Source organism: Scyliorhinus torazame, chromosome 23 (genome assembly GCF_047496885.1).
Source record: "Scyliorhinus torazame isolate Kashiwa2021f chromosome 23, sScyTor2.1, whole genome shotgun sequence".
In the NCBI taxonomy this organism is placed as follows: Eukaryota; Metazoa; Chordata; class Chondrichthyes; order Carcharhiniformes; family Scyliorhinidae; genus Scyliorhinus; species Scyliorhinus torazame.
Genome location: NC_092729.1, coordinates 45436180 through 45580358, shown reverse-complemented (window position 1 = coordinate 45580358; position 144179 = coordinate 45436180).

Sequence of the window (144179 nt, the reverse complement as noted above, 5' to 3'; positions counted from 1 at the left end):
ATACTGGCGAGACGGAGAGTCCTGATACTGGCGGGACGGAGAATCCTGATACTGGCGGGACGGAGAATCCTGATGCTGGCGAGACGGACAATCCTGATACTGGCGAGACGGAGAGTCCTGATACTGGCGGGATGGAGAATCCTGATGCTGGCGGGACTGAGAATCCTGATACTGGCGGGACGGAGAATCCTGATACTGGCGGGATGGAGAATCCTGATACTGGCGAGTCGGACAATCCTGATACTGGCGGGACTGAGAATCCTGATACTGGCGGGACGGAGAATCCTGATACTGGCGGGATGGAGAATCCTGATACTGGCGAGACGGACAATCCTGATACTGGCGGGACAGACAATCCTGATACTGGCGAGACGGAGAATCCTGATACTGGGTGGACGGAGAATCCTGATACTGGTGGGACGGAGAATCCTGATACTGGTGGGACAGACAATCCTGATACTGGCGGGACGGAGAGTCCTGATACTGGCGGGACGGAGAATCCTGATACTGGCGTGACGGAGAATCCTGATACTGGCTGGACAGAGAATCCAGATACTGGCGGGACGGAGAGTCCTGATACTGGCGGGACGGAGAATCCTGATACTGGCGAGACGGAGAATCCTGATACTGGCGGGACGGAGAATCCTGATACTGGCGGGATGGAGAATCCTGATACTGGCGAGACGGAGAGTCCTGATACTGGCGGGACGGAGAATCCTGATACTGGCGGGACGGAGAATCCTGATGCTGGCGAGACGGACAATCCTGATACTGGCGAGACGGAGAGTCCTGATACTGGCGAGACGGACAATCCTGATACTGGCGAGACGGACAATCCTGATACTGGCGGGACGGTGAATCCTGATACTGGCGAGACGGAGAATCCTGATATTGGCGAGACGGACAATTCTGATACTGGCGGGACGGACAATCCCGATACTGGCGAGATGGAGAATCCTGATGCTGGCGAGACGGACAATCCTGATACTGGCGGGACGGAGAATCCTGATACTGGCGAGACGGACAATCCTGATACTGGCGAGACGGAGAGTCCTGATGCTGGCGAGATGGACAATCCTGATACTGGCGAGACGGACAATCCTGATACTGGCGAGACGGACAATCCTGATACTGGCGAGATGGAGAGTCCTGATACTGGCGGGACGGAGAATCCTGATGCTGGAGGAACGGAGAATCCTGATACTGGCGGGATGGAGAATCCTGATACTGGCGAGACGGACAATCCTGATACTGGCGGGACAGACAATCCTGATACTGGCGAGACGGAGAATCCTGATACTGGGTGGACGGAGAATCCTGATACTGGTGGGACGGAGAATCCTGATACTGGTGGGACAGACAATCCTGATACTGGCGGGACGGAGAGTCCTGATACTGGCGGGACGGAGAATCCTGATACTGGCGTGACGGAGAATCCTGATACTGGCTGGACAGAGAATCCAGATACTGGCGGGACGGAGAGTCCTGATACTGGCGGGACGGAGAATCCTGATACTGGCGTGACGGAGAATCCTGATACTGGCGGGATGGAGAATCCTGATACTGGCGAGACGGAGAGTCCTGATACTGGCGGGACGGAGAATCCTGATACTGGCGGGACGGAGAATCCTGATGCTGGCGAGACGGACAATCCTGATACTGGCGAGACGGAGAGTCCTGATACTGGCGGGATGGAGAATCCTGATGCTGGCGGGACTGAGAATCCTGATACTGGCGGGACGGAGAATCCTGATACTGGCGGGATGGAGAATCCTGATACTGGCGAGACGGACAATCCTGATACTGGCGGGACTGAGAATCCTGATACTGGCGGGACGGAGAATCCTGATACTGGCGAGACGGACAATCCTGATACTGGCGGGACAGACAATCCTGATACTGGCGAGACGGAGAATCCTGATACTGGGTGGACGGAGAATCCTGATACTGGTGGGACGGAGAATCCTGATACTGGTGGGACAGGCAATCCTGATACTGGCGGGACGGAGAGTCCTGATACTGGCGGGACGGAGAATCCTGATACTGGCGTGACGGAGAATCCTGATACTGGCTGGACAGAGAATCCAGATACTGGCGGGACGGAGAGTCCTGATACTGGCGGGACGGAGAATCCTGATACTGGCGTGACGGAGAATCCTGATACTGGCGGGATGGAGAATCCTGATACTGGCGAGACGGAGAGTCCTGATACTGGCGGGACGGAGAATCCTGATACTGGCGGGACGGAGAATCCTGATGCTGGCGAGACGGACAATCCTGATACTGGCGAGACGGAGAGTCCTGATACTGGCGAGACGGACAATCCTGATACTGGCGAGACGGACAATCCTGATACTGGCGGGACGGAGAATCCTGATACTGGCGAGACGGAGAATCCTGATTATGGCGGGACGGTGAATCCTGATACTGGCGAGACGGAGAATCCTGATACTGGCGTGACGGAGAATCCTGATTCTGGCGAGACGGAGAATCCTGATACTGGCGAGACGGAGAATCCTGATACTGGCGAGACGGAGAATCCTGATACTGGCGAGACGGAGAATCCTGATACTGGCGAGACGGAGAATCCTGATACTGGCGAGACGGAGAATCCTGATACTGGCGAGACGGACAATCCTGATACTGGCGGGACGGACAATCCCGATACTGGCGAGATGGAGAATCCTGATGCTGGCGAGACGGACAATCCTGATACTGGCGGGACGGAGAATCCTGATACTGGCGAGACGGACAATCCTGATACTGGCGAGACGGAGAGTCCTGATGCTGGCGAGATGGACAATCCTGATACTGGCGAGACGGACAATCCTGATACTGGCGAGACGGACAATCCTGATACTGGCGAGATGGAGAGTCCTGATACTGGCGGGACGGAGAATCCTGATGCTGGAGGGACGGAGAGACCTGATACTGGCGTGACGGACAATCCTGATACGGCCGAGATGGACAATCCTGATACTGGCGAGACGGAGAGCCCTGATACTGGCGAGACGGAGAGTCCTGATATGGCGTGACGGAGAATCCTGATACTGGCGAGACGGAGAATCATGATACTGGCGAGACGGAGAATCCTGATACTGGCGGGACGGAGAACCTTGATACTGGCGAGACGGAGAATCCTGATACTGGCGGGACGGACAATCCTGATACTGGCGGGAGGGAGAATCCTGATACTGGCGGGACGGAGAATCCTGATACTGGCGAGCGGAGAATCCTGATGCTGGCGAGTCGGAAAATCCTGATACTGGCGAGACGGAGAATCCTGATACTGGCGAGACGCAGAATCCTGATACTGGCGAGACGGACAATCCTGATACTGGTGAGACGGAGAGTCCTGTTGCTGGCGAGACGGAGAGTCCTGATACTGGCGAGACGGACAATCCTGATACTGGCGAAACGGAGAATCCTGATACTGGCGAGACGGACAATCCTGATACTGGCGAGACGGAGAATCCTGATGCTGGCGAGACGGAGAGTCCTGATACTGGCGAGACGGAGAATCCTGATACTGGCGTGACGGAGAATCCTGATACTGGCGCGATGGACAATCCTGATACTGGCGGGACGGACAATCCTGATACTGGCGAGACGGACAATCCTGATACTGGCGAGACGGAGAATCCTGATGCTGGCGAGACGGACAATCCTGACACTGGACTGGCGAGACTGAGAATCCCGATACTGGCGAGACGGACAATCCTGATACTGGCGGGACGGCGAATCCTGATACTGGCGTGACGGAGAATCCCGATACTGGCGTGACGGAGAATCCTGATACTGGCGGGACGAACAATCCTGATACTGGCGAGACGGAAAAACCTGATACTGGTTGGACGGAGAATCCTGATACTGGCGGGACGGAGAATCCTGATACTGGCGAGACGGAGAATCCTGATACTGGTGAGACGGAGAATCCTGATACTGGTGGGACGGTGAATCCTGATACTGGCGGAACAGACAATCCTGATACTGGCGTGACGGAGAATCCTGATACTGGCGAGACGGAGAATCCTGATACAGGCGAGACGGAGAATCCTGATACTGGCGAGACTGAGAATCCTGATACTGGCGAGACGGAGAATCCTGATACTGGCGAGACGGAGAATCCTGATACTGGCGAGACGGAGAATCCTGATACTGGCGAGACGGACAATCCTGATACTGGCGGGACGGACAATCCCGATACTGGCGAGATGGAGAATCCTGATGCTGGCGAGACGGACAATCCTGATACTGGCGGGACGGAGAATCCTGATACTGGCGAGACGGACAATCCTGATACTGGCGAGACGGAGAGTCCTGATGCTGGCGAGATGGACAATCCTGATACTGGCGAGACGGACAATCCTGATACTGGCGAGACGGACAATCCTGATACTGGCGAGATGGAGAGTCCTGATACTGGCGGGACGGAGAATCCTGATGCTGGAGGGACGGAGAGACCTGATACTGGCGTGACGGACAATCCTGATACGGCCGAGATGGACAATCCTGATACTGGCGAGACGGAGAGCCCTGATACTGGCGAGAAGGAGAGTCCTGATATGGCGTGACGGAGAATCCTGATACTGGCGAGACGGAGAATCCTGATACTGGCGAGACGGAGAATCCTGATACTGGCGGGACGGAGAACCTTGATACTGGCGAGACGGAGAATCCTGATACTGGCGGGACGGACAATCCTGATACTGGCGGGAGGGAGAATCCTGATACTGGCGGGACGGAGAATCCTGATACTGGCGAGCGGAGAATCCTGATGCTGGCGAGTCGGAAAATCCTGATACTGGCGAGACGGAGAATCCTGATACTGGCGAGACGCAGAATCCTGATACTGGCGAGACGGACAATCCTGATACTGGTGAGACGGAGAGTCCTGATGCTGTCGAGACGGAGAGTCCTGATACTGGCGAGACGGACAATCCTGATACTGGCGAAACGGAGAATCCTGATACTGGCGAGACGGACAATCCTGATACTGGCGAGACGGAGAATCCTGATGCTGGCGAGACGGAGAGTCCTGATACTGGCGAGACGGAGAATCCTGATACTGGCGTGACGGAGAATCCTGATACTGGCGCGATGGACAATCCTGATACTGGCGGGACGGACAATCCTGATACTGGCGAGACGGACAATCCTGATACTGGCGAGACGGAGAATCCTGATGCTGGCGAGATGGACAATCCTGACACTGGACTGGCGAGACTGACAATCCTGATACTGGCGTGACGGAGAATCCCGATACTGGCGTGACGGAGAATCCTGATACTGGCGGGACGAACAATCCTGATACTGGCGAGACGGAAAAACCTGATACTGGTTGGACGGAGAATCCTGATACTGGCGGGACGGAGAATCCTGATACTGGCGAGACGGAGAATCCTGATACTGGTGAGACGGAGAATCCTGATACTGGTGGGACGGTGAATCCTGATACTGGCGGAACAGACAATCCTGATACTGGCGTGACGGAGAATCCTGATTCTGGCGAGACGGAGAATCCTGATACTGGCGAGACGGAGAATCCTGATACTGGCGAGACGGAGAATCCTGATACTGGCGAGACGGAGAATCCTGATACTGGCGAGACGGAGAATCCTGATACTGGCGAGACGGAGAATCCTGATACTGGCGAGACGGACAATCCTGATACTGGCGGGACGGACAATCCCGATACTGGCGAGATGGAGAATCCTGATGCTGGCGAGACGGACAATCCTGATACTGGCGGGACGTAGAATCCTGATACTGGCGAGACGGACAATCCTGATACTGGCGAGACGGACAATCCTGATACTGGCGAGATGGAGAGTCCTGATACTGGCGGGACGGAGAATCCTGATGCTGGAGGGACGGAGAGACCTAATACTGGCGTGACGGACAATCCTGATACGGCCGAGATGGACTATCCTGATACTGGCGAGACCGAGAGCCCTGATACTGGCGAGACGGAGAGTCCTGATATGGCGTGACGGAGAATCCTGATACTGGCGAGACGGAGAATCCTGATACTGGCGAGACGGAGAATCCTGATACTGGCGGGACGGAGAACCTTGATACTGGCGAGACGGAGAATCCTGATACTGGCGGGACGGACAATCCTGATACTGGCGGGAGGGAGAATCCTGATACTGGCGGGACGGAGAATCCTGATACTGGCGAGCGGAGAATCCTGATGCTGGCGAGTCGGAAAATCCTGATACTGGCGAGACGGAGAATCCTGATACTGGCGAGACGCAGAATCCTGATACTGGCGAGACGGACAAATCTGATACTGGTGAGACAGAGAGTCCTGATGCTGGCGAGACGGAGAGTCCTGATACTGGCGAGACGGACAATCCTGATACTGGCGAAACGGAGAATCCTGATACTGGCGAGACGGACAATCCTGATACTGGCGAGACAGAGAATCCTGATGCTGGCGAGACGGAGAGTCCTGATACTGGCGAGACGGAGAATCCTGATACTGGCGCGATGGACAATCCTGATACTGGCGGGACGGACAATCCTGATACTGGCGAGACGGACAATCCTGATACTGGCGAGACGGAGAATCCTGATGCTGGCGAGACGGACAATCCTGACACTGGACTGGCGAGAGTGAGAATCCCGATACTGGCGAGACGGACAGTCCTGATACTGGCGGGACGGCGAATCCTGATACTGGCGTGACGGAGAATCCCGATACTGGCGTGACGGAGAATCCTGATACTGGCGGGACGAACAATCCTGATACTGGCGAGACGTTAAAACCTGATACTGGTTGGACGGAGAATCCTGATACTGGCGGGACGGAGAATCCTGATACTGGCGAGACGGAGAATCCTGATACTGGTGAGACGGAGAATCCTGATACTGGTGGGACGGTGAATCCTGATACTGGCGGAACAGACAATCCTGATACTGGCGTGACGGAGAATCCTGATACTGGCTGGACGGAGAATCCTGATACTGGTGGGACGGAGAGTCCTGACACTGGCGGGACGGAGAATCCTGATACTGGCGTGACGGAGAATCCTGATACTGGCGGGATGGAGAATCCTGATACTGGCGAGACGGAGAGTCCTGATACTGGCGGGACGGAGAATCCTGATACTGGCGGGACGGAGAATCCTGATGCTGGCGAGACGGAGAATCCTGATGCTGGCGAGACGGAGAATCCTGATACTGGCGAGACGGAGAGTCCTGATACTGGCGAGACGGACAATCCTGATACTGGCGAGACGGACAATCCTGATACTGGCGGGACGGAGAATCCTGATACTGGCGAGACGGAGAATCCTGATACTGGCGGGACGGAGAATCCTGATACTGGCGTGAAGGAGAATCCTGATACTGGCGAGACGGACAATCCTGATACTGGCGGGACGGACAATCCCGATACTGGCGAGATGGAGAATCCTGATGCTGTCGAGACGGACAATCCTGATACTGGCGGGACGGAGAATCCTTATACTGGCGAGACGGACAATCCTGATACTGGCGAGATGGAGAGTCCTGATGCTGGCGAGATGGACAATCCTGATACTGGCGAGACGGACAATCCTGATACTGGCGTGACGGACAATCCTGATACGGGCGGGATGGACAATCCTGATACTGGCGACACGGACAATCCTGATACTGGCGAGACGGAGAATCCTGATACTGGCGGGACGGAGAATCCTGATACTGGCGGGACGGACAATCCTGATACTGGCGAGACGGACAATCCTGATACTGGCGGGATTGGGAATCCTGATACTGGCGAGATGGAGAATCCTGATACTGGCGGGACGGAGAATCCTGATACTGGCGAGACGGAGAATCCTGATACTGGCGTGAAGGAGAATCCTGATACTGGTGGGATGGAGAATCCTGATGCTGTCGAGACGGACAATCCTGATACTGGCGAGACGGACACTCCTGATACTGGCGAGACGGAGAGTCCTGATACTGGCGGGACGGAGAATCCTGATACTGGAGGGACGGAGAGTCCTGATACTGGCGTGATGGACAATCCTGATACGGGCGAGATGGACAATCCTGATACTGGCGAGACGGAGAGTCCTGATACTGGCGAGACGGAGAATCCTGATACTGGCGGGACGGAGAAACCTGATACTGGCGGGACGGAGAGTCCTGATACTGGCGGGACGGAGAATCCTGATACTGGCGAGACAGAGAGTCCTGATACTGGCGAGACGGAGAATCCTGATACTGGCGAGACGGAGAATACTGATACTGGCGTGACGGACAATCCTGATACTGGCGATACGGAGAATCCTGATACTGGCGAGGCGGACAATCCTGATACTGGCGGGATGGAGAATCCTGATGCTGGCGAGACGGACAATCCTGATACTGGCGAGACGGAGAATCCTGATACTGGCGAGACGGAGAATCCTGATACTGGCGAGACGGAGAATCCTGATACTGGCGGGACGGAGAATCCTGATACTGGCGGGATGGAGAATCCTGATACTGGCGGGATGGAGAATCCTGATGCTGGCGAGACGGACAATCCTGATACTGGCGAGACGGACAATCCTGATACTGGCGAGACGGACAATCCTGATACTGGCGAGATGGAGAGTCCTGATACTGGCGGGACGGAGAATCCTGATACTGGAGGGACGGAGAGACCTGATCCTGGCGTGACGGACAATCCTGATACGGCCGAGATTGACAATCCTGATACTGGCGGGACGGAGAATCCTGATATGGCGTGACGGAGAATCCTGATACTGGCGAGACGGAGAATCCTGATACTGGCGAGACGGAGAATCCTGTTACTGGCGAGACGGAGAACCTTGATACTGGCGAGACGGAGAATCCTGATACTGGCGGGACGGACAATCCTGATACTGGCGGGACGGAGAATCCTGATACTGGCGGGACGGAGAATCCTGATACTGGCGAGCGGAGATCCTGATGCTGGCGAGACGGAAAATGCTGATACTGGCGAGACGGAGAATCCTGATACTGGCGAGACGCAGAATCCTGATACTGGCGAGACGGACAATCCTGATACTGGTGAGACGGAGAGTCCTGATGCTGGCGAGACGGAGAGTCCTGATACTGGCGAGACGGACAATCCTGATACTGGCGAAACAGAGAATCCTGATACTGGCGAGACGGACAATCCTGATACTGGCGAGACGGAGAATCCTGATGCTGGCGAGACGGAGAGTCCTGATACTGGCGAGACGGAGAATCCTGATACTGGCGTGACGGAGAATCCTGATACTGGCGCGATGGACAATCCTGATACTGGCGGGATGGACAATCCTGATACTGGCGAGACAGACAATCCTGATACTGGCGAGACGGAGAATCCTGATGCTGGCGAGACGGACAATCCTGACACTGGACTGGCGAGACTGAGAATCCCGATACTGGCGAGACGGACAATCCTGATACTGGCGGGACGGCGAATCCTGATACTGGCATGACGGAGAATCCCGATACTGGCGTGACGGAGAATCCTGATACTGGCGGGACGAACAATCCTGATACTGGCGAGACGGAAAAACCTGATACTGGTTGGACGGAGAATCCTGATACTGGCGCGACGGAGAATCCTGATACTGGCGAGACGGAGAATCCTGATACTGGTGAGACGGAGAATCCTGATACTGGTGGGACGGAGAATCCTGATACTGGCGGGACAGACAATACTGATACTGGCGTGACGGAGAATCCTGATACTGGCTGGACGGAGAATCCTGATACTGGCGGGACGGAGAGACCTGACACTGGCGGGACGGAGAATCCTGATACTGGCGTGACGGAGAATCCTGATATTGGCGGGATGGAGAATCCTGATACTGGCGAGACGGAGAGTCCTGATACTGGCGGGACGGAGAATCCTGATACTGGCGGGACGGAGAATCCTGATGCTGGCGAGACGGAGAATCCTGATGCTGGCGAGACGGAGAATCCTGATACTGGCGAGACGGACAATCCTGATACTGGCGAGACGGAGAGTCCTGATACTGGCGAGACGGACAATCCTGACACTGGCGAGACGGAGAATCCTGATACTGGCGGGACGGAGAATCCTGATACTGGCGAGACGGAGAATCCTGATACTGGCGTGAAGGAGAATCCTGATACTGGCGAGACGGACAATCCTGATACTGGTGGGACGGACAATCCCGATACTGGCAAGATGGAGAATCCTGATTCTGGCGAGACGGACAATCCTGATACTGGCGGGACGGAGAATCCTGATACTGGCGAGACGGTCAATCCTGATACTGGCGAGACGGAGAGTCCTGATGCTGGCGAGATGGACAATCCTGATACTGGCGAGACGGACAATCCTGATACTGGCGTGACGGACAATCCTGATACTGGCGGGATGGACAATCCTGATACTGGCGACACGGACAATCCTGATACTGGCGAGACGGAGAATCCTGATACTGGTGGGACGGAGAATCCTGATACTGGCGGGACGGAGAATCCTGATACTGGCGGGACGGACAATCCTGATACTGGCGAGACGGACAATCCTGATACTGGCGGGATGGAGAATCCTGATACTGGCGAGAAGGAGAATCCTGATACTGGCGGGACGGAGAATCCTGATACTGGCGAGACGGAGAATCCTGATACTGGCGTGAAGGAGAATCCTGATACTGGCGGGATGGAGAATCCTGATTCTGGCGAGACGGACAATCCTGATACTGGTGAGACGGAGAATCCTGATACTGGCGAGACGGAGAGTCCTGATACTGGCGGGACGGTGAATCCTGATACTGGCGTGAAGGAGAATCCTGATACTGGCGAGACGGACAATCCTGATACTGGCGGGACGGACAATCCCGATACTGGCGAGATGGAGAATCCTGATGCTGGCGAGACGGACAATCCTGATGCTGGCGGGACGGAGAATCCTGATACTGGCGAGACGGACAATCCTGATACTGGCGAGACGGAGAGTCCTGATGCTGGCGAGATGGACAATCCTGATACTGGCGAGACGGACAATCCTGATACTGGCGAGACGGACAATCCTGATACTGGCGAGATGGAGAGTCCTGATACTGGCGGGACGGAGAATCCTGATGCTGGAGGGACGGAGAGACCTGATACTGGCGTGACGGACAATCCTGATACGGCCGAGATGGACAATCCTGATACTGGCGAGACGGAGAGCCCTGATACTGGCGAGACGGAGAGTCCTGATATGGCGTGACGGAGAATCCTGATACTGGCGAGACGGAGAATCCTGATACTGGCGAGACGGAGAATCCTGATGCTGGCGAGACGGAGAATCCTGATACTGGCGAGACGGAGAGTCCTGATACTGGCGAGACGGACAATCCTGATACTGGCGAGACGGACAATCCTGATACTGGCGAGATGGAGAGTCCTGATGCTGGCGAGATGGACAATCCTGATACTGGCGAGACGGACAATCCTGATACTGGCGTGACGGACAATCCTGATACGGGCGGGATGGACAATCCTGATACTGGCGACACGGACAATCCTGATACTGGCGAGACGGAGAATCCTGATACTGGCGGGACGGAGAATCCTGATACTGGCGGGACGGACAATCCTGATACTGGCGAGACGGACAATCCTGATACTGGCGGGATTGGGAATCCTGATACTGGCGAGACGGAGAATCCTGATACTGGCGGGACGGAGAATCCTGATACTGGCGAGACGGAGAATCCTGATACTGGCGTGAAGGAGAATCCTGATACTGGTGGGATGGAGAATCCTGATGCTGTCGAGACGGACAATCCTGATACTGGCGAGACGGACACTCCTGATACTGGTGAGACGGAGAGTCCTGATACTGGCGGGACGGAGAATCCTGATACTGGAGGGACGGAGAGTCCTGATACTGGCGTGATGGACAACCCTGATACGGGCGAGATGGACAATCCTGATACTGGCGAGACGGAGAGTCCTGATACTGGCGAGACGGAGAATCCTGATACTGGCGGGACGGAGAAACCTGATACTGGCGGGACGGAGAGTCCTGATACTGGCGGGACGGAGAATCCTGATACTGGCGAGACAGAGAGTCCTGATACTGGCGAGACGGAGAATCCTGATACTGGCGAGACGGAGAATACTGATACTGGCGTGAGGGACAATCCTGATACTGGCGAGGCGGAGAATCCTGATACTGGCGAGGCGGACAATCCTGATACTGGCGGGATGGAGAATCCTGATGCTGGCGAGACGGACAATCCTGATACTGGCGAGACGGAGAATCCTGATACTGGCGAGACGGAGAATCCTGATACTGGCGAGACGGTGAATCCTGATACTGGTGGGACGGAGAATCCTGATACTGGCGGGACGGAGAATCCTGATACTGGCGGGATGGAGAATCCTGATGCTGGCGAGACGGACAATCCTGATACTGGCGAGACGGACAATCCTGATACTGGCGAGACGGACAATCCTGATACTGGCGAGATGGAGAGTCCTGATACTGGCGGGACGGAGAATCCTGATACTGGAGGGACGGAGAGACCTGATACTGGCGTGACGGACAATCCTGATACGGCCGAGATGGACAATCCTGATACTGGCGGGACGGAGAATCCTGATATGGCGTGACGGAGAATCCTGATACTGGCGAGACGGAGAATCCTGATACTGGCGAGACGGAGAATCCTGATACTGGCGAGACGGAGAACCTTGATACTGGCGAGACGGAGAATCCTGATACTGGCGGGACGGACAATCCTGATACTGGCGGGACGGAGAATCCTGATACTGGCGGGACGGAGAATCCTGATACTGGCGAGCGGAGATCCTATGCTGGCGAGACGGAAAATGCTGATACTGGCGAGACGGAGAATCCTGATACTGGCAAGACGCAGAATCCTGATACTGGCGAGACGGACAATCCTGATACTGGTGAGATGGAGAGTCCTGATGCTGGCGAGACGGAGAGTCCTGATACTGGCGAGACGGACAATCCTGATACTGGCGAAACGGAGAATCCTGATACTGGCGAGACGGACAATCCTGATACTGGTGAGACGGAGAATCCTGATGCTGGCGAGATGGAGAGTCCTGATACTGGCGAGACGGAGAATCCTGATACTGGCGTGACGGAGAATCCTGATACTGGCGCGATGGACAATCCTGATACTGGCGGGATGGACAATCCTGATACTGGCGAGACAGACAATCCTGATACTGGCGAGACGGAGAATCCTGATGCTGGCGAGACGGACAATCCTGACACTGGACTGGCGAGACTGAGAATCCCGATACTGGCGAGACGGACAATCCTGATACTGGCGGGACGGCGAATCCTGATACTGGCGTGACGGAGAATCCCGATACTGGCGTGACGGAGAATCCTGATACTGGCGGGACGAACAATCCTGATACTGGCGAGACGGAAAAACCTGATACTGGTTGGACGGAGAATCCTGATACTGGCGCGACGGAGAATCCTGATACTGGCGAGACGGAGAATCCTGATACTGGTGAGACGGAGAATCCTGATACTGGTGGGACGGAGAATCCTGATACTGGCGGGACAGACAATCCTGATACTGGCGGGACGGAGAGACCTGACACTGGCGGGACGGAGAATCCTGATACTGGCGTGACGGAGAATCCTGATACTGGTGGGATGGAGAATCCTGATATTGGCGAGACGGAGAGTCCTGATACTGGCGGGACGGAGAATCCTGATACTGGCGGGACGGAGAATCCTGATGCTGGCGAGACGGAGAATCCTGATGCTGGCGAGACGGAGAATCCTGATACTGGCGAGACGGACAATCCTGATACTGGCGAGACGGAGAGTCCTGATACTGGCGAGACGGACAATCCTGATACTGGCGAGACGGACAATCCTGATACTGGCGGGACGGAGAATCCTGATACTGGCGAGACGGAGAATCCTGATACTGTCGGGACGGAGAATCCTGATACTGGCGAGACGGAGAATCCTGATACTGGCGTGAAGGAGAATCCTGATACTGGCGAGACGGACAATCCTGATACTGGCGGGACGGACAATCCCGATACTGGCAAGATGGAGAATCCTGATTCTGGCGAGACGGACAATCCTGATACTGGCGGACGGAGAATCCTGATACTGGCGAGACGGACAATCCTGATACTGGCGAGACGGAGAGTCCTGATGCTGGCGAGATGGACAATCCTGATACTGGCGAGACGGACAATCCTGATACTGGCGTGACGGACAATCCTGATACTGGCGGGATGGACAATCCTGATACTGGCGACACGGACAATCCTGATACTGGCGAGACGGAGAATCCTGATACTGGTGGGACGGAGAATCCTGATACTGGCGGGACGGAGAATCCTGATACTGGCGGGACGGACAATCCTGATACTGGCGAGACGGACAATCCTGATACTGGCGGGATGGAGAATCCTGATACTGGCGAGAAGGAGAATCCTGATACTGGCGGGACGGAGAATCCTGATACTGGCGAGACGGAGAATCCTGATACTGGCGTGAAGGAGAATCCTGATACTGGCGGGATGGAGAATCCTGATTCTGGCGAGACGGACAATCCTGATACTGGTGAGACGGAGAATCCTGACACTGGCGAGACGGAGAGTCCTGATACTGGCGGGACGGAGAATCCTGATACTGGCGTGAAGGAGAATCCTGATACTGGCGAGACGGACAATCCTGATACTGGCGGGACGGACAATCCCGATACTGGCGAGATGGAGAATCCTGATGCTGGCGAGACGGACAATCCTGATACTGGCGGGACGGAGAATCCTGATACTGGCGAGACGGACAATCCTGATACTGGCGAGACGGAGAGTCCTGATGCTGGCGAGATGGACAATCCTGATACTGGCGAGACGGACAATCCTGATACTGGCGAGACGGACAATCCTGATACTGGCGAGATGGAGAGTCCTGATACTGGCGGGACGGAGAATCATGATGCTGGAGGGACGGAGAGACCTGATACTGGCGTGACGGACAATCCTGATACGGCCGAGATGGACAATCCTGATACTGGCGAGACGGAGAGCCCTGATACTGGCGAGACGGAGAGTCCTGATATGGCGTGACGGAGAATCCTGATACTGGCGAGACGGAGAATCCTGATACTGGCGAGACGGAGAATCCTGATACTGGCGGGACGGAGAACCTTGATACTGGCGAGATGGAGAATCCTGATACTGGCGGGACGGACAATCCTGATACTGGCGGGAGGGAGAATGCTGATACTGGCGGGACGGAGAATCCTGATACTGGCGAGCGGAGAATCCTGATGCTGGCGAGACGGAAAATCCTGATACTGGCGAGACGGAGAATCCTGATACTGGCGAGACGCAGAATCCTGATACTGGCGAGACGGACAATCCTGATACTGGTGAGACGGAGAGTCCTGATGCTGGCGAGACGGAGAGTCCTGATACTGGCGAGACGGACAATCCTGATACTGGCGAAACGGAGAGTCCTGATACTGGCGAAACGGACAATCCTGATACTGGCGAGACGGAGAATCCTGATGCTGGCGAGACGGAGAGTTCTGATACTGGCGAGACGGAGAATCCTGATACTGGCGTGACGGAGAATCCTGATACTGGCGCGATGGACAATCCTGATACTGGCGGGACGGACAATCCTGATACTGGCGAGACGGACAATCCTGATACTGGCGAGACGGAGAATCCTGATGCTGGCGAGACGGACAATCCTGACACTGGACTGGCGAGACTGAGAATCCCGATACTGGCGAGACGGACAATCCTGATACTGGCGGGACGGCGAATCCTGATACTGGCGTGACGGAGAATCCCGATACTGGCGTGACGGAGAATCCTGATACTGGCGGGACGAACAATCCTGATACTGGCGAGACGGAAAAACCTGATACTGGTTGGACGGAGAATCCTGATACTGGCGGGACGGAGAATCCTGATACTGGCGAGACGGAGAATCCTGATACTGGTGAGACGGAGAATCCTGATACTGGTGGGACGGTGAATCCTGATACTGGCGGAACAGACAATCCTGATACTGGCGTGACGGAGAATCCTGATACTGGCGAGACGGAAAAACCTGATACTGGTTGGACGGAGAATCCTGATACTGGCGGGACGGAGAATCCTGATACTGGCGTGACGGAGAATCCTGATACTGGCGGGATGGAGCATCCTGATACTGGCGAGACGGAGAGTCCTGATACTGGCGGGACGGAGAATCCTGATACTGGCGGGACGGAGAATCCTGATGCTGGCGAGACGGAGAATCCTGATGCTGGCGAGACGGAGAATCCTGATACTGGCGAGACGGACAATTCTGATACTTGCGAGACGGAGAGTCCTGATACTGGCGAGACGGACAATCCTGATACTGGCGAGACGGACAATCCTGATACTGGTGGGACGGAGAATCCTGATACTGGCGAGACGGAGAATCCTGATACTGGCGAGACGGAGAATCCTGATACTGGTGGGACGGAGAATCCTGATACTGGCGGGACGGAGAATCCTGATACTGGCGGGACGGACAATCCTGATACTGGCGAGACGGACAATCCTGATACTGGCGGGATGGAGAATCCTGATACTGGCGAGAAGGAGAATCCTGATACTGGCGGGACGGAGAATCCTGATACTGGCGAGACGGAGAATCCTGATACTGGCGTGAAGGAGAATCCTGATACTGGCGGGATGGAGAATCCTGATTCTGGCGAGACGGAGAATCCTGATACTGGTGAGACGGAGAATCCTGATACTGGTGGGACGGTGAATCCTGATACTGGCGGAACAGACAATCCTGATACTGGCGTGACGGAGAATCCTGATACTGGCGAGACGGAAAAACCTGATACTGGTTGGACGGAGAATCCTGATACTGGCGGGACGGAGAATCCTGATACTGGCGTGACGGAGAATCCTGATACTGGCGGGATGGAGCATCCTGATACTGGCGAGACGGAGAGTCCTGATACTGGCGGGACGGAGAATCCTGATACTGGCGGGACGGAGAATCCTGATGCTGGCGAGACGGAGAATCCTGATGCTGGCGAGACGGAGAATCCTGATACTGGCGAGACGGACAATTCTGATACTTGCGAGACGGAGAGTCCTGATACTGGCGAGACGGACAATCCTGATACTGGCGAGACGGACAATCCTGATACTGGTGGGACGGAGAATCCTGATACTGGCGAGACGGAGAATCCTGATACTGGCGAGACGGAGAATCCTGATACTGGTGGGACGGAGAATCCTGATACTGGCGGGACGGAGAATCCTGATACTGGCGGGACGGACAATCCTGATACTGGCGAGACGGACAATCCTGATACTGGCGGGATGGAGAATCCTGATACTGGCGAGAAGGAGAATCCTGATACTGGCGGGACGGAGAATCCTGATACTGGCGAGACGGAGAATCCTGATACTGGCGTGAAGGAGAATCCTGATACTGGCGGGATGGAGAATCCTGATTCTGGCGAGACGGACAATCCTGATACTGGTGAGACGGAGAATCCTGATACTGGCGAGACGGAGAGTCCTGATACTGGCGGGACGGAGAATCCTGATACTGGCGTGAAGGAGAATCCTGATACTGGCGAGACGGACAATCCTGATACTGGCGGGACGGACAATCCCGATACTGGCGAGATGGAGAATCCTGATGCTGGCGAGACGGACAATCCTGATACTGGCGGGACGGAGAATCCTGATACTGGCGAGACGGACAATCCTGATACTGGCGAGACGGAGAGTCCTGATGCTGGCGAGATGGACAATCCTGATACTGGCGAGACGGACAATCCTGATACTGGCGAGACGGACAATCCTGATACTGGCGAGATGGAGAGTCCTGATACTGGCGGGACGGAGAATCCTGATGCTGGAGGGACGGAGAGACCTGATACTGGCGTGACGGACAATCCTGATACGGCCGAGATGGACAATCCTGATACTGGCGAGACGGAGAGCCCTGATACTGGCGAGACGGAGAGTCCTGATATGGCGTGACGGAGAATCCTGATACTGGCGAGACGGAGAATCCTGATACTGGCGAGACGGAGAATCCTGATACTGGCGGGACGGAGAACCTTGATACTGGCGAGATGGAGAATCCTGATACTGGCGGGACGGACAATCCTGATACTGGCGGGAGGGAGAATCCTGATACTGGCGGGACGGAGAATCCTGATACTGGCGAGCGGAGAATCCTGATGCTGGCGAGACGGAAAATCCTGATACTGGCGAGACGGAGAATCCTGATACTGGCGAGACGCAGAATCCTGATACTGGCGAGACGGACAATCCTGATACTGGTGAGACGGAGAGTCCTGATGCTGGCGAGACGGAGAGTCCTGATACTGGCGAGACGGACAATCCTGATACTGGCGAAACGGAGAATCCTGATACTGGCGAGACGGACAATCCTGATACTGGCGAGACGGAGAATCCTGATGCTGGCGAGACGGAGAGTTCTGATACTGGCGAGACGGAGAATCCTGATACTGGCGTGACGGAGAATCCTGATACTGGCGCGATGGACAATCCTGATACTGGCGGGACGGACAATCCTGATACTGGCGAGACGGACAATCCTGATACTGGCGAGACGGAGAATCCTGATGCTGGCGAGACGGACAATCCTGACACTGGACTGGCGAGACTGAGAATCCCGATACTGGCGAGACGGACAATCCTGATACTGGCGGGACGGCGAATCCTGATACTGGCGTGACGGAGAATCCCGATACTGGCGTGACGGAGAATCCTGATACTGGCGGGACGAACAATCCTGATACTGGCGAGACGGAAAAACCTGATACTGGTTGGACGGAGAATCCTGATACTGGCGGGACGGAGAATCCTGATACTGGCGAGACGGAGAATCCTGATACTGGTGAGACGGAGAATCCTGATACTGGTGGGACGGTGAATCCTGATACTGGCGGAACAGACAATCCTGATACTGGCGTGACGGAGAATCCTGATACTGGCTGGACGGAGAATCCTGATACTGGTGGGACGGAGAGTCCTGATACTGGCGGGACGGAGAATCCTGATACTGGCGTGACGGAGAATCCTGATACTGGCGGGATGGAGAATCCTGATACTGGCGAGACGGAGAGTCCTGATACTGGCGGGACGGAGAATCCTGATACTGGCGGGACGGAGAATCCTGATGCTGGCGAGACGGAGAATCCTGATGCTGGCGAGACGGAGAATCCTGATACTGGCGAGACGGACAATTCTGATACTTGCGAGACGGAGAGTCCTGATACTGGCGAGACGGACAATCCTGATACTGGCGAGACGGACAATCCTGATACTGGCGGGACGGAGAATCCTGATACTGGCGAGACGGAGAATCCTGATACTGGCGGGACGGAGAATCCTGATACTGGTGAGACGGAGATTCCTTTTACTGGCGTGAAGGAGAATCCTGATACTGGCGAGACGGACAATCCTGATACTGGCGGGACGGACAATCCCGATACTGGCGAGATGGAGAATCCTGATGCTGGCGAGACGGACAATCCTGATACTGGCGGGACGGAGAATCCTGATACTGGCGAGACGGACAATCCTGATACTGGCGAGATGGAGAGTCCTGATGCTGGCGAGATGGACAATCCTGATACTGGCAAGACGGACAATCCTGATACTGGCGTGACGGACAATCCTGATACGGGCGGGATGGACAATCCTGATACTGGCGACACGGACAATCCTGATACTGGCGAGACGGTGAATCCTGATACTGGCGGGACGGAGAATCCTGATACAGGCGGGACGGACAATCCTGATACTGGCGAGACGGACAATCCTGATACTGGCGGGATTGGGAATCCTGATACTGGCGAGACGGAGAATCCTGATACTGGCGGGACTGAGAATCCTGATACTGGCGAGACGGAGAATCCTGATACTGGCGTGAAGGAGAATCCTGATACTGGTGGGATGGAGAATCCTGATGCTGTCGAGACGGACAATCCTGATACTGGCGAGACGGACACTCCTGATAATGGCGAGACGGAGAGTCCTGATACTGGGGGGACGGAGAATCCTGATACTGGAGGGACGGAGAGTCCTGATACTGGCGTGATGGACAATCCTGATACGGGCGAGATGGACAATCCTGATACTGGCGAGACGGAGAGTCCTGATACTGGCGAGACGGAGAATCCTGATACTGGCGGGACGGAGAAACCTGATACTGGCGGGACGGAGAGTCCTGATACTGGCGGGACGGAGAATCCTGATACTGGCGAGACAGAGAGTCCTGATACTGGCGAGACGGAGAATCCTGATACTGGCGAGACGGAGAATACTGATACTGGCGTGACGGAAAATCCTGATACTGGCGAGACGGAGAATCCTGATACTGGCGAGGCGGACAATCCTGATACTGGCGGGATGGAGAATCCTGATGCTGGCGAGACGGACAATCCTGATACTGGCGAGACGGAGAATCCTGATACTGGCGAGACGGAGAATCCTGATACTGGCGAGACGCAGAATCCTGATACTGGCGAGACGGACAATCCTGATACTGGTGAGACGGAGAGTCCTGATGCTGGCGAGACGGAGAGTCCTGATACTGGCGAGACGGACAATCCTGATACTGGCGAAACGGAGAATCCTGATACTGGCGAGACGGACAATCCTGATACTGGCGAGACGGAGAATCCTGATGCTGGCGAGACGGAGAATCCTGATACTGGCGGGACGGAGAAACCTGATACTGGCGGGACGGAGAGTCCTGATACTGGCGGGACGGAGAATCCTGATACTGGCGAGACAGAGAGTCCTGATACTGGCGAGACGGAGAATCCTGATACTGGCGGGACTGAGAATCCTGATACTGGCGAGACGGAGAATCCTGATACTGGCGTGAAGGAGAATCCTGATACTGGTGGGATGGAGAATCCTGATGCTGTCGAGACGGACAATCCTGATACTGGCGAGACGGACACTCCTGATAATGGCGAGACGGAGAGTCCTGATACTGGGGGGACGGAGAATCCTGATACTGGAGGGACGGAGAGTCCTGATACTGGCGTGATGGACAATCCTGATACGGGCGAGATGGACAATCCTGATACTGGCGAGACGGAGAGTCCTGATACTGGCGAGACGGAGAATCCTGATACTGGCGGGACGGAGAAACCTGATACTGGCGGGACGGAGAGTCCTGATACTGGCGGGACGGAGAATCCTGATACTGGCGAGACAGAGAGTCCTGATACTGGCGAGACGGAGAATCCTGATACTGGCGAGACGGAGAATACTGATACTGGCGTGACGGAAAATCCTGATACTGGCGAGACGGAGAATCCTGATACTGGCGAGGCGGACAATCCTGATACTGGCGGGATGGAGAATCCTGATGCTGGCGAGACGGACAATCCTGATACTGGCGAGACGGAGAATCCTGATACTGGCGAGACGGAGAATCCTGATACTGGCGAGACGCAGAATCCTGATACTGGCGAGACGGACAATCCTGATACTGGTGAGACGGAGAGTCCTGATGCTCGCGAGACGGAGAGTCCTGATACTGGCGAGACGGACAATCCTGATACTGGCGAAACGGAGAATCCTGATACTGGCGAGACGGACAATCCTGATACTGGCGAGACGGAGAATCCTGATGCTGGCGAGACGGAGAATCCTGATACTGGCGGGACGGAGAAACCTGATACTGGCGGGACGGAGAGTCCTGATACTGGCGGGACGGAGAATCCTGATACTGGCGAGACAGAGAGTCCTGATACTGGCGAGACGGAGAATCCTGATACTGGCGAGACGGAGAATACTGATACTGGCGTGACGGACAATCCTGATACTGGCGAGACGGAGAATCCTGATACTGGCGAGGCGGACAATCCTGATACTGGCGGGATGGAGAATCCTGATGCTGGCGAGACGGACAATCCTGATACTGGCGAGACAGAGAATCCTGATACTGGCGAGACGGAGAATCCTGATACTGGCGAGACGGAGAATCCTGATACTGGCGGGACGGAGAATCCTGATACTGGCGGGACGGAGAATTCTGATACTGGCGGGATGGAGAATCCTGATGCTGGCGAGACGGACAATCCTGATACTGGCGAGACGGACAATCCCGATACTGGCGAGATGGAGAATCCTGATGCTGGCGAGACGGACAATCCTGATACTGGCGGGACGGAGAATCCTGATACTGGCGAGACGGACAATCCTGATACTGGCGAGATGGAGAGTCCTGATGCTGGCGAGATGGACAATCCTGATACTGGCAAGATGGACAATCCTGATACTGGCGTGACGGACAATCCTGATACGGGCGGGATGGACAATCCTGATACTGGCGACACGGACAATCCTGATACTGGCGAGACGGAGAATCCTGATACTGGCGGGACGGAGAATCCTGATACAGGCGGGACGGACAATCCTGATACTGGCGAGACGGACAATCCTGATACTGGCGGGATTGGGAATCCTGATACTGGCGAGACGGAGAATCCTGATACTGGCGGGACTGAGAATCCTGATACTGGCGAGACGGAGAATCCTGATACTGGCGTGAAGGAGAATCCTGATACTGGTGGGATGGAGAATCCTGATGCTGTCGAGATGGACAATCCTGATACTGGCGAGACGGACACTCCTGATAATGGCGAGACGGAGAGTCCTGATACTGGCGGGACGGAGAATCCTGATACTGGAGGGACGGAGAGTCCTGATACTGGCGTGATGGACAATCCTGATACGGGCGAGATGGACAATCCTGATACTGGCGAGACGGAGAGTCCTGATACTGGCGAGACGGAGAATCCTGATACTGGCGGGACGGAGAAACCTGATACTGGCGGGACGGAGAGTCCTGATACTGGCGGGACGGAGAATCCTGATACTGGCGAGACAGAGAGTCCTGATACTGGCGAGACGGAGAATCCTGATACTGGCGAGACGGAGAATACTGATACTGGCGTGACGGACAATCCTGATACTGGCGAGACGGAGAATCCTGATACTGGCGAGGCGGACAATCCTGATACTGGCGGGATGGAGAATCCTGATGCTGGCGAGACGGACAATCCTGATACTGGCGAGACGGAGAATCCTGATACTGGCGAGACGGAGAATCCTGATACTGGCGAGACGCAGAATCCTGATACTGGCGAGACGGACAATCCTGATACTGGTGAGACGGAGAGTCCTGATGCTGGCGAGACGGAGAGTCCTGATACTGGCGAGACGGACAATCCTGATACTGGCGAAACGGAGAATCCTGATACTGGCGAGACGGACAATCCTGATACTGGCGAGACGGAGAATCCTGATGCTGGCGAGACGGAGAATCCTGATACTGGCAGGACGGAGAAACCTGATACTGGCGGGACGGAGAGTCCTGATACTGGCGGGACGGAGAATCCTGATACTGGCGAGACAGAGAGTCCTGATACTGGCGAGACGGAGAATCCTGATACTGGCGAGACGGAGAATACTGATACTGGCGTGACGGACAATCCTGATACTGGCGAGACGGAGAATCCTGATACTGGCGAGGCGGACAATCCTGATACTGGCGGGATGGAGAATCCTGATGCTGGCGAGACGGACAATCCTGATACTGGCGAGACGGAGAATCCTGATACTGGCGAGACGGAGAATCCTGATACTGGCGAGACGGAGAATCCTGATACTGGCGGGACGGAGAATCCTGATACTGGCGGGACGGAGAATCCTGATACTGGCGGGATGGAGAATCCTGATGCTGGCGAGACGGACAATCCTGATACTGGCGAGACGGACAATCCTGATACTGGCGAGACGGACAATCCTGATACTGGCGAGATGGAGAGTCCTGATACTGGCGGGACGGAGAATCCTGATACTGGAGGGACGGAGAGACCATATACTGGCGTGACGGACAATCCTGATACGGCCGAGATGGACAATCCTGATACTGGCGGGACGGAGAATCCTGATATGGCGTGACGGAGAATCCTGATACTGGCGAGACGGAGAATCCTGATACTGGCGAGACGGAGAATCCTGATACTGGCGAGACGGAGAACCTTGATACTGGCGAGACGGAGAATCCTGATACTGGCGGGACGGACAATCCTGATACTGGCGGGACGGAGAATCCTGATACTGGCGGGACGGAGAATCCTGATACTGGCGAGCGGAGATCCTGATGCTGGCGAGACGGAAAATGCTGATACTGGCGAGACGGAGAATCCTGATACTGGCGAGACGCAGAATCCTGATACTGGCGAGACGGACAATCCTGATACTGGTGAGACGGAGAGTCCTGATGCTGGCGAGACGGAGAGTCCTGATACTGGCGAGACGGACAATCCTGATACTGGCGAAACGGAGAATCCTGATACTGGCGAGACGGACAATCCTGATACTGGCGAGACGGAGAATCCTGATGCTGGCGAGACGGAGAGTCCTGATACTGGCGAGACGGAGAATCCTGATACTGGCGTGACGGAGAATCCTGATACTGGCGAGACGGACAATCCTGATACTGGTGAGACGGAGAGTCCTGATGCTGGCGAGACGGAGAGTCCTGATACTGGCGAGACGGACAATCCTGATACTGGCGAAACGGAGAATCCTGATACTGGCGAGACGGACAATCCTGATACTGGCGAGACGGAGAATCCTGATGCTGGCGAGACGGAGAGTCCTGATACTGGCGAGACGGAGAATCCTGATACTGGCGTGACGGAGAATCCTGATACTGGCGCGATGGACAATCCTGATACTGGCGGGATGGACAATCCTGATACTGGCGAGACGGACAATCCTGATACTGGCGAGACGGAGAATCCTGATGCTGGCGAGACGGACAATCCTGACACAGGACTGGCGAGACTGAGAATCCCGATACCGGCGAGACGGACAATCCTGATACTGGCGGGACGGCGAATCCTGATACTGGCGTGACGGAGAATCCCGATACTGGCGTGACGGAGAATCCTGATACTGGCGGGACGAACAATCCTGATACTGGCGAGACGGAAAAACCTGATACTGGTTGGACGGAGAATCCTGATACTGGCGCGACGGAGAATCCTGATACTGGCGAGACGGAGAATCCTGATACTGGTGAGACGGAGAATCCTGATACTGGTGGGACGGAGAATCCTGATACTGGCGGGACAGACAATCCTGATACTGGCGTGACGGAGAATCCTGATACTGGCGGGACGGAGAATCCTGATGCTGGCGAGACGGAGAATCCTGATGCTGGCGAGACGGAGAATCCTGATACTGGCGAGACGGACAATCCTGATACTGGCGAGACGGAGAGTCCTGATACTGGCGAGACGGACAATCCTGATACTGGCGAGACGGACAATCCTGATACTGGCGGGACGGAGAATCCTGATACTGGCGAGACGGAGAATCCTGATACTGGCGGGACGGAGAATCCTGATACTGGCGAGACGGAGAATCCTGATACTGGCGTGAAGGAGAATCCTGATACTGGCGAGACGGACAATCCTGATACTGGCGGGACGGACAATCCCGATACTGGCGAGATGGAGAATCCTGATTCTGGCGAGACGGACAATCCTGATACTGGCGGGACGGAGAATCCTGATACTGGCGAGACGGAGAGTCCTGATGCTGGCGAGATGGACAATCCTGATACTGGCGAGACGGACAATCCTGATACTGGCGTGACGGACAATCCTGATACTGGCGGGATGGACAATCCTGATACTGGCGACACGGACAATCCTGATACTGGCGAGACGGAGAATCCTGATACTGGTGGGACGGAGAATCCTGATACTGGCGGGACGGAGAATCCTGATACTGGCGGGACAGACAATCCTGATACTGGCGAGACGGACAATCCTGATACTGGCGGGATGGAGAATCCTGATACTGGCGAGAAGGAGAATCCTGATACTGGCGGGACGGAGAATCCTGATACTGGCGAGACGGAGAATCCTGATACTGGCGTGAAGGAGAATCCTGATACTGGCGGGATGGAGAATCCTGATGCTGGCGAGACGGACAATCGTGATACTGGTGAGAAGGACAATCCTGATACTGGCGAGACGGAGAGTCCTGATACTGGCGGGACGGAGAATCCTGATACTGGAGGGACGGAGAGTCCTGATACTGGCGTGACGGACAATCCTGATACGGGCGAGATGGACAATCCTGATACTGGCGAGACGGAGAGTCCTGATACTGGCGAGACGGAGAGTCCCGATATGGCGTGACGGAGAATCCTGATACTGGCGAGACGGAGAATCCTGATACTGGCGAGACGGAGAATCCTGATACTGGCGGGACGGAGAATCCTGATACTGGCGAGATGGAGAATCCTGATACTGGCGGGACGGACAATCCTGATACTGGCGGGACGGACAATCCTGATACTGGTGGGACGGAGAATCCTGATACTGGCGAGCGGAGAATCCTGATGCTGGCGAGACGCAGAATCCTGATACTGGCGAGATGGACAATCCTGATACTGGCGAGACGGAGAGTCCTGATGCTGGCGAGACGGAGAGTCCTGATACTGGCGAGACGGACAATCCTGATACTGGCGAGACGGAGAATCCTGATACTGGCGAGATGGACAATCCTGATACTGGCGAGACGGAGAATCCTGATGCTGGCGAGATGGAGAGTCCTGATACTGGCGAGACGGAGAATCCTGATACTGGCGTGACGGAGAATCCTGATACTGGCGCGATGGACAATCCTGATACTGGCGGGACGGACAATCCTGATACTGGCGAGACGGACAATCCTGATACTGGCGAGACGGACAATCCTGATGCTGGCGAGTCGGACAATCCTGACACTGGACTGGCGAGACTGAGAATCCCGATACTGGTGAGACGGACAATCCTGATACTGGCGGGACGGCGAATCCTGATACTGGCGTGACGGAGAATCCTGATACTGGCGGGACGGAGAATCCTGATACTGGCGGGACGGAGAATCCTGATACTGGCGGGATGGAGAATCCTGATGCTGGCGAGATGCACAATCCTGATACTGGCGAGACGGACAATCCTGATACTGGCGAGACGGACAATCCTGATACTGGCGAGATGGAGAGTCCTGATACTGGCGGGACGGAGAATCCTGATGCTGGCGAGACGGAGAATCCTGATGCTGGCGAGACGGAGAATCCTGATACTGGCGAGACGGACAATCCTGATACTGGCGAGACGGAGAGTCCAGATACTGGCGAGACGGAGAATCCTGATACTGGCGAGACGGACAATCCTGATGCTGGCTGGACGGAGAATCCTGATACTGGCGGGACGGAGAATCCTGATACTGGCGAGACGGAGAATCCTGATACTGGTGAGACAGAGAATCCTGATACTGGTGGGACGGAGAATCCTGATACTGGCGGGACAGACAATTCTGATACTGGCGTGACGGAGAATCCTGATACTGGCTGGACGGAGAATCCAGATATTGGCGGGACGGAGAGTCCTGATACTGGCGGGACGGAGAATCCTGATACTGGCGTGACGGAGAATCCTGATACTGGAGGGATGGAGAATCCTGATACTGGCGAGACGGAGAGTCCTGATACTGGCGGGACGGAGAATCCTGATACTGGCGGGACGGAGAATCCTGATGCTGGCGAGACGGAGAATCCTGATGCTGGCGAGACGGAGAATCCTGATACTGGCGAGACGGACAATCCTGATACTGGCGAGACGGAGAGTCCTGATACTGGCGAGACGGACAAACCTGATACTGGCGAGACGGACAATCCTGATACTGGCGGGACGGACAATCCTGATACTGGCGGGACGGAGAATCCTGATACTGGCGAGCGGAGCATCCTGATGCTGGCGAGACGCAGAATCCTGATACTGGCGAGATGGACAATCCTGATACTGGCGAGACGGAGAGTCCTGATGCTGGCGAGACGGAGAGTCCTGATACTGGCGAGACGGACAACCCTGATACTGGCGAGACGGAGAATCCTGATACTGGCGAGACGGACAATCCTGATACTGGCGAGACGGAGAATCCTGATGCTGGCGAGACGGAGAGTCCTGATACTGGCGAGACGGAGAATCCTGATACTGGCGTGACGGAGAATCCTGATACTGGCGCGATGGACAATCCTGATACTGGCGGGACGGACAATCCTGATACTGGCGAGACGGACAATCCTGATACTGGCGAGACGGACAATCCTGATGCTGGCGAGTCGGACAATCCTGACACTGGACTGGCGAGACTGAGAATCCCGATACTGGCGAGACGGACAATCCTGATACTGGCGGGACGGCGAATCCTGATACTGGCGTGATGGAGAATCCTGATACTGGCGGGACGGAGAATCCTGATACTGGCGGGACGGAGAATCCTGATACTGGCGGGATGGAGAATCCTGATGCTGGCGAGACTCACAATCCTGATACTGGCGAGACGGACAATCCTGATACTGGCGAGACGGACAATCCTGATACTGGCGAGATGGAGAGTCCTGATACTGGCGGGACGGAGAATCCCGATACTGGCGAGACGGACAATCCTGATACTGGCGGGACGGCGAATCCTGATACTGGCGTGACGGAGAATCCTGATACTGGCGGGACGGAGAATCCTGATACTGGCGGGACGGAGAATCCTGATACTGGCGGGATGGAGAATCCTGATGCTGGCGAGATGCACAATCCTGATACTGGCGAGACGGACAATCCTGATACTGGCGAGACGGACAATCCTGATACTGGCGGGACGGAGAATCCTGATGCTGGCGAGATGCACAATCCTGATACTGGCGGGACGGAGAATCCTGATGCTGGCGAGACGGAGAATCCTGATGCTGGCGAGACGGAGAATCCTGATACTGGCGAGACGGACAATCCTGATACTGGCGAGACGGACAATCCTGATACTGGCTGGACGGAGAATCCTGATACTGGCGGGACGGAGAATCCTGATACTGGCGAGACGGAGAATCCTGATACTGGTGAGACAGGGAATCCTGATACTGGTGGGACGGAGAATCCTGATACTGGCGGGACAGACAATTCTGATACTGGCGTGACGGAGAATCCTGATACTGGCTGGACGGAGAATCCAGATACTGGCGGGACGGAGAGTCCTGATACTGGCGGGACGGAGAATCCTGATACTGGCGTGACGGAGAATCCTGATACTGGCGGGATGGAGAATCCTGATACTGGCGAGACGGAGAGTCCTGATACTGGCGGGACGGAGAATCCTGATACTGGCGGGACGGAGAATCCTGATGCTGGCGAGACGGAGAATCCTGATGCTGGCGAGACGGAGAATCCTGATACTGGCGAGACGGACAATCCTGATACTGGCGAGACGGAGAGTCCTGATACTGGCGAGACGGACAAACCTGATACTGGCGAGACGGACAATCCTGATACTGGCGGGACGGACAATCCTGATACTGGCGGGACGGAGAATCCTGATACTGGAGGGACGGAGAGTCCTGATACTGGCGTGACGGACAATCCTGATACGGGCGAGATGGACAATCCTGATACTGGCGAGACGGAGAGTCCTGATACTGGCGAGACGGAGAGTCCCGATATGGTCGTGACGGAGAATCCTGATACTGGCGAGACGGAGAATCCTGATACTGGCGAGACGGAGAATCCTGATACTGGCGGGACGGAGAATCCTGATACTGGCGAGATGGAGAATCCTGATACTGGCGGGACGGACAATCCTGATACTGGCGCGACGGACAATCCTGATACTGGCGGGACGGACAATCCTGATACTGGCGAGACGGAGAATCCTGATACTGGCGAGCGGAGAATCCTGATGCTGGCGAGACGCAGAATCCTGATACTGGCGAGATGGACAATCCTGATACTGGCGAGACGGAGAGTCCTGATGCTGGCGAGACGGAGAGTCCAGATACTGGCGAGACGGACAATCCTGATACTGGCGAGACGGAGAATCCTGATACTGGCGAGACGGACAATCCTGATACTGGCGAGACGGAGAATCCTGATGCTGGCGAGATGGAGAGTCCTGATACTGGCGAGACGGAGAATCCTGATACTGGCGTGACGGACAATCCTGATACTGGCGAGATGGAGAGTCCAGATACTGGCGCGATGGACAATCCTGATACTGGGGGGACGGACAATCCTGATACTGGCGAGACGGACAATCCTGATACTGGCGAGACGGACAATCCTGATGCTGGCGAGTCGGACAATCCTGACACTGGACTGGCGAGACTGAGAATCCCGATACTGGCGAGACGGACAATCCTGATACTGGCGGGACGGCGAATCCTGATACTGGCGTGACGGAGAATCCTGATACTGGCGGGACGGAGAATCCTGATACTGGCGGGACGGAGAATCCTGATACTGGCGGGATGGAGAATCCTGATGCTGGCGAGATGCACAATCCTGATACTGGCGAGACGGACAATCCTGATACTGGCGAGACGGACAATCCTGATACTGGCGAGATGGAGAGTCCTGATACTGGCGGGACGGAGAATCCTGATGCTGGCGAGACGGAGAATCCTGATGCTGGCGAGACGGAGAATCCTGATACTGGCGAGACGGACAATCCTGATACTGGCGAGACGGAGAGTCCAGATACTGGCGAGACGGAGAATCCTGATACTGGCGAGACGGACAATCCTGATACTGGCTGGACGGAGAATCCTGATACTGGCGGGACGGAGAATCCTGATACTGGCGAGACGGAGAATCCTGATACTGGTGAGACAGAGAATCCTGATACTGGTGGGACGGAGAATCCTGATACTGGCGGGACAGACAATTCTGATACTGGCGTGACGGAGAATCCTGATACTGGCTGGACGGAGAATCCAGATACTGGCGGGACGAAGAGTCCTGATACTGGCGGGACGGAGAATCCTGATACTGGCGTGACGGAGAATCCTGATACTGGCGGGATGGAGAATCCTGATACTGGCGAGACGGAGAGTCCTGATACTGGCGGGACGGAGAATCCTGATACTGGCGGGACGGAGAATCCTGATGCTGGCGAGACGGAGAATCCTGATGCTGGCGAGACGGAGAATCCTGATACTGGCGAGACGGACAATCCTGATACTGGCGAGACGGAGAGTCCTGATATTGGCGAGACGGACAAACCTGATACTGGCGAGACGGACAATCCTGATACTGGCGGGACGGACAATCCTGATACTGGCGGGACGGAGAATCCTGATACTGGCGAGCGGAGCATCCTGATGCTGGCGAGACGCAGAATCCTGATACTGGCGAGATGGACAATCCTGATACTGGCGAGACGGAGAGTCCTGATGCTGGCGAGACGGAGAGTCCTGATACTGGCGAGACGGACAATCCTGATACTGGCGAGACGGAGAATCCTGATACTGGCGAGACGGACAATCCTGATACTGGCGAGACGGAGAATCCTGATGCTGGCGAGACGGAGAGTCCTGATACTGGCGAGACGGAGAATCCTGATACTGGCGTGACGGAGAATCCTGATACTGGCGCGATGGACAATCCTGATACTGGCGGGACGGACAATCCTGATACTGGCGAGACGGACAATCCTGATACTGGCGAGACGGACAATCCTGATGCTGGCGAGTCGGACAATCCTGACACTGGACTGGCGAGACTGAGAATCCCGATACTGGCGAGACGGACAATCCTGATACTGGCGGGACGGCGAATCCTGATACTGGCGTGATGGAGAATCCTGATACTGGCGGGACGGAGAATCCTGATACTGGCGGGACGGAGAATCCTGATACTGGCGGGATGGAGAATCCTGATGCTGGCGAGACGCACAATCCTGATACTGGCGAGACGGACAATCCTGATACTGGCGAGACGGACAAACCTGATACTGGCGAGATGGAGAGTCCTGATACTGGCGGGACGGAGAATCCCGATACTGGCGAGACGGACAATCCTGATACTGGCGGGACGGCGAATCCTGATACTGGCGTGACGGAGAATCCTGATACTGGCGGGACGGAGAATCCTGATACTGGCGGGACGGAGAATCCTGATACTGGCGGGATGGAGAATCCTGATGCTGGCGAGATGCACAATCCTGATACTGGCGAGACGGACAATCCTGATACTGGCGAGACGGACAATCCTGATACTGGCGAGATGGAGAATCCTGATGCTGGCGAGATGCACAATCCTGATACTGGCGGGACGGAGAATCCTGATGCTGGCGAGACGGAGAATCCTGATGCTGGCGAGACGGAGAATCCTGATACTGGCGAGACGGACAATCCTGATACTGGCGAGACGGAGAGTCCAGATACTGGCGAGACGGAGAATCCTGATACTGGCGAGACGGAAAATCCTGATACTGGCTGGACGGAGAATCCTGATACTGGCGGGACGGAGAATCCTGATACTGGCGAGACGGAGAATCCTGATACTGGTGAGACAGAGAATCCTGATACTGGTGGGACGGAGAATCCTGATACTGGCGGGACAGACAATTCTGATACTGGCGTGACGGAGAATCCTGATACTGGCTGGACGGAGAATCCAGATACTGGCGGGACGGAGAGTCCTGATACTGGCGGGACGGAGAATCCTGATACTGGCGTGACGGAGAATCCTGATACTGGCGGGATGGAGAATCCTGATACTGGCGAGACGGAGAGTCCTGATACTGGCGGGACGGAGAATCCTGATACTGGCGGGACGGAGAATCCTGATGCTGGCGAGACGGAGAATCCTGATGCTGGCGAGACGGAGAATCCTGATACTGGCGAGACGGACAATCCTGATACTGGCGAGACGGAGAGTCCTGATACTGGCGAGACGGACAAACCTGATACTGGCGAGACGGACAATCCTGATACTGGCGGGACGGACAATCCTGATACTGGCGGGACGGAGAATCCTGATACTGGTGAGACGGAGAATCCTGATACTGGCGAGCGGAGCATCCTGATGCTGGCGAGACGCAGAATCCTGATACTGGCGAGATGGACAATCCTGATACTGGCGAGACGGAGAGTCCTGATGCTGGCGAGACGGAGAGTCCTGATACTGGCGAGACGGACAATCCTGATACTGGCGAGACGGAGAATCCTGATACTGGCGAGACGGACAATCCTGATACTGGCGAGACGGAGAATCCTGATGCTGGCGAGACGGAGAGTCCTGATACTGGCGAGGCGGAGAATCCTGATACTGGCGTGACGGAGAATCCTGATACTGGCGCGATGGACAATCCTGATACTGGCGGGACGGACAATCCTGATACTGGCGAGACGGACAATCCTGATACTGGCGAGACGGACAATCCTGATGCTGGCGAGTCGGACAATCCTGACACTGGACTGGCGAGACTGAGAATCCCGATACTGGCGAGACGGACAATCCTGATACTGGCGGGACGGCGAATCCTGATACTGGCGTGATGGAGAATCCTGATACTGGCGGGACGGAGAATCCTGATACTGGCGGGACGGAGAATCCTGATACTGGCGGGATGGAGAATCCTGATGCTGGCGAGACGCACAATCCTGATACTGGCGAGATGGACAATCCTGATACTGGCGAGACGGACAATCCTGATACTGGCGAGATGGAGAGTCCTGATACTGGCGGGACGGAGAATCCTGATGCTGGCGAGACGGAGAATCCTGATGCTTCCGAGACGGAGAATCCTGATACTGGCGAGACGGACAATCCTGATACTGGCGAGACGGAGAGTCCTGATACTGGCGAGACGGAGAATCCTGATACTGGCGAGACGGACAATCCTGATACTGGCTGGACGGAGAATCCTGATACTGGCGGGACGGAGAATCCTGATACTGGCGAGACGGAGAATCCTGATACTGGTGAGACGGAGAATCCTGATACTGGCGGGACAGACAATCCTGATAATGGCGTGACGGAGAATCCTGATACTGGCTGGTCGGAGAATCCAGATACTGGCGGGACGGAGAGTCCTGATACTGGCGGGACGGAGAATCCTGATACTGGCGTGACGGAGAATCCTGACACTGGCGGGATGGAGAATCCTGATACTGGCGAGACGGAGAGTCCTGATACTGGCGGGACGGAGAATCCTGATACTGGCGGGACGGAGAATCCTGATGCTGGCGAGACGGAGAATCCTGATGCTGGCGAGACGGAGAATCCTGATACTGGCGAGACGGACAATCCTGATACTGGCGAGACGTAGAGTCCTGATTCTGGCGAGACGGACAAACCTGATACTGGCGAGACGGACAATCCTGATACTGGCGGGACGGAGAATCCTGATACTGGCGAGACGGAGAATCCTGATTATGGCGGGACGGTGAATCCTGATACTGGCGAGACGGAGAATCCTGATACTGGCGTGAAGGAGAATCCTGATACTGGCGAGACGGACAATCCTGATACTGGCGGGACGGACAATCCCGATACTGGCGAGATGGAGAATCCTGATGCTGGCGAGATGGACAATCCTGATACTGGCGAGACGGACAATCCTGATACTGGCGAGACGGACAATCCTGATACTGGCGAGATGGAGAGTCCTGATACTGGCGGGACGGAGAATCCTGATGCTGGAGGGACGGAGAGACCTGATACTGGCGTGACGGACAATCCTGATACGGCCGAGATGGACAAACCTGATACTGGCGAGACGGAGAGCCCTGATACTGGCGAGACGGAGTGTCCTGATATGGCGGGACGGAGAACCTTGATACTGGCGAGACGGAGAATCCTGATACTGGCGGGACGGACAATCCTGATACTGGCGGGAGGGAGAATCCTGATCCTGGCGGGACGGAGAATCCTGATACTGGCGAGCGGAGAATCCTGATGCTGGCGAGACGGAAAATCCTGATACTGGCGAGACGGAGAATCCTGATACTGGCGAGACGCAGAATCCTGATACTGGCGGGACGGACAATCCTGATACTGGTGAGACGGAGAGTCCTGATGCTGGCGAGACGGAGAGTCCTCATACTGGCGAGACGGACAATCCTGATACTGGCGAAACGGAGAATCCTGATACTGGCGAGACGGACAATCCTGATACTGGCGAGACGGAGAATCCTGTTGCTGGCGAGACGGAGAGTCCTGATACTGGCGAGACGGAGAATCCTGATACTGGCGTGACGGAGAATCCTGATACTGGCGCGATGGACAATCCTGATACTGGCGGGACGGACAATCCTGATACTGGCGAGACGGACAATCCTGATACTGGCGAGACGGAGAATCCTGATGCTGGCGAGACGGACAATCCTGACACTGGACTGGCGAGACTGAGAATCCCGATACTGGCGAGACGGACAATCCTGATACTGGCGGGATGGCGAATCCTGATACTGGCGTGACGGAGAATCCCGATACTGGCGTGACGGAGAATCCTGATACTGGCGGGACGAACAATCCTGATACTGGCGAGACGGAAAAACCTGATACTGGTTGGACGGAGAATCCTGATACTGGCGGGACGGAGAATCCTGATAATGGCGAGACGGAGAATCCTGATACTGGTGAGACGGAGAATCCTGATACTGGTGGGACGGAGAATCCTGAAACTGGCGGAACAGACAATCCTGATACTGGCGTGACGGAGAATCCTGATACTGGCTGGACGGAGAATCCTGATACTGGTGGGACGGAGAGTCCTGATACTGGCGGGACGGAGAATCCTGATACTGGCGTGACGGAGAATCCTGATACTGGCGGGATGGAGAATCCTGATACTGGCGAGACGGACAGTCCTGATACTGGCGGGACGGAGAATCCTGATACTGGCGGGACGGAGAATCCTGATGCTGGCGAGACGGAGAATCCTGATGCTGGCGAGACGGAGAATCCTGATACTGGCGAGACGGACAATCCTGATACCTGCGAGACGGAGAGTCCTGATACTGGCGAGACGGCCAATCCTGATTCTGGCGAGACGGAGAATCCTGATACTGGCGTGACGGAGAATCCTGATACTGGCGAGACGGAGAATCCTGATACTGGCGGGACGGAGAATCCTGATACTGGTGAGACGGAGAATCCTGATACTGGCGGGACGGAGAATCCTGATACTGGTGAGACGGAGAATCCTGATACTGGCGTGAAGGAGAATCCTGATACTGGCGAGACGGACAATCCTGATACTGGCGGGATGGACAATCCCGATACTGGCGAGATGGAGAATCCTGATGCTGGCGAGACGGACAATCCTGATACTGGCGGGACGGAGAATCCTGATACTGGCGAGACGGACAATCCTGATACTGGCGAGATGGAGAGTCCTGATGCTGGCGAGATGGACAATCCTGATACTGGCGAGACGGACAATCCTGATACTGGCGTGACGGACAATCCTGATACTGGCGGGATTGACAATCCTGATACTGGCGACACGGACAATCCTGATACTGGCGAGACGGAGAATCCTGATACTGGCGAGACGGACAATCCTGATACTGGCGTGACGGACAATCCTGATACTGGCGTGACGGACAATCCTGATACTGGCGGGATTGACAATCCTGATACTGGCGACACGGACAATCCTGAAACTGGCGAGACGGAGAATCCTGATACTGGCGAGACGGACAATCCTGATACTGGCGTGACGGACAATCCTGATACTGGCGGGATGGACAATCCTGATACTGGCGACACGGACAATCCTGATACTGGCAAGACGGAGAATCCTGATACTGGTGGGACGGAGAATCCTGATACTGGCGGGACGGAGAATCCTGATACTGGCGGGACGGACAATCCTGATACTGGCGAGACGGACAATCCTGATACTGGCGGGATGGAGAATCCTGATACTGGCGAGAAGGAGAATCCTGATACTGGCGGGACGGAGAATCCTGATACTGGCGAGACGGAGAATCCTGATACTGGCGTGAAGGAGAATCCTGATACTGGCGGAATGGAGAATCCCGATGCTGGCGAGACGGACAATCCTGATACTGGTGAGACGGACAATCCTGATACTGCCGAGACGGAGAGTCCTGATACTGGCGGGACGGAGAATCCTGATACTGGAGTGACGGAGAGTCCTGATACTGGCGTGACGGACAATCCTGATACGGGCGAGATGGACAATCCTGATACTGGCGGGACGGACAATCCTGATACTGGAGAGACGGACAATCCTGATACTGGCGAGACGGAGAATCCTGATGCTGGCGAGACGGACAATCCTGACACTGGACTGGCGAGACTGAGAATCCCGATACTGGCGAGACGGACAATCCTGATACTGGCGGGACGGCGAATCCTGATACTGGCGTGACGGAGAATCCCGATACTGGCGTGACGGAGAATCCTGATACTGGCGGGACGAACAATCCTGATACTGGCGAGACGGAAAAACCTGATACTGGTTGGACGGAGAATCCTGATACTGGCGGGACGGAGAATCCTGATACTGGCGAGACGGAGAATCCTGATACTGGTGAGACGGAGAATCCTGATACTGGTGGGACGGAGAATCCTGATACTGGCGGAACAGACAATCCTGATACTGGCGTGACGGAGAATCCTGATACTGGCTGGACGGAGAATCCTGATACTGGCTGGACGGAGAATCCTGATACTGGTGGGACGGAGAGTCCTGATACTGGCGGGTCGGAGAATCCTGATACTGGCGTGACGGAGAATCCTGATACTGGCGGGATGGAGAATCCTGATACTGGCGAGACGGAGAGTCCTGATACTGGCGGGACGGAGAATCCTGATACTGGCGGGACGGAGAATCCTGATGCTGGCGAGACGGAGAATCCTGATGCTGGCGAGACGGAGAATCCTGATACTGGCGAGACGGACAATCCTGATACTTGCGAGACGGAGAGTCCTGATACTGGCGAGACGGCCAATCCTGATACTGGCGAGACGGACAATCCTGATACTGGCGGGACGGAGAATCCTGATACTGGCGAGACGGAGAATCCTGATACTGGCGGGACGGAGAATCCTGATACTGGTGAGACGGAGAGTCCTGATACTGGCGGGTCGGAGAATCCTGATACTGGCGTGACGGAGAATCCTGATACTGGCGGGATGGAGAATCCTGATACTGGCGAGACGGAGAGTCCTGATACTGGCGGGACGGAGAATCCTGATACTGGCGGGACGGAGAATCCTGATGCTGGCGAGACGGAGAATCCTGATGCTGGCGAGACGGAGAATCCTGATACTGGCGAGACGGACAATCCTGATACTTGCGAGACGGAGAGTCCTGATACTGGCGAGACGGCCAATCCTGATACTGGCGAGACGGACAATCCTGATACTGGCGGGACGGAGAATCCTGATACTGGCGAGACGGAGAATCCTGATACTGGCGGGACGGAGAATCCTGATACTGGTGAGACGGAGAATCCTGATACTGGCATGAAGGAGAATCCTGATTCTGGCGAGACGAACAAACCTGATACTGGCGAGACGGACAATCCTGATACTGGCGGGACGGAGAATCCTGATACTGGCGAGACGGAGAATCCTGATTATGGCGGGACGGTGAATCCTGATACTGGCGAGACGGAGAATCCTGATACTGGCGTGAAGGAGAATCCTGATACTGGCGAGACGGACAATCCTGATACTGGCGGGACGGACAATCCCGATACTGGCGAGATGGAGAATCCTGATGCTGGCGAGATGGACAATCCTGATACTGGCGAGACGGACAATCCTGATACTGGCGAGACGGACAATCCTGATACTGGCGAGATGGAGAGTCCTGATACTGGCGGGACGGAGAATCCTGATGCTGGAGGGACGGAGAGACCTGATACTGGCGTGACGGACAATCCTGATACGGCCGAGATGGACAAACCTGATACTGGCGAGACGGAGAGCCCTGATACTGGCGAGACGGAGAGTCCTGATATGGCGGGACGGAGAACCTTGATACTGGCGAGACGGAGAATCCTGATACTGGCGGGACGGACAATCCTGATACTGGCGGGAGGGAGAATCCTGATCCTGGCGGGACGGAGAATCCTGATACTGGCGAGCGGAGAATCCTGATGCTGGCGAGACGGAAAATCCTGATACTGGCGAGACGGAGAATCCTGATACTGGCGAGACGCAGAATCCTGATACTGGCGGGACGGACAATCCTGATACTGGTGAGACGGAGAGTCCTGATGCTGGCGAGACGGAGAGTCCTGATACTGGCGAGACGGACAATCCTGATACTGGCGAAACGGAGAATCCTGATACTGGCGAGACGGACAATCCTGATACTGGCGAGACGGAGAATCCTGTTGCTGGCGAGACGGAGAGTCCTGATACTGGCGAGACGGAGAATCCTGATACTGGCGTGACGGAGAATCCTGATACTGGCGCGATGGACAATCCTGATACTGGCGGGACGGACAATCCTGATACTGGCGAGACGGACAATCCTGATACTGGCGAGACGGAGAATCCTGATGCTGGCGAGACGGACAATCCTGACACTGGACTGGCGAGACTGAGAATCCCGATACTGGCGAGACGGACAATCCTGATACTGGCGGGATGGCGAATCCTGATACTGGCGTGACGGAGAATCCCGATACTGGCGTGACGGAGAATCCTGATACTGGCGGGACGAACAATCCTGATACTGGCGAGACGGAAAAACCTGATACTGGTTGGACGGAGAATCCTGATACTGGCGGGACGGAGAATCCTGATAATGGCGAGACGGAGAATCCTGATACTGGTGAGACGGAGAATCCTGATACTGGTGGGACGGAGAATCCTGAAACTGGCGGAACAGACAATCCTGATACTGGCGTGACGGAGAATCCTGATACTGGCTGGACGGAGAATCCTGATACTGGTGGGACGGAGAGTCCTGATACTGGCGGGACGGAGAATCCTGATACTGGCGTGACGGAGAATCCTGATACTGGCGGGATGGAGAATCCTGATACTGGCGAGACGGACAGTCCTGATACTGGCGGGACGGAGAATCCTGATACTGGCGGGACGGAGAATCCTGATGCTGGCGAGACGGAGAATCCTGATGCTGGCGAGACGGAGAATCCTGATACTGGCGAGACGGACAATCCTGATACCTGCGAGACGGAGAGTCCTGATACTGGCGAGACGGCCAATCCTGATTCTGGCGAGACGGAGAATCCTGATACTGGCGTGACGGAGAATCCTGATACTGGCGAGACGGAGAATCCTGATACTGGCGGGACGGAGAATCCTGATACTGGTGAGACGGAGAATCCTGATACTGGCGGGACGGAGAATCCTGATACTGGTGAGACGGAGAATCCTGATACTGGCGTGAAGGAGAATCCTGATACTGGCGAGACGGACAATCCTGATACTGGCGGGATGGACAATCCCGATACTGGCGAGATGGAGAATCCTGATGCTGGCGAGACGGACAATCCTGATACTGGCGGGACGGAGAATCCTGATACTGGCGAGACGGACAATCCTGATACTGGCGAGATGGAGAGTCCTGATGCTGGCGAGATGGACAATCCTGATACTGGCGAGACGGACAATCCTGATACTGGCGTGACGGACAATCCTGATACTGGCGGGATTGACAATCCTGATACTGGCGACACGGACAATCCTGATACTGGCGAGACGGAGAATCCTGATACTGGCGAGACGGACAATCCTGATACTGGCGTGACGGACAATCCTGATACTGGCGTGACGGACAATCCTGATACTGGCGGGATTGACAATCCTGATACTGGCGACACGGACAATCCTGAAACTGGCGAGACGGAGAATCCTGATACTGGCGAGACGGACAATCCTGATACTGGCGTGACGGACAATCCTGATACTGGCGGGATGGACAATCCTGATACTGGCGACACGGACAATCCTGATACTGGCAAGACGGAGAATCCTGATACTGGTGGGACGGAGAATCCTGATACTGGCGGGACGGAGAATCCTGATACTGGCGGGACGGACAATCCTGATACTGGCGAGACGGACAATCCTGATACTGGCGGGATGGAGAATCCTGATACTGGCGAGAAGGAGAATCCTGATACTGGCGGGACGGAGAATCCTGATACTGGCGAGACGGAGAATCCTGATACTGGCGTGAAGGAGAATCCTGATACTGGCGGAATGGAGAATCCCGATGCTGGCGAGACGGACAATCCTGATACTGGTGAGACGGACAATCCTGATACTGCCGAGACGGAGAGTCCTGATACTGGCGGGACGGAGAATCCTGATACTGGAGGGACGGAGAGTCCTGATACTGGCGTGACGGACAATCCTGATACGGGCGAGATGGACAATCCTGATACTGGCGGGACGGACAATCCTGATACTGGAGAGACGGACAATCCTGATACTGGCGAGACGGAGAATCCTGATGCTGGCGAGACGGACAATCCTGACACTGGACTGGCGAGACTGAGAATCCCGATACTGGCGAGACGGACAATCCTGATACTGGCGGGACGGCGAATCCTGATACTGGCGTGACGGAGAATCCCGATACTGGCGTGACGGAGAATCCTGATACTGGCGGGACGAACAATCCTGATACTGGCGAGACGGAAAAACCTGATACTGGTTGGACGGAGAATCCTGATACTGGCGGGACGGAGAATCCTGATACTGGCGAGACGGAGAATCCTGATACTGGTGAGACGGAGAATCCTGATACTGGTGGGACGGAGAATCCTGATACTGGCGGAACAGACAATCCTGATACTGGCGTGACGGAGAATCCTGATACTGGCTGGACGGAGAATCCTGATACTGGCTGGACGGAGAATCCTGATACTGGTGGGACGGAGAGTCCTGATACTGGCGGGTCGGAGAATCCTGATACTGGCGTGACGGAGAATCCTGATACTGGCGGGATGGAGAATCCTGATACTGGCGAGACGGAGAGTCCTGATACTGGCGGGACGGAGAATCCTGATACTGGCGGGACGGAGAATCCTGATGCTGGCGAGACGGAGAATCCTGATGCTGGCGAGACGGAGAATCCTGATACTGGCGAGACGGACAATCCTGATACTTGCGAGACGGAGAGTCCTGATACTGGCGAGACGGCCAATCCTGATACTGGCGAGACGGACAATCCTGATACTGGCGGGACGGAGAATCCTGATACTGGCGAGACGGAGAATCCTGATACTGGCGGGACGGAGAATCCTGATACTGGTGAGACGGAGAGTCCTGATACTGGCGGGTCGGAGAATCCTGATACTGGCGTGACGGAGAATCCTGATACTGGCGGGATGGAGAATCCTGATACTGGCGAGACGGAGAGTCCTGATACTGGCGGGACGGAGAATCCTGATACTGGCGGGACGGAGAATCCTGATGCTGGCGAGACGGAGAATCCTGATGCTGGCGAGACGGAGAATCCTGATACTGGCGAGACGGACAATCCTGATACTTGCGAGACGGAGAGTCCTGATACTGGCGAGACGGCCAATCCTGATACTGGCGAGACGGACAATCCTGATACTGGCGGGACGGAGAATCCTGATACTGGCGAGACGGAGAATCCTGATACTGGCGGGACGGAGAATCCTGATACTGGTGAGACGGAGAATCCTGATACTGGCGTGAAGGAGAATCCTGATACTGGCGAGACGGACAATCCTGATACTGGCGGGATGGACAATCCCGATACTGGCGAGATGGAGAATCCTGATGCTGGCGAGACGGACAATCCTGATACTGGCGGGACGGAGAATCCTGATACTGGCGAGACGGACAATCCTGATACTGGCGAGATGGAGAGTCCTGATGCTGGCGAGATGGACAATCCTGATACTGGCGAGACGGACAATCCTGATACTGGCGTGATGGACAATCCTGATACTGGCGGGATTGACAATCTTGATACTGGCGACACGGACAATCCTGATACTGGCGAGACGGAGAATCCTGATACTGGCGAGACGGACAATCCTGATACTGGCGTGACGGACAATCCTGATACTGGCGGGATGGACAATCCTGATACTGGCGACACGGACAATCCTGATACTGGCGAGACGGAGAATCCTGATACTGGTGGGACGGAGAATCCTGATACTGGCGGGACGGAGAATCCTGATACTGGCGGGACGGACAATCCTGATACTGGCGGGAGGGAGAATCCTGATACTGGCGGGACGGAGAATCCTGATACTGGCGAGCGGAGAATCCTGATGCTGGCGAGACGGAAAATCCTGATACTGGCGAGACGGAGAATCCTGATACTGGCGAGACGCAGAATCCTGATACTGGCGAGACGGACAATCCTGATACTGGTGAGACGGAGAGTCCTGATGCTGGCGAGACAGAGAGTCCTGACACTGGCGAGACGGACAATCCTGATACTGGCGAAACGGAGAATCCTGATACTGGCGAGACGGACAATCCTGATACTGGCGAGACGGAGAATCCTGATGCTGGCGAGACGGAGAGTCCTGATACTGGCGAGACGGAGAATCCTGATACTGGCGTGACGGAGAATCCTGATACTGGCGCGATGGACAATCCTGATACTGGCGGGACGGACAATCCTGATACTGGCGAGACGGACAATCCTGATACTGGCGAGACGGAGAATCCTGATGCTGGCGAGACGGACAATCCTGACACTGGACTGGCGAGACTGAGAATCCCGATACTGGCGAGACGGACAATCCTGATACTGGCGGGACGGCGAATCCTGATACTGGCGTGATGGAGAATCCCGATACTGGCGTGACGGAGAATCCTGATACTGGCGCGATGGACAATCCTGATACTGGCAGAACGGACAATCCTGATACTGGCGAGACGGACAATCCTGATACTGGCGAGACGGAGAATCCTGATGCTGGCGAGACGGACAATCCTGACACTGGACTGGCGAGACTGAGAATCCCGATACTGGCGAGACGGACAATCCTGATACTGGCGGGACGGCGAATCCTGATACTGGCGTGATGGAGAATCCCGATACTGGCGTGACGGAGAATCCTGATACTGGCGGGACGAACAATCCTGATACTGGCGAGACGGAAAAACCTGATACTGGTTGGACGGAGAATCCTGATACTGGCGGGACGGAGAATCCTGATACTGGCGAGACGGAGAATCCTGATACTGGTGAGACGGAGAATCCTGATACTGGTGGGACGGAGAATCCTGATACTGGCGGAACAGACAATCCTGATACTGGCGTGACGGAGAATCCTGATACTGGCTGGACGGAGAATCCTGATACTGGTGGGAATGAGAGTCCTGATACTGGCGGGACGGAAAATCCTGATACTGGCGTGACGGAGAATCCTGATACTGGCGGGATGGAGAATCCTGATACTGGCGAGACGGAGAGTCCTGATACTGGCGGGACGGAGAATCCTGATACTGGCGGGACGGAGAATCCTGATGCTGGCGAGACGGAGAATCCTGATGCTGGCGAGACGGAGAATCCTGATACTGGCGAGACGGACAATCCTGATACCTGCGAGACGGAGAGTCCTGATACTGGCGAGACGGCCAATCCTGATCCTGGCGAGACGGACAATCCTGATACTGGCGGGACGGAGAATCCTGATACTGGCGAGACGGAGAATCCTGATACTGGCGGGACGGAGAATCCTGATACTGGTGAGACGGAGAATCCTGATACTGGCGGGACGGAGAATCCTGATACTGGTGAGACGGAGAATCCTGATACTGGCGTGAAGGAGAATCCTGATACTGGCGAGACGGACAATCCTGATACTGGCGGGATGGACAATCCCGATACTGGCGAGATGGAGAATCCTGATGCTGGCGAGACGGACAATCCTGATACTGGCGGGACGGAGAATCCTGATACTGGCGTGACGGACAATCCTGATACTGGCGAGATGGAGAGTCCTGATGCTGGCGAGATGGACAATCCTGATACTGGCGAGACGGACAATCCTGATACTGGCGTGACGGACAATCCTGATACTGGCGGGATTGACAATCCTGATACTGGCGACACGGACAATCCTGATACTGGCGAGACGGAGAATCCTGATACTGGCGAGACGGACAATCCTGATACTGGCGTGACGGACAATCCTGATACTGGCGTGACGGACAATCCTGATACTGGCGGGATTGACAATCCTGATACTGGCGACACGGACAATCCTGATACTGGCGAGACGGAGAATCCTGATACTGGCGAGACGGACAATCCTGATACTGGCGTGACGGACAATCCTGATACTGGCGGGATGGACAATCCTGATACTGGCGACACGGACAATCCTGATACTGGCGAGACGGAGAATCCTGATACTGGTGGGAAGGAGAATCCTGATACTGGCGGGACGGAGAATCCTGATACTGGCGGGACGGACAATCCTGATACTGGCGAGACGGACAATCCTGATACTGGCGGGATGGAGAATCCTGATACTGGCGAGAAGGAGAATCCTGATACTGGCGGGACGGAGAATCCTGATACTGGCGAGACGGAGAATCCTGATACTGGCGTGAAGGAGAATCCTGATACTGGCGGGATGGAGAATCCTGATGCTGGCGAGACGGACAATCCTGATACTGGTGAGACGGACAATCCTGATACTGGCGAGATGGAGAGTCCTGATACTGGCAGGACGGAGAATCCTGATACTGGAGGGACGGAGAGTCCTGATACTGGCGTGACGGACAATCCTGATACGGGCGAGATGGACAATCCTGATACTGGCGAGACGGAGAGTCCTGATACTGGCGAGACGGAGAGTCCCGATATGGCGTGACGGAGAATCCTGATACTGGCGAGACGGAGAATCCTGATACTGGCGAGACGGAGAATCCTGATACTGGCGGGACGGAGAATCCTGATACTGGCGAGATGGAGAATCCTGATACTGGCGGGAAGGACAATCCTGATACTGGCGGGACGGACAATCCTGATACTGGCCGGACGGAGAATCCTGATACTGGCGAGCGGAGAATCCTGATGCTGGCGAGACGCAGAATCCTGATACTGGCGAGATGGACAATCCTGATACTGGCGAGACGGAGAGTCCTGATGCTGGCGAGACGGAGAGTCCTGATACTGGCGAGACGGACAATCCTGATACTGGCGAGACGGAGAATCCTGATACTGGCGAGACGGACAATCCTGATACTGGCGAGACGGAGAATCCTGATGCTGGCGAGACGGAGAATCCTGATACTGGCGAGACGGAGAATCCTGATGCTGGCGAGACGGAGAGTCCTGATACTGGCGAGACGGAGAATCCTGATACTGGCGTGACGGAGAATCCTGATACTGGCGCGATGGACAATCCTGATACTGGCGGGACGGACAATCCTGATACTGGCGAGACGGACAATCCTGATACTGGCGAGACGGAGAATCCTGATGCTGGCGAGACGGACAATCCTGACACTGGACTGGCGAGACTGAGAATCCCGATACTGGCGAGACGGACAATCCTGATACTGGCGGGACGGCGAATCCTGATACTGGCGTGACGGAGAATCCCGATACTGGCGTGACGGAGAATCCTGATACTGGCGGGACGAACAATCCTGATACTGGCGAGACGGAAAAACCTGATACTGGTTGGACGGAGAATCCTGATACTGGCGGGACGGAGAATCCTGATACTGGCGAGACGGAGAATCCTGATACTGGTGAGACGGAGAATCCTGATACTGGTGGGACGGAGAATCCTGATACTGGCGGAACAGACAATCCTGATACTGGCGTGACGGAGAATCCTGATACTGGCTGGACGGAGAATCCTGATACTGGTGGGACGGAGAGTCCTGATACTGGCGGGACGGAGAATCCTGATACTGGCGTGACGGAGAATCCTGATACTGGCGGGATGGAGAATCCTGATACTGGCGAGACGGAGAGTCCTGATACTGGCGGGACGGAGAATCCTGATACTGGCGGGACGGAGAATCCTGATGCTGGCGAGACGGAGAATCCTGATGCTGGCGAGACGGAGAATCCTGATACTGGCGAGACGGACAATCCTGATACTTGCGAGACGGAGAGTCCTGATACTGGCGAGACGGCCAAACCTGATACTGGCGAGACGGACAATCCTGATACTGGCGGGACAGAGAATCCTGATACTGGTGAGACGGAGAATCCTGATACTGGCGGGACGGAGAATCCTGATACTGGCGTGAAGGAGAATCCTGATACTGGCGAGACGGACAATCCTGATACTGGCGGGATGGACAATCCCGATACTGGCGAGATGGAGAATCCTGATGCTGGCGAGACGGACAATCCTGATACTGGCGGGACGGAGAATCCTGATACTGGCGAGACGGAGAGTCCTGATACTGGTGAGACGGAGAATCCTAATACTGGCGAGATGGACAATCCTGATATTGGCGAGATGGAGAGTCCTGATGCTGGCGAGATGGACAATCCTGATACTGGCGAGACGGACAATCCTGATACTGGCGTGACGGACAATCCTGATACTGGCGGGATTGACAATCCTGATACTGGCGAGACGGACAATCCTGATACTGGCGAGACGGAGAATCCTGATACTGGCGAGACGGACAATCCTGATACTGGCGTGACGGACAATCCTGATACTGGCGGGATGGACAATCCTGATACTGGCGACACGGACAATCCTGATACTGGCGAGACGGAGAATCCTGATACTGGTGGGACGGAGAATCCTGATACTGGCGGGACGGAGAATCCTGATACTGGCGGGACGGACAATCCTGATACCGGCGAGACGGACAATCCTGATACTGGCGGGATGGAGAATCCTGATACTGGCGAGAAGGAGAATCCTGATACTGGCGGGACGGAGAATCCTGATACTGGCGAGACGGAGAATCCTGATACTGGCGTGAAGGAGAATCCTGATACTGGCGGGATGGAGAATCCTGATGCTGGCGAGACGGACAATCCTGATACTGGTGAGACGGACAATCCTGATACTGGCGAGACGGAGAGTCCTGTTACTGGCGGGACGGAGAATCCTGATACTGGAGGGACGGAGAGTCCTGATACTGGCGTGACGGACAATCCTGATACGGGCGAGATGGACAATCCTGATACTGGCGAGACGGAGAGTCCTGATACTGGCGAGACGGAGAGTCCCGATATGGCGTGACGGAGAATCCTGATACTGGCGAGACGGAGAATCCTGATACTGGCGAGACGGAGAATCCTGATACTGGCGGGACGGAGAATCCTGATACTGGCGAGATGGAGAATCCTGATACTGGCGGGACGGACAATCCTGATACTGGCGGGACGGACAATCCTGATACTGGCGGGACGGAGAATCCTGATACTGGCGAGCGGAGAATCCTGATGCTGGCGAGACGCAGAATCCTGATACTGGCGAGATGGACAATCCTGATACTGGCGAGACGGAGAGTCCTGATGCTGGCGAGACGGAGAGTCCTGATACTGGCGAGACGGACAATCCTGATACTGGCGAGACGGAGAATTCTGATACTGGCGAGACGGACAATCCTGATACTGGCGAGACGGAGAATCCTGATGCTGGCGAGACGGAGAGTCCTGATACTGGCGAGACGGAGAATCCTGATGCTGGCGAGACGGAGAGTCCTGATACTGGCGAGTCGGACAATCCTGACACTGGACTGGCGAGACTGAGAATCCCGATACTGGCGAGACGGACAATCCTGATACTGGCGGGACGGCGAATCCTGATACTGGCGTGACGGAGAATCCTGATACTGGCGGGAAGGAGAATCCTGATACTGGCGGGACGGAGAATCCTGATACTGGCGGGATGGAGATTCCTGATTCTGGCGAGACGCACAATCCTGATACTGGCGAGACGGACAATCCTGATACTGGCGAGACGGACAATCCTGATACTGGCGAGATGGAGAGTCCTGATACTGGCGGGACGGAGAATCCTGATGCTTGCGAGACGGAGAATCCTGATGCTGGCGAGACGGAGAATCCTGATACTGGCGAGACGGACAATCCTGATACTGGCGAGACGGAGAGTCCTGATACTGGCGAGACGGAGAATCCTGATACTGGCGAGACGGACAATCCTGATACTGGCTGGACGGAGAATCCTGATACTGGCGGGACGGAGAATCCTGATACTGGCGAGATGGAGAATCCTGATACTGGCTGGACGGAGAATCCAGATACTGGCGGGACGGAGAGTCCTGATACTGGCGGGACGGAGAATCCTGATACTGGCATGACGGAGAATCCTGATACTGGCGGGATGGAGAATCCTGATACTGGCGAGACGGAGAGTCCTGATACTGGCGGGACGGAGAATCCTGATACTGGCGGGACGGAGAATCCTGATGCTGGCGAGACGGAGAATCCTGATGCTGGCGAGACGGAGAATCCTGATACTGGCGAGACGGACAATCCTGATACTGGCGAGACGGAGAGTCCTGATACTGGCGAGACGGACAATCCTGATACTGGCGAGACGGACAATCCTGATACTGGCGGGACGAAGAATCCTGATACTGGCGAGACGGAGAATCCTGATACTGGCGAGACGGAGAATCCTGATACTGGCGTGAAGGAGAATCCTGATACTGGCGAGACGGACAATCCTGATACTGGCGGGACGGACAATCCCGATACTGGCGAGATGGAGAATCCTGATGCTGGCGAGACGGACAATCCTGATACTGGCGGGACGGAGATTCCTGATACTGGCGAGACGGACAATCCTGATACTGGCGAGACGGAGAGTCCTGATGCTGGCGAGATGGACAATCCTGATACTGGCGAGACGGACAATCCTGATACTGGCGAGACGGACAATCCTGATACTGGCGAGATGGAGAGTCCTGATACTGGCGGGACGGAGAATCCTGATGCTGGAGGGACGGAGAGACCTGATACTGGCGTGACGGACAATCCTGATACGGTCGAGATGGACAATCCTGATACTGGCGAGACGGAGAGCCCTGATACTGGCGAGACGGAGAGCCTTGATATGGCGTGACGGAGAATCCTGATACTGGCGAGACGGAGAATCCTGATACTGGCGAGACGGAGAATCCTGATACTGGCGGGACGGAGAACCTTGATACTGGCGAGACGGAGAATCCTGATACTGGCGGGACGGACAATCCTGATACTGGCGGGAGGGAGAATCCTGATACTGGCGGGACGGAGAATCCTGATACTGGCGAGCGGAGAATCCTGATGCTGGCGAGACGGAAAATCCTGATACTGGCGAGACGGAGAATCCTGATACTGGCGAGACGCAGAATCCTGATACTGGCGAGACGGACAATCCTGATACTGGTGAGACGGAGAGTCCTGATGCTGGCGAGACGGAGAGTCCTGATACTGGCGAGACGGACAATCCTGATACTGGCGAAACGGAGAATCCTGATACTGGCGAGACGGACAATCCTGATACTGGCGAGACGGAGAATCCTGATGCTGGCGAGACGGAGAGTCCTGATACTGGCGAGACGGACAATCCTGATACTGGCGTGACGGAGAATCCTGATACGGGCGCGATGGACAATCCTGATACTGGCGTGACGGACAATCCTGATACTGGCGAGACGGACAATCCTGATACTGGCGAGACGGAGAATCCTGATGCTGGCGAGACGTACAATCCTGACACTGGACTGGCGAGACTGAGAATCCCGATACTGGCGAGACGGACAATCCTGATACTGGCGGGACGGCGAATCCTGATACTGGCGTGACGGAGAATTCCGATACTGGCGTGACGGAGAATCCTGATACTGGCGGGACGAACAATCCTGATACTGGCGAGACGGAAAAACCTGATACTGGTTGGACGGAGAATCCTGATACTGGCGGGACGGAGAATCCTGATACTGGCGAGACGGAGAATCCTGATACTGGTGAGACGGAGAATCCTGATACTGGTGGGACGGAGAATCCTGATACTGGTGGAACAGACAATCCTGATACTGGCGTGACGGAGAATCCTGATACTGGCTGGACGGAGAATCCTGATACTGGTGGGACGGAGAGTCCTGATACTGGCGGGACGGAGAAACCTGATACTGGCGTGATGGAGAATCCTGATACTGGCGAGACGGAGAGTCCTGATACTGGCGGGACGGAGAATCCTGATACTGGCGGGACGGAGAATCCTGATGCTGGCGAGACGGAGAATCCTGATGCTGGCGAGACGGAGAATCCTGATACTGGCGGGACGGAGAATCCTGATGCTGGCGAGACGGAGAATCCTGATGCTGGCGAGATGGAGAATCCTGATACTGGCGGGACGGAGAATCCTGATACTGGCGAGACGGCCAATCCTGATACTGGCGAGACGGACAATCCTGATACTGGCGGGACGGAGAATCCTGATACTGGCGAGACGGAGAGTCCTGATACTGGCGAGACGGAGAATCCTGATACTGGCGAGATGGACAATCCTGATACTTGCGAGACGGAGAGTCCTGATACTGGCGAGACGGCCAATCCTGATACTGGCGAGACGGACAATCCTGATACTGGCGGGACGGAGAATCCTGATACTGGCGAGACGGAGAATCCTGATACTGGCGGGACGGAGAATCCTGATACTGGTGAGACGGAGAATCCTGATACTGGCGTGAAGGAGAATCCTGATACTGGCGAGACGGACAATCCTGATACTGGCGGGATGGACAATCCCGATACTGGCGAGATGGAGAATCCTGATGCTGGCGAGACGGACAATCCTGATACTGGCGGGACGGAGAATCCTGATACTGGCGAGACGGACAATCCTGATACTGGCGAGATGGAGAGTCCTGATGCTGGCGAGATGGACAATCCTGATACTGGCGAGACGGACAATCCTGATACTGGCGTGACGGACAATCCTGATACTGGCGACACGGACAATCCTGATACTGGCGACACGGACAATCCTGATACTGGCGAGACGGAGAATCCTGATACTGGCGGGACGGAGAATCCTGATACTGGCGGGACGGACAATCCTGATACTGGCGAGACGGACAATCCTGATACTGGCGGGATTGGGAATCCTGATACTGGCGAGACGGAGAATCCTGATACTGGCGGGACGGAGAATCCTGATACTGGCGAGACGGAGAATCCTGATACTGGCGTGAAGGAGAATCCTGATACTGGTGGGATGGAGAATCCTGATGCTGTCGAGACGGACAATCCTGATACTGGCGAGACGGACACTCCTGATACTGGCGAGACGGAGAGTCCTGATACTGGCGGGACGGAGAATCCTGATACTGGAGGGACGGAGAGTCCTGATACTGGCGTGATGGACAATCCTGATACGGACGAGATGGACAATCCTGATACTGGCGAGACGGAGAGTCCTGATACTGGCGAGACGGAGAGTCCTGATATGGCGTGACGGAGAATACTGATACTGGCGAGACGGAGAATCCTGATACTGGCGAGACGGAGAATCCTGATACTGGCGGGACGGAGAATCCTGATACTGGCGAGACGGAGAATCCTGATACTGGCGGGACGGACAATCCTGATACTGGCGGGACGGACAATCCTGATACTGGCGGGACGGAGAATCCTGATACTGGCGAGCGGAGAATCCTGATGCTGGCGAGACGGAAAATCCTGATACTGGCGAGACGGAGAATCCTGATACTGGCGAGACGCAGAATCCTGATACTGGCGAGACGGACAATCCTGATACTGGCGAGACGGAGAGTCCTGATGCTGGCGGGACGGAGAATCCTGATACTGGCGAGATGGAGAATCCTGATACTGGCGGGACGGACAATCCTGATACTGGCGGGACGGACAATCCTGATACTGGCGGGACGGAGAATCCTGATACTGGCGAGCGGAGAATCCTGATGCTGGCAAGACGCAGAATCCTGATACTGGCGAGATGGACAATCCTGATACTGGCGAGACGGAGAGTCCTGATGCTGGCGAGACGGAGAGTCCTGATACTGGCGAGACGGACAATCCTGATACTGGCGAGACGGAGAATCCTGATACTGGCGAGACGGACAATCCTGATACTGGCGAGACGGAGAATCCTGATGCTGGCGAGACGGAGAATCCTGATACTGGCGTGACGGAGAATCCTGATACTGGCGCGATGGACAATCCTGATACTGGCGGGACGGACAATCCTGATACTGGCGAGACGGACAATCCTGATACTGGCGAGACGGACAATCCTGATGCTGGCGAGTCGGACAATCCTGACACTGGACTGGCGAGACTGAGAATCCCGATACTGGCGAGACGGACAATCCTGATACTGGCGGGACGGCGAATCCTGATACTGGCGTGACGGAGAATCCTGATACTGGCGGGAAGGAGAATCCTGATACTGGCGGGACGGAGAATCCTGATACTGGCGGGATGGAGAATCCTGATTCTGGCGAGACGCACAATCCTGATACTGGCGAGACGGACAATCCTGATACTGGCGAGACGGACAATCCTGATACTGGCGAGATGGAGAGTCCTGATACTGGCGGGACGGAGAATCCTGATGCTGGCGAGACGGAGAATCCTGATGCTGGCGAGACGGAGAATCCTGATACTGGCGAGACGGACAATCCTGATACTGGCGAGACGGAGAGTCCTGATACTGGCGAGACGGAGAATCCTGATCCTGGCGAGACGGACAATCCTGATACTGGCTGGACGGAGAATCCTGATACTGGCGGGACGGAGAATCCTGATACTGGCGAGATGGAGAATCCTGATACTGGCTGGACGGAGAATCCAGATACTGGCGGGACGGAGAGTCCTGATACTGGCGGGACGGAGAATCCTGATACTGGCATGACGGAGAATCCTGATACTGGCGGGATGGAGAATCCTGATACTGGCGAGACGGAGAGTCCTGATACTGGCGGGACGGAGAATCCTGATACTGGCGGGACGGAGAATCCTGATGCTGGCGAGACGGAGAATCCTGATGCTGGCGAGACGGAGAATCCTGATACTGGCGAGACGGACAATCCTGATACTGGCGAGACGGAGAGTCCTGATACTGGCGAGATGGACAATCCTGATACTGGCGAGATGGACAATCCTGATACTGGCGGGACGGAGAATCCTGATACTGGCGAGACGGAGAATCCTGATTATGGAGGGACGGTGAATCCTGATACTGGCGAGACGGAGAATCCTGATACTGGCGTGAAGGAGAATCCTGATACTGGCGAGACGGACAATCCTGATACTGGCGGGACGGACAATCCCGATACTGGCGAGATGGAGAATCCTGATGCTGGCGAGACGGACAATCCTGATACTGGCGGGACGGAGATTCCTGATACTGGCGAGACGGACAATCCTGATACTGGCGAGACGGAGAGTCCTGATGCTGGCGAGATGGACAATCCTGATACTGGCGAGACGGACAATCCTGATACTGGCGAGACGGACAATCCTGATACTGGCGAGATGGAGAGTCCTGATACTGGCGGGACGGAGAATCCTGATGCTGGAGGGACGGAGAGACCTGATACTGGCGTGACGGACAATCCTGATACGGTCGAGATGGACAATCCTGATACTGGCGAGACGGAGAGCCCTGATACTGGCGAGACGGAGAGCCTTGATATGGCGTGACGGAGAATCCTGATACTGGCGAGACGGAGAATCCTGATACTGGCGAGACGGAGAATCCTGATACTGGCGGGACGGAGAACCTTGATACTGGCGAGACGGAGAATCCTGATACTGGCGGGACGGACAATCCTGATACTGGCGGGAGGGAGAATCCTGATACTGGCGGGACGGAGAATCCTGATACTGGCGAGCGGAGAATCCTGATGCTGGCGAGACGGAAAATCCTGATGCTGGCGAGACGGAGAATCCTGATACTGGCGAGACGCAGAATCCTGATACTGGCGAGACGGACAATCCTGATACTGGTGAGACGGAGAGTCCTGATGCTGGCGAGACGGAGAGTCCTGATACTGGCGAGACGGACAATCCTGATACTGGCGAAACGGAGAATCCTGATACTGGCGAGACGGACAATCCTGATACTGGCGAGACGGAGAATCCTGATGCTGGCGAGACGGAGAGTCCTGATACTGGCGAGACGGACAATCCTGATACTGGCGTGACGGAGAATCCTGATACTGGCGCGATGGACAATCCTGATACTGGCGTGACGGACAATCCTGATACTGGCGAGACGGACAATCCTGATACTGGCGAGACGGAGAATCCTGATGCTGGCGAGACGTACAATCCTGACACTGGACTGGCGAGACTGAGAATCCCGATACTGGCGAGACGGACAATCCTGATACTGGCGGGACGGCGAATCCTGATACTGGCGTGACGGAGAATTCCGATACTGGCGTGACGGAGAATCCTGATACTGGCGGGACGAACAATCCTGATACTGGCGAGACGGAAAAACCTGATACTGGTTGGACGGAGAATCCTGATACTGGCGGGACGGAGAATCCTGATACTGGCGAGACGGAGAATCCTGATACTGGTGAGACGGAGAATCCTGATACTGGTGGGACGGAGAATCCTGATACTGGTGGAACAGACAATCCTGATACTGGCGTGACGGAGAATCCTGATACTGGCTGGACGGAGAATCCTGATACTGGTGGGACGGAGAGTCCTGATACTGGCGGGACGGAGAATCCTGATACTGGCGTGATGGAGAATCCTGATACTGGCGGGATGGAGAATCCTGATACTGGCGAGACGGAGAGTCCTGATACTGGCGGGACGGAGAATCCTGATACTGGCGGGACGGAGAATCCTGATGCTGGCGAGACGGAGAATCCTGATGCTGGCGAGACGGAGAATCCTGATACTGGCGAGATGGACAATCCTGATACTTGCGAGACGGAGAGTCCTGATACTGGCGAGACGGCCAATCCTGATACTGGCGAGACGGACAATCCTGATACTGGCGACACGGACAATCCTGATACTGGCGAGACGGAGAATCCTGATACTGGCGGGACGGAGAATCCTGATACTGGCGGGACGAACAATCCTGATACTGGCGAGACGGACAATCCTGATACTGGCGGGATTGGGAATCCTGATACTGGCGAGACGGAGAATCCTGATACTGGCGGGACGGAGAATCCTGCTACTGGCGAGACGGAGAATCCTGATACTGGCGTGAAGGAGAATCCTGATACTGGTGGGATGGAGAATCCTGATGCTGTCGAGACGGACAATCCTGATACTGGCGAGACGGACACTCCTGATACTGGCGAGACGGAGAGTCCTGATACTGGCGGGACGGAGAATCCTGATACTGGAGGGACGGAGAGTCCTGATATTGGCGTGATGGACAATCCTGATACGGACGAGATGGACAATCCTGATACTGGCGAGACGGAGAGTCCTGATACTGGCGAGACGGAGAGTCCTGATATGGCGTGACGGAGAATCCTGATACTGGCGAGACGGAGAATCCTGATACTGGCGAGACGGAGAATCCTGATACTGGCGGGACGGAGAATCCTGATACTGGCGAGACGGAGAATCCTGATACTGGCGGGACGGACAATCCTGATACTGGCGGGACGGACAATCCTGATACTGGCGGGACGGAGAATCCTGATACTGGCGAGCGGAGAATCCTGATGCTGGCGAGACGGAAAATCCTGATACTGGCGAGACGGAGAATCCTGATACTGGCGAGACGCAGAATCCTGATACTGGCGAGACGGACAATCCTGATACTGGCGAGACGGAGAGTCCTGATGCTGGCGAGACGGAGAGTCCTGATACTGGCGAGACGGACAATCCTGATACTGGCGAGACGGAGAATCCTGATACTGGCGAGACGGACAATCCTGATACTGGCGAGACGGAGAATCCTGATGCTGGCGAGACGGAGAGTCCTGATACTGGCGAGACGGAGAATCCTGATACTGGCGTGATGGAGAATCCTGATACTGGCGCGATGGACAATCCTGATACTGGCGGGACGGACAATCCTGATACTGGCGAGACGGACAATCCTGATACTGGCGAGACGGACAATCCTGATGCTGGCGAGACGGACAATCCTTACACTGGACTGGCGAGACTGAGAATCCCGATACTGGCGAGACGGACAATCCTGATACTGGCGGGACGGCGAATCCTGATACTGGCGTGACGGAGAATCCCGATACTGGCGTGACGGAGAATCCTGATACTGGCGGGACGAACAATCCTGATACTGGCGAGACGGAAAAACCTGATACTGGTTGGACGGAGAATCCTGATACTGGCGGGACGGAGAATCCTGATACTGGCGAGACGGAGAATACTGATACTGGCGAGATGGAGAATCCTGATACTGGCGAGACGGACAATCCTGATACTGGCGAGACGGAGAATCCTGATACTGGTGGGACGGAGAATCCTGATACTGGCGGGACGGAGAGTCCTGATACTGGCGAGACGGAGAATCCTGATACTGGCGGGACGGCGAATCCTGATACTGGCGTGACGGAGAATTCCGATACTGGCGTGACGGAGAATCCTGATACTGGCGGGACGAACGATCCTGATACTGGCGAGACGGAAAAACCTGGGGCGTCATTCTCTGACCCCCCGCCGGGTCGGAGAATGGCCGTTGGCCGCCGTGAATCCCGCCCCCGCCCCCGCCGAAGTCTCCGAAGGGAGAAAAGTCGGCGGGGCGTTAATGGCGCCGCTGCCGCGGAGAATGTCACGGGTCTGCGCAAGGCAGCCGATTTTCGGCCTGCCGATATTCTCCCTTCCGGATGGGCCGAAGTCCCGTCGACGTGATGACCGTTCACGTCGACGTCAATCAAACCCCCTTTTCATCGGCGTGACCCGGTGCTCCAGGCTCACGCCGACCAGCGAGGAGGTGAGTGACGGCCTGGGGGGTTGGCTCTGGGCAGGAAATGGCGTGGCCGCAGACTGATTGCCTGAGGAGAGGTGTGTCTCGGCTTGTGTGTGTGTGTGCGGCGGGCGGGGGGGGGGTGGTTAGAGTAGGCTGGGCTCCGGGGGATTTCCGGGAGGGGGTCCGTGCCGGGGTGGAGGTTGGGGGTTGGGGAGGGGGTCCGTGCCGGGGTGGAGGTTGGGGAGGGGGTCCGTGCCAGGGTGGAGGTTGGGGAGGGGGTCCGTGCCGGGGTGGAGGTTGGGGGGGGGGTCCGTGCCGGGGTGGAGGTTGGGGGTTGGGGAGGGGGTCCGTGCCGGGGTGGAGGTTGGGGAGGGGGTCCGTGCCGGGGTGGAGGTTGGGGGTTGGGGAGGGGGTCCGTGCCGGGGTGGAGGTTGGGGGGGGGTCCGTGCCGGGGTGGAGGTTGGGGGTTGGGGAGGGGGTCCGTGCCGGGGTGGAGGTTGGGGAGGGGGTCCGTGCCGGGGTGGAGGTTGGGGAGGGGGTCCGTGCCGGGGTGGAGGTTGGGGAGGGGGTCCGTGTCGGGGTGGAGGTTGGGGGTTGGGGAGGGGGTCCGTGCCGGGGTGGAGGTTGGGGAGGGGGTCCGTGCCGGGGTGGAGGTTGGGGGTTGGGGAGGGGGTCCGTGCCGGGGTGGAGGTTGGGGGTTGGGGAGGGGGTCCGTGCCGGGGTGGAGGTTGGGGGTTGGGGAGGGGGTCCGTGCCGGGGTGGAGGTTGGGGAGGGTGTCCGTGCCGGGGTGGAGGTTGGGGGTTGGGGAGGGGGTCCGTGCCGGGGTGGAGGTTGGTGGTTGGGGAGGGGGTCCGTGCCGGGGTCGAGGTTGGGGAGGGGGTCCGTGCCGGGGTGGAGGTTGGGGGGGGGGGTCCGTGCCGGGGTGGGTGATGGGAGGGCAAATGAGTTGGTCCACCTGGCCAGGTGCCAGCCTCCAATAGTTGGACCCATGCGGTCCATGCCACCTGGCTGGGGGGAGGAGGGGATATGGGCAATGATGACATGTCGTCGTTCCCCTCCCCCCCACCAGGTCGTCATGTTTTCAGATCATCCAGCGATGTTGGCCGCCGTGGTAGCAGCCGCTCATGTCTATGTTGCCCTGGATGAGGAGGAGGAGGAGGAGGAGGAGCATGCCAGAGAGGCGGCGCAGGCTGCCGCAGAGGGGCAGGCGGCAGCCGCCCAGGCTGGAGGGACACCTGACCGACAGGACGAGGAGGGGGAGGAGGACGTCGCGGCCCCACGGCAACGGAGGCACCCGAGGGCGCCCCGTGTGTACCGGCCCCGGCAGTCATACCAGGACCTCACGGACCGGGAATGCAGGAGGAGACTCCGGATGAGCCGGGAAACCGTGGCACACATCTGCCACCTGCTGGCACACCTGTCACCGCGTGGCACTGACGGGGGACACCCTCTCCCCGTGTCCGTCAAGGTTACGGTGGCCCTGAACTTTTATGCAACGGTGTCATTCCAGGCACCGAGTGGGGACCTGTCCGGCATATCGCAGACATCGGTGCATCGGTGCATCCGGGCAGTGACAGATGCCCTTTATGCCATGGCGCACCGCTACATCCGCTTCCCCGTGGACCGGGCCAGCCAAGATGCCCGGGCCGTGGGCTTCTCTGCCATTGCCGGGTTCCCCATGGTCCAGGGCGCGATCGATGGGATGCACGTCGCCGTGCGGCCACCTGCAGACAACAGGGCCGTGTTCACTAATAGGAAGGGGACATATTCGATGAACGTACAGGTGGTCTGCGACCACCGCATGATGATCCTGCACGTCTGCGCCCGTCACCCAGGCAGTGTACACGACTCATTCGTGTTGTCGCGGTCATCCATCCCCGGCATGTACGAGGGACGCCATCCCCGGCTGAGGGGCTGGTTGCTGGGCGACAGGGGCTACCCATTGCGATCGTGGCTGATGACGCCTATACGGAGGCCACGCAATGAGGCGGAGAACCGCTACAATGATGCCCATGTAGCGACAAGGGGAGTGATCGAGAGGTGCTTTGGCGTGCTGAAGATGCGTTTCAGGTGCCTGGACCTCTCTGGGGGCGCCCTCCAGTATCGGTCAGATAGGGTCGGCCGCATCATTGTGGTGTGCTGCGTCCTGCACAACATAGCCCAGCAGAGGGGCGATGTGCCGCAGGCAGAGGAGGGCGGAGTGGAGGAGCAGCAGGAAGAGGCCCAGTCCTCCCCAGATGAGGGGGATGGGGGCAATGGTCAGGGCAGACGGGGTAGACACAGACGGGTGGCTGTCCACCGTTACCGGCTGGCCCAGCGGGCACGGGACAGACTGATAGACGCCCGCTTCACTGACTAGATGGGCGTGGGAATCGGGTAGTATGGCCACAGACCGCACACCATGACAACAGCCGACCACCCACACCCCCCACCCATCCACCCACCCAGCACCCTCACCCCCCTCCCCAACCCCACACACCCCACCCGCATGCACACCACCCCCCCACTCACAATTGCCGATCCACCGGCGGCACAACGGGCCGGGCTCACCCAGTTGCGGGTGGACGCGTGTCTATCGCAGGCCATGGAGGATGATGACAACCCGCCTCCGATGAGCTCCTGGCTCTACATCGTTGGACTATGTCTGACCCATGGCCACAGTACCACCATCCACCCGGACCATCCCTGCATGCGGCTGTGACACTGCAGCGCACGGTCCCGTCCTCTGCCTGGGGGATGTTGATGGCGGCCCAGGGGGAAGGGGGCAGACTCACCTGGGGCTGAGGTAAGACCACCCCTCACACACACACTTGCGCTCAACGTACATGACACCCCCGCACACTTTGGACAGAGCACAAAGGCAGCTTCGGTAGGTGTAACATTGACTTTAATAACCAAAGGAGTTCATGCACGTGCCCTAGCGCCTAAAACTCATCTGTGCCCTGCACCCGTGCCAACCTACTCAGTGTCTAATTGTTTGGCCTTACGGGCCCTTTGACTACGTCTACGTGGTTCCCCAGACGGTACAGCAGAACTGGAGGTGGACTCCTGTGATTCCTGCCCTCTGACACTGGATCCCTTTGGCGGCCGTTTCCTGGGGCGTCCTGGCCTAGATGGGCCAGGCTGCGGCCCGGGCGACTGGGATGGCGAGCTGCCAGCCTGTCCTGCCCGTTGCCCACCCGATGCACCTGGGACGGAAGGGGGGGAGTCCGAGGTGTCGCGGTGTACCGGGACCTCCCCTACAGAGGGAGCCGGGACGGACCACACCACCTCCTCCTCCCTCGGGGTGCCCGATGGCCCCCAGGCCTCTACATGGGTGGGGGATGCGAACGGACTGGCCATCCGACGCGCCCCCGACATCTGGCGCTGCCAGTCCTGGAGGCCCGTGCTGGTATCGACAGGGGTCTGCAGGTTTGCAGCCATGGAGCCCAGGGGGTTGTCGAACCCTGTCTGCGACAGTGCGACGCCAGCTCGCACATGGCCACTGGCGCCGATGCCCTCAGCGATGGCCTGCTGAGACTGGGCCATGGCCTGCAGAGACTGGGCCATGGCCTGCAGAGACTGGGCTATGGCCTGCTGAGACTGGGCCATGGCCTGCTGAGACTGGGCTATGGCGTTGAGCGCCTCTGCCATCTGGCGCTGGCACTGGCTCATGGCCTCCTGTGAGAGGGCAGCCATTTCCTGGGCCACAGACGCCGCCTGCACGGAAGGCCCCAGGCCTCGCAAACCGTTCCCCATGTCTGACACCGTCGCACCCATTGCCTCCACCGCGGACGCCACCCGTGCGGTGTCAGCCTGGGTGGCACGCATGACAGGGACCACTCCCAGCTCCTGGACGCGGGTGGACTCCTCCACCTGCGACCGCAGCCGCCGCAAGCCACCCGTCACCCTATTCGCTCGTCTCCGTGTCGGTGGTTGCATCGGATCTATGTGTGGGTGTGGTAACTGCAGGAACCCGGGATCCATCTGGGCGGCAGATGTTCGCTTGGCCTGGGCTGCCCTCCGACCGCCCGGTCCCTCTGCTGCTCCTACCTCCACCTGCTGTACCGGGACGGCTGTGTTGTGCGCACCAGTGAGTGTACCAGACGCCTCATCACTAAAGTGCACAACCGTGGTGAGTGTTTCTGCGATGGTGGAGGGTGTTGGTGACAGCAGTGGCGTTGTGTCGTGCTCTTCGTCCCACTCTGAGTCCATGGCACTTTGGGGTGGGGGTTCGTCTCCACCCATCCACTCTGAGTCACTGTCCGGTATTTCGTCTTCCCGGGTAGGGGTGTCCTGGGTAGTGCTGTCCCGGGTAGTGCTGTCCCGGGTAGTGCTGTCCCGGGTAGTGGTGTCCCGGGTAGGGGTGTCCTGGGTAGTGGTGTCCCGGGTAGGGGTGTCCTGGATAGTGGTGTCCTGGGTAGTGGTGTCCTGGCTCGGATGTGACGGGGGCCTGTGGCTGCCCCCCTCATCGCTGGGTGGTCGCTCCCGCACGTGACGGGGGTGTCGTCTCCCTGTTGCTCCAGGTCTCTCCGTCTCCCGTAGTCTCCGAGGGGCATCCTGCGGGCGTCGCATGCTGGAGGGTTCGGGTCTCTCCGTCTCCCGTGGTCTCCGAGGGGCATCCTGCGGGCGTCGCATGCTGGAGGGTTCGGGTCTCTCCGTCTCCCGTGGTCTCCGAGGGGCATCCTGCGGGCGTCGCATGCTGGAGGGTTCGGGTCTCTCCGTCTCCCGTGGTCTCCGAGGGGCATCCTGCGGGCGTCGCATGCTGGAGGGTTCGGGTCTCTCCGTCTCCCGTGGTCTCCGAGGGGCATCCTGCGGGCGTCGCATGCTGGAGGGTTCGGGTCTCTCCGTCTCCCGTGGTCTCCGAGGGGCATCCTGTGGGCGTCGCATGCTGGAGGGTGCGGGTCTCTCCGTCTCCCGTGGTCTCCGAGGGGCATCCTGCGGGCGGTCTGCATCTGCGGGGATGGGTGCCTGGACGTTTGGTCCTGCGATACACAATGAAGCATGCATGGTTAGACATCAGGCAGTGATCAGGTGATTCGGGAGAGGGGGATATAGGGGAGGGGGGATATGGGGACGGGCTGTTGGTGGCTCACTTGCTCGAGGGGCCCCGACCTCTGCATCAGCAACCTCCCGGTCCTCAGGTCCGCCAGCCAGTTCCAGGGCCCTTTCCTCGTGTACGGTCAGTGGCCTCTCATCAGCGGGCCCTCCTCCAGTCCTCACATGCTCCCTATTGTTGTGTGCGCGCTTCTCCTGGGGGGGGGGGGTGGCAGGGGTAAAAGGCAACAGTGTTAGGCAGGTATATGAATGCACGCCATCGGTTGCGCGTGCATTGCAGAGGTTAAGGTTAGGGCTGGATTCACTTGGGGATATGGGGGATATGGGGGAGGGGGGATATGGGGGAGGGGGGATATGGGGGATATGGGGAGGGGGGATATGGGGGATATGGGGGAGGGGGGAAATGGGGGATATGGGGGAGGGGGATATGGGGGATATGGGGGAGGGGGGAGTATGGGGGATATGGTGGAGGGGGGAATATGGGGGATATGGGGGAGGGGGATATGGGGGATATGGGGGAGGGGGGGATATGGGGGAGGGGGGATATGGGGGATATGGGGGAGGGGGGATATGGGGGAGGGGGGGATATGGGGGAGGGGGGAATATGGGGGATATGGGGGAGGGGGGATATGGGGGAGGGGGGATATGGGGAGGGGGGATATGGGGGATATGGGGGAGGGGGGATATGGGGGAGGGGGGGATATGGGGGAGGGGGGAATATGGGGGATATGGGGGAGGGGGGATATGGGGGAGGGGGGATATGGGGGAGGGGGGATATGGGGGATATGGGGGAGGGGGGATATGGGGGAGGGGGGATATGGGGGAGGGGGGATATGGGGGATATGGGGGAGGGGGATATGGGGGATATGGGGGAGGGGGGAATATGGGGGATATGGTGGAGGGGGGAATATGGGGGATATGGGGGAGGGGGATATGGGGGATATGGGGGAGGGGGGATATGGGGGAGGGGGGATATGGGGGATATGGGGGAGGGGGGATATGGGGGAGGGGGAGATATGGGGGAGGGGGGAATATGGGGGATATGGGGAGGGGGGATATGGGGGAGGGGGGATATGGGGGAGGGGGGATATGGGGGAGGGGGAATATGGGGGATATGGGGGAGGGGGGATATGGGGGAGGGAGGATTTGGGGGAGGGGGGATATGGGGGATATGGGGGAGGGGGGATATGGGGGAGGGGGGATATGGGGGAGGGGGGAATATGGGGGATATGGGGGAGGGGGGATATGGGGGATATGGGGGAGGGGGGATATGGGGGAGGGGGGATATGGGGGAGGGGGGATATGGGGGAGGGTGGGATATGGGGGAGGGGGGATATGGGGGAGGGGGGATATGGGGGATATGGGGGATATGGGGGAGGGGGGATATGGGGGAGGGGGGGATATGGGGGAGGGGGGATTTGGGGGAGAGGGGATATGGGGGATATGGGGGACGCTCACCCTGCCTGCTCTGACGAGGTCGTTCACCTTCTTGTGGCACTGGGTGCCTGTCCGTGGTGTTAGGGCCACAGCGGTGACAGCCTCTGCCACCTCCCTCCAGAGACGCCGGCTGTGGCGTGGGGCAACTCTGCGGCCGTGCCCGGGATACAGGGCGTCCCTCCTCTGCTCCACCGCATCCAGGAGCGCCTCCACATCGCGTGACTCGAATCTCGGGGCTGAGCGACGGCCAGCCATCAAGTCGGGTGTTGCGGTCGGGTGTTCCGGTCGGGTGGGGGGGAGCTGCGCGGCCTTATGAGCCGTCACGCCGTGCAGCGCGTATGACGCTGCACGGCGTGAACCACTGCGCAAGCGCGGATCCCGTTACGTCGCTGCTAGCCCATTTCGGGCCGCAGACTATCGGCCCATTTTTATGACGTGACGCAAGTGGGATTTGCGCCGTTTTTAGCGCCGATCGGCGGAGTTTCCGCCGATAACGGAGAATTTCGCCCCTGATACTGGTTGGACGGAGAATCCTGATACTGGCGGGACGGAGAATCCTGATACTGGCGAGACGGAGAATCCTGATACTGGTGAGACGGAGAATCCTGATACTGGTGGGACGGAGAATCCTGATACTGGCGGGACAGACAATCCTGATACTGGCGTGACGGAGAATCCTGATACTGGCTGGACGGAGAATCCTGATACTGGCGGGACGGAGAGTCCTGATACTGGCGGGACGGAGAATCCTGATACTGGCGTGACGGAGAATCCTGATACTGGCGGGATGGAGAATCCTGATACTGGCGAGACGGAGAGTCCTGATACTGGCGGGACGGAGAATCCTGATACTGGCGGGACGGAGAATCCTGATGCTGGCGAGACGGAGAATCCTGATGCTGGCGAGACGGAGAATCCTGATACTGGCGAGACGGACAATCCTGATACTGGCGAGACGGAGAGTCCTGATACTGGCGAGACGGACAATCCTGATACTGGCGAGACAGACAATCCTGATACTGGCGGGACGGAGAATCCTGATACTGGCGAGACGGAGAATCCTGATTATGGCGGGACAGAGAATCCTGATACTGGCGAGACGGAGAATCCTGATACTGGCGTGAAGGAGAATCCTGATACTGGCGAGACAGCCAATCCTGATACTGGCGGGACGGACAATCCCGATACTGGCGAGATGGAGAATCCTGATGCTGGCGAGACGGACAATCCTGATACTGGCGGGACGGAGATTCCTGATACTGGCGAGACGGACAATCCTGATACTGGCGAGACGGAGTGTCCTGATGCTGGCGAGATGGACAATCCTGATACTGGCGAGACGGACAATCCTGATACTGGCGAGACGGACAATCCTGATACTGGCGAGATGGAGAGTCCTGATACTGGCGGGACGGAGAATCCTGATACTGGAGGGACGGAGAGACCTGATACTGGCGTGACGGACAATCCTGATACGGCCGAGATGGACAATCCTGATACTGGCGAGACGGAGAGTCCTGATACTGGCGAGACGGAGAGTCCTGATATGGCGTGACGGAGAATCCTGATACTGGCGAGACGGAGAATCCTGATACTGGCGAGACGGAGAATCCTGATACTGGCGGGACGGAGAACCTTGATACTGGCGAGACGGAGAATCCTGATACTGGCGGGACGGACAATCCTGATACTGGCGGGACGGAGAATCCTGATACTGGCGAGCGGTGAATCCTGATGCTGGCGAGACTGAAAATCCTGATACTGGCGAGACGGAGAATCCTGATACTGGCGAGACGCAGAATCCTGATACTGGCGAGACGGACAATCCTGATACTGGTGAGACGGAGAGTCCTGATGCTGGCGAGACGGAGAGTCCAGATACTGGCGAGACGGACAATCCTGATACTGGCGAAACGGAGAATCCTGATACTGGCGAGACGGACAATCCTGATACTGGCGAGACGGAGAATCCTGATGCTGGCGAGACGGAGAGTCCTGATACTGGCGAGACGGAGAATCCTGATACTGGCGTGACGGAGAATCCTGATACTGGCGCGATGGACAATCCTGATACTGGCGGGACGGACAATCCTGATACTGGCGAGACGGAAAATCCTGATACTGGCGAGACGGAGAATCCTGATGCTGGCGAGACGGACAATCCTGACACTGGACTGGCGAGACTGAGAATCCCGATACTGGCGAGACGGACAATCCTGATACTGGCGGGACGGCGAATCCTGATACTGGCGTGACGGAGAATCCCGATACTGGCGTGACGGAGAATCCTGATACTGGCGGGACGAACAATCCTGATACTGGCGAGACGGAAAAACCTGATACTGGTTGGACGGAGAATCCTGATACTGGCGGGACGGAGAATCCTGATACTGGCGAGACGGAGAATCCTGATACTGGTGAGACGGAGAATCCTGATACTGGTGGGACGGAGAATCCTGATACTGGCGGGACAGACAATCCTGATACTGGCGTGATGGAGAATCCTGATACTGGCTGGACGGAGAATCCTGATACTGGCGGGACGGAGAGTCCTGATACTGGCGGGACGGAGAATCCTGATACTGGCGTGACGGAGAATCCTGATACTGGCGGGATGGAGAATCCTGATACTGGCGAGACGGAGAGTCCTGATACTGGTGGGACGGAGAATCCTGATACTGGCGGGACGGAGAATCCTGATGCTGGCGGGACGGAGAATCCTGATGCTGGCGAGACGGAGAATCCTGATACTGGCGAGACGGACAATCCTGATACTTGCGAGACGGAGAGTCCTGATACTGGCGAGACGGACAATCCTGATACTGGCGAGACGGACAATCCTGATACTGGCGGGACGGAGAATCCTGATACTGGCGAGACGGACAATCCTGATACTGGCGGGACGGAGAATCCTGATACTGGCGAGACGGAGAATCCTGATACTGGCGTGAAGGAGAATCCTGATACTGGCGAGACGGACAATCCTGATACTGGCGGGACGGACAATCCCGATACTGTCGAGATGGAGAATCCTGATGCTGGCGAGACGGACAATCCTGATACTGGCGGGACGGAGAATCCTGATACTGGCGAGACGGACAATCCTGATACTGGCGAGATGGAGAGTCCTGATGCTGGCGAGATGGACAATCCTGATACTGGCGAGACGGACAATCCTGATACTGGCGTGACGGACAATCCTGATACTGGCGGGACGGACAATCCTGATACTGGCGACACAGACAATCCTGATACTGGCGAGACGGAGACTCCTGATACTGGTGGGACGGAGAATCCTGATACTGGCGGGACGGAGAATCCTGATATTGGCGGGACGGACAATCCTGATACTGGCGAGACGGACAATCCTGATACTGGCGAGACGGAGAATCCTGATACTGGCGAGACGGAGAGTCCTGATACTGGCGGGACGGAGAATCCTGATACTGGAGGGACGGAGACTCCTGATACTGGCGTGATGGACAATCCTGATACGGGCGAGATGGACAATCCTGATACTGGCGAGATGGAGAGTCCTGATACTGGCGAGACGGAGAGTCCTGATATGGCGTGACGGAGAATCCTGATACTGGCGAGACGGAGAATCCTGATACTAGCGAGACGGAGAATCCTGATACTGGCGGGACGGAGAATCCTGATACTGGCGAGACGGAGAATCCTGATACTGGCGGGACGGACAATCCTGATACTGGCGGGACGGACAATCCTGATACTGGCGGGACGGAGAATCCTGATACTGGCGAGCGGAGAATCCTGATGCTGGCGAGACGGAAAATCCTGATACTGGCGAGACGGAGAATCCTGATACTGGCGAGACGGACAATCCTGATACTGGCGAGACGGAGAGTCCTGATGCTGGCGAGACGGACAATCCTGATACTGGCGAGATGGAGAATCCTGATGCTGGCGAGACGGAGAGTCCTGATACTGGCGAGACGGAGAATCCTGATACTGGCATGACGGAGAATCCTGATACTGGCGCGATGGACAATCCTGATACTGGCGGGACGGACAATCCTGATACTGGCGAGACGGACAATCCTGATACTGGCGAGACGGACAATCCTGATGCTGGCGAGACGGACAATCCTGACACTGGACTGGCGAGACTGAGAATCCCGATACTGGCGAGACGGACAATCCTGATACTGGCGGGACGGCGAATCCTGATACTGACGTGACGGAGAATCCCGATACTGGCGTGACGGAGAATCCTGATACTGGCGGGACGAACAATCCTGATACTGGCGAGACGGAAAAACCTGATACTGGTTGGACGGAGAATCCTGATACTGGCGGGGCGGAGAATCCTGATACTGGCGAGACGGAGAATCCTGATACTGGCTAGACGGACAATCCTGATACTGGCGAGACGGAGAATCCTGATACTGGTGGGACGGAGAATCCTGATACTGGCGGGACAGACAATCCTGATACTGGCGAGACGGAGAATCCTGATGCTGGCGAGACGGAGAGTCCTGATACTGGCGAGACGGAGAATCCTGATACTGGCGTGACGGAGAATCCTGATACTGGCGCGATGGACAATCCTGATACTGGCGGGACGGACAATCCTGATACTGGCGAGACGGACAATCCTGATACTGGCGAGACGGCGAATCCTGATGCTGGCGAGACGGACAATCCTGACACTGGACTGGCGAGACTGAGAATCCCGATACTGGCGAGACGGACAATCCTGATACTGGCGGGACGGCGAATCCTGATACTGGCGTGACGGAGAATCCCGATACTGGCGTGACGGAGAATCCTGATACTGGCGGGACGAAAAATCCTGATACTGGCGAGACGGAAAAACCTGATACTGGTTGGACGGAGAATCCTGATACTGGCGGGACGGAGAATCCTGATACTGGCGAGACGGAGAATCCTGATACTGGTGAGACGGAGAATCCTGATACTGGTGGGACGGAGAATCCTGATACTGGCGGGACAGACAATCCTGATACTGGCGTGACGGAGAATCCTGATACTGGCTGGACGGAGAATCCTGATACTGGCGGGACGGAGAGTCCTGATACTGGCGGGACGGAGAATCCTGATACTGGCGTGACGGAGAATCCTGATACTGGCGGGATGGAGAATCCTGATACTGGCGAGACGGAGAGTCCTGATACTGGTGGGACGGAGAATCCTGATACTGGCGGGACGGAGAATCCTGATGCTGGCGGGACGGAGAATCCTGATGCTGGCGAGACGGAGAATCCTGATACTGGCGAGACGGACAATCCTGATACTTGCGAGACGGAGAGTCCTGATACTGGCGAGACGGACAATCCTGATACTGGCGAGACGGACAATCCTGATACTGGCGGGACGGAGAATCCTGATACTGGCGAGACGGACAATCCTGATACTGGCGGGACGGAGAATCCTGATACTGGCGAGACGGAGAATCCTGATACTGGCGTGAAGGAGAATCCTGATACTGGCGAGACGGACAATCCTGATACTGGCGGGACGGACAATCCCGATACTGTCGAGATGGAGAATCCTGATGCTGGCGAGACGGACAATCCTGATACTGGCGGGACGGAGAATCCTGATACTGGCGAGACGGACAATCCTGATACTGGCGAGATGGAGAGTCCTGATGCTGGCGAGATGGACAATCCTGATACTGGCGAGACGGACAATCCTGATACTGGCGTGACGGACAATCCTGATACTGGCGGGACGGACAATCCTGATACTGGCGACACAGACAATCCTGATACTGGCGAGACGGAGACTCCTGATACTGGTGGGACGGAGAATCCTGATACTGGCGGGACGGAGAATCCTGATATTGGCGGGACGGACAATCCTGATACTGGCGAGACGGACAATCCTGATACTGGCGAGACGGAGAATCCTGATACTGGCGAGACGGAGAGTCCTGATACTGGCGGGACGGAGAATCCTGATACTGGAGGGACGGAGACTCCTGATACTGGCGTGATGGACAATCCTGATACGGGCGAGATGGACAATCCTGATACTGGCGAGACGGAGAGTCCTGATACTGGCGAGACGGAGAGTCCTGATATGGCGTGACGGAGAATCCTGATACTGGCGAGACGGAGAATCCTGATACTAGCGAGACGGAGAATCCTGATACTGGCGGGACGGAGAATCCTGATACTGGCGAGACGGAGAATCCTGATACTGGCGGGACGGACAATCCTGATACTGGCGGGACGGACAATCCTGATACTGGCGGGACGGAGAATCCTGATACTGGCGAGCGGAGAATCCTGATGCTGGCGAGACGGAAAATCCTGATACTGGCGAGACGGAGAATCCTGATACTGGCGAGACGGACAATCCTGATACTGGCGAGACGGAGAGTCCTGATGCTGGCGAGACGGACAATCCTGATACTGGCGAGATGGAGAATCCTGATGCTGGCGAGACGGAGAGTCCTGATACTGGCGAGACGGAGAATCCTGATACTGGCATGACGGAGAATCCTGATACTGGCGCGATGGACAATCCTGATACTGGCGGGACGGACAATCCTGATACTGGCGAGACGGACAATCCTGATACTGGCGAGACGGACAATCCTGATGCTGGCGAGACGGACAATCCTGACACTGGACTGGCGAGACTGAGAATCCCGATACTGGCGAGACGGACAATCCTGATACTGGCGGGACGGCGAATCCTGATACTGACGTGACGGAGAATCCCGATACTGGCGTGACGGAGAATCCTGATACTGGCGGGACGAACAATCCTGATACTGGCGAGACGGAAAAACCTGATACTGGTTGGACGGAGAATCCTGATACTGGCGGGGCGGAGAATCCTGATACTGGCGAGACGGAGAATCCTGATACTGGCTAGACGGACAATCCTGATACTGGCGAGACGGAGAATCCTGATACTGGTGGGACGGAGAATCCTGATACTGGCGGGACAGACAATCCTGATACTGGCGAGACGGAGAATCCTGATGCTGGCGAGACGGAGAGTCCTGATACTGGCGAGACGGAGAATCCTGATACTGGCGTGACGGAGAATCCTGATACTGGCGCGATGGACAATCCTGATACTGGCGGGACGGACAATCCTGATACTGGCGAGACGGACAATCCTGATACTGGCGAGACGGCGAATCCTGATGCTGGCGAGACGGACAATCCTGACACTGGACTGGCGAGACTGAGAATCCCGATACTGGCGAGACGGACAATCCTGATACTGGCGGGACGGCGAATCCTGATACTGGCGTGACGGAGAATCCCGATACTGGCGTGACGGAGAATCCTGATACTGGCGGGACGAAAAATCCTGATACTGGCGAGACGGAAAAACCTGATACTGGTTGGACGGAGAATCCTGATACTGGCGGGACGGAGAATCCTGATACTGGCGAGACGGAGAATCCTGATACTGGTGAGACGGAGAATCCTGATACTGGTGGGACGGAGAATCCTGATACTGGCGGGACAGACAATCCTGATACTGGCGTGACGGAGAATCCTGATACTGGCTGGACGGAGAATCCTGATACTGGCGGGACGGAGAGTCCTGATACTGGCGGGACGGAGAATCCTGATACTGGCGTGACGGAGAATCCTGATACTGGCGGGATGGAGAATCCTGATACTGGCGAGACGGAGAGTCCTGATACTGGTGGGACGGAGAATCCTGATACTGGCGGGACGGAGAATCCTGATGCTGGCGAGACGGAGAATCCTGATGCTGGCGAGACGGAGAATCCTGATACTGGCGAGACGGACAATCCTGATACTGCGAGACGGACAATCCTGATACTGGCGGGACGGAGAATCCTGATACTGGCGAGACGGAGAATCCTGATAATGGCGGGACGGAGAATCCTGATACTGGCAAGACGGAGAATCCTGATACTGGCGTGAAGGAGAATCCTGACACTGGCGAGATGGACAATCCTGATACTGGCGGGACGGACAATCCCGATACTGTCGAGATGGAGAATCCTGATGCTGGCGAGACGGACAATCCTGATACTGGCGGGACGGAGAATCCTGATACTGACGAGACGGACAATCCAAATAATGGCGAGACGGAGAGTCCTGATGCTGGCGAGATGGACAATCCTGATACTGGCGAGACGGACAATCCTGATACTGGCGTGACGGACAATCCTGATACTGGCGGGATGGACAATCCTGATACTGGCGACACAGACAATCCTGATACTGGCGAGACGGAGAATCCTGATACTGGTGGGACAGAGAATCCTGATACTGGCGGGACGGAGAATCCTGATACTGGCGGGACGGACAATCCTGATACTGGCGAGACGGACAATCCTGATACTGGCGAGACGGAGAATCCTGATACTGGCGAGACGGAGAGTCCTGATACTGGCGGGACGGAGAATCCTGATACTGGAGGGACGGAGAGTCCTGATACTGGCGTGATGGACAATCCTGATACGGGCGAGATGGACAATCCTGATACTGGCGAGACGGAGAGTCCTGATACTGGCGAGACGGAGAGTCCTGATATGGCGTGACGGAGAATCCTGATATTGGCGAGACGGAGAATCCTGATACTGGCGAGACGGAGAATCCCGATACTGGCGGGACGGAGAATCCAGATACTGGCGAGACAGAGAATCCTGATACTGGCGGGACGGACAATCCTGATACTGGCGGGACGGACAATCCTGATACTGGCGGGACGGAGAATCCTGATACTGGCGAGCGGAGAATCCTGATGCTGGCGAGACGGAAAATCCTGATACTGGCGAGACGGAGAATCCTGATACTGGCGAGACGGACAATCCTGATACTGGCGAGACGGAGAGTCCTGATGCTGGCGAGACGGAGAGTCCTGATACTGGCGAGATGGACAATCCTGATACTGGCGAGACGGAGAATCCTGATACTGGCGAGACGGACAATCCTGATACTGGCGAGATGGAGAATCCTGATGCTGGCGAGACGGAGAGTCCTGATACTGGCGAGACGGAGAATCCTGATACTGGCATGACGGAGAATCCTGATACTGGCGCGATGGACAATCCTGATACTGGCGAGACGGACAATCCTGATACTGGCGAGACGGACAATCCTGATGCTGGCGAGACGGACAATCCTGACACTGGACTGGCGAGACTGAGAATCCCGATACTGGCGAGACGGACAATCCTGATACTGACGGGACGGCGAATCCTGATACTGACGTGACGGAGAATCCCGATACTGGCGTGACGGAGAATCCTGATACTGGCGGGACGAACAATCCTGATACTGGCGAGACGGAAAAACCTGATACTGGTTGGACGGAGAATCCTGATACTGGCGGGACGGAGAATCCTGCTACTGGCGAGACGGAGAATCCTAATACTGGCGAGACGGACAATCCTGATACTGGCGAGACGGAGAATCCTGATACTGGTGGGACGGAGAATCCTGATACTGGCGGGACAGACAATCCTGATACTGGCGAGACGGAGAATCCTGATACTGGCTGGACTGAGAATCCTGATACTGGCGGGACGGAGAGTCCTGATACTGGCGGGACGGAGAATCCTGATACTGGCGTGACGGAGAATCCTGATACTGGCGGGACGGAGAATCCTGATACTGGCGAGACGGAGAGTCCTGATACTGGCGGGACGGAGAATCCTGATACTGGCGGGACGGAGAATCCTGATGCTGGCGAGACGGAGAATCCTGATGCTGGCGAGACGGAGAATCCTGATATTGGCGAGACGGACAATCCTGATACTGGCGAGACGGAGAGTCCTGATACTGGCGAGACGGACAATCCTGATACTGGCGAGATGGACAATCCTGATACTGGCGGGACGGAGAATCCTGATACTGGCGAGACGGAGAATCCTGATACTGGCGGGACGGAGAATCCTGATACTGGCGAGACGGAGAATCCTGATACTGGCGTGAAGGAGAAACCTGATACTGGCGAGACGGACAATCCTGATACTGGCGGGACGGACATTCCCGATACTGGCGAGATGGAGAATCCTGATGCTGGCGAGACGGACAATACTGATACTGGCGGGACGGAGAATCCTGATGCTGGCGTGACGGAAAATCCTGATACTGGCGAGACGGAGAATCCTGATACTGGCGAGACGGACAATCCTGATACTGGCGTGACGGAGAGTCCTGATGCTGGCGAGACGGAGAGTCCTGATACTGGCGAGACGGACAATCCTGATACTGGCGAGACGGAGAATCCTGATACTGGCGAGACGGACAATCCTGATACTGGCGAGACAGAGAATCCTGATGCTGGCGAGACGGAGAGTCCTGATACTGGCGAGACGGAGAATCCTGATACTGGCGTGACGGAGAATCCTGATACTGGCGCGATGGACAATCCTGATACTGGCGGGACGGACAATCCTGATACTGGCGAGACGGACAATCCTGATACTGGCGAGACGGACAATCCTGATGCTGGCGAGACGGACAATCCTGACACTGGACTGGCGAGACTGAGAATCCCGATACTGGCGAGACGGACAATCCTGATACTGGCGGGACGGCGAATCCTGATACTGGCGTGACGGAGAATCCCGATACTGGCGTGACGGAGAATCCTGATACTGGCGAAATGGAGAATCCTGATACTGGCGAGACGGAGAATCCTGATACTGGCGAGACGCAGAATCCTGATACTGGCGAGACGGACAATCCTGATACTGGTGAGACGGAGAATCCTGATACTGGTGGGACGGAGAATCCTGATACTGGCGGGACAGACAATCCTGATACTGGCGTGACGGAGAATCCTGATACTGGCTGGACGGAGAATCCTGATACTGGCGGGACGGAGAGTCCTGATACTGGCGGGACGGAGAATCCTGATACTGGCGTGACGGAGAATCCTGATACTGGCGGGATGGAGAATCCTGATACTGGCGAGACGGAGAGTCCTGATACTGGTGGGACGGAGAATCCTGATACTGGCGGGACGGAGAATCCTGATGCTGGCGAGACGGAGAATCCTGATGCTGGCGAGACGGAGAATCCTGATACTGGCGAGACGGACAATCCTGATACTGCGAGACGGACAATCCTGATACTGGCGGGACGGAGAATCCTGATACTGGCGAGACGGAGAATCCTGATAATGGCGGGACGGAGAATCCTGATACTGGCAAGACGGAGAATCCTGATACTGGCGTGAAGGAGAATCCTGACACTGGCGAGATGGACAATCCTGATACTGGCGGGACGGACAATCCCGATACTGTCGAGATGGAGAATCCTGATGCTGGCGAGACGGACAATCCTGATACTGGCGGGACGGAGAATCCTGATACTGACGAGACGGACAATCCAAATAATGGCGAGACGGAGAGTCCTGATGCTGGCGAGATGGACAATCCTGATACTGGCGAGACGGACAATCCTGATACTGGCGTGACGGACAATCCTGATACTGGCGGGATGGACAATCCTGATACTGGCGACACAGACAATCCTGATACTGGCGAGACGGAGAATCCTGATACTGGTGGGACAGAGAATCCTGATACTGGCGGGACGGAGAATCCTGATACTGGCGGGACGGACAATCCTGATACTGGCGAGACGGACAATCCTGATACTGGCGAGACGGAGAATCCTGATACTGGCGAGACGGAGAGTCCTGATACTGGCGGGACGGAGAATCCTGATACTGGAGGGACGGAGAGTCCTGATACTGGCGTGATGGACAATCCTGATACGGGCGAGATGGACAATCCTGATACTGGCGAGACGGAGAGTCCTGATACTGGCGAGACGGAGAGTCCTGATATGGCGTGACGGAGAATCCTGATATTGGCGAGACGGAGAATCCTGATACTGGCGAGACGGAGAATCCCGATACTGGCGGGACGGAGAATCCAGATACTGGCGAGACAGAGAATCCTGATACTGGCGGGACGGACAATCCTGATACTGGCGGGACGGACAATCCTGATACTGGCGGGACGGAGAATCCTGATACTGGCGAGCGGAGAATCCTGATGCTGGCGAGACGGAAAATCCTGATACTGGCGAGACGGAGAATCCTGATACTGGCGAGACGGACAATCCTGATACTGGCGAGACGGAGAGTCCTGATGCTGGCGAGACGGAGAGTCCTGATACTGGCGAGATGGACAATCCTGATACTGGCGAGACGGAGAATCCTGATACTGGCGAGACGGACAATCCTGATACTGGCGAGATGGAGAATCCTGATGCTGGCGAGACGGAGAGTCCTGATACTGGCGAGACGGAGAATCCTGATACTGGCATGACGGAGAATCCTGATACTGGCGCGATGGACAATCCTGATACTGGCGAGACGGACAATCCTGATACTGGCGAGACGGACAATCCTGATGCTGGCGAGACGGACAATCCTGACACTGGACTGGCGAGACTGAGAATCCCGATACTGGCGAGACGGACAATCCTGATACTGACGGGACGGCGAATCCTGATACTGACGTGACGGAGAATCCCGATACTGGCGTGACGGAGAATCCTGATACTGGCGGGACGAACAATCCTGATACTGGCGAGACGGAAAAACCTGATACTGGTTGGACGGAGAATCCTGATACTGGCGGGACGGAGAATCCTGCTACTGGCGAGACGGAGAATCCTAATACTGGCGAGACGGACAATCCTGATACTGGCGAGACGGAGAATCCTGATACTGGTGGGACGGAGAATCCTGATACTGGCGGGACAGACAATCCTGATACTGGCGAGACGGAGAATCCTGATACTGGCTGGACTGAGAATCCTGATACTGGCGGGACGGAGAGTCCTGATACTGGCGGGACGGAGAATCCTGATACTGGCGTGACGGAGAATCCTGATACTGGCGGGACGGAGAATCCTGATACTGGCGAGACGGAGAGTCCTGATACTGGCGGGACGGAGAATCCTGATACTGGCGGGACGGAGAATCCTGATGCTGGCGAGACGGAGAATCCTGATGCTGGCGAGACGGAGAATCCTGATATTGGCGAGACGGACAATCCTGATACTGGCGAGACGGAGAGTCCTGATACTGGCGAGACGGACAATCCTGATACTGGCGAGATGGACAATCCTGATACTGGCGGGACGGAGAATCCTGATACTGGCGAGACGGAGAATCCTGATACTGGCGGGACGGAGAATCCTGATACTGGCGAGACGGAGAATCCTGATACTGGCGTGAAGGAGAAACCTGATACTGGCGAGACGGACAATCCTGATACTGGCGGGACGGACATTCCCGATACTGGCGAGATGGAGAATCCTGATGCTGGCGAGACGGACAATACTGATACTGGCGGGACGGAGAATCCTGATGCTGGCGTGACGGAAAATCCTGATACTGGCGAGACGGAGAATCCTGATACTGGCGAGACGGACAATCCTGATACTGGCGTGACGGAGAGTCCTGATGCTGGCGAGACGGAGAGTCCTGATACTGGCGAGACGGACAATCCTGATACTGGCGAGACGGAGAATCCTGATACTGGCGAGACGGACAATCCTGATACTGGCGAGACAGAGAATCCTGATGCTGGCGAGACGGAGAGTCCTGATACTGGCGAGACGGAGAATCCTGATACTGGCGTGACGGAGAATCCTGATACTGGCGCGATGGACAATCCTGATACTGGCGGGACGGACAATCCTGATACTGGCGAGACGGACAATCCTGATACTGGCGAGACGGACAATCCTGATGCTGGCGAGACGGACAATCCTGACACTGGACTGGCGAGACTGAGAATCCCGATACTGGCGAGACGGACAATCCTGATACTGGCGGGACGGCGAATCCTGATACTGGCGTGACGGAGAATCCCGATACTGGCGTGACGGAGAATCCTGATACTGGCGAAATGGAGAATCCTGATACTGGCGAGACGGAGAATCCTGATACTGGCGAGACGCAGAATCCTGATACTGGCGAGACGGACAATCCTGATACTGGTGAGACGGAGAGTCCTGATGCTGGCGAGACGGAGAGTCCTGATACTGGCGAGACGGACAATCCTGATACTGGCGAAATGGAGAATCCTGATACTGGCGAGACGGACAATCCTGATACTGGCGAGACGGAGGATCCTAATGCTGGCGGGACGGAGAATCCTGATACTGGAGGGACGGAAAAACCTGATACTGGTTGGACGGAGAATCCTGATACTGGCGGGACGGAGAATCCTGATACTGGCGAGACGGAGAATCCTGATACTGGCGAGACGCAGAATCCTGATACTGGCGAGACGGACAATCCTGATACTGGTGAGACGGAGAGTCCTGATGCTGGCGAGACGGACAATCCTGATACTGTCTAGACGGACAATCCTGATACTGGCGAAATGGAGAATCCTGATACTGGCGAGACGGACAATCCTGATACTGGCGAGACGGAGAATCCTAATGCTGGCGGGACGGAGAATCCTGATACTGGAGGGACAGAGAGTCCTGATACTGGCGTGATGGACAATCCTGATACGGGCGAGATGGACAATCCTGATACTGGCGAGACGGAGAGTCCTGATACTGGCGAGACGGAGAGTCCTGATATGGCGTGACGGAAAATCCTGATACTGGCGAGACGGAGAATCCTGATACTGGCGAGACGGAGAATCCTGATACCGGCGGGACGGAGAATCCTGATACTGGCGAGACGGAGAATCCTGATACTGGCGGGACGGACAATCCTGTTACTGGCGGGACAGACAATCCTGATACTGGCGGGACGGAGAATCCTGATCCTGGCGAGCGGAGAATCCTGATGCTGGCGAGACGGAAAATCCTGATACTGGCGAGACGGAGAATCCTGATACTGGCGAGACGGACAATCCTGATACTGGCGAGACGGAGAGTCCTGATGCTGGCGAGACGGAGAGTCCTGATACTGGCGAGACGGACAATCCTGATACTGGCGAGACGGAGAATCCTGATACTGGCGAGACGGACAATCCTGATACTGGCGAGACGGAGAATCCTGATGCTGGCGAGACGGAGAGTCCTGATACTGGCGAGACGGAGACTCCTGATACTGGCGTGACGGAGAATCCTGATACTGGCGCGATGGACAATCCTGATACTGGCGAGACGGACAATCCTGATACTGGCGAGACGGACAATCCTGATGCTGGCGAGACGGACAATCCTGACACTGGACTGGCGAGACTGAGAATCCCGATACTGGCGAGACGGACAATCCTGATACTGGCGGGACGGCGAATCCTGATACTGGCGTGACGGAGAATCCCGATACTGGCGTGACGGAGAATCCTGATACTGGCGGGATGAACAATCCTGATACTGGCGAGACGGAAAAACCTGATACTGGTTGGACGGAGAATCCTGATACTGGCGGGACGGAGAATCCTGATACTGGCGAGACGGAGAATCCTGATACTGGCGAGATGGAGAATCCTGATACTGGCGAGACGGACAATCCTGATACTGGCGAGACGGAGAATCCTGATACTGGTGGGACGGAGAATCCTGATACTGGCGGGACAGACAATCCTGATACTGGCGAGACGGAGAATCCTGGTACTGGCTGGACTGAGAATCCTGATACTGGCGGGACGGAGAGTCCTGATACTGGCGGGACGGAGAATCCTGATACTGGCGGGACGGAGAATCCTGATGCTGGCGAGACGGAGAATCCTGATGCTGGCAAGACGGAGAATCCTGATACTGGCGAGACGGACAATCCTGATACTGGCGGGACGGAGAATCCTGATACTGGCGAGACGGAGAATCCTGATACTGGCGGGACGGAGAATCCTGATACTGGCGTGAAGGAGAATCCTGATACTGGCGAGACGGACAATCCTGATACTGGCGGGACGGACAATCCCGATACTGGCGAGATGGAGAATCCTGATGCTGGCGAGACGGACAATCCTGATACTGGCGGGACGGAGAATCCTGATGCTGGCGAGACGGAAATTCCTGATACTGGCGAGACGGAGAATCCTGATACTGGCGAGACGGACAATCCTGATACTGGCGAGACGGAGAGTCCTGATGCTGGCGAGACGGAGAGTCCTGATACTGGCGAGACGGACAATCCTGATACTGGCGAGACGGAGAATCCTGATACTGGCGAGACGGACAATCCTGATACTGGCGAGACGGAGAATCCTGATGCTGGCGAGACGGAGAGTCCTGATACTGGCGAGACGGAGAATCCTGATACTGGCGTGACGGACAATCCTGATACTGGCGCGATGGACAATCCTGATACTGGCGGGACGGACAATCCTGATACTGGCGAGACGGACAATCCTGATACTGGCGAGACGGACAATCCTGATGCTGGCGAGATGGACAATCCTGACACTGGACTGGCGAGACTGAGAATCCCGATTCTGGCGAGACGGACAATCCTGATACTGGCGGGACGGCGAATCCTGATACTGGCGTGACGGAGAATCCTGATACTGGCGTGACGGAGAATCCTGATACTGGCGGGACGAACAATCCTGATACTGGCGAGACGGAAAAACCTGATACTGGTTGGACGGAGAATCCTGATACTGGCGGGACGGAGAATCCTGATACTGGCGAGACGGACAATCCTGATACTGGCGAGATGGAGAGTCCTGATACTGGCGGGACGGAGAATCCTGATACTGGAGGGACGGAGAGACCTGATACTGGCGTGACGGACAATCCTGATACGGCCGAGATGGACAATCCTGATACTGGCGAGACGGAGAGTCCTGATACTGGCGAGGCGGAGAGTCCTGATATGGCGTGACGGAGAATCCTGATACTGGCGAGACGGAGAATCCTGATACTGGCGAGACGGAGAATCCTGATACTGGCGGGACGGAGAACCTTGATACTGGCGAGACGGAGAATCCTGATACTGGCGGGACGGACAATCCTGATACTGGCGGGACGGAGAATCCTGATACTGGCGAGCGGTGAATCCTGATGCAGGCGAGACGGAAAATCCTGATACTGGCGAGACGGAGAATCCTGATACTGGCGAGACGCAGAATCCTGATACTGGCGAGACGGACAATCCTGATACTGGTGAGACGGAGAGTCCTGATGCTGGCGAGACGGAGAGTCCAGATACTGGCGAGACGGACAATCCTGATACTGGCGAAACGGAGAATCCTGATACTGGCGAGACGGACAATCCTGATACTGGCGAGACGGAGAATCCTGATGCTGGCGAGAAGGAGAGTCCTGATACTGGCGAGACGGAGAATCCTGATACTGGCGTGACGGAGAATCCTGATACTGGCGCGATGGACAATCCTGATACTGGCGGGACGGACAATCCTGATACTGGCGAGACGGACAATCCTGATACTGGCGAGACGGAGAATCCTGATGCTGGCGAGACGGACAATCCTGACACTGGACTGGCGAGACTGAGAATCCCGATACTGGCGATACGGACAATCCTGATACTGGCGGGGCGGCGAATCCTGATACTGGCGTGACGGAGAATCCCGATACTGGCGTGACGGAGAATCCTGATACTGGCGGGACGAACAATCCTGATACTGGCGAGACGGAAAAACCTGATACTGGTTGGACGGAGAATCCTGATACTGGCGGGACGGAGAATCCTGATACTGGCGAGACGGAGAATCCTGATACTGGTGAGACGGAGAATCCTGATACTGGTGGGACGGAGAATCCTGATACTGGCGGGACAGACAATCCTGATACTGGCGTGATGGAGAATCCTGATACTGGCTGGACGGAGAATCCTGATACTGGCGGGACGGAGAGTCCTGATACTGGCGGGACGGAGAATCCTGATACTGGCGTGACGGAGAATCCTGATACTGGCGGGATGGAGAATCCTGATACTGGCGAGACGGAGAGTCCTGATACTGGTGGGACGGAGAATCGTGATACTGGCGGGACGGAGAATCCTGATGCTGGCGGGACGGAGAATCCTGATGCTGGCGAGACGGAGAATCCTGATACTGGCGAGACGGACAATCCTGATACTTGCGAGACGGAGAGTCCTGATACTGGCGAGACGGACAATCCTGATACTGGCGAGACGGACAATCCTGATACTGGCGGGACGGAGAATCCTGATACTGGCGAGACGGAGAATCCTGATACTGGCGGGACGGAGAATCCTGATACTGGCGAGACGGAGAATCCTGATACTGGCGTGAAGGAGAATCCTGATACTGGCGAGACGGACAATCCTGATACTGGCGGGACGGACAATCCCGATACTGTCGAGATGGAGAATCCTGATGCTGGCGAGACGGACAATCCTGATACTGGCGGGACGGAGAATCCTGATACTGGCGAGACGGACAATCCTGATACTGGCGAGATGGAGAGTCCTGATGCTGGCGAGATGGACAATCCTGATACTGGCGAGACGGACAATCCTGATACTGGCGTGACGGACAATCCTGATACTGGCGGGATGGACAATCCTGATACTGGCGACACAGACAATCCTGATACTGGCGAGACGGAGAATCCTGATACTGGTGGGACGGAGAATCCTGATACTGGCGGGACGGAGAATCCTGATATTGGCGGGACGGACAATCCTGATACTGGCGAGACGGACAATCCTGATACTGGCGAGACGGAGAATCCTGATACTGGCGAGACGGAGAGTCCTGATACTGGCGGGACGGAGAATCCTGATACTGGAGGGACGGAGAGTCCTGATACTGGCGTGATGGACAATCCTGATACGGGCGAGATGGACAATCCTGATACTGGCGAGACGGAGAGTCCTGATACTGGCGAGACGGAGAGTCCTGATATGGCGTGACGGAGAATCCTGATACTGGCGAGACGGAGAATCCTGATACTGGCGAGACGGAGAATCCTGATACTGGCGGGACGGAGAATCCTGATACTGGCGAGACGGAGAATCCTGATACTGGCGGGACGGACAATCCTGATACTGGCGGGACGGACAATCCTGATACTGGCGGGACGGAGAATCCTGATACTGGCGAGCGGAGAATCCTGATGCTGGCGAGACGGAAAATCCTGATACTGGCGAGACGGAGAATCCTGATACTGGCGAGACGGACAATCCTGATACTGGCGAGACGGAGGGTCCTGATGCTGGCGAGACGGACAATCCTGATACTGGCGAGATGGAGAATCCTGATGCTGGCGAGACGGAGAGTCCTGATACTGGCGAGACGGAGAATCCTGATACTGGCATGACGGAGAATCCTGATACTGGCGCGATGGACAATCCTGATACTGGCGGGACGGACAATCCTGATACTGGCGAGACGGACAATCCTGATACTGGCGAGACGGACAATCCTGATGCTGGCGAGACGGACAATCCTGACACTGGACTGGCGAGACTGAGAATCCCGATACTGGCGAGACGGACAATCCTGATACTGGCGGGATGGCGAATCCTGATACTGACGTGACGGAGAATCCCGATACTGGCGTGACGGAGAATCCTGATACTGGCGGGACGAACAATCCTGATACTGGCGAGACGGAAAAACCTGATACTGGTTGGACGGAGAATCCTGATACTGGCGGGGCGGAGAATCCTGATACTGGCGAGACGGAGAATCCTGATACTGGCTAGACGGACAATCCTGATACTGGCGAGACGGAGAATCCTGATACTGGTGGGACGGAGAATCCTGATACTGGCGGGACAGACAATCCTGATACTGGCGAGACGGAGAATCCTGATGCTGGCGAGACGGAGAGTCCTGATACTGGCGAGACGGAGAATCCTGATACTGGCGTGACGGAGAATCCTGATACTGGCGCGATGGACAATCCTGATACTGGCGGGACGGACAATCCTGATACTGGCGAGACGGACAATCCTGATACTGGCGAGACGGAGAATCCTGATGCTGGCGAGACGGACAATCCTGACACTGGACTGGCGAGACTGAGAATCCCGATACTGGCGCGATGGACAATCCTGATACTGGCGGGACGGACAATCCTGATACTGGCGAGACGGACAATCCTGATACTGGCGGGACGGCGAATCCTGATACTGGCGTGACGGAGAATCCCGATACTGGCGTGACGGAGAATCCTGATACTGGCGGGACGAACAATCCTGATACTGGCGAGACGGAAAAACCTGATACTGGTTGGACGGAGAATCCTGATACTGGCGGGACGGAGAATCCTGATACTGGCGAGACGGAGAATCCTGATACTGGTGAGACGGAGAATCCTGATACTGGTGGGACGGAGAATCCTGATACTGGCGGGACAGACAATCCTGATACTGGCGTGACGGAGAATCCTGATACTGGCTGGACGGAGAATCCTGATACTGGCGGGACGGAGAGTCCTGATACTGGCGGGACGGAGAATCCTGATACTGGCGTGACGGAGAATCCTGATACTGGCGGGATGGAGAATGCTGATACTGGCGAGACGGAGAGTCCTGATACTGGTGGGACGGAGAATCCTGATACTGGCGGGACGGAGAATCCTGATGCTGGCGGGACGGAGAATCCTGATGCTGGCGAGACGGAGAATCCTGATACTGGTGAGACGGAGAATCCTGATACTGGTGGGACGGAGAATCCTGATACTGGCGGGACAGACAATCCTGATACTGGCGTGACGGAGAATCCTGATACTGGCTGGACGGAGAATCCTGATACTGGCGGGACGGAGAGTCCTGATACTGGCGGGACGGAGAATCCTGATACTGGCGTGACGGAGAATCCTGATACTGGCGGGATGGAGAATGCTGATACTGGCGAGACGGAGAGTCCTGATACTGGTGGGACGGAGAATCCTGATACTGGCGGGACGGAGAATCCTGATGCTGGCGGGACGGAGAATCCTGATGCTGGCGAGACGGAGAATCCTGATACTGGCGAGACGGACAATCCTGATACTGGCGAGACGGACAATCCTGATACTGGCGGGACGGAGAATCCTGATACTGGCGAGACGGACAATCCTGATACTGGCGGGACGGAGAATCCTGATACTGGCAAGACGGAGAATCCTGATACTGGCGTGAAGGAGAATCCTGACACTGGCGAGACGGACAATCCTGATACTGGCGGGACGGACAATCCCGATACTGTCGAGATGGAGAATCCTGATGCTGGCGAGACGGACAATCCTGATACTGGCGGGACGGAGAATCCTGATACTGGCGAGACGGACAATCCAAATACTGGCGAGACGGAGAGTCCTGATGCTGGCGAGATGGACAATCCTGATACTGGCGAGACGGACAATCCTGATACTGGCGTGACGGACAATCCTGATACTGGCGGGATGGACAATCCTGATACTGGCGACACAGACAATCCTGATACTGGCGAGACGGAGAATCCTGATACTGGTGGGACAGAGAATCCTGATACTGGCGGGACGGAGAATCCTGATACTGGCGGGACGGACAATCCTGATACTGGCGAGACGGACAATCCTGATACTGGCGAGACGGAGAATCCTGATACTGGCGAGACGGAGAGTCCTGATACTGGCGGGACGGAGAATCCTGATACTGGAGGGACGGAGAGTCCTGATACTGGCGTGATGGACAATGCTGATACGGGCGAGATGGACAATCCTGATACTGGCGAGACGGAGAGTCCTGATACTGGCGAGACGGAGAGTCCTGATATGGCGTGACGGAGTATCCTGATACTGGCGAGACGGAGAATCCTGATACTGGCGAGACGGAGAATCCCGATACTGGCGGGACGGAGAATCCTGATACTGGCGAGACAGAGAATCCTGATACTGGCGGGACGGACAATCCTGATACTGGCGGGACGGACAATCCTGATACTGGCGGGACGGAGAATCCTGATACTGGCGAGCGGAGAATCCTGATGCTGGCGAGACGGAAAATCCTGATACTGGCGATACGGAGAATCCTGATACTGGCGAGACGGACAATCCTGATACTGGCGAGACGGAGAGTCCTGATGCTGGCGAGACGGAGAGTCCTGATACTGGCGAGATGGACAATCCTGATACTGGCGAGACGGAGAATCCTGATACTGGCGAGACGGACAATCCTGATACTGGCGAGATGGAGAATCCTGATGCTGGCGAGACGGAGAGTCCTGATACTGGCGAGACGGAGAATCCTGATACTGGCATGACGGAGAATCCTGATACTGGCGCGATGGACAATCCTGATACTGGCGAGACGGACAATCCTGATACTGGCGAGACGGACAATCCTGATGCTGGCGAGACGGACAATCCTGACACTGGACTGGCGAGACTGAGAATCCCGATACTGGCGAGACGGACAATCCTGATACTGACGGGACGGCGAATCCTGATACTGACGTGACGGAGAATCCCGATACTGGCGTGACGGAGAATCCTGATACTGGCGGGACGAACAATCCTGATACTGGCGAGACGGAAAAACCTGATACTGGTTGGACGGAGAATCCTGATACTGGCGGGACGGAGAATCCTGATATTGGCGGGATGGACAATCCTGATACTGGCGACACAGACAATCCTGATACTGGCGAGACGGAGAATCCTGATACTGGTGGGACGGAGAATCCTGATACTGGCGGGACGGAGAATCCTGATATTGGCGGGACGGACAATCCTGATACTGGCGAGACGGACAATCCTGATACTGGCGAGACGGAGAATCCTGATACTGGCGAGACGGAGAGTCCTGATACTGGCGGGACGGAGAATCCTGATACTGGAGGGACGGAGAGTCCTGATACTGGCGTGATGGACAATCCTGATACGGGCGAGATGGACAATCCTGATACTGGCGAGACGGAGAGTCCTGATACTGGCGAGACGGAGAGTCCTGATATGGCGTGACGGAGAATCCTGATACTGGCGAGACGGAGAATCCTGATACTGGCGAGACGGAGAATCCTGATACTGGCGGGACGGAGAATCCTGATACTGGCGAGACGGAGAATCCTGATACTGGCGGGACGGACAATCCTGATACTGGCGGGACGGACAATCCTGATACTGGCGGGACGGAGAATCCTGATACAGGCGAGCGGAGAATCCTGATGCTGGCGAGACGGAAAATCCTGATACTGGCGAGACGGAGAATCCTGATACTGGCGAGACGGACAATCCTGATACTGGCGAGACGGAGGGTCCTGATGCTGGCGAGACGGACAATCCTGATACTGGCGAGATGGAGAATCCTGATGCTGGCGAGACGGAGAGTCCTGATACTGGCGAGACGGAGAATCCTGATACTGGCATGACGGAGAATCCTGATACTGGCGCGATGGACAATCCTGATACTGGCGGGACGGACAATCCTGATACTGGCGAGACGGACAATCCTGATACTGGCGAGACGGACAATCCTGATGCTGGCGAGACGGACAATCCTGACACTGGACTGGCGAGACTGAGAATCCCGATACTGGCGAGACGGACAATCCTGATACTGGCGGGACGGCGAATCCTGATACTGACGTGACGGAGAATCCCGATACTGGCGTGACGGAGAATCCTGATACTGGCGGGACGAACAATCCTGATACTGGCGAGACGGAAAAACCTGATACTGGTTGGACGGATAATCCTGATACTGGCGGGGCGGAGAATCCTGATACTGGCGAGACGGAGAATCCTGATACTGGCTAGACGGACAATCCTGATACTGGCGAGACGGAGAATCCTGATACTGGTGGGACGGAGAATCCTGATACTGGCGGGACAGACAATCCTGATACTGGCGAGACGGAGAATCCTGATGCTGGCGAGACGGAGAGTCCTGATACTGGCGAGACGGAGAATCCTGATACTGGCGTGACGGCGAATCCTGATACTGGCGCGATGGACAATCCTGATACTGGCGGGACGGACAATCCTGATACTGGCGAGACGGACAATCCTGATACTGGCGAGACGGAGAATCCTGATGCTGGCGAGACGGACAATCCTGACACTGGACTGGCGAGACTGAGAATCCCGATACTGGCGAGACGGACAATCCTGATACTGGCGGGACGGCGAATCCTGATACTGGCGTGACGGAGAATCCCGATACTGGCGTGACGGAGAATCCTGATACTGGCGGGACGAACAATCCTGATACTGGCGAGACGGAAAAACCTGATACTGGTTGGACGGAGAATCCTGATACTGGCGGGACGGAGAATCCTGATACTGGCGAGACGGAGAATCCTGATACTGGTGAGACGGAGAATCCTGATACTGGTGGGACGGAGAATCCTGATACTGGCGGGACAGACAATCCTGATACTGGCGTGACGGAGAATCCTGATACTGGCTGGACGGAGAATCCTGATACTGGCGGGACGGAGAGTCCTGATACTGGCGGGACGGAGAATCCTGATACTGGCGTGACGGAGAATCCTGATAATGGCGGGATGGAGAATCCTGATACTGGCGAGACGGAGAGTCCTGATACTGGTGGGACGGAGAATCCTGATACTGGCGGGACGGAGAATCCTGATGCTGGCGGGACGGAGAATCCTGATGCTGGCGAGACGGAGAATCCTGATACTGGCGAGACGGACAATCCTGATACTGGCGAGACGGACAATCCTGATACTGGCGGGACGGAGAATCCTGATACTGGCGAGACGGAGAATCCTGATACTGGCGGGACGGAGAATCCTGATACTGGCAAGACGGAGAATCCTGATACTGGCGTGAAGGAGAATCCTGACACTGGCGAGACGGACAATCCTGATACTGGCGGGACGGACAATCCCGATACTGTCGAGATGGAGAATCCTGATGCTGGCGAGACGGACAATCCTGATACTGGCGGGACGGAGAATCCTGATACTGGCGAGACGGACAATCCAAATACTGGCGAGACGGAGAGTCCTGATGCTGGCGAGATGGACAATCCTGATACTGGCGAGACGGACAATCCTGATACTGGCGTGACGGACAATCCTGATACTGGCGGGATGGACAATCCTGATACTGGCGACACAGACAATCTTGATACTGGCGAGACGGAGAATCCTGATACTGGTGGGACAGAGAATCCTGATACTGGCGGGACGGAGAATCCTGATACTGGCGGGACGGACAATCCTGATACTGGCGAGACGGACAATCCTGATACTGGCGAGACGGAGAATCCTGATACTGGCGAGACGGAGAGTCCTGATACTGGCGGGACGGAGAATCCTGATACTGGAGGGACGGAGAGTCCTGATACTGGCGTGATGGACAATCCTGATACGGGCGAGATGGACAATCCTGATACTGGCGAGACGGAGAGTCCTGATACTGGTGAGACGGAGAGTCCTGATATGGCGTGACGGAGCATCCTGATACTGGCGAGACGGAGAATCCTGATACTGGCGAGACGGAGAATCCCGATACTGGCGGGACGGAGAATCCTGATACTGGCGAGACAGAGAATCCTGATACTGGCGGGACGGACAATCCTGATACTGGCGGGACGGACAATCCTGATACTGGCGGGACGGAGAATCCTGATACTGGCGAGCGGAGAATCCTGATGCTGGCGAGACGGAAAATCCTGATACTGGCGATACGGAGAATCCTGATACTGGCGAGACGGACAATCCTGATACTGGCGAGACGGAGAGTCCTGATGCTGGCGAGACGGAGAGTCCTGATACTGGCGAGATGGACAATCCTGATACTGGCGAGACGGAGAATCCTGATACTGGCGAGACGGACAATCCTGATACTGGCGAGATGGAGAATCCTGATGCTGGCGAGACGGAGAGTCCTGATACTGGCGAGACGGAGAATCCTGATACTGGCATGACGGAGAATCCTGATACTGGCGCGATGGACAATCCTGATACTGGCGAGACGGACAATCCTGATACTGGCGAGACGGACAATCCTGATGCTGGCGAGACGGACAATCCTGACACTGGACTGGCGAGACTGAGAATCCCGATACTGGCGAGACGGACAATCCTGATACTGACGGGACGGCGAATCCTGATACTGACGTGACGGAGAATCCCGATACTGGCGTGACGGAGAATCCTGATACTGGCGGGACGAACAATCCTGATACTGGCGAGACGGAAAAACCTGATACTGGTTGGACGGAGAATCCTGATACTGGCGGGACGGAGAATCCTGCTACTGGCGAGACGGAGAATCCTGATACTGGCGAGACGGACAATCCTGATACTGGCGAGACGGAGAATCCTGATACTGGTGGGACGGAGAATCCTGATACTGGCGGGACAGACAATCCTGATACTGGCGAGACGGAGAATCCTGATACTGGCTGGACTGAGAATCCTGATACTGGCGGGACGGAGCGTCCTGATACTGGCGGGACGGAGAATCCTGATACTGGCGTGACGGAGAATCCTGATACTGGCGGGACGGAGAATCCTGATACTGGCGAGACGGAGAGTCCTGATACTGGCGGGACGGAGAATCCTGATACTGGCGGGACGGAGAATCCTGATGCTGGCGAGACGGAGAATCCTGATGCTGGCGAGACGGAGAATCCTGATATTGGCGAGACGGACAATCCTGATACTGGCGAGACGGAGAGTCCTGATACTGGCGAGACGGACAATCCTGATACTGGCGAGACGGACAATCCTGATACTGGCGGGACGGAGAATCCTGATACTGGCGAGACGGAGAATCCTGATACTGGTGGGACGGAGAATCCTGATACTGGCGAGACGGAGAATCCTGATACTGGCGTGAAGGAGAATCCTGATACTGGCGAGACGGACAATCCTGATACTGGCGGGACGGACATTCCCGATACTGGCGAGATGGAGAATCCTGATGCTGGCGAGACGGACAATCCTGATACTGGCGGGACGGAGAATCCTGATGCTGGCGTGACGGAAAATCCTGATACTGGCGAGACGGAGAATCCTGATACTGGCGAGACGGACAATCCTGATACTGGCGTGACGGAGAGTCCTGATGCTGGCGAGACGGAGAGTCCTGATACTGGCGAGACGGACAATCCTGATACTGGCGAGACGGAGAATCCTGATACTGGCGAGACGGACAATCCTGATACTGGCGAGACAGAGAATCCTGATGCTGGCGAGACGGAGAGTCCTGATACTGGCGAGACGGAGAATCCTGATACTGGCGTGACGGAGAATCCTGATACTGGCGCGATGGACAATCCTGATACTGGCGGGACGGACAATCCTGATACTGGCGAGACGGACAATCCTGATACTGGCGAGACGGACAATCCTGATGCTGGCGAGACGGTCAATCCTGACACTGGACTGGCGAGACTGAGAATCCCGATACTGGCGAGACGGACAATCCTGATACTGGCGGGACGGCGAATCCTGATACTGGCGTGACGGAGAATCCCGATACTGGCGTGACGGAGAATCCTGATACTGGCGAAATGGAGAATCCTGATACTGGCGAGACGGAGAATCCTGATACTGGCGAGACGCAGAATCCTGATACTGGCGAGACGGACAATCCTGATACTGGTGAGACGGAGAGTCCTGATGCTGGCGAGACGGAGAGTCCTGATACTGGCGAGACGGACAATCCTGATACTGGCGAAATGGAGAATCCTGATACTGGCGAGACGGACAATCCTGATACTGGCGAGACGGAGAATCCTAATGCTGGCGGGACGGAGAATCCTGATACTGGAGGGACGGAAAAACCTGATACTGGCGTGACGGAGAATCCTGATACTGGCGCGATGGACAATCCTGATACTGGCGGGACGGACAATCCTAATACTGGCGAGACGGACATTCCTGATACTGGCGAGACGGACAATCCTGATGCTGGCGAGACGGACAATCCTGACACTGGACTGGCGAGACTGAGAATCCCGATACTGGCGAGACGGACAATCCTGATACTGGCAGGACGGCGAATCCTGATACTGGCGTGACGGAGAATCCCGATACTGGCGTGACGGAGAATCCTGATACTGGCGGGACGAACAATCCTGATACTGGCGAGACGGAAAAACCTGATACTGGTTGGACGGAGAATCCTGATACTGGCGGGACGGAGAATCCTGATACTGGCGAGACGGAGAATCCTGATACTGGCGAGATGGAGAATCCTGATACTGGCGAGACGGACAATCCTGATACTGGCGAGACGGAGAAACCTGATACTGGTGGGACGGAGAATCCTGATACTGGCGGGACAGACAATCCTGATACTGGCGAGACGGAGAATCCTGGTACTGGCTGGACTGAGAATCCTGATACTGGCGGGACGGAGAGTCCTGATACTGGCGGGACGGAGAATCCTGATACTGGCGTGACGGAGAATCCTGATACTGGCGGGACGGAGAATCCTGATACTGGCGAGACGGAGAGTCCTGATACTGGCGGGACGGAGAATCCTGATACTGGCGGGACGGAGAATCCTGATGCTGGCGAGACGGAGAATCCTGATGCTGGCGAGACGGAGAATCCTGATACTGGCGAGACGGACAATCCTGATACTGGCGGGACGGAGAATCCTGATACTGGCGAGACGGAGAATCCTGATACTGGCGGGACGGAGAATCCTGATACTGGCGTGAAGGAGAATCCTGATACTGGCGAGACGGACAATCCTGATACTGGCGGGACGGACAATCCCGATACTGGCGAGATGGAGAATCCTGATGCTGGCGAGACGGACAATCCTGATACTGGCGGAACGGAGAATCCTGATGCTGGCGAGACGGAAATTCCTGATACTGGCGAGACGGAGAATCCTGATACTGGCGAGACGGACAATCCTGATACTGGCGAGACGGAGAGTCCTGATGCTGGCGAGACGGAGAGTCCTGATACTGGCGAGACGGACAATCCTGATACTGGCGAGACGGAGAATCCTGATACTGGCGAGACGGACAATCCTGATACTGGCGAGACGGAGAATCCTGATGCTGGCGAGACGGAGAGTCCTGATACTGGCGAGACGGAGAATCCTGATACTGGCGTGACGGACAATCCTGATACTGGCGCGATGGACAATCCTGATACTGGCGGGACGGACAATCCTGATACTGGCGAGACGGACAATCCTGATACTGGCGAGACGGACAATCCTGATGCTGGCGAGACGGACAATCCTGACACTGGACTGGCGAGACTGAGAATCCCGATACTGGCGAGACGGACAATCCTGATACTGGCGGGACGGCGAATCCTGATACTGGCGTGACGGAGAATCCCGATACTGGCGTGACGGAGAATCCTGATACTGGCGGGACGAACAATCCTGATACTGGCGAGACGGAAAAACCTGATACTGGTTGGACGGAGAATCCTGATACTGGCGGGACGGAGAATCCTGATACTGGCGAGACGGAGCATCCTGATACTGGCGAGATGGAGAATCCTGATACTGGCGAGACGGACAATCCTGATACTGGCGAGACGGAGAATCCTGATACTGGTGGGACGGAGAATCCTGATACTGGTGGGACAGACAATCCTGATACTGGCGAGACGGAGAATCCTGATACTGGCTGGACTGAGAATCCTGATACTGGCGGGACGGAGAGTCCTGATACTGGCGGGTCGGAGAATCCTGATACTGGCGTGACGGAGAATCCTGATACTGGCGGGACGGAGAATCCTGATACTGGCGAGACGGAGAGTCCTGATACTGGCGGGACGGAGAATCCTGATACTGGCGGGACGGAGAATCCTGATGCTGGCGAGACGGAGAATCCTGATGCTGGCGAGACGGAGAATCCTGATACTGGCGAGACGGACAATCCTGATACTGGCGAGACGGACAATCCTGATACTGGCGGGACGGAGAATCCTGATACTGGCGAGACGGAGAATCCTGATACTGGCGGGACGGAGAATCCTGATACTGGCGAGACGGAGAATCCTGATACTGGCGTGAAGGAGAATCCTGATACTGGCGAGACGGACAATCCTGATACTGGCGGGACGGACAATCCCGATACTGGCGAGATGGAGAATCCTGATGCTGGCGAGACGGACAATCCTGATACTGGCGGGACGGAGAATCCTGATACTGGCGAGACGGACAATCCTGATACTGGCGAGACGGAGAGTCCTGATGCTGGCGAGACGGACAATCCTGATACTGGCGAGACGGACAATCCTGATACTGGCGTGACGGACAATCCTGATACTGGCGGGATGGACAATCCTGATACTGGCGGGATGGACAATCCTGATACTGGCGAGACGGAGAATCCTGATACTGGTGGGACGGAGAATCCTGATACTGGCGGGACGGAGAATCCTGATACTGGCGGGACGGACAATCCTGATACTGGCGAGACGGACAATCCTGATACTGGCGGGATGGAGAATCCTGATACTGGCGAGACGGAGAATCCTGATTCTGGCGGAACGGAGAATCCTGATACTGGCGAGACGGAGAATCCTGATACTGGCGTGAAGGAGAATCCTGATACTTTCGAGACGGACAATCCTGATACCGGCGGGACGGACAATCCCGATACTGGCGGGATGGACAATCCTGATACTGGTGAGACTGACAATCCTGATACTGGCGGGATGGAGAACCCTGATACTGGCGTGACGGACAATCCTGATACTGGCGGGATGGACAATCCTGATACTGGTGAGACTGACAATCCTGATACTGGCGGGATGGAGAACCCTGATACTGGCGGGACGGAGAATCCTGATACTGGCGAGACAGACAATCCTGATACTGGCGGGACGGAGAACCCTGATACTGGCGGGACGGAGAATCCTGATACTGGCGAGACGGACAATCCCGATACTGGCGGGACTTACAATCCTCATACTGGCGAGACAGACAATCCTGATACTGGCGGGACGGAGAACCCTGATACTGGCGGGACGGAGAATCCTGATACTGGCGATACGGACAATCCTGATACTGGCGAGACGGACAAACCTGATACTGGCGGGACGGAGAATCCTGATATTGTTGGGACGGAGAGTCCTGATACTGGCTCGACGGAGATTCCTGATACTCGCGAGACGGAGAGTCCTGATACTGGCGGGACGGAGAGTCCTGATACTGGCTCCACGGAGAATCCTGATACTGGCGGGACGGAGAATCCTGATACTGGTGAGACAGAGAATCCTGATACTGGCTGGACAGAGAATCCTGATACTGGCGAGACGGAGAATCCTGATACTGGTGAGACGGAGAATCCTGATACTGGCTGGATGAACAATCCTGATACTGGCTGGACGGAGAATCCTGATACTGGCGGGTCGGAGAATCCTGATGCTGGCGAGACGCACAACCCTGATACTGGCGAGACGGACAATCCTGATACTGGCTGGACGGAGAATCCTGATACTGGCTGGATGGAGAATCCTGATACTCGCGAGACGGAGAATCCTGACACTGGCGAGACGGACAAACCCGATACTGGCGGGACGGAGAACCCTGATACTGGCGGGACGGAGAATCCTGATACTGGCGAGACGGACAATCCCGATGCTGGCGGGACGGACAATCCTGATACTGGCGAGACAGACAATCCTGATACTGGCGAAACGGAGAACCCTGATACTGGCGGGACGGAGAATCCTGATACTGGCGATACGGACAATCCTGATACTGGCGAGACGGACAATCCTGATACTGGCGTGACGGAGAGTCGTGATACTGGCTCGACGGAGAATCCTGATACTCGCGAGACGGAGAATACTGATACTGGCGGGACATAGAATCCTGATACTGGTGAGACGGAGAATCCTGATACTGGCTGGACGGACAATCCTGATACTGGCTGGACGGAGAATCCTGATACTGGCGAGACGGAGAATCCTGATACTGGCGAGACGGAGAATCCTGATACTGGCTGGATGAACAATACTGATACTGGCTGGACGGAGAATCCTGATACTGGCGGGTCGGAGAATCCTGATGCTGGCGAGACAGTCAATCCTGATACTGGCGAGACGGGCAATCCTGATACTGGCTGGACGGAGAATCCTGATACTGGCTGGTTGGAGAATCCTGATACTGGCGAGACGGAGAATCCTGATACTGGCGAGATTGAGAATCCTGATACTGGCTGGACGGAGAATCCTGATACTGGCGGGACGGAGAACCCTGATACTGGCGAGACGGAAAATCCTGATACTGGCGAGACGGACAATCCCGATACTGGCATGACGGACAATCCTGATACTGGCGAGACGGAGAATCCTGATACTGGCTGGACTGAGAATCCTGATACTGGCGAGACGGACAATCCTGATACTGGCGGGATGGAGAATCCTGATGCTGGCGAGACGGGCATTCCTGATACTGGCGAGACGGAGAATCCTGATACTGGCGGGATGGACAATCCTGATACTGGCGAGACGGAGAATCCTGATACTGGTGGGACGGAGAATCCTGATACTGGCGGGACGGAGAATCCTGATACTGGCGGGACGGACAATCCTGATACTGGCGAGACGGACAATCCTGATACTGGCGGGATGGAGAATCCTGATACTGGCGAGACGGAGAATCCTGATTCTGGCGGAACGGAGAATCCTGATACTGGCGAGACGGAGAATCCTGATACTGGCGTGAAGGAGAATCCTGATACTTTCGAGACGGACAATCCTGATACCGGCGGGACGGACAATCCCGATACTGGCGGGATGGACAATCCTGATACTGGTGAGACTGACAATCCTGATACTGGCGGGATGGAGAACCCTGATACTGGCGTGACGGACAATCCTGATACTGGCGGGATGGACAATCCTGATACTGGTGAGACTGACAATCCTGATACTGGCGGGATGGAGAACCCTGATACTGGCGGGACGGAGAATCCTGATACTGGCGAGACAGACAATCCTGATACTGGCGGGACGGAGAACCCTGATACTGGCGGGACGGAGAATCCTGATACTGGCGAGACGGACAATCCCGATACTGGCGGGACTTACAATCCTCATACTGGCGAGACAGACAATCCTGATACTGGCGGGACGGAGAACCCTGATACTGGCGGGACGGAGAATCCTGATACTGGCGATACGGACAATCCTGATACTGGCGAGACGGACAAACCTGATACTGGCGGGACGGAGAATCCTGATATTGTTGGGACGGAGAGTCCTGATACTGGCTCGACGGAGATTCCTGATACTCGCGAGACGGAGAGTCCTGATACTGGCGGGACGGAGAGTCCTGATACTGGCTCCACGGAGAATCCTGATACTGGCGGGACGGAGAATCCTGATACTGGTGAGACAGAGAATCCTGATACTGGCTGGACAGAGAATCCTGATACTGGCGAGACGGAGAATCCTGATACTGGTGAGACGGAGAATCCTGATACTGGCTGGATGAACAATCCTGATACTGGCTGGACGGAGAATCCTGATACTGGCGGGTCGGAGAATCCTGATGCTGGCGAGACGCACAACCCTGATACTGGCGAGACGGACAATCCTGATACTGGCTGGACGGAGAATCCTGATACTGGCTGGATGGAGAATCCTGATACTCGCGAGACGGAGAATCCTGACACTGGCGAGACGGACAAACCCGATACTGGCGGGACGGAGAACCCTGATACTGGCGGGACGGAGAATCCTGATACTGGCGAGACGGACAATCCCGATGCTGGCGGGACGGACAATCCTGATACTGGCGAGACAGACAATCCTGATACTGGCGAAACGGAGAACCCTGATACTGGCGGGACGGAGAATCCTGATACTGGCGATACGGACAATCCTGATACTGGCGAGACGGACAATCCTGATACTGGCGTGACGGAGAGTCGTGATACTGGCTCGACGGAGAATCCTGATACTCGCGAGACGGAGAATACTGATACTGGCGGGACATAGAATCCTGATACTGGTGAGACGGAGAATCCTGATACTGGCTGGACGGACAATCCTGATACTGGCTGGACGGAGAATCCTGATACTGGCGAGACGGAGAATCCTGATACTGGCGAGACGGAGAATCCTGATACTGGCTGGATGAACAATACTGATACTGGCTGGACGGAGAATCCTGATACTGGCGGGTCGGAGAATCCTGATGCTGGCGAGACAGTCAATCCTGATACTGGCGAGACGGGCAATCCTGATACTGGCTGGACGGAGAATCCTGATACTGGCTGGTTGGAGAATCCTGATACTGGCGAGACGGAGAATCCTGATACTGGCGAGATTGAGAATCCTGATACTGGCTGGACGGAGAATCCTGATACTGGCGGGACGGAGAACCCTGATACTGGCGAGACGGAAAATCCTGATACTGGCGAGACGGACAATCCCGATACTGGCATGACGGACAATCCTGATACTGGCGAGACGGAGAATCCTGATACTGGCTGGACTGAGAATCCTGATACTGGCGAGACGGACAATCCTGATACTGGCGGGATGGAGAATCCTGATGCTGGCGAGACGGGCATTCCTGATACTGGCGAGACGGAGAATCCTGATACTGGCGAGATGGAGAATCCTGATACTGGCGAGACGGAAAATCCTGATACTGGCGAGACGGACAATCCCGATACTGGCGAGACGGAAAATCCTGATGCTGGCGAGACGGAGAATCCTGATGCTGGCGAGACGGAGAATCCTGATATTGGCGAGACGGACAATCCTGATACTGGCGAGACGGAGAGTCCTGATACTGGCGAGACGGACAATCCTGATACTGGCGAGACGGACAATCCTGATACTGGCGGGACGGAGAATCCTGATACTGGCGAGACGGAGAATCCTGATACTGGCGGGACGGAGAATCCTGATACTGGCGAGACGGAGAATCCTGATACTGGCGTGAAGGAGAATCCTGATACTGGCGAGACGGACAATCCTGATACTGGCGGGACGGACAATCCCGATACTGGCGAGATGGAGAATCCTGATGCTGGCGAGACGGACAATCCTGATACTGGCGGGACGGAGAATCCTGATACTGGCGAGACGGACAATCCTGATACTGGCGAGACGGAGAGTCCTGATGCTGGCGAGACGGACAATCCTGATACTGGCGAGATGGACAATCCTGATACTGGCGTGACGGACAATCCTGATACTGGCGGTATGGACAATCCTGATACTGGCGACACCGACAATCCTGATACTGGCGAGACGGAGAATCCTGATACTGGTGGGACGGAGAATCCTGATACTGGCGGGACAGACAATCCTGATACTGGCGAGACGGAGAATCCTGATACTGGCTGGACTGAGAATCCTGATACTGGCGGGACGGAGAGTCCTGATACTGGCGGGACGGAGAATCCTGATACTGGCGTGACGGAGAACCCTGATACTGGCGGGACGGAGAATCCTGATACTGGCGAGACGGAGAGTCCTGATACTGGCGGGACGGAGAATCCTGATACTGGCGGGACGGAGAATCCTGATGCTGGCGAGATGGAGAATCCTGATGCTGGCGAGACGGAGAATCCTGATACTGGCGAGACGGACAATCCTGATACTGGCGAGACGGAGAGTCCTGATACTGGCGAGACGGACAATCCTGATACTGGCGATACGGACAATCCTGATACTGGCGGGACGGAGAATCCTGATACTGGCGAGACGGAGAATCCTGATACTGGCGGGACGGAGAATCCTGATACTGGCGAGACGGAGAATCCTGATACTGGCGTGAAGGAGAATCCTGATACTGGCGAGACGGACAATCCTGATACTGGCGGGACGGACAATCCCGATACTGGCGAGATGGAGAATCCTGATGCTGGCAAGACGGACAATCCTGATACTGGCGGGACGGAGAATCCTGATACTGGCGAGACGGACAATCCTGATACTGGCGAGACGGAGAGTCCTGATGCTGGCGAGACGGACAATCCTGATACTGGCGAGACGGACAATCCTGATACTGGCGTGACGGACAATCCTGATACTGGCGGGATGGACAATCCTGATACTGGCGGGATGGACAATCCTGATACTGGCGAGACGGAGAATCCTGATACTGGTGGGACGGAGAATCCTGATACTGGCGGGACGGAGAATCCTGATACTGGCGGGACGGACAATCCTGATACTGGCGAGACGGACAATCCTGATACTGGCGGGATGGAGAATCCTGATACTGGCGAGACGGAGAATCCTGATTCTGGCGGAACGGAGAATCCTGATACTGGCGAGACGGAGAATCCTGATACTGGCGTGAAGGAGAATCCTGATACTTTCGAGACGGACAATCCTGATACCGGCGGGACGGACAATCCCGATACTGGCGGGATCGACAATCCTGATACTGGTGAGACTGACAATCCTGATACTGGCGGGATGGAGAACCCTGATACTGGCGTGACGGACAATCCTGATACTGGCGGGATGGACAATCCTGATACTGGTGAGACTGACAATCCTGATACTGGCGGGATGGAGAACCCTGATACTGGCGGGACGGAGAATCCTGATACTGGCGAGACAGACAATCCTGATACTGGCGGGACGGAGAACCCTGATACTGGCGGGACGGAGAATCCTGATACTGGCGAGACGGACAATCCCGATACTGGCGGGACTTACAATCCTCATACTGGCGAGACAGACAATCCTGATACTGGCGGGACGGAGAACCCTGATACTGGCGGGACGGAGAATCCTGATACTGGCGATACGGACAATCCTGATACTGGCGAGACGGACAAACCTGATACTGGCGGGACGGAGAATCCTGATATTGTTGGGACAGAGAGTCCTGATACTGGCTCGACGGAGAATCCTGATACTCGCGAGACGGAGAGTCCTGATACTGGCGGGACGGAGAGTCCTGATACTGGCTCCACGGAGAATCCTGATACTGGCGGGACGGAGAATCCTGATACTGGTGAGACAGAGAATCCTGATACTGGCTGGACAGAGAATCCTGATACTGGCGAGACGGAGAATCCTGATACTGGTGAGACGGAGAATCCTGATACTGGCTGGATGAACAATCCTGATACTGGCTGGACGGAGAATCCTGATACTGGCGGGTCGGAGAATCCTGATGCTGGCGAGACGCACAACCCTGATACTGGCGAGACGGACAATCCTGATACTGGCTGGACGGTGAATCCTGATACTGGCTGGATGGAGAATCCTGATACTCGCGAGACGGAGAATCCTGACACTGGCGAGACGGACAAACCCGATACTGGCGGGACGGAGAACCCTGATACTGGCGGGACGGAGAATCCTGATACTGGCGAGACGGACAATCCCGATGCTGGCGGGACGGACAATCCTGATACTGGCGAGACAGACAATCCTGATACTGGCGGGACGGAGAACCCTGATACTGGCGGGACGGAGAATCCTGATACTGGCGATACGGACAATCCTGATACTGGCGAGACGGACAATCCTGATACTGGCGTGACGGAGAGTCGTGATACTGGCTCGACGGAGAATCCTGATACTCGCGAGACGGAGAATACTGATACTGGCGGGACATAGAATCCTGATACTGGTGAGACGGAGAATCCTGATACTGGCTGGACGGACAATCCTGATACTGGCTGGACGGAGAATCCTGATACTGGCGAGACGGAGAATCCTGATACTGGCGAGACGGAGAATCCTGATACTGGCTGGATGAACAATACTGATACTGGCTGGACGGAGAATCCTGATACTGGCGGGTCGGAGAATCCTGATGCTGGCGAGACAGTCAATCCTGATACTGGCGAGACGGGCAATCCTGATACTGGCTGGACGGAGAATCCTGATACTGGCTGGATGGAGAATCCTGATACTGGCGAATCGGAGAATCCTGATACTGGCGAGATTGAGAATCCTGATACTGGCTGGACGGAGAATCCTGATACTGGCGGGACGGAGAACCCTGATACTGGCGAGACGGAAAATCCTGATACTGGCGAGACGGACAATCCCGATACTGGCATGACGGACAATCCTGATACTGGCGAGACGGAGAATCCTGATACTGGCTGGACTGAGAATCCTGATACTGGCGAGACGGACAATCCTGATACTGGCGGGATGGAGAATCCTGATGCTGGCGAGACGGACATTCCTGATACTGGCGAGACGGAGAATCCTGATACTGGCGAGATGGAGAATCCTGATACTGGCGAGACGGAAAATCCTGATACTGGCGAGACGGACAATCCCGATACTGGCGAGACGGAAAATCCTGATGCTGGCGAGACGGAGAATCCTGATGCTGGCGAGACGGAGAATCCTGATACTGGCGAGACGGACAATCCTGATACTGGCGAGACGGAGAGTCCTGATACTGGCGAGACGGACAATCCTGATACTGGCGAGACGGAGAATCCTGATACTGGCGGGACGGAGAATCCTGATACTGGCGAGACGGAGAATCCTGATACTGGCGGGACGGAGAATCCTGATACTGGCGAGACGGAGAATCCTGATACTGGCGTGAAGGAGAATCCTGATACTGGCGAGACGGACAATCCTGATACTGGCGGGACGGACAATCCCGATACTGGCGAGATGGAGAATCCTGATGCTGGCGAGACGGACAATCCTGATACTGGCGGGACGGAGAATCCTGATACTGGCGAGACGGACAATCCTGATACTGGCGAGACGGAGAGTCCTGATGCTGGCGAGACGGACAATCCTGATACTGGCGAGATGGACAATCCTGATACTGGCGTGACGGACAATCCTGATACTGGCGGTATGGACAATCCTGATACTGGCGACACCGACAATCCTGATACTGGCGAGACGGAGAATCCTGATACTGGTGGGACGGAGAATCCTGATACTGGCGGGACGGAGAATCCTGATACTGGCGGGACGGACAATCCTGATACTGGCGAGACGGACAATCCTGATACTGGCGGGATGGAGAATCCTGATACTGGCGAGACGGAGAATCCTGATTCTGGCGAGACGGAGAATCCTGATACTGGCGAGACGGACAATCCTGATACTGGCGGGACGGACAATCCCGATACTGGCGGGATGGACAATCCTGATACTGGTGAGACTGACAATCCTGATACTGGCGGGATGGAGAACCCTGATACTGGCGTGACGGACAATCCTGATACTGGCGGGATGGACAATCCTGATACTGGTGAGACTGACAATCCTGATACTGGCGGGATGGAGAACCCTGATACTGGCGGGACGGAGAATCCTGATACTGGCGAGACAGACAATCCTGATACTGGCGGGACGGAGAACCCTGATACTGGCGGGACGGAGAATCCTGATACTGGCGAGACGGACAATCCCGATACTGGCGGGACTTACAATCCTCATACTGGCGAGACAGACAATCCTGATACTGGCGGGACGGAGAACCCTGATACTGGCGGGACGGAGAATCCTGATACTGGCGATACGGACAATCCTGATACTGGCGAGACGGACAAACCTGATACTGGCGGGACGGAGAATCCTGATACTGTTGGGACGGAGAGTCCTGATACTGGCTCGACGGAGAATCCTGATACTCGCGAGACGGAGAGTCCTGATACTGGCGGGACGGAGAGTCCTGATACTGGCTCCACGGAGAATCCTGATACTGGCGGGACGGAGAATCCTGATACTGGTGAGACAGAGAATCCTGATACTGGCTGGACAGAGAATCCTGATACTGGCGAGACGGAGAATCCTGATGCTGGTGAGACGGAGAATCCTGATACTGGCTGGATGAACAATCCTGATACTGGCTGGACGGAGAATCCTGATACTGGCGGGTCGGAGAATCCTGATGCTGGCGAGACGCACAACCCTGATACTGGCGAGACGGACAATCCTGATACTGGCTGGACGGAGAATCCTGATACTGGCGAGACGGACAAACCCGATACTGGCGGGACGGAGAACCCTGATATTGGCGGGACAGAGAATCCTGATACTGGCGAGACGGACAATCCCGATACTGGCGGGACGGACAATCCTGATACTGGCGAGACAGACAATCCTGATACTGGCGGGACGGAGAACCCTGATACTGGCGGGACGGAGAATCCTGATACTCGCGAGACGGAGAATACTGATACTGGCGGGACATAGAATCCTGATACTGGTGAGACGGAGAATCCTGATACTGGCTGGACGGACAATCCTGATACTGGCTGGACGGAGAATCCTGATACTGGCGAGACGGAGAATCCTGATACTGGCGAGACGGAGAATCCTGATACTGGCTGGATGAACAATACTGATACTGGCTGGACGGAGAATCCTGATACTGGCGGGTCGGAGAATCCTGATGCTGGCGAGACAGTCAATCCTGATACTGGCGAGACGGGCAATCCTGATACTGGCTGGACGGAGAATCCTGATACTGGCTGGATGGAGAATCCTGATACTGGCGAGACGGAGAATCCTGATACTGGCGAGACGGAGAATCCTGATACTGGCTGGACGGAGAATCCTGATACTGGCGGGACGGAGAACCCTGATACTGGCGAGACGGAAAATCCTGATACTGGCGAGACGGACAATCCCGATACTGGCATGACGGACAATCCTGATACTGGCGAGACGGAGAATCCTGATACTGGCTGGACTGAGAATCCTGATACTGGCGAGATGGACAATCCTGATACAGGCGGGATGGAGAATCCTGATGCTGGCGAGACGGACAATCCTGATACTGGCGAGACGGAGAATCCTGATACTGGCGAGATGGAGTATCCTGATACTGGCGAGACGGAAAATCCTGATACTGGCGAGACGGACAATCCCGATACTGGCGATACGGAAAATCCTGATACTGGCGAGACGGAGAATCCTGATACTGGTGGGACGGAGAATCCTGATGCTGGCGCGATGGACAATCCTGATACTGGCTGGACGGATTCTATATCTTTATTTACTGTGGTCCCTGGGTAGTATATCATTTTCTACAGTGGTCCCTGCGTAGTATATCGTTATTTACAGTGGTCCCAGGGTAGTATATCATGATTTACAGTGGACCCTGGACAGTATGTCATCAATTATAGTGTGCACTGTGCAGTACATCTTTATTCACAGTGGTCCATGGGCAGTATATCATTATTTACAGTGTTCACTGGGCAATATATCATTAAGCACAGTGGCCCCTGGGCAGTATACCATTATTTACAATGGTCCCTGGGTAGTATATCATTATTTACAGTGGTCCCTGGGCAATATATCATTAATCACAGTGGGCTCTGGGTAGTATGTCATTATTTACACAGGTCACTGGGTAGTATTTCATCCTTTACAGTGGTCCCTGGATTGCATTTCATTATTTACAGTTGTCCCTTGGTGATATATAATTATTTGCAGTGGTCTCTGGACGGTATATCATTATTTTAGTGGTCCCTGGGTAACATATCATTATTTACAGTGGACCCAGTGTAGTGTAGTATTATCTACAGTGGTCCCAGAGTGGAATATCATTATTTACAGTGGTCTCTGGGAAATATTTCATTATTTACAGTGGTCCCCGGATAGTATATCATTTTTTACAGTGGTCACAGGGTAGTATCCCATTATCTACAATGGTTCCTGGGTAGCATATCATTATTGACGGTGGTCCCTGGGTAGTATGTCATTAGTGACAGTGGTCCCTCGGCAGTATATCATTATTTACAGTTGTCCCTTGATAGTGGATGATTATTTACAGTGGTCCCTGTGTAGAATATCATTTTTTACAATGGTCCCTGGGTAGTATATCATTATTTACAGTGGTCCCTGGGCAGTATATCTTTATTTACAGTGGTCCCTGAGTAGTATAACATTATTTATAGTAGTCCCTGGTGAGTATATAATTATTTACAGTGGTCCCTAGGTAGTATATCATTATTTACAGTGGTCACTGGGTAGAATATCATTGTTTACAGTGGTCCTTGGGTAGTATATCATTATTTACAGTGGTTCCTTGGTAGAATATCATTAGTTACAGCGTTCCATGGGCACTTCACCATTATTAATAGTTGTCCATCGGTAGGATATTATTTTCTGCAGTGGTGCCTGGGTAGTAAATCATTATTTACTGTAGTCCCTGGTAGAATATCAGCATTTACAGTGGTCCCTGGTCAGAATGTCATTATTTACAGTTGTGCCTGGGTAGTACATTATTATTTGCATTTGACCCAGGGTAGAATATCATTATTTACAGTGGTCCCTGGGCAGTATATCATTATTTTCAGTGGTCTTGTGCAGTCTATCATTATTTACACTAGTCCCGGTGTAGAATATCATTATTTACAGTGGTCCCTGGGTATTATCTCATTTTTTACTATGGTCCCTGGGGAGAACATCATTATTTACAGTGGTCTCTGGGTAGTATATCCGAATCTACAATGATCTCTGGGTAGTGTATCATTATTTACAATGGTCCCTGGGCGGTATATCAGTATCTACAATGGTCCCTGGGCATTATCTCATTATTTACTGTGGTCCCTGGGTAGTATATCATTATTTACTGTGGTCCCAGGGTAGTATCTCATTATTCACTGTGGTCCCTGGGTAGAATATCATTATTTACAGTGGTCCTTGGGTAGTATCTCGTTATTTACAATGGTCCCTGAGTTGTATATCAGTATCTACAATGTTCCCTGGGTACTATTCCATTATTTACTGTGGTCCCTGGGGAGAATATCATTATTTACAGTGGTCTCTGGGTAGTATATCATTATTTACAATGGTCCCTGGGTAGTATATCATTATTTACAGTGGTCCTTGGGTAGTATCTCATTATATACAATGGTTACTGAGTGGTATATCAGTATCTACAATGGTCCCTGGGTATTATCTCATTATTTACTGTGGTCCCTGGGTAGTATATCATTATTTACTGTGGTCCCAGGGTAGTATCTCATTATTTACTGTGGTCCCTGGGGAGAATATCATTATTTACAGTGGTCTCTGGGTAGTATATCCGTCTCTACAATGATCTCTGGGTAGAATATCATTATTTACAGTGGTCCCTGTGTAGAATATCATTATTTGCAATGGTCCTTGGGTAGTATCTCATTATTTACAATGGTCCCTGAATGGTATATCAGTATCTACAATGGTCCCTGGGTATTATCTCATCATTTACAGTGGTCCCCGGGTAGAATATCATGATTTACAGTGACCCCTGGGTAGTATATCCGTATCTACAATGGCCCCTGGGTATTATCTCATTATTTACTGAGGTCCCTGGGTAGAATATCATTATTTACTGTGGTCCCTGGGTAGTATCTCATTATTTACAATGGTCCCTGTGTGGTATATCAGTATCTACAATGGTCCCTGGGTATTACCTCATTATTTACTATGGTCCCTGGGGAGAATATCATTATTTACATTGGTGCTCGGTAGTATATAATTATTTACAGTGGTCTCTGGGTAGTATATGGTGTGCTCGCGTTCAGTAACAGAGGGATTAAATTTAAGAGCCGTGAGGTGATGATGCAGCTGTACAAAACTTTGGTAAGGCCACATTTGGAGTACTGTGTACAGTTCTGGTCGCCTCATTTTAGGAAGGATGTGGAAGCTCTGGAAAAGGTGCAAAGAAGATTTACCAGGATGTTGCCTGGAATGGAGAGTAGGTCTTACGAGGAAAGGTTGAGGGTGCTAGGCCTTTTCTCATTAGAGCGGAGAAGGATGAGGGGCGACTTGATATAGGTTTATAAGTTGATCAGGGGAATAGATAGAGTAGACAGTCAGAGACTTTTTCCCCGAGTGGAACACACCATTACAAGGGGACATAAATTTAAGGTGAAAGGTGGAACATATAGGAGGGATATCAGAGGTAGGTTCTTTACCCAGAGAGTAGTGGGGGCATGGAATGCACTGCCTGTGGAAGTAGTTGAGTCGGAAACATTAGGGACCTTCAAGCAGCTATTGGATAGGTACATGGATTACGGGAAAATGATATAGTGTAGATTTATTTGTTCTTAAGGGCAGCAAGGTAGCATTGTGGATAGCACAATTGCTTCACAGCTCCATGGTCCCAGGTTCGATTCCGGCTTGGGTCATTGTCTGTGCGGAGTCTGCACGTCCTCCCCGTGTCTGCGTGGGTTTCCTCTGGGTGCTCCGGTTTCCTCCCACAGTCCAAAGATGTGCGGGATAGGTGAATTGGCCAATGATAAATTGCCCTTAATGTCCAAATTGCCCTTGGTGTTGGGTGGAGGTGTTGAGTTTGGGTAGGGTGCTCTTTCCAAGAGCTGGTGCAGACTCAAAGTGCCGAATGGCCTCCTTCTGCACTGTACATTCAATGATAATCTATGATTAATCTAGGACAAAGGTTCTGCACAACATCGTGGGCCGAATGGCCTGTTCTGTGCTGTATTTTCTATGTTCTATGTTCTATATCATTATTTACAGTGGTCCCTGAGTGGTATATCAGTATCTACAATGGTCCGTGGGTATTATCTCATTATTTTCTGTGGTCCCTGGGTAGTATATTATTATTTACTGTGGTCCCAGGGTAGTATCTCATTATTTACAGTAGTCCCTGAGTGGTATATCAGTATCTACAATGGTCCCTGGGTATTATCTCATTACTTACAGTGGTCACTGGGGAGTATCTCATTATTTACAGTGGTCTCTGGGTAGTATATTCTTATCTACAATGGTCCCTGGGTATTATCTCATTATTTGCAGTGGTCGCTGGGGGGAATATCATTATTTCCAAAGGTCCCTGAGTGGTATATCAGTATCTACAATGGTCCCCTGGGATTATCTCATTAGTTACTGTGGTTTGGGGAGAATATCATTATTTACAGTGGTCCCTGGGTAGTATATCATTATTTAGAGTGGTCCCTGGGTAGAGTATCAGGATCTACAATGGTCCCTGGGTATTATCTCATTATTTACTGTGGTCCCTTGGTAGTATATCCGTATCTACAATGGTCCCTTGGGAAGTATCTCATTATTTACTGTGGTCCCAGGGTAGTATCTCATTATTTACTGTGGTCCCAGGGTAGTATCTCATTATTTACTGTGATCCCTGTGGAGAATATCATTATTTACAGTGGTCTCTGGGTATTATCTCATTATTTACTGTGGTCCCTGTGGAGAATATCATTATTTGCAGTGGTCTCTGGGTAGTATATAAGTATCTACAATGGTCCCCGGGTAGTATCTCATTATTTACTGTGGTCCCTGGGTAGTATATCATTATTTACTGTGGTCCCTGGGTAGTATATCATTATTTACAGTGGTCCCTGGGTATTATCTCATTATTTACTGTGGTCCCTGTGGAGAATATCATTATTTACAGTGGTCTCTGGGTAGTATATCCGTATCTACAATGGTCCCTGGGTAGTATTTCATTATTTACTGTGGTCCCTGCGTTGTATATCATTATTTACAGTGGTCGGTGGGTAGAATATCATTACTTACAATGGTCCCTGGGTAGCACATCATTATTTACAGTGGTTCCTGGATAGCATATCAGTATCTACAATGGTCCCTGGGTAGCATATCATTATTTACAGTGGTCCCTGGGTAGTATCTCATTATTTCCAGTGGACTCTGGATGGTGTATCTTTAATTACAGTGTTCCCTCGGTAGTGTATCTTTATTTAGAGTTGTCACTGGATGGTATAACATTATTTACAGTGGTCCCTCGGCAGTATATCATTATTTACAGTGGTCCCAGGGTAGTATATCATTATTTACAGTGGCCGTGGGTAGTATATCATTATTTACAGTGGTCCCTTGATATTGGATGATTATTTACAACGGTCCCTATATAGTATATCATTATTTGCAGTACTCTCTGATTAGAATATTGTTATTTGCAGTGGTCCCTGGGTAGAATATCATTATTTATAGTGGACACTAGGTCGAATATCATTATCTACACTGGTCCCTGGGCCGTTTGTTATTATTTACAGTGGTCCCTGGGTAGTATATGAATATTTACAGTGGTCCCTGGGTAGAATATCATTATTTACAGTGGTCCCTGGGTAGTATGTCATTATTTACCGTGGTCACTGCATAGTACCCCATTATTTACAATGGTTCCAGGTTGGCATATCATTACTGACAGTGGTCCCTGGGTAGTATGTCATTGTTTACATTGACCTTGGGTAGGTAACATCATTTACAGTGGTCACTGGATAGTATTTCATTAGTGACAGTGGTCCCTCGGCAGTATATCATTATTTACAGTGGTCCCTTGATAAGACCATAAGACCATAAGACATAGGAGCGGAAGTAAGGCCATTCGGCCCATCGAGTCCACTCCGCCATTCAATCATGGCTGATTTCAACTCCATTTACCCGCTCTCTCTCAATAGCCCTTAATTCCTCGAGAAATCAAGAATTTATCAACTTCTGTCTTAAAGACACTCAACGTCCCGGCCTCCACCGCCCTCTGTGGCAATGAATTCCACAGACCCACCACTCTCTGGCTGAAGAAATTTCTCCTCATCTCTGTTCTAAAGTGACTCCCTTTTATTCTAAGGCTGTGCCCCCGGGTCTTAGTCTCCCCAGCTAATGGAAACAACTTCCCTACATCCACCCTATCTAAGCCATTCATTATCTTGTAAGTTTCTATTAGATCTCCACTCAACCTCCTAAACACCAATGAATATAATCCCAGGATCCTCAGACGTTCATCGTATGTCAGGCCTACCATTCCTGGGATCATCCGTGTGAATCTCCGCTGGACCCGCTCCAGTGCCAGTATGTCCTTCCTGAGGTGTGGGGCCCAAAATTGCTCACAATATTCTAAATGGGGCCTAACTAATGCTTTATAAAGCTTCAGAAGTACATCCCTGCTTTTATATTCCAAGCCTCTTGAAATGAATGACAACATTGCATTTGCTTTCTTAATTACGGACTCAACCTGCAAGTTTACCTTTAGAGAATCCTGGACTAGGACTCCCAAGTCCCTTTGCACTTCAGCATTATGAATTTTGTCACCGTTTAGAAAATAGTCCATGCCTCTATTCTTTTTTCCAAAGTGCAAGACCTCGCACTTGCCCACGTTGAATTTCATCAGCCATTTCTTGGACCACTCTCCTAAACTGTCTAAATCTTTCTGAAGCCTCCCCACCTCCTCCATACTACCTGCCCCTCCACCTATCTTTGTATCATCGGCAAACTTAGCCAGAATGCCCCCAGTCTCATCATCTAGATCGTTAATATATAAAGAGAACAGCTGTGGCCCCAACACTGAACCCTGCGGGACACCACTCGTCACCGGTTGCCATTCCAAAAAAGAACCTTTTATCCCAACTCTCTGCCTTCTGCCTGACAGCCAATCGTCAATCCATGTTAGTACCTTGCCTCGAATACCATGGGCCCTTATTTTACTCAGCAATCTCCCGTGAGGCACCTTATCAAAGGCCTTTTGGAAGCCAAGATAGATAACATCCATTGGCTCTCCTTGGTCTAACCTATTTGTTATCTCTTCAAAGAACTCTAACAGGTTTGTCAGGCACGACCTCCCCTTACTAAATCCATGCTGACTTGTCCTAATCTGACCCTGCACTTCCAAGAATTTAGTCATCTCATCGTTAACAATGGATTCTAGAATCTTGCCAACAACCGAGGTTAGGCTAATTGGCCTATAATTTTCCATCTTTTTCCTTGTTCCCTTCTTGAACAGGGGGGTTACAACAGCGATTTTCCAATCCTCTGGGACTTTCCCGGACTCCAGTGACTTTTGAAAGTTCATAACTAACGCCTCCACTATTTCTTCAACTATCTCCTTTAGAACTCTAGGATGTAGTCCACCTGGGCCCGGAGATTTATCAATTTTTAGACCTCTTAGTTTCTCTAGCACTTTCTCCTTTGTGATGGCTACCATATTCAACTCTGCCCCTTGACTCTCCGGAATTGGTGGGATATTACTCACGTCTTCTACTGTGAAGACTGACGCAAAGTACTTATTTAGTTCCTCAGCTATTTCCTTGTCTCCCATCACAAAATTACCAGCGTCATTTTGGAGCGGCCCAATGTCAACTTTTGCCTCCCGTTTGTTTTTAATGTATTTAAATATACTTTTACTATCATTCCCAATGTTACTGGCTAGCCTACCTTCATATTTGATCCTCTCTTTCCTTATTTCTCTCTTTGTTATCCTCTGTTTGTTTTTGTAGCCTTCCCAATCTTCTGACTTCCCACTACTCTTTGCCACATTATAGGCTTTCTCTTTTGCTTTGATGCATTCCCTAACTTCCTTTGTCAGCCATGGCTGCCTAATCCCCCCTCTGATAACCTTTCTTTTCTTTGGGATGAACCTCTGCACTGTGTCCTCAATTACTCCCAGAAACTCCTGCCATTGCTGTTCTACTGCCTTTCCCACTAGGCTCTGCTCCCAGTCGATTTTCGGCAGTTCCTCCCTCATGCCCCTGTAGTTACCTTTATTTAACTGTAACACCTTTACATCTGATTCTACCTTCTTTCTTTCACATTGGAAATTGAATTCTACCATATTATGATCACTGCCTCCTAAGTGCTCCCTTACTTTAAGATCTTTAATCAATCTGGCTCATTACATAACACTAAGTCCAGAATGGCCTGTTCCCTCGTGGGCTCCATCACAAGCTGTTCCAAAAATCCCTCCTGTAAACATTCAATGAATTCCCTTTCCTTGGGTCCACTGGCAGCATTATTTACCCAGTCCACCTGCATATTGAAGTCCCCCATGATCACTGTGACCTTGCCTTTCTGACATGCACTTTCTATTTCGTGGTGCATTTTGTGCCCCTGGTCCTGACCACTGTTAGGAGGCCTGTACATAACTCCCATTTTGGTTTTTTTGCCTTTGTGGTTCCTCAACTCTACCCACACAGACTCCACATCATCTGACCCTATGTCATTTAGTGCTATTGATTTAATGGCATTCCTAATTAACAAGGCAACCCCGCCCCCTCTGCCCACCTCCCTGTCTTTTCGATAGGTTGTGAATCCCTGGATGTTTAAATGTCAGTCCTGAACCCCCTGCAACCATGTCTCTGTGATGCCTACCACATCATACCTGCCAGTCACAATCTGGGCCACAAGCTCATCTACCTTGTTCCGTACACTGCGCGCATTTAAATATAGCACCTTTAATTCTCTATTGACCGTCCCTTTTTGTTTTCTTAGTGTGGTGGACCTTGGCTTACTGAGCCTTTCCATACACTGTGTCATATTTTGTGGGATGGGGACTATCGTAACCTCTCCTGAGTTTTGTCTTTTCGTGCTTTTTTGTATTCCTAAGCAGCTACGCTTCCCACTGATTACTTCACCTCTTGGTTCCCTGACTTTCCCTTCCCCCCCCCCCCCAATCTTTAGTTTAAAGTCCTATTGACCACCCTATTTATTCTTTTCGCCAGAACACTGGTCCCAGCTCGGTTCAGGTGGAGACCATCCCAACGGTATAGGTCCCCCCTGTCCCAAAACTGATGCCAGTGTCCCATGAAAAGGAACCCCTCGTTCCCACACCACTCTTTCAGCCACGTGTTAACTTCCCTTATTCTTGCCTCCCTATGCCAATTTGCACGTGGCTCGGGCAGTAATCCGGAGATTATGACCCTTCAGGACCTGTTTTTTAATTTGAATCCTAGATCTTTATAATCTCTAAACAGGTCCTCTTTTCTAGACTTGCCTATGTTGTTGGTACCGACATGGACCACAACAACTGGATCCCCCCCCTCCCTCTCCAGTATCTTTTCAAGCCGGTCAGAGATGTCCCGCACCCTAGCACTGGGCAGGCAACATACCATGCGGGACTCTTTATCCTGCTCACAAAGGATACTATCTATCCCCCTGATAATAGAATCCCCTACAACTACAACTTGCCTAATTACTCCCTCCCCTTGAATGGCCTGCTGAACAATGGTGCCTTGGTCAGCTGACTCATCCTTCCTACAGCCCTGTTCGCCATCCACACAGGGAGCAATTGCCTCATACCTGTTGGACAGAGTCAAGGGCTGAGGCTCCTGAGTTCCTGACTGCTGGTTCCCTTTACCTGCCTGACTTGCAGTCACACCCTGCTGTCCCTGGCCACTGGCAGGATTTAAACTACTTACTCTGACAGGTGTGACTGCCTCCTGAAACACAGTGTCCAGGTAAGTCTCCCCCTCCCGGATGTGCCTCAGTGTTTGAAGCTCAGACTCCAGCTCATCAACATCTGAGCCGGAGCTCTTCGAGCAGCCAACACTTACTGCAGATGTGGTCGCTGCAGCTCGCAATGGGATCTGCCAGCTCCCACATCAAGCAGCTCAAGCACATCACCTGACCAGCCATCACTAATTAATAAATTAGTTTAATTTACGTTTACGAGTTTAGCTGTGTTTTTTTTTAAATTTAATTTGCTATCAACCACCCAGATCACAGCTTCCCTCTGACGTCACTTTTGGGGAAAAGTACTGGAAAACAGGAAGTTTCCGTTAGGTTTTTATACTCACAGAGACTGCTCCTCCTCCTCCGAACGGCTCCCGAAATTAGGCCCGAAGAAAGAGAGAGAACAAAACAGTCGGGAAAAAGCACCTTCTCCAACTCTTCACCGAATTACCTCACTGCACCAAATTACCAAATTCTCACTCGGTCTGTATCTCTCTCACTCAGGCTGTGTGTCCTTGACCTGCGCAATGCATCGTGTTTGCAGTTGTTCCAAAAAGCAACAAAGACGCAGAATGTGTCTGACTGGAAAAATATGCAGAAGAATATCTTGCTCAAGAGACCCACAGCAAATCAAATCTTCACCCGATACCAAGAAACAAAACAGAAACAGAGTAAAGGAGAGAGGTATAGAGAGAAAGGGGAAGAGAACGTTTAAGGCGAGAGTAGATTTCACACCACTCACTTCCACCTTACTGCAGCAAGCACATTGTTTTTATCTTCCAGGATTTATGCTGTTAGAAATACCTTAGACCCAGTTGCCTCTGAAGAAGAAGTTACATGATTCATTCCACCGTTAGAATGAAAAGCAAGAGCAGCACGGTGGCGCAGTGGCTAGCACTGCTGTCCCACAGCGCCGAGTTTTCAGGTTCGATCCCGGCTCTAGGTCAATGTCCGTGTGGAGTTTGCACATTTTCCCGGTGTTTTCATTGGTTACGCCCCCACAACCCAACGATGTGCAGGGTCGGTGGATTGCCACGCTAAATTGCCCCTTAATTGGAAAAACATTAATTGGGTGCTGTAGACATATTTTTTAAAGAATGGAGAACAGTTCATAAAAGGTCCCAGTAATTCAAAGCATTAAAAAGATCACTTTTATTGGGTGTGAGAGTTCCTGGTTAGGACAGAATTTATTGCCCATCCCAAGTTGTCCTTCACAAGGTTCTGCTGAGCTGCTTCCTTGAATCGTTGCAGGCCGTGAGGTTTGGGTACACCCAACGTGCTTTTAGGGAAGAAGCTAAATGATTTTTCCCCCGTTACTGTGGCGGGAGGTTTATATGGTTCCAAGTGGGAGTGGTGAGTGATTTGGAGGGGAAATTCCAGTTGGTGATTATCCTAAGTAGGGGCTTTTCTAGTTCTTCAAAACGATAGTGGTCTGAGGTCTGGAAGGTGCTGCCGAAGGAACAATTGCCTGAGGAACTTTGTGGAGTTATTGCGGTGCATGTCTGTGGCAGGAGGAGCAATCAAGCGCACTGCTTGGTCCTGGATGCTTTCGAACTACCTGAGTGTTCTTGGAGATCTGGGGAACAGCGCTTCACGTGGAAAAAAATGGATTAATCAATTTGCCTGCGTAACCAATCTTGTTCCGAAATTTCAAAAAATGTATAATAGATAATCGTTAATGCTCTTTTCCTCCATTTAGGTAGTGAGTAATTGACAAAGTGTGACAGGTCAGTTATTGTACAGAGCTGGAATCGAACTCAGGTTTCTGCAGCGAGAGGCCAGAAAGTAAACACGTGGCATAAGCTGCTTTTTAAAACAGATCAATGCAGCCTCTAACAAAATACACCGACTTCTAATTATAAATGTGCTGCTGCTTTTATTTATGCACCACACATGTTTTGTAAATTTGAAAAACGCCAGGCAGCGCCCACGGTGAGACAGGCTCGAACTTACAATTAAGTTGATGCTGTGAAGTAACCAGTGAGCTAAAGCTGACGCTGACGTCAAGCACGGACACATTGTATATAAAGGATTGCCGTCATCAAACTCGCCGTGGTGGGGAGCATTGAGGGGGAAACTCCAGGTGTCGCTGCACATCACCTCACAGCCAGACGTGACCAAATATTTAAAAGTGCGTGAAGTACCGTCGAAGGGCATTCATTTCGTTTAACCTCAGCGGCTCTTTAGATTAGCGATACATTCAATCCCACTCGACCGACCTTTCCCCAGAGGCATGCATTTGATTGCTGTTGTTTCTCGCATTGAAATTTGAAAGTCACTGTTGTATCTGCCTCCGCCAATCTCACAGGCACCAATATGGTCGCCTTCCTTAATTGTAATTACGTTTTGCTCCAGAGTCGCCGGGTATCTCTCGATATCGCCACAAGGTTCAAAACCAAATACTGATCAAATACTCGATACACCAGTTAGTAAGGTCAAACTCAATGGTCATTTATTTACCCACAGTCAAATATACTCATGCATAAAACAAAAAAAAAACTATCCCTACTGCTAAATCCTATACTTAGCTTCGAGCGCCCACTTGGTCAGAGGAACAATGGCCGTTGTTCGGTTCTGAGGCTGCTGGGGACTAAATATCTCGCGGTTCTGTGTATGGCAGGGGTGGGAATCATTCACGGCCTGTGTGGTAGGGGTCAGGGGGTAGCGGCCTCGCGCCACTGAAGGGATCCCGCTAAGATCCAGGTGAACATTAAGGTTGTCTTCATCTTTCCATCTTTCTGTCTTCTTCTTTGTCTTTCTCTGGGGTTCCTGAGGTTCTGGAGTTCTATGGACACAAGTGTAATATCTGTTATTATCTTGCTTAAGATAGCGTATGTCTGTCTGTCTGTCCTTTGTTGCCAATAACCCATTATGATTGGTCACCATCTGTGACTCACTCATTTTTTAAATTGTTAAACCAAATATTTGGGACAAGACATCCGAGAAAAATACTGACATAGTGCGAGCTGTCTCGCAGTCTGTGTGATCTACTATCCCAGTGTATGAGGATGTAAATAGCACACGGAAGCAACCTAAGGGTCGCGAAAAACAAACAAAAGAATTTCGAACTGAAAGTGCAAAAATGGGTTGCGTATGGGTGGGAATGGGTGGAAATGGGTGGAATCCCTGGGTAGGACTGATCAGTGTCCTTTGTGCTCTACCCGAGCGTAGTTGACGAGGGAGGAGTGGGGTGGGGGTTCCCTCAGGCAGGGCGGGGACCAGTGCCGTTTCTCCACTGCCTGACCGACCGGCAAGAAAGGGCAAGAATGTGGTCATCGTGGGTGGGGGGGGGGGGGGGGGGCTGCCTCTCGTGATCGAATCAGGAGAGTATCTATGAGTGGTGTCTGTCGATAAACTTGTTCCTCTGTACGGTTGTCTGTCGACAAACTACTTCCTCTGAACGGTTGTCGGGGAAAAACTTGTTCCATTGTCAGTCATTGGACGTCAAAAGGGTGGTGGCATGGGGCCATGAAAAACTTTCACATTTCCAAACAAACATGTCCATTAAACGAACAAACATACAACAAACATGGTGCAGGTTCCATCAGAAAGGACACCGTTTCTCTCCATCGGTTCCTTTTTTTCCCCCATCATCTGGACACCTCATTGCTCAGTAGCGAACAGGGTGGCAAAGAGATTCGGTTGGTGGGAGTTAGACTCCAGGTCATCATCTTCTCCAGGCTGCCATACTCTTGACTGGAGTAGTTTGGCTGAAGCTGCTTGGGCTGAATTGGGGTCTATCTCATGATTCCGGATGAGCCTGAACGAATTGTCGCGGTGACCGAATCATGTGTCGAGGTTGAGTTTTAGGTTATAATCCGTAACCGCCTGGCGGTGGGTCTGGGTCAGGGGCTTTGATGTCTGTGACTTCGAAGGGGTCACTGGAATCATGCTCGGATTCGCTGGGAGTGGGGCCTGGTGCGGGGGTATAATCATAACGTGGGGTGCTGTGGCTGTCGTCATTGCTGTCGCTATTACTGTCGCTGCTGGTTGAAGGAAGGGAAAGGCAGAATAGTGCCTCTGGGGGTGGAGTTGAAGTCGTGTCTGAGGACGGGCTGGACTGGCTGGGGGAGGGTAGGAATACGTAATCTGTGGGCAGGGCGTGCTCGCGTGCTGCTGCGAGCAAGATGTGGTGTGAATGGTTGTCCTGCGAGCCATAAGCCTAAAGCTGGTTTATGTGGAACCACACAGACTTGCCATTGCGATATGTGATTTTGTATACCGAGGGTCTTACTTTGTCCGAAATAGTGTATGGTCCGGAAAATCTGGGGGAAAGGAATGAACTGGCGTTGTATAGCGAAAGCATCACTTGCTGCCCGACTGCAAACTCGGTGGCGTGTACCTTTTTGTCGAAACAAGCCGTGATTTGTTTCTTCCTGGTCCCAAGTCTCACAGCTACTGCGAGTTGGGCTGCCTTAATGTTCTCAAGTAACTGCTGTGCAACATTTTCATGTGTGAGGGGGGTGACTGCGGGGCTGGCCAAATCCAGTCCTAATAAATACACTGTCCCTTTAATGGGGCGTCCGGTCATGAAAGTGTGTGTGTGTGTGTGTGGGGGGGGGGGGGGGGGGGAGGTGGGGGTGGGGGGGGGGGTGGGGGGGTGGTATCCTGTGGACGTGGATAACGTGTTTCTTATGAACATTAAAGCAAATGGGATAACTGAATCCCAGGTGCTCATGTTCTGTTGTACCATTTTCCTGAGGCTGGCTTTTAGAGTTCTGTTCATCCTCTCTACAATGCCGCTTGATTGGGGGTGGTAGGCTATGTGAAATTTTTGCCTGATTCCGAAAATTGAGAGGACGTTTTTGATTACTCGTCCTACAAAATGGGAGCCTTGATCGGATTCTATACTGCGTGGGAGGCTCCATCTTGTAAAGATGTGCTGTGTTAGTATTTTAGCTGTTGTCTTGGCCGTTTTCGTTCTGGATGGAAAAGCTTCCACCCATTTTGTGAAGGTGTCGATGATCGCCAACACATACTTATAACCATTTCTGCAGGGGGTTAGGGGTCGTATGTAGTCTATCTGCAAATTCCTCCAGGGGCCGTTGGGTGGGTGTGACTAAGCTGAGCCTTGCTTGCATATGTCCGGATTGTTCTGGGCACAGATCAAGCAATTTTAGATGTAGTGAGGTGGAGGGAGGGTGTGAGTTTGTACAGACCAGGAGGTGAATGGACAGAGTGAGTTTGTGCAGACTAGGAGGTGGAAGGTGGGAGTGACTTTGTACAGACAGGGGGTGGAGGGAGGAAGGGAGTTTGTACAGACCAGGAGGTGAAGGGAGAGAGGGAGTTTGTACAGACCAGGAGGTGAAGGGAGGGAATGAATTTGTACAGACCAGGAGGTGAAGGGAGGGAGTGTGTTTGTACAGACCAGGAGGTGGAGGGAGGGAGAGAGTTTGTACAGACCAGGAGGTGAAGGGAGGGAGTGTGTTTGTACAGACCAAGAGGTGGAGGGAGGGAGAGAGTTTGTACAGACCAGGAGGTGGAGGGACGAAGTGTGGTCGTGCAGACCAGGAGGTGGAGGGAGTGAGTTTGTACTTACGAGGAGGTGGTGGGACAGAGTAGTTTTGTGCGGACCAGGAGGTGGAGGAAATGAGTTTGCGCAGACCTGGAGGTGGAGGAAGTGAACTTGAAAAGACCAGGAAGTGGAGGAAGTGAACTTGATCAGACCAGGAGCTGGAGGGATTGAGTGAGTTTGTACAGTCCATGAGGTGGAGGGAGGGAGGGAGTTAGTACAGACCAGGAGGTGGAGTGAGTTAGTACAGACCAGGAGGTGGAGGGAGGGAGTTAGTACAGATCAGGAGGTGGAGGGAGGGAGTTTGTACAGATCAGGATCAGGAGAGACTGAGTGACTTTCTTCACGTCTTGCAGTGGGAGGCTGTAAACTGTGGAACATTATTAGATACAACAAAGCTAATGTTGCTGCGTTGTGCCGAGTTTGTCCCTGTCACGTTGACAGATTCTGCATTATGTTTTCTCATTGTTCTCCATCAGGCTGAATAACCTGTAATTAATTTCTTCATCATAGAACAAACAAAGAACAGAGAAATGTACAGCACAGGAACAGTACCTTCTGACCTCCAAGCCCGTGCCGACCATGCTGCCCGACTAAACTACAATCTTCTACACTTCCTGGGTCCGTATCGCTCTATTCCCATCCTATTCATGTATTTGTCAAGATGCCCCTTAAATGTCACTATCGTCCCTGCTTCCACCGCCTCCTCCGGTAGCGAGTTCCAGGCACCCACTACCCTCTGTGTAAAAAACTTACCTCGTACATCCCCTCTAAACCTTGCCCCTCTCACCTTAAACCTATGCCCCTTAGTAATTGACCCCTCTACCCTGGGGAAAAGCCTCTGACTATCCACTCTGTCTATGGCCCTCATAATTTTGTAGACCTCTATCAGGTCGCCCCTCAACCTCCGTCGTTCCAGTGAGAACAAACCAAGTTTATTCAACCGCTCCTCATAGCTAAAGCCCTTCATACCAAGCAACATTCTTGTAAATCTCTTCTGCACCCTCTCTAAAGCCTCCACATCCTTCTGGTAGTGTGGCGACCAGAATTGAACACTATAGTACAAGTGTGGCCTAACTCAGGTTCTATAAAGCTGCAACATGACTTGCCAATTCTAATACACAATGCCCCGGCCAATGAAGGCAAGTATGCCGTATGCCTTCTTGACTACCTTCTCCGCCTGTGTTGCCCCTTTCATTGACCTGTGGACCTGTACACCTAGATCTCTCTGACTTTCATTACTCTTGAGGGTTCGACCATTCACTGTATATTCCCTACCTGCATTAGACCTTCCAAAATGCATTACCTCACATTTGTCCGGATTAAACCCCATCTGCCATCTCTCCGCCCAAGTATCCAAACAATATAAATCCTGCTGTATCCTCTGAGAGTCCTCATCGCTATCCGGAATTCCACCAACCTTTGTGTCGTCTGCAAACTTACTAATCAGACCAGTTACATTTTCCTCCAAATCATTTATATATACTACAAACAGCAAAGGTCCCAGCACTTATCCCTGCGGAACACCACTGGTCACAGTCCTCTAATTAAAAAAGCATCCTTCCATTGCTACAGTCAGTCAGCCCTGTAGAAACATACATGCTTTCTGAAAGAATGTCATGTGGTGGGAGGGGGGTGGGTAATATTCCGGGTAGGTAACGACAAATGTTACTGCTGTTTATTAGACATTCTGAGCGCTGATGTCACTGGATAGGATCAATGTTCTTACCTCCAGCACCTGCCCTTGATTGTTCTCCATAGGATTGCAACATCCGGATTCCCTCACTCCATCATCAATCGAGGATCCGTCTATAAAATGTGTGAGTGGGTTTTTGTGTCTGTCTACTGTTCTCTGGTTTCTACTGTGCTATTGGGGACTACCCCTCCTTTGTTTTGGCAGAATCAGTCCCTTGGGACTAGGTGCTGGCAGAAACAGGCATTCTAGCGCTTCCCCGGCATTACTGATATCTGCCAGTAAAGTGGGTTGAATACTTCTGTTAACGGGAGTGGCCTAACCTTGTAACGTGGCTTTGTGATTCTAACTAACAATTCCATCGTTTATTCGTCCATCTAATAATTATTTGAGGGGTGTCAGTTCTGCTAAAATAGTTAGTGGATTGAGGCCAAATATATAGGTAAAAAGTTGGATTGTCCCGGAAACTGCCAGTAGGTGGCGTTCAATTGTGGAATATTCCTGCTGTATGGGGCCGAAGGGCGAGGACGCAGAAGCAGCCTGTCCCAGCCTCCCGGGCCTTTCCTGTAATAGACCGGCAGAGATAGTAGCGTCCATCGCCGCCATGTGAATGTCAAAATGCAATTCTGGATTTGGGGTCTGTACGTCTGGCGCCTTTTTAGTTCGGCTGTCGCCTTTTTAGTTCAGGAATGACCTGTGTGAATAGCACTGTCCGATTCCAAGGCGTGTCCTTTGTTTGGTAAATCAGACAACGGTGAAGCTTTTTGTTCCAAAACTGTCCATGTGGTTTAGACAATATCATAACAGTCCTAAAAAACAATCTTTAGTATTTCAAATCGGGGGTAAAGGGAATTGTCAGGTGGTCTATAGCTTTTTCCTTTCTATCTCTCGATTTACACAGGTCAGCATGGCGGCTAAGATTGTGATCCTAGAATTTTGGTTTAACCTTTTGTCCCAGGATGGCGGGAAGGCCTGGCGAATCATCGAGGATATCTCAGTGTTCCTCTCTCCTTACGTTTTGGAGGAGAAGGGCGTCTACATACTGAGCTAAAATTTCCGGTTCGGATTATGGGGATATTGTGAAATCCCTGCGGTGTATATGCAGGTGTACTGTTGACCCAGGAAAGTGAAAGGAAATTTGTATTGGCGTTTCCTTAAGGAAGCTGCCCAAAATCTATTACTGATATCTTAAACAGTAACATTTCGGGCTTGTGTAGTTCGTTATTTCCAAAGCTCGGGATTGCTCACGACAGCGGGGCGGTCACAGGGGCTGTGTTACTCAGTTTTCGGTCGTCGATAGTTAGAGGCCAGGACCCTTCCGGCTTCTTTACTGGTCAGATAGGTCTATTCTTTGCTGAGACTACGGGAAGCTGGACACCCTGCCCCACTAATCCGGAAATTACTTTCGGCACATGTTCTCCTGATTGTTTGGGAAACCAACATGACTTCTGAGCTTTGGTCCAGCCCCTCTCCAGCGACCTCTCCTGCCATTCCGCACTGCCATAATTGAGTTGGGTAGAAACCGGCTCTCGATTCCAGAGCACATGTTACACCGAGAGATACCGTGACATTTTGCCCGGCTGAACGCGCAGTTGGCTCACGGTACACATTTGGTCCATGGATATTCACGCATAAATTGTGGATGATGCTTTTAACTCTCCATCCATTTGTCAAACAATGCAATTTGCTGTTTTGAAGGATAAATTAAACTTTCTCATTCGATCGAAATCTAAGATGTGTTCGGTCCTGGAGATAAATCATTCAAGATAGCAGAATGGAAAATAAATATGTCTTCCTATCTAAACTCCAAAGGGTCAGTTTCTCCACCTTGTTGCAAATGGGCGTTGAAACCGCTCAGCATGAATTTCCTTTCAATGCACCATTCAATTCGGGGTGAGCTGCTGGTGTTAAGTGTGGGGCGGGACCCTCCACTATCCCATAAACATTTGCTGGATGCCTCCTACCCAACGCTCACTAGGAAACGCCCTATATTCTCAAATTTGACGCTCCCACCCTGCAGAGGCCTGACACTGTCATTGAGTGCATAGAGGGGGGGGGGGAAGATTGAGTCAGAAAACTGCGCCCCTCAAAACTATGGAGATTCTTCTTTCGTGCATATTGGTGCCGTGCGAGCTCCTGCCGGCCCGTCCAATGGCTGGTGAGTTTCCTCGGGCCCTTGTGAATATTGGTTAGGTTCGCGAGAGTCTGGGAAAGAGGTTACGGAGTCGGTCACAATTATACCTCCGGCCGGTTGACGCTAATCCTGGTCTTTTCGATGGCGCGGGGTTTCTCCTGCTTCTGGGTCCACCACTGATCTCATCTGGACCACGTTTCTCGGGATAGGGAGGGGAATGCACCTTTATTAGTATCTCTCTGTGTCCTCCGTCATGTTTCCAGATAGCCCTGTGTCCCTGAATTGGAACAACAACATTTTGCTGTTTCGGAGGCGATCCCGGTGGCCTGAGCTTTCAGTTGCCGTGCTCGGGTTAAATGGTGAAGGAGCCAGGTTACAGTGTGTCTTGAGTCAGGAGAGTCAACAGATTCCCAAGCTTTCTGGCCATCTTGGGCTGCATGTGAGACGAACGCATTAGTCAATCTGATATCATTTGTGGTGCGTATATCTTGTCACAAAGACTACTTGTGTCCCGAATTGTTGATCTCTCGAAACTCACCACAGTTGGCATTACAGAGATTGCTACAGTGATTATCAGTCTCTCCTTTCTGGTTATTCTTGTTCACTGTACACACCTCAATTCCTCGGCGTCACTGTGATATCCATGGCTGATTGTAGATTTTAGTCAATGTCTGATGCAAATCCTGTCTCATTGAAAATAGTTAATTGCACCTGATTTCTCACTGCTCAGGTTGTTATTATTCCCTCAAGGACATTAGTGAGCCAGCTGGATTTTTACGACAATCGAAAAAGGTTTCATGACCACCAATCGGAATTTATTTCCAGATCTTTATTGCATTCAATCTCTCCGAATGCCCTGGTTGAATTCAAACCCAGACCCCAGAGCATTTCCCTGGATCCCTCAATTACTAATACCTGCTATTTTAGGGAGTGGAAATCGGATTAGTCTCCCTGGAACAAATTGTTTCCCTTGAGGGATTCCATTTTCTGTAAAACGAGACTCCTTTCAAGGAGTTCTCCCATAATCTCTTTGGCAGCATCGCTTTGACAACTGAGAGAGATCAGCGGCTCCTGGCGGTGCGAGGGGAGAGATTGAAATCTGAGATTCGCAGCCTGGAATGTTACAACAATGGCTGTGAATGTGAGAACAATGGATTGGAATGATACAACAATGCTTCCGAATCCGACAACTGTGGGTAGGAATGTTCCATCAATGGATGAAAATCTGGAAATAATCCAAGTTGGCCAGAATCTGAGAACAAAAGACTGGAATGTTCCAACAGTAAACAGAGGTTTATTCGGCGCGCTTTACGAACTTTCTACATTGTATAAATGGATGTCATTGGAAAAACGGATCTATTTCACACTCCAGATCATTCAGGCGGGTTACTATCCCTTCCTTGCTGTTTTCGGTGTGCCTGGTCAGTAACTATATCTCTATTAATTTTACAATTCATTGTTAAACACGGGATTTTGTTGTAATTGATATTTGGATGTGAAAATGCATTTTGTGAAGTTCAATCTGAAACACCTTTACCTCTCCATCAATCTAATTTCACTGATCTGTCCAATGTCTGAGCCTTAAAATAATATAGTTCACAATCTCTGCAATTGCTTTCACATGGTGGAGAGTTCCGAATTCACGTCATTTCCAGTACCAAAACTGTATAATATCATCTCCAAAATATCACTTCCCCAATTCTGACTTCGAGACCCCTTCACATATTCTCAAATGTGTCTTTGTTAAAGTCAGACTCGAGAACTCCAATGCCATCAGCGGAACACGTCAGATGACCAAACTCTGCAGCGCGCTGAAAATCCCTGCCTCTGTTCAATCACCATTCTGATGCATGACGTGGAGATGCCGGCGTTGGACGGGGGTGGGCACAGTAAGAAATCTTGCAACACAAGGGTAAAGTCCAACAGTTCTGTTTCGAATCACTAGCTTTCGGAGTGCAGCTCCTTCCTTAGGTCCTTCCTCACCTGCGCACATATATTCCCTTTCGCCCTGCTCATTGACTTTTTCCACATTTCTGCAACATCTATCCACTGAAGGCTGTTCTTTCCACCTTTCTGACGTAAATTGACATATAAAGATATATCTTCATTGTGGCAATCTCCGGCGCACTCTGTCAACAGGAGCCTGCGCTGAGATTGTTACGAGAGTGCTTTAGAGCTGGGTAAAATACAGCAAGTTCAAGTGGTGAGTTCTAACGGGTTCTAAGGGGGTAACTAGCAATTAAACTGATCTTCAATTGAAAGCTAAATTAGCTCTCACATCGGGTAATTGAAAGCTACTCGTTTGGCGAGTTGTATTCCTGAAACAGGATTCAGCTGAGTTACACTCAACTGTATCTGTTGGTTTGTGCAAATGATTTAATTCTGTTTCCAGAGCATTGGATATTGAGGCCGATAAACAGGGAAGCCAGTCAGCATTGTTTGTCTGCACTGTTTGGCAGTACTGTTTTTCTGCACTGTGAGTGCTACTTGGCAGGGCGAGAGTGCTTGACAGTTGGGTGGAAAACACGGAGTTGGGTGAAATTGGCTGAAGGTGAAACGGAAATATCGGACGCAGAGCTGAGCAGGAGATTATCGAACAGACCTTGGGAATGTAAAGAGGTTTCATGATTCACTGACACAGTCTTCCGACTTGGGGGACGGGGGGCATGAAGAGTGTCATCACAGGAAGGTGTGATTTTCTTGGCGAATAAGGAATCTGTTCAAATTTGAAAATCCATTTGAAATGTCTTGTTATATATTGTCTTCATATTGAGGTAATGGGGAAATATTAAAAATGCTTTAAATGTTAAAAAAATTTAAATTCAATTTTAAAAACGAGAGCTTGAGGGGGGGGGTGTTCTTCCGGCATGATATAAGAGCTGATGTGCCCCATTGTGGTATCTAGTGACCACATGTGTAGTAAGTGTTGGTTGCTCGAGGAACTCCGGCTCACAGTTGATGAGTTGGATTCTGAGTTTCAGGCGTTCCGACAGATCAGTGAGGGGGAGAGGTACCTTGTGTTCCAGGAGGTAGTCCCACCAATTAAGCGGTAATTTAGCATGGCCAATCCATCGATCCTGCACATCCTTTGGTTTTGGGGGCAATACCCACGCAAACACAGGAAGGATGTGCGAACTCCATACAGAGAGCGTCCGAGAGATGGGATCGAACCTGGGACCTCGGCATCGTGAGCCGATAATGCAAATCACTGTGCCACGTGCTATTCTTTGTCAATGGTTTTACGGAAATCCATGAAAATAACATCCAACGCCCTCCCCTCATGAATCATCTTTGTCACCTCCTCAAAAAACCTTGAGCATCTTGGTGAGGCGCGACCTCCCCTTTACAAAACCATGCTGTCTATCTCAAATTAGCCCATTTAGAACATAAGAACATAAGAACTAGGAGCAGGAGTAGGTCATCTGGCCCCTCGGCCTGCTCCGCCATTCAATGAGATCATGGCTGATCTTTTGTGGACTCAGCTCCACATTCCGGCCCGAACACCATAACCCTTAATCCCTTTATTCTTCAAAAAACTATCTATTTTTATCTTTAAATCATTTAATGAAGGAGCCTCTACTGCTTCACTGGGCAAGGAATTCCATAGATTCCCAACCCTTTGGGTGAAGAAGTTCCTCCTAAACTCAGTCCTAAATCTACTTCCCCTTATTTTGAGGCTATGCCCCCTAGTTCTGCTTTCACCCGCCAGTGGAAACAACCTGCCCGCATCAATCCTATCTATTCCCTTCATAATCTTATATGTTTCTATCAGATTCCCCCCTCATCCTTCTAAATTCCAACGAGTACAGTCCCAGTCTATTCAACCTCTCTCGTAATCCAACCCCTTCAACTCTGGGATTAACCCAGTTAATCTCCTCTGCACACCCTCCAGTGCCAGTACGTCCTTTCTCAAGTAAGGAGACCAAAACTGAACACAATACTCCAGGTGTGGCCTCACTAACACCTTATACAATTGCAGGATAACCTCCCTAGTCTTAAACTCCATCCCTCTAGCAATGAAGGACAACATTCCATTTGCCTTCTTAATCACCTGTTGCACCTGAAAACCAACTTTCTGCGACTCATGCACTAGCACACCCAGATCTCTCTGCACAGCAGCATGTTTTAATTTTTTATCATTTAAATAATAATCCCTTTTGCCGTTATTCTTACCAAAATGGATAACCTCACATTTGTCAACATTGTATTCCATCTGCCAGACCCTAGCCCATTCACTTAGCCTGCCCAAATCCCTCTGTAGACTTCCAGTATCCTCTGCACTTTTTGCTTTACCACTTATCTTGGTGTCGTCTGCAAACTTGGACACATTGCCCTTGGTCCCCAATTCCAAATCATCTATGTAAATTGTGAACAGTTGTGGGCCCAACACTGATCCCTGAGGGACACCACTAGCTACTGATTGCCAACCAGAGAAACACCCATTAATCCCCACTCTTTGCTTTCTATTAATTAACCAATCCTCTATCCATGCTCCTACTTTCCCCTTAATGCCATGCATCTTTATCTTATGCAACAACCTTCTGTGTGGCACCTTGTCAAAGGCTTTCTGGAAATCCAGATATACCACATCCATTGGCTCCCTGTTATCTACCGCACTGTTAATGTCCTCAAAAAATTCCACTAAATTAGTTAGGCACGACCTGCCCTTTATGAACCCATGCTGCGTCTGTCCAATGGGACAATTTCCATCCAGATGCCTCGCTATTTCTTCCTTGATGATAGATTCCAGCATCTTCCCTAGTACCGAAGTTAAGCTCACTGGCCTATAATTACCCACTTTCTGCCTACCTCCTTTTTTAAACAGTGGTGTCACGTTTGCTAATTTCCAATCCGCCAGGACCACCCCAGAGTCTAGTGAATTTTGGTAAATTATCACTAGTGCATTTGCAATTTCCATAGCCATCTCTTTTAGCACTCTGGGATGCATTCCATCAGGGCCAGGAGACTTGTCTACCTTTAGCCACATTAGCTTGCCCATCACTACCTCCTTGGTGATATCAATCCTCTCAAGGTCCTCACCTGTCATAGCCTCTTTTCCATCAGTCACTGGCATGTTATTTGTGTCTTCCACTGTGAAGACCGACCCAAAAAACCTGTTCAGTTCCTCAGCCATTTCCTCATCTCCCATTATTAAATCTCCCTTCTCATCCTCTAAAGGAACAATATTTACCTTAGCCACTCTTTTTTGTTTTATGTATTTGTAGAAACTTTTACTATCTGTTTTTATATTCTGAGCAAGTTTACTCTCATAATCTATCTTACTCTTCTTTATAGCTTTTTTAGTTGCTTTCTGTTGCCCCCTAAAGATTTCCCAGTCCTCTAGTCTCCCACTGATCTTTGCTACTTTGTATGTTTTTTCCTTCAATTTGATACTCGCCCTTATTTCCTTCGATATCCACGGTCGATTTTCCCTCCTTTTACCGTCCTTCCTTTTTGTTGGTGTAAACCTTTGCTGGGCACTGTGAAAAATCACTTGGAAGGTTCTCCACTGTTCCTCAACTGTTTCACCATAAAGCCTTTGCTCCCAGTCTACCTTAGCTAGTTCTTCTCTCATCCCATTGTAATCTCCTTTGTTTAAGCACAAAACACTAGTGCTTGATTTTACCTTCTCACCCTCCATCTATATTTTAAATTCCACCATATTGTGATCGCTCCTTCCGAGATGATCCCTAACTATGAGATCCTGAATCAATACTGTCTCATTACACAGGACCAGATCTAGGACCGCTTGTTCCCTCGTAGGTTCCATTACATACTGTTCGAGGAAACTATCGCGGATACATTCTATAAACTCCTCCTCAAGTCTGCCTTGACCGACCTGGTTAAACCAATCAACATGTAGATTAAAATCCCCCATGATAACTGCTGTACCATTTCTACATGCATCTGTTATTTCTTTGTTTATTGCCTGCCCCACCATAATGTTACTATTTGGTGGCCTATAGATTACTCCTATCAGTGACTTTTTCGCCTTACTATTCCTGATTTCCACCCAAATGGATTCAACCTTATCCTCCATAGCACCAATGTCATCCCTTACTGTTGCCCGGATGTCATCCTTAAATAACAGAGCTACACCACCTCCCTTACCATCCACTCTGTCCTTCCGAAAAGTTTGATACCCTTGGATATTTAACTCCCAGTCGTGACCATCCTTTAACCATGTTTCAGTAATGGCCACTAAATCATAGTCATTCACGATGATTTGCGCCATCAACTCATTTACCTTATTCCGAATACTACGAGCATTCAGGTAAAGTACACTTATGTTGGCTTTTTTACCTCTGTTCTTAATCTTAACACCTCGATCAGTAACCTCTCCTAAGTTATATTTCCTCTTAACCATTCTCCTAATTTTCCTCGTAGTCGAACCCACATCTTCCTGTAACAACCTGCCGCATCGCTTACCATTAATGTTTTCACTTCCCGTTTTATTTCTTTTCGTATTCCTGGTCCTATTCACTGAGCTACCCTCAGTCACTGTACCTTGTACTGTCGCCCTTTTTGATTTTTGACTCTGGCTTCTCTGCCTTACACTTTCCCCCTTACTGCCTTTTGTTTCTGTCCCTGTTTTACTACCTTCCAACTTCCTGCATTGGTTCCCATCCCCCTGCCACATTAGTTTAAACTCTCCCCAACAGCTCTAGCAACCCCCCCCCCCCCCCCCCCACCCCCCTAGGACATCGGTTCCAGTCCTGCCCAGGTGCAGACCGTCCGGTTTGTACTGGTCCCACCACCCCCAGAATCGGTTCCAATGTCCCAGGAATTTGAATCCCTCCCTCTTGCACCATCTCTCGAGCCACGTATTCGTCCTCTCTATCCTGACATTCCTACTCGTGGCACTGGCAGCAATCCTGAGATTACTACCTTTGAGGTCCTACTTTTTAGTTTAACTCCTAGCTCCCTAAATTCAGCTTGTAGGACCTCGTCCCGTTTTTTACCTATATCGTTGGTGCCTATGTGCACCACGACAGCTGGCTGTTCACCCCCCCCCCCCCCTCCCAGAATGTCCTGCAGCCGATCCGAGACATCCTTGACCCTTGCACCAGGGAGGCAACATACCATCCTGGAGTCTCGATTTCGTCCGCAGAACCGCATGTCTATTCCCCTTACAATTGAGTCCCCTATCACTATAGCCCTGCCATTCTTCTTCCTGCCCAGCTGCGCAGCAGAGCCAGCCACGGTGCCATGAACCTGGCTGCTGCCGCCTTCCCCTGGTGAGCCATCTCCCCCAACAGTATCCAAAAGCGGTATATCTGTTTTGAAGGGAGATGACCGCAGAGGACACCTGCACTGCCTTCCTACTCTTGCTCTGTCTTTTGGTCACCCATTTACTATCTCCCTCAGTACCTTTCACCTGCGGTGTGACCAACTCGCTAAACGTGCTATCCACGACGTCCTCAGCATCGCGGACGCTCAAAGGTGAGTCCATCCGCAGCTCCAGAGCCGTCAAGCGGTCTAACAGGAGCTGCAACTGGACACACTTCTTGCACGTGAAAGAGCCAGGGACAGTGGACGTGTCCCTGAGCCCCCACATCGCACACGGGGAGCAGTGACACGGGTCTGAGATATCCTGCCATGTCTTAAACCTTCGGTTAACTTCAACAATTTCAATTTCCCCCACAAAAAATTTAAATAAATAAATAAACAATGAAGGAAAAAATAAATAAATATACCAATGAAAAGAAACAGAAAAACAGAAACACTACTTACCAGTCACTTACCAGGGATAAAAAACACTTCCTCCCCACCCAGCTTCAAATTCCCACCTCGATTCAAATTCCCAAACTCACTCTTTGCTGTGTCTCACTATGGCCGTGTCTTCTCTGGCTCACTGGGAGAACTCACTGGGAGTGAGTTTACAAGTGGCTCTTTTTAAACTGTCCTGAATTGACTCCCCTCCCCCACCTGCTTTCAGATCAAAGTAGATTAAAGTGGCTGACAGTTAACTGTGTTGGAAAACATTCTTTCCAAATGAGGATCAATCCTGTCCCTGAAAATACTGTCCAATAATTTACCTACTGCCGAGGCGAGGCTCAACGCCGTATAATTTCCTGGATTATCGCTGCTGCCTTTCTCAAACAGCGGTAACACGTCAGCTATTCTCCAGTCCTGTGGTATCTCACTAGTGGCCAATGAGGACACCAAGATGTCAGTTAATGCCCTAGCTATTTCCTCCCTTGCTTCCCTCAGTATTCTGGGGTAAACACATCCGGCCAAGGAGACGTATCTACTTTAATATATTTTAAAATACCCAATACTTCCTCCTTTTTGATTTGAACATGACCCAGACTATCCATACAGCCAACGCAAGAATCGTCTTCTACAAACTCCGTTTCTTGGTGAACACTAATGAAAAGTATTCACTTAGAACCCGTCACGTCCTCTGGTTCAACATATAGATACCCCACTCACCTTAACCGGTCCAATCCTTTCGCTGGTCAGCCTTTTTTTTCCCGCACGAATTAGATGCTTTGGGATTCACGTAAATCTTCCGTGCCAAGTGATTTCATGATCATTCCTCGCCCTCCTAATTTCCCTCTTAATCACCTTCCTACTTTCTTTGCACTCCTCTATAAAGCATCGAGGTTTTCATCACAAAGAATTCCCATCAGCCAATAGCGTCTGTGTCCTTTCCAAAGCAACCACTTAGGAATGTTACTGGATTCGGTGACATATTTCATACAATCATAGAATTTACTGTGAAGAATGAGGCCATTCGGCCCATGGAGTCTGCACCGGCCTTGGAAAGAGCACGCTACCCAGACTCACGCCTTCAGCCTATCCCCGTAACCCAGTAATCCCACGAAACCATTTTGGACATAATGGGCAATTTAGAATTGCCAATACACCTAACCTGCACATCTTTGAACTATGGGAGGAAAGTGCAGCATCCGGAGAATAAAATCCATGCTGGCACGGGGAGAACGTCACGACTCCGCACAGACAGTGACCCAAGCCGGGAATCGAACCTGGGCCTGGAACTGTGAAAGAACAGCAACAACCACTGTATACGGTGCCCACCTAATATTTGAACCGGATCAATAATCATTCTGTCAAACTAACGTTTTTCTCTCCATCCAGATGCAGAATTTCACTGTTTATTTTGCTTCCCTCCAGCTAATGTAGCTACGATTGTGACCCTGACTCTTCGGAATTGTGGACTCTCCAGATGTGTCACTCGCTACCTGCTGGCCATGGCAGCAGCAGATCTACTGGTCATTATTATCGATCTAATATTCAGACACATCCCGATTGTCTACTGGGAGCGGTTTTATTTCCTGTGGTCTATGCCTGTGTGTAATATCCATGCTGTCTTTCTTTATGCAGCTACGGACTGTGCTGTCTGGTTTACTGTGTCTTTCACCTTTGATCGATTTGTGGTCATTTGTTGTCAGAAGCTGAACCATAAATATTGCACTGAGAAAGTGGCTGCTGTGGTTCTCGGAACCGTGGCTGTGCTGAGCTGTTTCAAAAACATTTTTTGGTATTTCATGTTGTCAGACAGGTACTCGATTAGAAACACACCCATCTTTTGTATTATAACATTCTCCACTCAATTATCTCCTGTTTGGATAGCCATCGAGTTTCTGCATCACATTGTGACCCCGTGTGTCCCATTCGTCCTGATTCTGTTGCTTAATGTTGCAACCATCAGACACATAGTGGTGAGCAGTAAAGCCCGCAGCCGACTTCGGGCAAACAATGCTGCGAAGAGTTCCAGAGACCCAGAGATGGAGAGTCGAACGAAATCAATCATATTGCTGTTCGTTATATCGTTGAATTTCATCCTGTTATGGACAGTTTTAATGGTGTATTCTATATGGAGACGGACATATTATTTGACATATGATTCTGCATGGATGAGTGATGTTGTTTTGGAAATTGGCTTCATGGTGCAGCTTCTGAGCTGCTGCACAAACACTTGTGTTTATGCCGTGACCCAAACTATTTTCAGGGTGCAGTTGACGAATGTACTGAAATATCCATTTGTTTCGATTTTTCGATGCATTCAGAGGTGTTCAGAAATGAATGATTGACAATTTGGAGAAATTAATTGCTTGTTTCAATTTTCCCATCGCTGTCGTTGGGAGAGAGCGGACCGGAAGTACTCCCATGGGAAAAAAGTCAGGGGACCCACTGTCACTGTCGCAACATTAGAAGGTGTTGCTCTCTTTGGTTGGCTCTGAATCTGACGGTCAATATGGCCGCCTTCCTTAATCCGAATTATGTTTGCTCTAGAGTATCCAGGTATCTTTCGATACCGCCACAACTTTCAAACCCGAATACTGATCAAAGAGTCAGTAAGAAATTACTGATTAAGCCAGTTAGTTAATTCAAAGTCAATATTATTTATTTACACACACGAAATTATACAGACTAAACCATCAGTACTGCTAAACCCTATAATTAGCTTCGGGCGCCCACTAAGTAAGACGAACAATGGCCGTTGTTCGGTTCCGAGGCTGCTGGGGTCGAAGTGGTGAAGGGGAAACAGCTAAGGTCGCCCGTCTGGTAGCGAGCGTTGACCTTGGACTTACTTGCTTCTGGTACAGCTGGTGGACGGGTTTCTCCGCTGTGAGAGTCAAGTCGAAGAGAGCGATACTCACTTGGGGCCTTCTTGTTATACCTGAAGGGGCTTTGCGCGCTTTTGGGTGGGCCTAGAACTTGGCCCCAATTAATTGGGCCGTATCTTCATCACTCGTATTGATCTTGACCAATAAAGGGGTGGGTGCCCTAATGGCTCGGCATGTCCTAGGTGGCCGTTGGCATGCTTTGTTTTCTGCTTTCGGTTTGGGGAACTGGCGCCGTGAAATCTGGGGCCGGTTCGGTTACTTATGTACCTTCCTTTGTTCCCGGAGATGGGTCAACTATATACTACTGTGTCTGGGAGCTACTTTTCCAATATGCAGACAGGCTCTGTGCCTGCTTGTTTTCTTACCATTGTCCAATTTTCCCTGCAATCTTTGCAAATGTCCATTTTGTATTCTGGAAGTGGCCATCCCAGATGGCTACACCCCCTCCTTGTGATCCTCAACGCGAAGCGTGAAGGAGCAAATAACCGCGTCGTCTTCATTCTCTTCCTAAGTATGGCGCCCGTAAGCACGTCATAGGCTCTACCCTGCTCTGTCCTATGAATTGCAACTTGTACCTAAATTATTTATGTCCATACATCGTTATAAATTACTACGCGGCGCTATGGCAATCAGGCATGCATTACAAAATAAAAAAACTGTAACCTCTAACTATCCTTAAATGAACTGTCCTTACTCCTACAATCAAAATAATTTACCACATTTTTAATTGTACAAATAGCAGCAACACAGGGCTCTCTGGCTTGGCCGTCAAGCACAGGGTTTTACATTTCTTTTTATTGGAACGAACAAAACACATACAAAAAACATCGAGGCACTTTAATTCACTTAAAGGGGTTGGAGGGTTTGTTGAAGTCCGAAAATAGGGGATCTGAGGGCGTATATCGGAGTGCTACTGCGGGAGGCTTTCCTCCGCCATTTCCTCAGTCTTAGAGACTTAACGACACTGCAGAGTATTGCAAGTACTAATAGTGGTTCCACAAAGTAGGATAGGGAATACCAGGTGATGAACCAGTCACACCAGGTCGGTGTATCGGTAACTATCTCGGGGTTTAGTGTATGGCAGGGGTGGGAAACATTTACGGCCTGCGATCGCGGGGTGGGGGGGGGGGGGGGGTAACCTCTGCGCGCACCTGCAGGGATCCCGCTCAGATCCAGCTGTAGAGCATGATGTTTGTCTTCATCTTTCCTTCTTTCTGTCTCCTTCTTTTCTTCTTCTGAGGTTCCTGAGGTTCCAAAGTTCTATGGACACAAGCATAATATCTGTTATTATCTTGCTTAAGATCTCGTATGTCTGTCTGTCTCATCTCATCGTTGCCTAATTGCCAATTACTTATTATAATTGGTCACCATCTGTGACTGCCTTATTTTAAAACAAAACAGGTATTTTGGAAAAGATATCCGAGAAAAAACAGACACAGTGCGAGCCGTCCCGCAGCCTGTGTAATCTACCATCCTAGTGTTCGAGTATGTAAGTAGCATTTCGAAGTAACCAAAGGGTTGCCATAAACAAAAAATAAGAGTTTTGAACTTAGAGAGCAAAAATGGGGTGCGTATGGGCCGCGGTGGGAAAGAATGGGTGAAAACCCCGGGTAGGACGCTGACCAGTGCCGTTTGTGCTCTACCCGAGCGCAGCTGACCAGAGGGGGGTCCTCAGGCAGGGCGGGGACCAGTGCTGTTTCTCCACTGTCTGAGCGACTGGCAAGTACGGAACGAATATGTGGTCGTCGTGGGGGCTGCCTCTCTTGATTACCTTCATATCAGGAGAGTAGCTATGATTGGTTGTCTGCCGACAAACTAGTTCCTCTGAACGGTTGTCTGTCGACAAACCTGTTCCATTAACTGCCAGTGGGCCTTAGAAGAGTGGTGGCGGGGGCCATGAAAAACTTTAAATGGGCAAACAACATTTAACATTTACAATAACAAACAAACATTCGGTACAAACATGGTGCAGGTTCCTTCAGAAAGGACACCGTAACTCTCCATCGGTTCCTTTTTACCATCATCTGGACATCTCATTGCTCAGTAGCGAACAGAGCCGCAAAGGGATTCGTTTGGTGGGAGTCAGACTCTATGTTAGCATCTTCTCCCGGCTGCCATATTCTTGACTGGAGTAGGTTTGCTAAAACTGCGAGGGGCTAATTGGGGTCCATCTCATCATTCCGGATGAGCCTGAACGAATTGTCTCGGTGCCAAAATTTTGGTATCAAGGTTGGAGCTGCTAGGTTTTAATCCATAAACGCCGGACGATGGATCTGGGTCAGGGGCTATAACGTATGTTATCTCGAAGGGGTCGCTGGAATCATGTTAGGTATCGTGGGAGTGGGGTCTGGTGCAGGGGTGTAATCGTAGCATTGTGTGCTGGGGCTGTCGCTAACGCTATCGCTGTCGCTGTCGCTGCTGGTCAAAGGAAGGGAGAGGTGGAGTCATGCCTCTGGGGTTGGAGTCGAAGTCGTGTCTGAGGACGGGCTGGACTGGTTGGGCAGGGTCATTCGTGGGCACGGAGTGCTCATCTGCTGCTGCAAGCGAGATGTGGTGTGCATGGTTGTTCCGCGAGCCACAAGCCTTAAGCTGTTCTATGTGAAACCACGCATACTTGCCATTGGGACGTGTGCAGAGGGGCTGACTTTGTCAGAGATGGAGTACGGTCCGGACAATTTGGGGGAGAAAAATGAACTGGGGTTGTATAGGGATAACATCACTTGCTGCCTTACAGCAAACTCGGTGGCGTGTACCGTTTTATCAAAGCAAGCCCTGCTTTGTTTCTTCCCTGTCCCAAGTCTAACAGCTGCTGCGAGCAGGGCTGCCTTCACATTCTCATTAATCTGCTGTACTGATTTTTCATGCGTGAGGGCGGTGACTGTGGGGCTGGCGAAATCCAGTCCTAATAAATATTCTGTCCCTTTCATGGGGCGTCCGGTCATGAGGGTGTGTGGGGGGGGGGGGGGGTGTATCCTGTGGACGTGGATAACGTGTTTCTTATGAACATCAGTGCAAAGGGGAGAACTGAGTCCCAGGTGCTATTGTGCTGTTGCACCATTTTCCTGAGGGTGGCTTTCAGAGTTCTGTTCATCCTCTCAATGTCGCTTGATTGGGACCGGTATGCAAAAAGAAACTTTTGCTTTATTCCGACATTTGTGATGTCGTTTTTCATCACTCGTCCTGTAAAATGGGAGCCTTGATCGGACTCTATACTGCGTGGGAGGCCCCATCTTGTAAAGATGTGCTGTGTTCGGATTTGAGCTGTCGTTTTGGCAGTGTTTGTTTTGAATGTAAAAGCTCCCACCCATTTTGTGAAGATGTCGATGACCAGCAGCACATACTTAAAACAATTTCTGCAGGGGGGTAGGGGTCCTATATAATAGGGGTGTGACTTAGCTGAGCGTTTCTTGCATGTCTGTCCGGATTGTTCTGGGCACAGATTAAGCAATTCTCAATGAAATGAGTAACATTGGTTTTTAAATCAGGCCACCAGCAGAAAGGTCTGAGGTGGGCTCGGGTGGGTTCAATGCCCTGGTGCCCATAATTGTCATGGTACTGGCAAATAATTTGGTTCTTGTCCTGGCTAGGGAATACATAAATGCCGTCTTTTAAAATCACACCGTCATGTATGGTTATCGCGTTTTAATCTTATCATAAGGGGCTGTGAAATTGCCTTTTAAAACTTCCCTGAGCTTCTCATCTTCTTTTTGAGCCTTTGCCAAATCTTGAATGTTGGTCTGTGAGAGCTGATCCGCGTGCACTGGGGCGCTTTCGGGGGGTTCCAAAAGTGACCATGTCTGGAAACTGCCTTCGGTAGGGCGTCTGCCTTAACGTTACCGGGGGGGGGGGGGGGGGTGGGGGGGGGGGGGGGGAAGAATGATGATGACTACGAACTTTAACAATGCCATAGTTCCTATCTTGAGCTGTCTCTAGGATATGTAGGAATAATGGGGCTGAGGGTAGGGGCTTTCTGTCAGCGGAAACGAATCCTCTATTTTCCCACAGGGGTAGGAATTCGGTTAAACTGTTGCAGACATATAAACTGTCCGAATATATGTCGGCTGTGCTCGGAAACTAGTCGAGGTGATCTACAATGTGCGCTCTGGCTGCCAGTTCTGCTGCCTGCGAGCCCAAGTGTCCTGGCAATTTCAACGAAATCTCTTCTGGGGGGCGTCCCTGTGCGTCCTCTTATGTAAATACCGCAACCAGTATTTCTTTTCCCATTTAAAACTATGGAGGAGCCATCCACATAGGTTATAATGGGTACGCACGTGTCTGTGGGCTGGGGTCTCTGGGGTGTAGTACCTGCTTTCCTGGGAGATCACTTAGGTATCAAGGATCCTATATTATGTTTAGTGGAGATGATCTCACACCCGTGTGGGGTACCTGCATATTGTAAATTATCGGCTAGGAAAGTGTGGGTCTTGGTTCTTTTAACTGTTATGTCCCGCCCCTGTAAAAGAAGGGTTCAACGGGTTGCACGGATCTGGCTGACTGTGCCATCCTTAAGTCGACCATCTAGTAGTAGCTGAGTTGGGGTCTGTTCAGTGAGAATGGTGATGGGGTTGAGTCCTGTCATGTCGGCGAAGTATTGTACTGCCCACAAATCTGCGAGCAGGTGCCTTTCGCAGGAAGAAAATCCTTGTTTGACTTGATCTAACACGCGTGAGGTGTATGCCACGGGGCCTAAGCGATCATGTCGTTCTTGGAGGAGCACGGCCGAAAGGCTTTGGACGGTGCTTGCTACTTCGAATGCATACGGGGAAGTGGATATGAGACCTGTAATGCGGAGGCTGTGCTGAGTGCTCTTTTTAAAACATCCACGGCATCCGTGTTCTGTGGAAGCCATTACCAAGGCGCTTGTTTCTTGAGAAGTTCGGCTAGGGGCGCTGCTTTTATGGCAAAACCGTGAATGTGGTTTCGGCAGTAGCCAACCAGTCCTAGAAATTACCAGAGGGCTGTTACGTTATGGAGAAGCGGCAATTTGATGATCGAGTCAATTGCCTTTTGCTCGATCTCGCGTTTACCATATGTGAGTACTGTACCCAAGTAAATCACTTTTTCATGCAAAATCTGGACCTTCTTGGGGTTCACTTATTCTGTTGCAGGAGTCCGAAAAGTTCGGCGAGAAGCGAAGTGTGCTCACCCTTTGTGTTCGTCTGTAGTAGCAGATCACCTACATATTGGACCAGACAATCGGGTCGGGAACATTTTGCTAATCCATTTGCCAGCTGTCGGTGTAAAATGGAGGGGGGATGTGGAAGCCTTGTGAAATGCACGTCCACGTGTATTACTGTCCCTGGAATATAAAGGCGAATATATATTGGCACGCTTTATCATATGGAATGGACCAAAAGCCTTTGCTAATGTTCAAAATGGAAATTTTTTTTGACTGTTTTCCCTTTTTTTGCATGGTCTTGGGACTCGTGGCTCCGGTGGGGGCTGCTACTGGGGTTACTTTGTTCAGTTCCCGGTAATCAATGGTCAGTCTCCATGATCCATCGGGTTTCCTGATGGGCCAAATTGGTGCGTTATTCGTGGAGGCTACTGATCGGAGTACGCCTTGATCAACCAGACTGTACTACCTTCGAAATTTCTCCCTCTGCTTCCTGGGGAAAACCGTACTGCTTTTGGGGTCTGGGGTCGGGACCTGTAATGTTCACCAAGCCAGCTATCTTGCCACAGTCGTGCTTGTGCTGTGCAAATGCTGCTTTATGTTGCTGCAGGACTTCCCTAACCTGTTTGTCCTGACTCGGGGGTCGAACCAGAGGGTCGAGGGTCGAACCAGAAGTCTTGTACTGCGCTGATTCTGTTTGCATATTCTCCAACTGTGAGCGTGGCGGGGGCTCGTGCTGCCTTTGCCATTCTCTATACACATTTATTCACCGAATCAAATGAGAGGTTGTGGAAGCTCAAAAAGTCAATTCCAGGATGTGTTCAGCTGTCTGGGGTAGAGCGACCAAAACTACGATGTGTTTAGTCTTAATGTTCCCTCTTTGCATCGCTGCAGGGGCTGTGAAGTGTCCCTGTTGTAAATGACCTGTAAAACCCCTGAGTGTGATGGTGTCTGTTGTGGGCCACGTGTCCCGTTGAAACATCGTGGAGGAATGGAGTGTGGTGCGGGACCCTCCTGTGTCCCAAAGAAATTCTATGGTGTTTCCCCGGACTTTGCCTGCTTCTACTGGACAACCAGACTTGTTCCAAAGAGTGTCGCAGATCCAAGTTGGGGATCCCGAACACCGTCAGTCGGTGCCGTTCATGTCTGCGTTCTCAGAACGGGCGCTAACGTTATGGGTTGGCTTTGCCCTATTCTTATTATGGTGCCTGGCTGTTGGTTTCTCTGGTGCTTCTGGGGAGCATTGCACTCTCGTGCATTGTGTCCTAATTGTCCACAATCATAACACTCCTGGGATTTGGGTTGCTGTGGGCTGTTCCTGCCCTCATTTACCCATGCGGAGTACTGGTGCGTCCTAACTGGATGCATGTCTGCCTGCTCTTCATCTGGTTTTAAAAATGCGGTTTTCATAGATTATCATAGAATTTACAGTGCAAAAGGAGGCCATTCGGCCCATCGAGTCTGCACCGGCTGTTAGAAGGAGCACCCTACCCAAGGCCACCACCTCCACTCAACCCCCATAACCCAGTAACCCCACCAAACACTAAGGGCAATTTTGGACACTAAGGGCAATTTATCCTGCCCAATCCACCTAACCTGCACAACTTTGGACTGTGGGACGAAACCGGACACCGGAGGAAAGCCACGCACACACGGGGAGGATGTGCAGACTCCGCACAGACAGTGACCCAAGCCGGAATCGAACCTGGGACCCTGGAGCTGTGAAGCAATTGCACTATCCACAATGCTACTGTGCTGCCCACGGTTTTGCCTTGGATGGACTGTTCCTAAGCACGGGACAATCTTTTCAAAACCCATTTCTCGCTGTGGGGCTTGTCTGAGGGGTCGTAATTTGCGCAAACTCTCTGCCCTGCCTCTGTCGCATGAGAGACTAGGATTCGAGTCCACTTGGCCATATTATCCACGGTCAAATGGGCGCGGGCTAACTCTCCGAATACTGCTGTGAAATCTATCCACATGCGTTCAGCATCCGCTGTGGGGTGCTCTCTCTTCTTTTGCCTCCACTTGTTTACGCCTTCTACGGGGTCTCCTTTGTTATAGCCGATCGCATCTAGGATTACTGTGTGCATTTCTTGTAGGGTGCCTCCTCCTACATTCTGTGGGTCGGGAAGGGATGCCACGACTGAAGGGTCGAGGCTTAAAACTGTGAGCTTCACTTGCTCCTTTTCATCCAGGCCGTACCATGATCGCCTGCTCTTGCAAAGGACTGGTGGGGGTCCGATGTGGGTAGGAACGGTGTTATTTTATCAGACGTGTATCTTGAGTGACGGTTAACGGGTTAGTGTGCAAGAAATCTGTGTTCCCTTCTGCTGTGGCCCTGCGCTGTGTGGTGACAGGGTTCATAGGGGTGTGTTCTGCCTGTTCAGTTGGGGGTTGGGGTGCTTTTCGTTTCTGGGGTTTTTCCTATGTACATGTCCCATGTACATATCTATGGGGAGTCTCATTTAACTCCTGCCAATCGGGGCTATTTTCTTGCTCTAGCTGGGGTCCGAACGTGCTCTGCAACCCATTCTGAACAGAAACCAGAGACTGCAATTTGCTTCCGGCACTTTGCGTGGTCTACCGAGCTCTGTGTTTGTTCCGTTGTGAAAGTGTGGAGCGCTCGTAGGGCTGCTTTTAAGTTGTTGCACTGTTTCTGCAACTGCTCGACCTGTTGTTCGTTTTCCTGTCTTACCGACACCGCGCGTTGCGTGTCCTGGTAGGCTTTGTCATATTTGGACTGAAAGCTGCTCAAATGGGCGAGACAAGACTGGTGTGCCCGCGTGGCAGCAGCCACCTCCTTGTCCCTCGCCGCTAACTGCTCTCACAGTTCCTTGTTCTCTCTCTCATATCCACACACATCTCCTTTATTACTCTTGTCTCTCTCCTCAATCACTCTATGGAGCATCCTCACGACCTCCTCTTGTACCTCGCAATTGTGCCAAGCAGGACTCGATTGCCATCGGCTTGCGAGCTTTCCCTAAGCTCTTCTTATGGATCTCTGTCAGGTTCTCCCACCAAGTATGCCCTATACTTCCGGGACCTGTTTTGATCATTGGCGCAAAATTCACTCCAAAGGGCCCAAGCTTTTCCTTTGAGATATATTCTGATCTCTTCTTCCCATACGGAACACTGTCCTACTCTACTGGTCCTGCAACGTCGAATTCCTGGGGGTTCATAAGGTGTTCCATTGTCTTCATTGCCATTTTTCTCTATCTCTGTGGTGTCTACCGAATTTGGAACAGAGGTTGATAAAGTGGTGATGTAAACACGCGTACGGCTTACGCTAATATCCGGCCTACCAAACTCCCAATAGTTTTACGCAACAAAATCTCTCAGGTTTACCTTAAATCCCTGTTAGTACTCATGCATTAACAAACTTTCGAATCTTGGAGGTTTGATCAGTATTGTTCTTACACTTGTGGTTTTTCTGTTTCCAATTGGATCCCAATTCAAATTTGGGTTCTCTCGGAGTGACTAGGCCACTTCCAGGTCGAGTCCCGTCAGAGGTCGCCAGTAAATGTTGCTCTCTTTGGTTGTTTCTGAATATGGCGGTCAATATGGTCGCCTTCCTTATTTCTAATTCCGTTTGCTTTAGAGTCGCCAGGTATCTTTCGAAACCGCCACAAGGTTCAAACCAGAATACTGATCGAAGTGCCAGTACACCAGTTAGTTAGTTTAAAGTCAATACTATTTATTTACACACACAGCAAGTTCTACTCATGCACTAAATACTACAGACTAATCTATCACTACTGCTAAAGCCTTTAGTTAGCTTCGGGCGCCCACTGAGTAAGAAGAACAATGGCTGTTGTTCGGATCTGTGGCTGCTGGGGAGGAAGTGGGAGAGGGGAACAGCTAAGTTCGTCCGTCTGGTTTCGTGCGTTGATATTGGACTTACTTGCTTCTGGTGTAGCTGGTGGAAGGGTCTCTCCGCTTTGAGAGCCGATTCCAAGTGAGCGATTCTCTCTTGGGGCCTTCTTCTTATATCTGAAGGGGTCTTCGCGCGCTTTTGGCGGGCCTTGGACTTGGCCCCAAGTAATTAGGCCGTTTCTTGATCATTCGCATTGATCCTAACCAATGAATGGGTGGGTGCCCTCATGGCAGGGCGTGTTCTAGGTGGCCATTCGCCTGGCTTTGCTTGTGCTTTCGGTTTGGGGTACTGGCGCTGTGATGTCTGGGGCCAGATCGGTGACTTAATTATCATCCTTTGTTCACGGAGATGGGCCATCCATACGCAATTGTGCCTATAGTTTCAGTCTCGTCTTGGAGTTATTTCTCCAATATGCAGACAGATTCTGTGCCTGCCTGCTTTCTTAGCATTGTCCATATTTCCCTGCAATCTTTGCAATTGTCCATTTTGTATTCTGGAATTGGCCATCCCAGATGGCTGCACATCCACTCCCGTGTTTATGCCATGCAAGATACCGTTCCCGTCCATTCCAGCATGGTTCCGAGTATCCCCAATATCACTCCCTCCACAGGTTCAGATGTATACCGTGTCTCCCGGTTGAACACCTCTGTCCTGCATCTGCCTGCTTCAATACTGCCTCTGGCGATCTGAATTCCATAGCACTACAACGCCAATCTCGGGGAACACCAGAATAAGGCAGGCTATCATCCTCCGGCCCAACAACAGCAGTTGTTCCGGTGCCGCTCTGGTCGTAACGTGTGGTGTGTTATGGTAGCTGAAGAAAAAAAACATACCAACCTCGTATCTACAGCATGGACTGTTTCTGCAAGTCCACCATGAAAGTCTGCACTGCTCGTTCAGTCACACTGTTTGAGGAAGTTTAGTCTACAGCGGTGTGGATGTGATTCCTTCCGTTTGTCTCGCTAGTAAATCTTTATCCATTACCTTCAGGATGTCAAGTCTATTAAATGAGAGGCCTACCTTCTCGGTGGCAGCCGTCGAAGTGGTGAATGGCACACCTTGGATGTCTAACGTTTTGGAATGGACATCCACTATCAATAAGAACATTGAGCCCTGAAAATGCCGGGCAAAATCCGCATGCAGGTGCACCCAAGGTCTGCCGGGTGATTGCCATGGACGAAGG